Source organism: Heterodontus francisci, chromosome 1, assembly GCF_036365525.1.
Source record: "Heterodontus francisci isolate sHetFra1 chromosome 1, sHetFra1.hap1, whole genome shotgun sequence".
In the NCBI taxonomy this organism is placed as follows: Eukaryota; Metazoa; Chordata; class Chondrichthyes; order Heterodontiformes; family Heterodontidae; genus Heterodontus; species Heterodontus francisci.
In genome coordinates, this window is record NC_090371.1 from 8,515,302 (window position 1) to 8,659,480 (window position 144,179).

Sequence of the window (144,179 nt, forward strand, 5' to 3'; positions counted from 1 at the left end):
ACTGAACCTGCCTCCACCACACTCTCACACAGTGCATTCCAGATCCTAAACACACACTGAACCTGCCTCCACCACACTCTCAGACACTGCATTCCAGATCCTAAACACTCACTGAACCTGCCTCCACCACACTCTCAGACACTGCATTCCAGATCCTAAACACTCACTGAACCTGCCTCCACCACACTCTCAGACAGTGCATTCCAGATCCTAAACAGTCACTGAACCTGCCTCCACCACACTCTCAGACAGTGCATTCCAGATCCTAAACACTCACTGAACCTGCCTCCACCACACTCTCAGACAGTGCATTCCAGATCCTAAACACTCACTGAACCTGCCTCCACCACACTCTCAGACAGTGCATTCCAGATCCTAAACACTCACTGAACCTGCCTCCACCACACTCTCAGACAGTGCATTCCAGATCCAAAACATTCACTGAACCTGCCTCCACCACACTCTCAGACAGTGCATTCCAGATCCTAAACACTCACTGAGCCTGCCTCCACCACACTCTCAGACAGTGCATTCCAGATCCTAAACACTCACTGAACCTGCCTCCACCACACTCTCAGACAGTGCATTCCAGATCCTAAACACTCACTGAACCTGTTTCCACCACAATCTCAGACACTGCATTCCAGATCCTAAACACTCACTGAACCTGCCTCCACCACACTCTCAGACAGTGCATTCCAGATCCTAAACAGTCACTGAACCTGCCTCCACCACACTCTCAGACAGTGCATTCCAGATCCTAAACACTCACTGAACCTGCCTCCACCACACTCTCAGACAGTGCATTCCAGATCCTAAACACTCACTGAACCTGCCTCCACCACACTCTCAGACAGTGCATTCCAGATCCTAAACACACACTGAACCTGCCTCCACCACACTCTCACACAGTGCATTCCAGATCCTAAACACTCACTGAACCTGCCTCCTCCACACACTCACACAGTGCATTCCAGATCCTAAACACTCACTGAACCTGCCTCCACCACACTCTCACACAGTGCATTCCAGATCCTAAACACTCACTGAACCTGCCTCCACCACACACTCACACAGTGCATTCCAGATCCTAAACACTCACTGAACCTGCCTCCACCACACTCTCACACAGTGCATTCCAGATCCTAAACACTCACTGAACCTGCCTCCACCACACTCTCAGACAGTGCATTCCAGATCCTAAACACTCACTGAACCTGCCTCCACCACACTCTCACACAATGCATTCCAGATCCTGAACACTCACTGAACCTGCCTCCACCACACTCTCACACAGTGCATTCCAGATCCTAAACACTCACTGAACCTGCCTCCACCACACACTCACACAGTGCATTCCAGATCCTAAACACTCACTGAACCTGCCTCCACCACACTCTCACACAGTGCATTCCAGATCCTAAACACTCACTGAACCTGCCTCCACCACACACTCACACAGTGCATTCCAGATCCTAAACACTCACTGAACCTGCCTCCACCACACTCTCACACAGTGCATTCCAGATCCTGAACACTCACTGAACCTGCCTCCACCACACTCTCAGACAGTGCATTCCAGATCCTAAACACACACTGAACCTACCTCCACCACACTCTCAGACAGTGCATTCCAGATCCTAAACACTCACTGAACCTGCCTCCACCACACTCTCAGACAGTGCATTCCAGATCCTAAACAGTCACTGAACCTGCCTCCACCACACTCTCAGACAGTGCATTCCAGATCCTAAACACACACTGAACCTACCTCCACCACACTCTCAGACAGTGCATTCCAGATCCTAAACAGTCACTGAACCTGCCTCCACCACACTCTCAGACAGTGCATTCCAGATCCTAAACACTCACTGAACCTGCCTCCACCACACTCTCAGACAGTGCATTCCAGATCCTAAACACTCACTGAACCTGCCTCCACCACACTCTCACACAGTGCATTCCAGATCCTAAACACTCACTGAACCTGCCTCCACCACACTCTCAGACAGTGCATTCCAGATCCTAAACACTCACTGAACCTGCCTCCACCACACATCACACAGTGCATTCCAGATCCGAACCACACGCTGTGTAAAGAGGTTTTTCCTCATGTTGCCATTGCTTATTTTGCCAATCGCCTTAACCCACCTTAAATCACTCGATCCTTTGGCCAATCGGAACAGTTTCTCCCTATCTACCCTGTCCAGACCCCTCATGATTTTGAACACCTCGATCAAATCTCTTCTTAATCTTCCCTTCAGGAGAACAGACCCAGCCCCTCCAATCTATCCAGGTAACTGAACTACCTCAGCCTTGGAACCATTCTCATGAATCTTTTCTGCATCCTCTCTAATGCCTTCACATCCTTCCTAAAGTGAGGTGCCCAGAATTGAATACAATACTCCAGTTGAGGCTGAGCCAGTGTTTTATACAGGTTTATCATAACTTCCTTGTTTTTGTCCCCTATACCCCTATTTATAAAGCCCAGGATCCCTTTGGCCTTATTAATTACTTTCTCAACCTACTCTGCCATCTTCAATCATTTGTGCACATATACCCCCAAGTCCCTCTGCTCCTGCACCCCCTCTAGAATTGTACCCTTTAATTTATATTGCCTCTTCTTGTTCTTCCTACCAAAATTAATTACTTCCCACTTTTCTGCATTAAATTTCATCTGCCAATTGTCTGCCCATTCCACCAACCCATCTATGCCCTCTTCAAGTTATCACTATCCTCCTCACAGTTCACAATACTTCCAAGTTTTATGTCATGTGCAAATTTTGAAATTGTGCCCTTTGCACCCAAGTCTAGGTCATTAATATAGATCAGGAAAAGCAGTGGTCCCAACACTAATCCCTGGGGAACCTCACTATACACCTTCCTCCAGTCTGAAAAATAATTCTTCACCATTAATCTCTGTTTCCTGCCACTCAGTCAACTTTGCATCCATGCTGCTACTGTCCCGCTTATTCCATGGACTTCAACTTTGCTGGCAAGAGTATTATGTGGCACTTTGTCAAAAACCTTTTGGAAGTTCATGTAGCCTCATCAACCATCTGATTATCTGATCAAAAAACCGAAGCACGTTAGTTAAACACAATTTGCCCTTTACAAATCTGTGTTGGCTTTCCTTAATTCACCTGCATTTGCCCAAGTGACTGTTAATTTTGTCCTGAATTATCATTTCTAAAAGCTTTCTCACCACTGAGAATAAACTGACTGGCCTGTAGTTGCTGGGCTTATCTTTACACCCTTTTTTGAACAAGGGCATAATGTTTGCAATTCTCCAGTCCTCTGGCACCGCCCCTGAGTCTAAGGAAGACTGGAACATTATGCTAATTTCCAGCCTTCCTAATTCTTGCCCTTTTTCTTTTTTACCCATTTAGCTGCTTCTTTGCAGCAGCAATGACTTCCTGGAGACACCTCAGAGAAGGATATTCTTCCTGTGGACTCAGTGTCAGGCACTACATCTCAAGCACCAAAATGGTCCTTTGCCCATATGTGGATGTGGGTGAGCTGGATGGATCTGCAGATGGTGAAATACCCAGCAGGAGTGAGCGCCATCAGGCAACTGATAGGACCATAGAAAGGTTACGGCACAGAAAGAGGCCATTCAGCCCATCGTGACTGCGCTGACTGAAAAAACTATCTGCCCAATCTAATCCTACCTTCCAGCACGTGGTCCATAGCCTTGCAGGTTACAACACTTCAGGTGCAGGTCCAGGTACCTTTCAAATGAGTTGAGGGTTTCTGCCTCCACCACCATTCCTGACAGTGAATTCCAGACACCCACCACCCTCCAGGTGAAAATGTTTTTCCTCATGTCCCCTCTAACCCTTCTACCAATCACCTTAATTCTGTGCCCCCCTGGGGAAACAGGTCCTTCCTGTCTACTCTATCTAGGCCCCTCATAATTTTGTACACCTCAATTAAGTCACCCCTCAGCCTCCTCTGTTCTAAGGAAAACAACCCTAGCCGATCCAATCTTTCCTCATAGATGCAACATTCAAGCCTTGACAACATTTTTGTAAATCTCCTCTGTACTCTCTCCAGAGCAATTATGTCCTTCCTGTAATGTGGTGACCAGAACTGTACGCAATACTCCAGCTGTGGTCTAACCAACGTTTTATACAGTTCCAGCATTACATCCCTGCTTTTGTATTCTATACCTCGGCCAATAAAGGAAAGCATTCCATATGCCTTCTTCACCACTCTATCTACCTGTCCTGTCACCATCAGGGACCTGTGGACATGCACTCCAAAGTCTCTCACTTCGACCCCTCTCAATATCCTCCCATTTATTGTGTATTCCCTTGCTTTATTTGCCCTCCCCAAATGCATTACCTCATACTTTTCTGGAATGAATTCCATTTGCCACTTTCCCGCCCACTCAACCAAACCATTGATATCATTCTGGAGTCTACAGCTATCCTCCTCACTATCAAATACACGGCCAATTTTTGTGTCATCTTTTTCCCAATCATGCCAAATCAAGTCCATATCATTAATATATACCACAAACAGCAAGGGACCCAACACTGAATCCTGTGGAACGCCACTGGAAACACCTTTCCATTCACAAAAACATCCGTCGACCATTACTATTTGTTTCCTGTCACTGAATCAATTTAGGATCCAACTCACCACATTTCCCTGTATCCCGTGGGCTTTTACTTTTCTGACCAGTCTGCCATGTGAGACCTTGTCAAATGCCTTACTAAAATCCATGTAGACCACATCCACTGCACTACCCTCATCAATCCTCTTTGTTACTGCCTCAAACAATTCAATTAAGTTAGTGAGATATGACCTTCCCTTAACAAACCCATGCTGACTATCCCTGATTAATCCGTGCCTTTCTAAGGTTTATCCTGTCCCTCAGAATTGATTCTAATAATTTACCCACCACTGAGGTCAGACTGACCGGCTTATAATTATTTGGCCTATCCCTAGCACCCTTTTTAAACAATGTTACGACGTTCGCAGACCTCCTGATACCTCTCCTGTATCTAGTGAGGATTTGAAGATGATTCTCAGAGCATCTGCTATTTCCTCCCTGGCTTCCTTTAACAGCCTGGGATACAATCCATCTTGTCCAGGTGATTTATCTACTTTCAAAGCTATCAGACCCTCAAGTACTTCCTCTCTCATTATGCTTATCGTATATAATATTTCACTCTCCTCCTCTTTAACTACAATGTCTGCATCATCCCTCTCCTTTGTGAAGACAGAGGCAAAGTACTCATTTAGAACATCTTCTGCAAGCACGCATAAGTTACCTGATGGCAGGGACAGCCCAGGATGCAGCTCAATGGAGTTCAGCGTCCTCTAACCAGCTCTGCCGAGGAGGACGGAGATGAGGACCAGGGGCCCAGCCATGAAATGAAAAGTGCTGGCTGTTCACAAGCTGTTCCACCAGGTTATTGGAAGACCTGCCAAGGGGTTTCAGCACAATGTCTGTAAGTATGGAGGAGTCACTTCCATCTCATGTGGTGCCATCTTAGATGGCATGGGTAATCTGTGGTCTATCATAAAAGTGTGACCACCTCCAGAGAGGCTTTTCAATGTCAGCTGCCTTTGCAGCTGCAGCAGCCACACTGGCTCTCAATTCAGCAGGCGTCCAACTTGGACCAAATCAATCGTGGATTTCAAGAGTCGCTCAATTTTCACAGTTTGCTCTCCCACAGATCAATGGAAGTGATGAGACCCGGCCCCATGGGAGAGCCAGTAGCCCTATGAGAACAGAATGTGTTACCCTCTCCCATAATGTCTGTGCATTTGCTCTTTCACCAACCCCCTCAACCAATAGCTGCCACAGTGTCAAGACATGAGCTGAACCAGCCCTGTTAGCAGCTGAGGTGTAGCAGTCTGCAGCTGGGTCCTTAGAGCCAAACGAACCCACCAGATCACCAGCAGGGTCCCAGCATGGGCAACAACCTCTTCCAACAGCTTTGCTGAGGCTACTAGGGGAGCACCTTGTAAGAGCAGTGCAATTAGGAAACCTTGTTAGGAAGGCACTATAGATGGAGACTCGGGTGAGAAATGAATTGAAGTCAATTATTGTGTTGGGAATTAAATTCACCATCTTATTCATATTTACCACTTGTTCTGCGGTGTGGGCTCACAGCTGCTTCTGAGTGCACATTGGCAGTGCGTCAGGGAGTCATTTACAACAGAGAAGGAGGCCATTTGGCCCATCAAGCATTCTGACTCTGCATGGAGCAGTCCAGTCAGTCTGCTCCCCGGCTCGATCCCGTCGCGCTGCACATTTATTAACTTCAAGTTCCCATCCAGTTTCCTTTTGAAATCATTCATTGTCTCCGCTTCCACCACCCTCATAGGCAGCGGGTTCCAGGTCATTACCACGCGCTGCATAAAAAAAGTTCTTCCTCAGTCCCCCCGTATCTCTTGCCTGAAATCTTCAATCTGTGTCCCCTAGTCCTTGTATCGCCAGCTAATGGGAATGGATTTTCCTTGTCTAAGCCAGTCATAATCTTGTACAATTCATCAAATCTCCCCTCAATCTCCTTTCCTCCAGGGAGAACAAACCGCCCTTTCCCAACCTAACCTTGTAACTAAAATCCTCCATCCCTGGAACCATTCTGGTAAATCTCCTCTGCACCCTCTCAAGGACCCTCACATCCTTCCTAAAGTGTGGTGACCAGAACTGGATGCAATACTCTCGCTGTGGCCCAACCTGAGCTTTATAAATATTCAACATATCTTCCCTGCTTTTGTATCTCCATTCCTTCATCCAGATCATTGATAAATATGAGGAAAAGCTGTCAAAAATACCCAGTGCAAGTCCCTGAGGAACACCACTCGTCCCATCCCGTCTATCAGAGAACGTTCCCTTGTTTCATTCAGACATGCTTCCAATTTTCTGTTTAATTTACTGATACGCCTTTTCCTTTTGCATTTTGGTTTTATTTGCTGGATTTATCGCGCTATGCCTCACTTTGGAAGCTAGGACAATAAAACCTCACCAGACTGCTACGGGATGTTTTCAAGTACGTTTATTAAACAGTAAAAGAATAAATGAATAGAACCATAGCACAGAGCAGATTTTGTACGCTGTAGTTATGAAACACAATCATATCCTTCGGAAAGTGCAAACATCAAAAAGTTGTGACTTCTGCATTAAACGTGTGTGATGTGGAAAATCCACAGCCTTTCTAACCAACTGCTGCGTAATTCCAACGGGACTGTTGCAGAGGGGGTTTCACAGGTGGAACCTAGATGTGCTGGGTCCCAAATTTGCCCTTGTGAATGGCCAGAACCATTGCCCACTTCAAACACAGACATTTATGCAGGAGGCACTGGGGACAGAGAGCCTCTATCCATTAAAGTTAATTGGCAAAAGAGCCAGGTGAGAATTTACACAGTGAGTTGTTGTGATCTGTAATGCACTGCCTGAAAGGGAAGCAGATTCAGTAACTTTCCACGGAGAATTGGAAAAATACTTGAAAAGGAAAAAGTTACAGGGCTATGGGTGAAGAGCAGAGGCACTAATTGGTAACTATTTTTAATTCATTATTGGGATGTGGCATCACTTGTATGGATAGCATTTATTGTCTATCCCTTGAGATGGTGGGTACTGAGACATGTCCTTGAACCACTGCAAGCAGTTGGATACATCTGTGTGTCTTGCTGGGCTATTTCAGAGGGCAGCTGAGTATCAACCACAATACTGTGGGTCTGGAGTCACATGTAGGCCAGACCCAGTAAGGACGGCAGATTTCCTTCCCTAAAGGACATTAGTGAATCAGATGGGTTGTTACCACAATCTGAGAAGTTCCATGGTCACCATTACTGAGACTAACTTTTCATTCCAAATTTAAATTCCCCAGTTGCCATGGTGAGATTTTAAATAGTAGCAGTTAGGGACTCCCTCTACTTCAATTTCAGATTGGGCAGCCTGTGCTAACTACATACGAACATACGAATTAGGAGCAGGAGTAGGCCACTCGGCCCTTCGAGCCTGCTCCGCCATTCAATAACCTCACGCTGAACTGATTACTCCACATTTCCACCTACCCCTGATAACCTTCCACCCCCTTGCTTATCAAGAATCTATCTACCTCTGCCTTAAATATACCCGCGGGAGCTGCTGATCTGTTGGAGTTACAGCCGCAGACTGGTAGACCCCTCCCCCCATCCCCCATCCCCCAATGTGGAAACGTGGGTCCAATCATTCAATCTATCTTTAAAATTAGTTTCAGAAATTCATAAATATCTTCATAGGCCATTAGTTCATCTCCCATCTTCATCGCCACACCCTGTATGTTTTTAGCTACTTCAGTTTTGCTTCCTTTGCTAAGGTCTATGGAGTTCTTTGTGATGGAGTAGATATTTGTAATCATTAAGATTGCTGTAAGAATTGCTGAAATGGCTTTGGCGAAAGCAGACAGCAGGGGAAATGATCCAGAAAGCAGCTCCTTAATGTTTGCAGTTTTCTGGCTCGCTGCTATTTCCTGCCTTTCTGTGCTAGACACTGAAAGGCTCCTTGGCTTTCCTGTAACTGAATCTTCTCCGTCTCCCTCACTGCAATTAGCTGCACTGCAAGCTTCATTCAGAAAATCTGACATTTCTTCACTAGGCTTGTGTCTCATGATTTCTGCCCGTAGGTTATGGCTCCAGGATTTAATCGCACTGCAAACCTCATGTAAATACTTTGCCATTTCTTTACAGCGGTTATTATATTGTTCTATGATCTCATCGACTCTTTTCTGTTTGTTGGACTGTGCAACATTTTCAGTGACACCGGCTGTAAAATTGGTGGCAGCACCAGTTGCACTAACCCCAGCTCCCACAGCAGTGAGACCCAGTGAGGCACCTGATGTGAAAGGACTTGCAATTATTCCTGAGAGGGACAGAGCCCCTCCTACAACCGCTGCTGACGCCCCCGTGACACTTGCAATGGTGGAGCTTCTGTGATACTCATCAACGCTGTCTGCAATCTCTTGCAGTTCCTTTATGTACCCTCTTATCTGGTCTCTCCAATCTGGGAACTGTTTCACAAATGACCGGCAATCCTCAGCTCTCTTTTCCAGTTCCGTTTTCAGCTGCTCCCTGTTAAGATTGAAAACACCTTTAATCTCAAGTCGTTTCACAAGTCGTACATTTACTGAAATCACGCAAACTAATCTTTACCAACAATGGTTTTGAAAGGACAGAGAGCCCGGTCCCTAGAAGCCATCTTAGTTAGGACTGGGGTGGAGATGAATGAATAGTAATGAATGATACTGAGAGAGAGAAATGGCTGCTGACTGAAGAGCAAAAGAGTGACAATTGAATGGGACAGGGCAATGGAAGGGGAAAATGGATGGTAATTTAAGAGAGCATATCAGTGGTTAAAAAGGGTAAATTAGATTATGTGGATTAAATGGCCAGTAATTATCTGTAATTTATCTGTAGTTTTCTCTGTCACAGCCCTTGTTGACATAGATTGGAGCCTTCTCGTTGTGCCAGCTCAGCGGTAACACTCGTGCCTCTGAGGCAGAAAGCCATGGGTCCATTCCAGAGACTTGTCAATAAGATCTAGGCTGAGACTGCCAGTGCAGTACCGCAGCAGTTCTGCCCTGTCGGAGGTGCTGTGTTTCAGATGAGCTGTCAAACTGAGAGCCCATCTGCCCTGTCCATTGCACTATTTAAAGACGAGCAGGGGCGTTCTCCTCAGAGTCCTGTCTAACATTTATCCCTCAATCAGCATAATTAATACGTTAGGTTCATTAAGTTCATCTGGTCATATATTTACATAAATCATCTAGTAACAGCATCAGTGTCTAGATCTCCTGAAGGAGAAACAGCAACAGCTGAACTATGAACAGTAACCTATAAACGACAGACATGCTGTCTGGGTTTGAACCATGTGGAGGCTGGCCTTCTGGAGGTGAGAGTTGGGTGCCTGGATCAATTTCAGTGGCTGCCCCAGCTGGCTTGGGACAGGCTTTGCTGTGGCACCTTACTGAAAATGAGCATTTCCTCATTTTTATCAGTTTCAAAACCATCCATTTAAATTTTAAATCCTTCCTGTTGCTATTAATGAAACTGAATGATGTGGACAAAACTCGAGTAAATACATCTTGTGATATTTCCCTTATTTACATAGTTATGATAACTCATTACACCCACTGTGATCAGCATTCTGGATGAGGGAGTGAAGGTTGAGAACTCAGTGAATTAGAGTTCAGAATCATGCAGGCTGCAGACTCATGGGTTTGAAGTTCGATTGATACTGTGGTAAGAATGTTTCGATAGAGTCTTTCACAGCACAGAGGGATCATAAAGAAAGAGCATTGCAAAGTAATAAATATTGGGAATTTGGTGAGAGTGGGAATTCAGTGCAGAGTGGAAAGATATACAAGCTCTCTGAAAGTAGCTGTAGCTAGATAGTTCGGTAGCTAGCTTAAACTGGGCTTTCTGAGCTCTAGCAGAGCTGATTCATCATTGTTTTTAGAGAGTATAAATTCAGAGGCCTCTGAGTGCTGCTTGAGTGTACAGAGTATCAAGAAGGGAGTTTGGTGAGTTAGGGATTTTGGTGAAGCTGGGAACTATAAACAAATTAAGCAAAATAAAGTTCATTTAAGTAACACAGAAAAGTTGGAAGGACAGGTGATGTGTCATGGCTGCAGTATGTGGGAGCTCCTAGATGTCACAGAAATCCATGGCAACCATGTCTGTAGTAAGTGTCTGCGATTTGAAGAGTTTTGGCTCAGAGTAGATGAGCTGGAGGCCGAGATACAGACATCATGATATATCAGGGAGGGGGAAGGTTACCTGGACACTTTCTTCCAAAAGGCAGTCACTCCCCTTAAGATAGGGTCAACTGATTTGGACAGTCGTCAGGGACAGGAGGGTGTGACTGAGTCAGGCAGGTAAGAGGATTAAGAAGGTGGGAGTGGAGGAGCCTCAGCCCTTGCAATTGAGAAACAAGTTTGAGGTTCTTGCAGCTTGTGTGGATGAGCAGACTGACCATGGTACAGGAAGCCATTCAAGCAGGGGGAGCAAAAAGGAAAATAGTGGTTGTAGGGGACAGTATAGTGAGGGGGATTGACACTGTTCTCTGCAGCAAAGAGGAAGAGTCCAGAAAGCTGTGTTGCCTGCCCAGTGCCAGGGCTCGGGACATCAGCTCAGGACTAGAGAGGAACTTACAGTGGGAGGGGGACGATCGAGTCACCGTGGTCCATGTAGGTACCAACGACATAGGCAGCATAAGGAAAGAGGTTCTGCATAGTCAGTATGAGGAGATAGGCACCAAATTAAAAAGTAGAACCTCAAAACTAATAATCCCTGGATTATTACCTGAGCCATGTGCAAATTGGCTTAGGGCAAATAAGATTAGCTAAGTGAATGCGTGGCTCAAAGACAGGTGTGGTAGAAGTGGGTTCCGGTTCGTGGGGCACTGGCACCAGTACTGGGGAAAGTGGGGACTCTATCATTGAGACGGTCTACACCTGAACCATGCTGGGACCAGTGTTCTAGCAAACAGTATAACGAGGGAAGTTGAGAGGGTTTTAACTAAATAGTGGGATCAAATTTGGGAAGATGTGGTAAATCAAAGAGTAGAGACAAGGCAAGAGAGAAAGGTATTAATATGGGAAATTATAAACCAACCGTGACAGGCAGGGACAGTCACTACAAATCTAAGAAGAAATCAGCAGATAAGGCTAGAGGTTACAAGAATAATAAAAGTCAAAACTAAAGGCTCTGTATCTGAATGCACGTAGAATTTGAAACAAAGCAGATGAACTCACAGTGCAAATAGAAATAAGTATGATCTGAGAGCCATGACGGAGACATGACTGCAGGACGACATAAATTGGGACCTGAATAGTGAAAGGTACATGGCATTTAGGAAGGACAGGAAGCTAGGAAAAGGTGGAGGAGTTGCTCTGTTAATTAAGGATGTTATTAGCACAATAGAGAGGGTGACCTAAGTTCAGGAAACCAGGATGTAGAAGCGGTTTGAGTCAAGATGAGAAATGATAAAGACAAGAAGTTACTTGTGGGAGTGGTGTATAGGCCCCCTACCAGTAACCACATGGTAGGACGGGGTATAAAGGAAGAAATAATGGGAGCTTGTCAGCAAGATATGGCAATAATCATGGGAGATTTTAATCTACATATAGACTAGGAAAATCACATGGGCAAAGGTAGTAAAGATGAGGAGTTCGTAGAATGTTTTCAAGATAGTTTCTTCGAATAGCACATTCTGGATCCAACCAGACAGCATGCTATACTAGACCTGATTTGTGCAACGAGATAGGAGTAATTAATGACCTCATAGTGAAGACGCCCCCAGGCAGCAGTGATCATAATATGATTGCATTTTACATTCATTTTGAGGGAGAGACGAATGGGCCTAAGACTAATATTTTAAACTTAAATAAAGGCAATTATGAGGACATCACTGCAGGAGTTCCTCAGGGTAGTGTCCTAGGCCCAACCATCTTCAGCTGCTTCATCAATGACCTTCCTTCAATCATAAGATCAGAAGTGGGGATGTTCGCTGATGATTGCGTAATGTCCAGCACCATTCGTGACTCCTCAGATACTGAAACAGTCCATGTAGAAATGCAGCAAGACCTGGACAATATCCAGGCTTGGGCTGATAAGTGGCAAGTAACATTCGCGCCACACAAGTGCCAGGCAATGACCATCTCCAACAAGAGAGAATCTAACCATCTCCCCTTGACATTCAATGGCATCACCATCACTGAATCCCCCATTATCAACATCCTAGAGACTACCATTGACCAGAAACTGAACTGGAGTAGCCATATAAATACTGTGGCTACAAGAGCGGGTCAGAGGCTGGGAATCCTGAGGCGAGTAACTCACCTCCTGAATCCCCAAAGCCTGTCCACCATCTACAAGGCATAAGTCAGGAGTGTGATGGAATACTCTCCACTTGCCTGGATAGGTGCAGCTCCAACAATACTCAAGAAGCTCAACACCATCCAGGACAAAGCAGCCCGCTTGACTGGCACCCCATCTACAAACGTTCACTCCCTCCACCACCGACACACAGTGGCAGCAGTGTGTACCATCTACAAGATGCACCGCAGCAACGCACCAAGGCTCCTTAGACTGCACCTTCCAAACCCGCGACCTCTACCAACTAGAAGGACAAGGGCAGCAAATACATGGGAACACCACCACCTGCAAGTTCCCCTCCAAGTCACACACCATCCTGATTTGGAATTATATCGCCATTCCTTCACTGTTGCTGGATCAAAATCCTGGAACTCCCTTCCTAACAGCACTGTGGGTGTGCCTACCCCAAATGGACTGCAGCGGTTCAAGAAGGCAGCTCACCACCACCTTCTCAAGGGCAATTAGGGATGGGCAATAAATGCTGGCCTGGCCAGCGACGCCCACATCCCATGAATGAATTTTTTAAAAAATGATACAAAGCTGGGTGGGAGTGTGAGCTGTGAGGAGGATGCAGAGAAGCTCCAGTGTGATTTAGACAGGTTGAGTGAGTGGGCAAATACATGGCAGATGCAGTATAATGTGGATAAATGTGAGGTTATCCACTTTGGTGGCAAAAACAGAAAGGCAGATTATTATCTGAATGGCGATAGATTGGGAAAGGGGGAGGTGCAGTGAGACCTGGGTGCCTTTCTGTACCAGTTGCTGAAAGTAAGCATGCAGGTGCAGCAGGCAGTTAAGAAGGAAAATGGTATGTTGGCCTTCATAGCGAGAGAATTCAAGTACAGGAGCAAGGATGTCTTGCTGTAATTATACAAGGCCTGGGTGAGACCACATCTGGATATTGTGTGCAGTTTTGGTCTCCTTATCTGAGGAAGGATGTTCTTGCTGTGGAGGGAATGCAGCGAAGGTTCACCAGACTGATTCCTGGGATGGCAGGACTAATGTATGAAGAGAGATTGTTTCGATTAGGCTTGTATTCGCTCGAGTTCAGAAGAATGAGAGGGGAACTCATAGAAACCTACAAAATGCTAACAGGACTGGACAGACTAGATGCAGGAAGGATGTTCCCGATGGTGGGGGAGTCCAGGACTAGGGGTCATAGTCTAAGGATAAGGGATAAGCCATTTAAGACTGAGATGAGGAGAAATTTCTTCACCTACAGAGTGGTGAACCTGTGGAATTCTCGACCATGGAAAGCAGTTGAGGCCAAATCATTAAATACATTCAAGAAAGAGTTAGATATAGTTCTTAGAGCTAAAGGGATCAAGAGATATGGGGAGAAAGTGGGAACAGGGTACTGAGTTGGATGATCAACCATGATCGTATTGAATGTCGGAGCAGGCTCGAAGGGCCGAATGGCCTACTCCTGCTTCTATTTTCTATGCACCTCCAGGTCCCTTTGCCCCTGTACACATTTTAGAACTGTGCCATTTAGTGTATATTGCCTCTCCCTGTTCCTTCTGCCAAAATGCATCACCTCACACTTCTCTATTAAATTCCACCTGCTACTTGTCTGCCTATTCTGCTAGCCTATCTATGTCCTATGGCCTGTTGCAGTTGGTTAGCATCATCCCCATTGTTTGCTACACCTCCAAGTTTGGATAATTTTGAAATTTTACTCTGTATTGCATGATCCAATTTATCTCTAGCAAAAAAAGCAGCGGTTCCAGCACTGACCCTGGGGGGAACACCACTCTCGACCATCCTCCACTCTGCCCAGCACTGACCCTGGGGGGAACACCATTGTCTACCATCCTCCACTCTGCCCAGCACTGACCCTGGGGGGAACACCACTGTCTACCATCCTCCACTCTGCCCAGCACTGACCCTGGGGGGAACACCACTCTCTACCATCCTCCACTCTGCCCAGCACTGACCCTGGGGGGAACACCACTCTCTACCATCCTCCACTCTGCCCAGCACTGACCCTGGGGGGAACACCACTCTCTACCATCCTCCACTCTGTCCAGCACTGACCCTGGGGGGAACACCACTCTCTACCATCCTCCACTCTGCCCAGCACTGACACTGGGGGGAACACCACTGTCTACCATCCTCCACTCTGTCCAGCACTGACCCTGGGGGGAACACCACTGTCTACCATCCTCCACTCTGCCCAGCACTGACCCTGGGGGAAACACCACTCTCTACCATCCTCCACTCTGCCCAGCACTGACCCTGGGGGGAACACCACTGTCTACCATCCTCCACTCTGCCCAGCACTGACCCTGGGGGGGGAACACCACTGTCTACCATCCTCCACTCTGCCCAGCACTGACCCTGGGGGGAACACTACTCTCTACCATCCTCCACTCTGCCCAGCACTGACCCTGGGGGAAACACCACTGTCTACCATCCTCCACTCTGCCCAGCACTGACCCTGGGGGAAACACTACTCTCTACCATCCTCCACTCTGCCCAGCACTGACCCTGGGGGGAACACCACTGTCTACCATCCTCCACTCTGCCCAGCACTGACCCTGGGGGAAACACCACTGTCTACCATCCTCCACTCTGCCCAGCACTGCCCCTGGGGGGAACACCACTCTCTACCATCCTCCACTCTGCCCAGCACTGACCCTGGGGGGAACACTACTCTCGACCATCCTCCACTCTGCCCAGCACTGACCCTGGGGGGAACACCACTGTCTATCATCCTCCACTCTGCCCAGCACTGACCCTGGGGGGGAACACCACTGTCTACCATCCTCCACTCTGCCCAGCACTGACCCTGGGGGGAACACTACTCTCTACCATCCTCCACTCTGCCCAGCACTGACCCTGGGGGAAACACCACTGTCTACCATCCTCCACTCTGCCCAGCACTGACCCTGGGGGAAACACTACTCTCTACCATCCTCCACTCTGCCCAGCACTGACCCTGGGGGGAACACTACTCTCTACCATCCTCCACTCTGCCCAGCACTGACCCTGGGGGAAACACCACTGTCTACCATCCTCCACTCTGCCCAGCACTGACCCTGGGGGGAACACCACTGTCTACCATCCTCCACTCTGCCCAGCACTGACCCTGGGGGAAACACTACTCTCTACCATCCTCCACTCTGCCCAGCACTGACCCTGGGGGAAACACTACTCTCTACCATCCTCCACTCTGCCCAGCACTGACCCTGGGGGGAACACTACTCTCTACCATCCTCCACTCTGCCCAGCACTGACCCTGGGGGGAACACCACTGTCTACCATCCTCCACTCTGCCCAGCACTGACCCTGGGGGGAACACTACTCTCTACCATCCTCCACTCTGCCCAGCACTGACCCTGGGGGGAACACTACTCTCTACCATCCTCCACTCTGCCCAGCACTGACCCTGGGGGGAACACCACTGTCTACCATCCTCCACTCTGCCCAGCACTGACCCTGGGGGAAACACTACTCTCTACCATCCTCCACTCTGCCCAGCACTGACCCTGGGGGGAACACCACTGTCTACCATCCTCCACTCTGCCCAGCACTGACCCTGGGGGGGAACACCACTGTCTACCATCCTCCACTCTGCCCAGCACTGACCCTGGGGGAAACACCACTGTCTACCATCCTCCACTCTGCCCAGCACTGACCCTGGGGGAAACACCACTGTCTACCATCCTCCACTCTGCCCAACACTGACCCTGGGGGGAACACCACTGTCTACCATCCTCCACTCTGCCCAGCACTGACCCTGGGGGGAACACTACTCTCTACCATCCTCCACTCTGCCCAGCACTGACCCTGGGGGAAACACCACTGTCTACCATCCTCCACTCTGCCCAGCACTGACCCTGGGGGAAACACTACTCTCTACCATCCTCCACTCTGCCCAGCACTGACCCTGGGGGAAACACTACTCTCTACCATCCTCCACTCTGCCCAGCACTGACCCTGGGGGGAACACTACTCTCTACCATCCTCCACTCTGCCCAGCACTGACCCTGGGGGAAACACCACTGTCTACCATCCTCCACTCTGCCCAGCACTGACCCTGGGGGAAACACTACTCTCTACCATCCTCCACTCTGCCCAGCACTGACCCTGGGGGAAACACTACTCTCTACCATCCTCCACTCTGCCCAGCACTGACCCTGGGGGGAACACTACTCTCTACCATCCTCCACTCTGCCCAGCACTGACCCTGGGGGGAACACTACTCTCTACCATCCTCCACTCTGCCCAGCACTGACCCTGGGGGAAACACCACTGTCTACCATCCTCCACTCTGCCCAGCACTGACCCTGGGGGAAACACTACTCTCTACCATCCTCCACTCTGCCCAGCACTGACCCTGGGGGAAACACTACTCTCTACCATCCTCCACTCTGCCCAGCACTGACCCTGGGGGGAACACTACTCTCTACCATCCTCCACTCTGCCCAGCACTGACCCTGGGGGGAACACTACTCTCTACCATCCTCCACTCTGCCCAGCACTGACCCTGGGGGGAACACTACTCTCTACCATCCTCCACTCTGCCCAGCACTGACCCTGGGGGGAACACCACTCTCTACCATCCTCCACTCTGCCCAGCACTGACCCTGGGGGGAACACCACTGTCTACCATCCTCCACTCTGCCCAGCACTGACCCTGGGGGGAACACCACTCTCTACCATCCTCCACTCTGCCCAGCACTGACCCTGGGGGGAACACCACTGTCTACCATCCTCCACTCTGCCCAGCACTGACCCTGGGGGGAACACCACTGTCTACCATCCTCCACTCTGCCCAGCACTGACCCTGGGGGGAACACCACTCTCTACCATCCTCCACTCTGCCCAGCACTGACCCTGGGGGGAACACCACTGTCTACCATCCTCCACTCTGCCCAGCACTGACCCTGGGGGGAACACCACTCTCTACCATCCTCCACTCTGCCCAGCACTGACCCTGGGGGGAACACCACTGTCTACCATCCTCCACTCTGCCCAGCACTGACCCTGGGGGGAACACCACTGTCTACCATCCTCCACTCTGCCCAACACTGACCCTGGGGGGAACACCACTGTCTACCATCCTCCACTCTGCCCAGCACTGACCCTGGGGGGAACACTACTCTCTACCATCCTCCACTCTGCCCAGCACTAACCCTGGGGGGAACACCACTGTCTACCATCCTCCACTCTGCCCAGCACTGACCCTGGGGGAAACACCACTGTCTACCATCCTCCACTCTGCCCAGCACTGCCCCTGGGGGGAACACCACTGTCTACCATCCTCCACTCTGCCCAGCACTGACCCTGGGGGGGAACACCACTGTCTACCATCCTCCACTCTGCCCAGCACTGACCCTGGGGGGAACACTACTCTCTACCATCCTCCACTCTGCCCAGCACTGACCCTGGGGGAAACACCACTGTCTACCATCCTCCACTCTGCCCAGCACTGACCCTGGGGGAAACACTACTCTCTACCATCCTCCACTCTGCCCAGCACTGACCCTGGGGGGAACACTACTCTCTACCATCCTCCACTCTGCCCAGCACTGACCCTGGGGGAAACACCACTGTCTACCATCCTCCACTCTGCCCAGCACTGACCCTGGGGGAAACACTACTCTCTACCATCCTCCACTCTGCCCAGCACTGACCCTGGGGGAAACACTACTCTCTACCATCCTCCACTCTGCCCAGCACTGACCCTGGGGGGAACACTACTCTCTACCATCCTCCACTCTGCCCAGCACTGACCCTGGGGGGAACACCACTGTCTACCATCCTCCACTCTGCCCAGCACTGACCCTGGGGGGAACACTACTCTCTACCATCCTCCACTCTGCCCAGCACTGACCCTGGGGGGAACACTACTCTCTACCATCCTCCACTCTGCCCAGCACTGACCCTGGGGGGAACACCACTGTCTACCATCCTCCACTCTGCCCAGCACTGACCCTGGGGGAAACACCACTGTCTACCATCCTCCACTCTGCCCAGCACTGACCCTGGGGGGAACACTACTCTCTACCATCCTCCACTCTGCCCAGCACTGACCCTGGGGGAAACACCACTGTCTACCATCCTCCACTCTGCCCAGCACTGACCCTGGGGGGGAACACCACTGTCTACCATCCTCCACTCTGCCCAGCACTGACCCTGGGGGAAACACCACTGTCTACCATCCTCCACTCTGCCCAGCACTGACCCTGGGGGAAACACCACTGTCTACCATCCTCCACTCTGCCCAGCACTGACCCTGGGGGGAACACCACTGTCTACCATCCTCCACTCTGCCCAGCACTGACCCTGGGGGAAACACTACTCTCTACCATCCTCCACTCTGCCCAGCACTGACCCTGGGGGAAACACTACTCTCTACCATCCTCCACTCTGCCCAGCACTGACCCTGGGGGAAACACTACTCTCTACCATCCTCCACTCTGCCCAGCACTGACCCTGGGGGAAACACTACTCTCTACCATCCTCCACTCTGCCCAGCACTGACCCTGGGGGGGAACACCACTGTCTACCATCCTCCACTCTGCCCAGCACTGACCCTGGGGGAAACACCACTGTCTACCATCCTCCACTCTGCCCAGCACTGACCCTGGGGGAAACACCACTGTCTACCATCCTCCACTCTGCCCAGCACTGACCCTGGGGGGAACACCACTGTCTACCATCCTCCACTCTGCCCAGCACTGACCCTGGGGGAAACACTACTCTCTACCATCCTCCACTCTGCCCAGCACTGACCCTGGGGGAAACACTACTCTCTACCATCCTCCACTCTGCCCAGCACTGACCCTGGGGGGAACACTACTCTCTACCATCCTCCACTCTGCCCAGCACTGACCCTGGGGGAAACACCACTGTCTACCATCCTCCACTCTGCCCAGCACTGACCCTGGGGGAAACACTACTCTCTACCATCCTCCACTCTGCCCAGCACTGACCCTGGGGGGAACACTACTCTCTACCATCCTCCACTCTGCCCAGCACTGACCCTGGGGGGAACACCACTGTCTACCATCCTCCACTCTGCCCAGCACTGACCCTGGGGGGAACACTACTCTCTACCATCCTCCACTCTGCCCAGCACTGACCCTGGGGGGAACACTACTCTCTACCATCCTCCACTCTGCCCAGAACTGACCCTGGGGGGAACACCACTGTCTACCATCCTCCACTCTGCCCAGCACTGACCCTGGGGGGAACACCACTGTCTACCATCCTCCACTCTGCCCAGCACTGACCCTGGGGGGAACACCACTCTCTACCATCCTCCACTCTGCCCAGCACTGACCCTGGGGGGAACACCACTGTCTACCATCCTCCACTCTGCCCAGCACTGACCCTGGGGGGAACACCACTCTCTACCATCCTCCACTCTGCCCAGCACTGACCCTGGGGGGAACACCACTGTCTACCATCCTCCACTCTGCCCAGCACTGACCCTGGGGGGAACACCACTGTCTACCATCCTCCACTCTGCCCAGCACTGACCCTGGGGGGAACACCACTCTCTACCATCCTCCACTCTGCCCAGCACTGACCCTGGGGGGAACACCACTGTCTACCATCCTCCACTCTGCCCAGCACTGACCCTGGGGGGAACACCACTCTCTACCATCCTCCACTCTGCCCAGCACTGACCCTGGGGGGAACACCACTGTCTACCATCCTCCACTCTGCCCAGCACTGACCCTGGGGGGAACACCACTGTCTACCATCCTCCACTCTGCCCAGCACTGACCCTGGGGGGAACACCACTGTCTACCATCCTCCACTCTGCCCAGCACTGACCCTGGGGGGAACACTACTCTCTACCATCCTCCACTCTGCCCAGCACTGACCCTGGGGGGAACACCACTCTCTACCATCCTCCACTCTGCCCAGCACTGACCCTGGGGGGAACACCACTCTCTACCATCCTCCACTCTGCCCAGCACTGACCCTGGGGGGAACACCACTGTCTACCATCCTCCACTCTGCCCAGCACTGACCCTGGGGGGAACACCACTGTCTACCATCCTCCACTCTGCCCAGCACTGACCCTGGGGGGAACACTACTCTCTACCATCCACCACTCTGCCCAGCACTGACCCTGGGGGGAACACTACTCTCTACCATCCTCCACTCTGCCCAGCACTGACCCTGGGGGGAACACCACTCTCTACCATCCTCCACTCTGCCCAGCACTGACCCTGGGGGGAACACCACTCTCTACCATCCTCCACTCTGCCCAGCACTGACCCTGGGGGGAACACCACTGTCTACCATCCTCCACTCTGCCCAGCACTGACCCTGGGGGGAACACCACTGTCTACCATCCTCCACTCTGCCCAGCACTGACCCTGGGGGGAACACCACTGTCTACCATCCTCCACTCTGAAAAAGAACCATTTCCCATGATTTGCTGCTTTCTGTCCTAAAGCCTTTTTTTAAAATCCGATTGGATACTGACCTTCCTATTTCATGAGCCTCAATTTTGTTAACCAGTCTTTTATGTAGATAGGGATTTAAACTAAAAATGTGGGGAGGAGTTCAAATAAGGGGAAATTTATAAATATAAAGAGAAAGGCTAAGGCCACAGAGAGTCTAGCAATTTGGGTAAAGATAAGCTCAGTGTGACAGGAAGGGACAAAAAGATTCACAGCAATAGTGAATTAGTGAATAAGGTCAAATCAGGAATAATGGTAAAAAATTATTAAAGGCACTTTATCTGAACAGACGAAGCATTTGTAACAAGATTGATGAATTTTGGGCACAAAGAGAGATTTTTAAAAAATCATTTAATGGAGATTTAACGAGACATCTTGCCATCACTGGCAAAGACCAACCATCCCTAATTGCCCTTAACAAATGAGTGGCTTGATAGGCCACTGCAGAGGGCAGTTACAAGTCAACTAGATTGCAATGGGTCTGGAGTCACATGTAGGCCAGACCAGGAAAGGACAGCAGATTTCCTTCCCGAAAGGACATTAGTGAACCAGATGGGGTTTCATGGTAATTGCTGATAGTTTCATGGCACCATTACTGAGACCAGCTTTCAATTCTAGATTTTTCTTTTAAAATTAATTAATTGAAGTTAAGTTCCACCATCTGCCTTGGTGGGATTCGAGCCCACATCGCCAGCATTAGCCTGGGCCCTTGGGTTCTAACTCAGTGACATTACCACTACACCATCATCGCCTCTCATGGGACTAAGATGTGATTGAACCAATGGCCATTACAGAGACATGGTTACATGGTGACTAAGGTTGAGAATTAAATATTCTCAGCAGTGCTTGATGTTTTGGAAAGACAGACAAACTGGAAAAAGAGGCATGGTAGCCCTGATAACAAAGGATAACCAAAGGACAGCAGTGAGGAAGACTCTTGCTTCAGAAGAACTGGAAGTAGAATCAGTACAGGTGAAGATAGGAAATGATAAGGGTCAGAGAATGCTGATGGGATTAGTTTATAGGCCCCTTAACAGTAGCTATACTGTTGCACAGAGTATTAATCAATAAATAACCATCATGATCAACATCCTGGGGGTTACCATTGACCAGAAACTTAACTGGATCAGCCATTTAAATATTGTGGCTACAAGAGCAGGAAAACCACCACCTGCAAATCACACACTAGCCTGACTTGGAACTATATGGCCGTTCCTTCGCTGTTGCTTCAAAATCCTCCCTAACAGAACCGTGGGTGTACCTACACCACATGGACTACAGCCCTTCAAGAAAGTGGCTCATCACCATCTTCTCAAAAGCAATTAAGGATGAACAATAAAAGCTGGCCTTGCCAGAGACACTCACATCCCACAAATAAAAAATGAGAAGAGTTTGTAATAAAGGCAGTGCAACCATTGTGGGGGACTTTAATCTTCATACAGACTGGACAAATCAAATTGCCAAAAGTAGTTAGAGGATGAGTTCATGGTAAGTACTTGAGGCAGTTTCCTAGAACAATACATCGTGGAACCAACCAGGGAAGAGTCTATTTTAGATCATGTCTTGTAATGAGATAGGATAAGTTACTAATCTGATGGTAATGGATCCTCTGGGAAAGAGTGATCATAATATGATACAATTTCACATTGAATTTGAGAGTGACATACCGAAGCCTGAAACTATAGTATTGAACTTAAGTAAAGCCAATATCATAGGCATGAGGGGCGAGAATTAGATTAAAATATATGATGGACAGACAAGTGAACATTTAAAAAATATTCCATAACTCTCAACGGGCATACATTCCACTGAGAAGTTAAAAACTACATGGGAAGAGTGATCCATTCATGGCTAACTAAAAAAGTTAAGGATAGTATTAGATTAAAAGAAGATGCTTAAAATATTGCCAAGCAGAGTAGGAAGCCTGAGGATGAGGAGAATTCTTGATACTAGCAAAACATGACAAAAAATTGATAAAAAGCGAGAGTAAATTATCCAGATGATTAAAAACAGATTGTAAGAGCTTATGCAAGTATATAAAAAGGAAGGGAGTAGTGAAAGTAAATATGGGTCCCTTATAGAGGCTGAGACAGTAGAAATTATAAAGGATATTAATGAACTAGTTGGGTTTTTAATAACAATCCAACAGTTTCACTGTCACTTTGACTGATATCAACTTTGTATTCCCCGATTTCTTTTAACTGAGTTCAGATTTGCAAACTGCAATGGCAGGAGTTGAACTCATGTTCGACTGCATTATGAGTGTGGGCCTCTGGATTAGTAATCCAGTAAGACAACCGCTACATTACTGTACCCTTGACAAGGCTCTTTGTTTGATATCACCATGAGACCTTGTTAAAGTAACTCACCAGACTGGTTACACTAAGGTAAGGGCAGAGAGCTCAGATGATTAAAATGGAGATTATTGGGCTCGCTTTTTGTAATACCTTATCTCTACCAACAGTGGCACTCTTTCAGAACCCCCCGAGATTGGGTTTGGTCAATCTAAGGGTGCAAAGTGAGACTGCCAGGCAGAAAGTATGTGTTCTTTTTGTCCATTGTTTGAAATTGTATCCTAGCCGAGCTGTGCTACTAACAGTCAGTGGAGATGGGAACAGACTCGCCAACCCTTCGCTCTGACCTGTGGGAAGAGAGTGAATCCATGATATGGGTTAACTTGAAGGTAGGAGTTACTTTAGAAAGAAAGACTTAGATAGAGAGTTAATTGAGACTGAAGGTTTTTTCTCAAAATTCAGTTCACTCAACAGCTGCTACATAAATAGCTAGACTTACCATAGCTCTTCTGGAATAGGCTCACCATCTGTGAAATGAATCAGATAATTATTAACACATCTTCTTCACTAAACAGCATCAAAGCCATTGTGAGCTTCCTGTTAAAATGGACACACTGCTCTTTCCAATAAGACTTTCCAGGAGTCTGCTACAGCAAACTAGTAACTTTGAAATCTTTGCCCTGTGCAAAACTCTTGGACCAAAGATTCTGTTCATTTTCAGAGATCCAGACCCCTTGCTTGTACATATTTTACAGCCATTCACTAATCACTCCTCTATTTATGGATCTTCATGTGTGCATTCTCGCCTCTGAGTGAGAAAGTTTTAGGTTCAAATCCCCCTCCAGAGATTTAAGCTCAAAAGTCTAGGCTGACACTGCAGTGCAGTACTGAAGGAGTGCTGCACTCCCAGAAGCGCTATCTTTTAGATGAGACATAAATCCGAGACCCCGTCTGCTCTCTCAGGTGGACGTGAAAGATCCAATGGCACAATTTCAAAATGGAAATAAAAAATAAAGAATTCTAAACAGGAGCAGGAACAGAGCAACCTGGGGTATAAGTGCACAAATCTTTAAAGGTTGAAAAAGCAGTTAATAAGGCATGTGGGATCTTGGCCTTTATAAATAAGAGGGATAGAGTACAAAAGCAAGGAAATTATGGTGAGCCTTTGAAAAACACTGGTTTGATCTCAACTGGAATATTGCGTCCAGTTCTGGGCACCACACCAGGAAAGATGTGATGGCTTTAGAGAGGGCGCAGAAAAGATTTACCAGAATGGTTCCAGGGATGAAAGACTTCAGTCACGAGGATAGATTGGAGAAGCTGGGGCTGTTCTCTTTAGAGAAGAAAAGTTTGGGAGGAGAGTTGATAGACATGTTCCAAATCATGAGGAGCCTGGACAGAGTAGATAGAAACTGTTCCTGTTGGCAGAAGGATCGAAAACCAGAGAACACCGATTTGAGGTGATTAGCAATAGAAGAAACGGTGACATGAGGAAAAACCTATCTATGCAGCGAGTGGCTAGGATCTGGAATACACTGCCTGAGAATGTGGTGGAGGCAGATTCAATTGGGGCTTTCATAAGGGAATTGGATAATTATCTGGAGAAAACATTTGCAGGACTCTAGGGAAAAGGCAGGGGAGTGGGACTGGGTGAGTTGTTCCTGCAGAGAGTCGGCAGGGACACGATGGGCTGAATGGTCTCCTTTCACCTTTAGGTATTCTATGATTCTAAGAGCAGGGGAGATTTTCCAAGTATTGTGATCAATATTTATCCCTCAATCAATATTACAAAAAATAGATTACATATTCATTATCACATTGTGGGTTGCTATATGTAAATAATCTGGCACATTTCCTACATTACAACAGTGACTACACTTCATTGCCTTTACAGTTCTTTGGAACAGCCTGAAATCATGAACACTTCTGTATAAATGTAAGTTTTTCTTTTCTTTAAATATCCATGATGTCAATAACATAATATTGACACTGTGCTTCAAAGTAATTCATTGTTTTTTTATTCATTCATGGGATGTGGGCGTCGCTGACCAGGCCAGCATTTATCACCTATCCCTAATTGCCCTTGAGAAGGTGGTGGTGAGCTGCCTTCTTGAACTGCTGCAGTCCATGTGGGGTAGATACACCCACAGTGCTGTTAGGAAGGGAGTTCCAGGATTATGACCCAGCGACAGTGAAGGAAAGTTCCCAAGTCAGGATGGTGTGTGACTTGAAGGGGAACTTGTAGGTGGTGGTGTTCCCATGCATCTGCTGCCCTTGTCCTTCTAGGTTGTAGAGGTCGCGGGTTTAGAAGGTGCTGTCTAAGGAGCCTTGGTGAGTTCTGCTTTGCAACCCTCCATGTCGTCGTCCTCCCCTATCTCTGTAATCTCCTCCAGGCCCACAACCCTCCGGGATATATGCAGTCCTCTAATTCTGGCCTCTTGTGATTTTAACCGCTCCACCACTGGTGGCCGTGCCTTCAGTCGAATGGCCCCATGCTCTGGAATACCCTCCCCACACCTCTCCGCCTCACTTTCCTCCACACCTATTGAAACTTTTCAAAAAGACCTCTTGGGGGAAAAAGAAAGGTCACAGCATTGATGTGCTGCTAGAAGATGGCAGGAAATACGAAGATATTGTAGCTGGATAACGACATCTGCAAGCACTAGGTGCAGTCGACAGTATTGGCGCGGTAACCAGGTCACAAAAAGCAAGCAAGCCGTGTGGTGTCCCACTCACCACAAAGTTGTCCTGCATTTCAAGAGTTGTGCAAGGTGTGTGGTGCAAAAGGACACTGGGCCCGCCTATGTAAGAAGACACAGCCAGAAGTCACAACAGGACACAAACAAACAGAAAACAGGCACAGCAACAGGGCAACAGCAGCAAGGAAAGCACCAGAGACCTGCATAAACACAAGCCAATACACAAAATCCACAGTGAAACAGACCTGAGACAAGATTCAGAGTAGAGTAATTCTCAGCCAGAAGACGAGCAGATGTTTCACATTGTGATCCTGACACATTGTATTGATGAAGTCAAACAACTGGATGCTTTTGCTACTATTAACATCATGTGCCCAAAGAAAGTTGGCAAACATACACTCAGGGTTAAGATTGACACAGGAACTAGTGCAAATATCCTAGTCTGAATCCTCAAGGATATGTGCTGTGTTTGTTGAAAATGAATGATACAACTGACAAATGATACAAATGCAAAGTTAACAACATACAATGGGTCACCCATCCCTTGCAGTGGCACACTGACAATGCAATGCAGCTATTGAAAGTTGGCATGGAAACCACAAATAATTTACCTGGTAGATGTGAGAGGACCAGCAGTGGCAGGACTACCAGCGTGTAAGGAGTTCACCCAGGTACCCATTACAGCCGAAGAGACCAAGGGTACCCACACTGAGTCAGTCCAGGACTTGCAACAAAGGTACCCGGACAGTTTCAACGCCATGGGAGATTTCAAAGGCGATGCCATACTGCACCTCAGACAGGATGTGATTCCATCAATTGACCCTCCCAGAAAGTGCAGCGGGCACATACAAGAAAAGTTTAACAGTGAGTTGGATGACCTAGAACACAATGACATCATCCGTCATGAACATCATCACACAGACTGGTGCAGTTCAATTACGTGCGTACCGAGGAAGGATGGAGTAATCATGGTGTGTCTAGATCCAAGACGTCAAAACCTCTCCCTAAAGAGACGTCCCCACAAGATTCCAACACTAGAGAAGTTGAATCCCAAGTTCACAGAAGCCAAATTCATCTCCAAGTTGGATGCTAAACACGGATATTGGTCAGTAGCTAAGGAATCTCAGGAAGTTACCACCTTCAGGATACTATTTGGAAGATATTGCTTCCAGAGACTACGCTTCGGCTTATCTGTCAGTCAAGATCTGTTTCAGTAGCAAATGGACAGAATTGTTGAAAATGTGCCTGGATGTATTTGCATTGCTGATGATATTTCAGTAATGGGCAAAACCAAAGAAAAGTATGATTGAAATCTTCATTCACTGATGGCAGTAGCTCGTCACAAAGGGCTTGTTTTTAATAGCAAGAAGTGCCAGGTGAATGTAAGTCAGATCAATTTCTTTGGCTCCATCTATTCAGGTTGCAGAATCCGTCCCGACCCAGGCAAAGTTGAAGATGTAAGGCATATGCCCACCCCATAAGACAAGGAAGATCTACAGAGATGTCTTGGAGTTTTCAACTTCTTGGCACCATACATTCCAAATTTTTCTGACAAAGCATCATCACTGAGAGAACTGTTAAAAGAAAAATGTACCATATGTATGGCAGGAGGATCATCAACATATGTCTGAATCTCTCAAACAAGCATTGTCAGCAGAAACCTGTACCCTGCAGTACTACGATCCGAGGAAGAAGACAATCTGGAAGTCGAAGCCTCACAGAAAGGGCTAGGAGCGTGCATCCTACAGGATAACAAACCAATTGCATTCGGATCCAAATGTTTATCCTCAGTACAATCCAATTACTCAAACATAGAGCGTAAAACACTCGCTCTGGTGTTTGGGATCACGTGGTTCTTCACCTAACTGTTCAATAAGCAGTTCACTGTGGAAAAACCATAGGAGATGATCTGGTGAAAACCATTGACAAATGCATCACCTAGACTACAGTGACATTTAGTGAAAGTACAGGCATACGACTTCGACATCCGTGACAATACGGGTATCAAAATGGCCACCTTGGATATGCTGAGCAAATTGCCAAATCCAAACAAGAATGAAGAGGTCCCACTGGCTCTACAAGCAGACAACATGGACATCAAGGTGGATGTTGCCATGTTACACCGATGGATATGGACTTACCGTCACCAACAGAGATCATACTTGGCAGACAAATGAGAACGATTCTGCCAGGTCACCATCTATCCAAATACTCCAAGATGCAGGAGACACTGCTCGAAAAACTAGAGAGAATGAAGCTGGTACATGGCTGACATGCAGGGGCAGAACTACCTCAACTAAACATAGGACAAAAATCAAGGTTATACCACAATGAGAACATGGTTATCCCCAGAGATATCCAATGTATTAGGTCCTATAAGGTTACAACATCTAACTGAGCAGTGTTAAGGAGAAACTGAAGCCAGTTAAGAGATGTTTGCTGCAGTGAACAGCGGTAGCAGTGAGAGTGCGAGCCAGCGGGCAGCTGGGAAGGTAAGTTTCAGTATAAAATACTTACCTCGCGATTCGGCAGCTTCGGCAGGGTGGGGGAAAAAAAACTGAAAAAGTGATGTCCCAGGAAAGCTGTGACCTGATTGGCTGGTAGGGAATCTGTACCGAATTTGAAAATAAAACTGATAAAAATGGATTAAAACACTAATTAACTAATTAATAAGTAGAGTAACTAAACTAGAGGGAGGAGATTACTGTATTTAGACAGCATTTAATATTTATTGTAGAAATCTAGCACCGCAGCCTCACAGCTCCAGGGACCCGGGTTCGATTCCGGGTACTGCCTGTGTGGAGTTTGCAAGTTCTCCCTGTGTCTGCGTGGGTTTTCTCCGGGTGCTCCAGTTTCCTCCCACAAGCCAAAAGACTTGCAGGTTGATAGGTAAATTGGCCATTATAAATTGTCACTAGTATAGGTAGGTGGTAGGGAAATATAGGGACAGGTGGGGATGTTTGGTAGGAATATGGGATTAGTGTAGGATTAGTATAAATGGGTGGTTGATGTTCGGCACAGACTCGGTGGGCCGAAGGGCCTGTTTCAGTGCTGTATCTCTAATCTAAAATAGTGAAGTGTATCATAATTTAGTAAGGATTTGAAAAATATTTATTTATTTTATATCAATTAACTAATTAGTGATAGAAATGTCAGTTAGAGGGGTAAAGTGCTTCACCTGTGAGATGTGGGAGGTCCGTGACGCTTCCAGCGTTCCGGACTCCTACATCTGCAGGAAGTGTACCCAGTTGCAGCTCCTCACAGACCGCATGGATCGGTTGGAGCGGCAACTGGATGCACTTAGGAGCATGCAGGTGGCGGAAAGCGTCATAGACAGGAGTTTTAGAGACGTGGTTACACCCAAGGTGCAGGCAGATAGATGGGTGACCTCTAGAAGGGGCAGGCAGTCAGTGCAGGAATCCCCTGTGGCTATCCCCCGCTCTAACAAGTATAACGCATTGGATACTGTTTGGGGGGCTGGCCTATCAGGGGAAAACAGCAGCAGCCAGAGCAGTGGCACCACGGCTGGCACTGTTGTTCAGCAGGGAGGGACAAAGCGCAGAAGAGCAATAGTTATAGGGGACTCTATTGTCAGGGGCACAGATAGGCGCTTCTGTGGAAAGAGACTCCAAGAAGGTATGTTGCCTCCCTGGTGCCAGGGTCAAGGAGTCTCTGAATGGACAGGGGGCATTCTGAAGGAGGAGGGTGAACAGCCAGTGGTTGTGGTACACATCGGTACCAATGACATAGGCAGGAAGAGTGATGAGGTCCTGCAGGGGGAGTTTAGGGAGTTAGGTAGTAAGTTAAAAAACAGGACCTCTAGGGTTGTAATCTCTGGATTACTCCCTGTGCCACGTGCCAGTGAGGCTAGAAATAGGAAGATAGTGCAGCTAAACACGTGGCTGAGCAGCTGGTGTAGAAGGGAGGGTTTCCGATATCTGGACCATTGGGCTTTCTTCAGGGACAGATGGGACTTGTACAAGAAGGACGAGTTGCATCTAAACTGGAAGGGCACTAATATCCTGGCTGCAAGGTTTGCTAGCGTCACTCAGGAGAGTTTAAACTAGTGTGGTAGGGGGGTGGTAACCAGAGCAGTAGGACAGCTAGTGAAGTAAATGAGGAGGGCATAGTAAATAAAGCCAGTAGGACTAAGAGGAAGAGCAGGCAGGGAGATGTTGCTGAGCACAGCGGGACTGGTGGTCTGAAGTGCATTTGTTTCAATGCGAGAAGTATAACAGGTAAGGCAGATGAACTTAGAGCTTGGATTAGTACTTGGAAATATGATATTGTTGCTATTACAGAGACTTGGTTGAGAGAAGGACAGGATTGGCAGCTAAATGTTCCAGGATTTAGAAGCTTCAGGCGGGATAGAGGGGGATGTAAAAGGGGTGGGGGAGTTGCATTACTGGTTAAGGAGAATATCACAGCTGTACTGCGGGAGGACACCTCAGAGGGGTCATGCAGCGAGGCAAAATGGTTAGAGCTCAGGAATAGGAAGGGTGCAGTCACGATGTTGGGGGTTTACTACAGGCCTCCCAACAGCCAGCGGGAGGTAGAGGAGCAGATATGTCGAAAGATTTTGGAAAGATGTAAAGGTAACAGGGTTGTAGTGGTGGGTGATTTTAACTTCCCCAATATTGACTGGGACTCATTTAGTGCTAGGGGCTTGGATGGGGCAGAATTTGTGAGGAGCATCCAGGAGGGCTTCTTGAAACAGTATGTAGATAGTCCAACTAGGGATAGGGCCATTCTGGACCTGGTATTGGGGAATGAGCCCGGCCAGGTGGTCGAAGTTTCAGTGGGGGAGCATTTCGGGAGCACTGACCATAATTCCATTAGTTTTAAGGTACTCGTGGATAAGGATAAGAGTAGTCCTCGGGTGTAGGTGCTAAATTGGGGGAAGGCTAATTATAACAATATTAGGCAGGAACTGAAGAATTTAGATTGGGGGCAGCTGTTTGAGGGTAAATCAACATCTGACATGTGGGAGTCTTTCAAACGTCAGCTGATTAGAATCCAGGACCTGCATGTTCCTGGGAGGAAGAAAGACAAGTTTGCAAGTTTCGGGAAGCTTGGGATATTGTGAGCCTAGTCAAAAAGAAAAAGGAAGCATTTGTAAGGGCTGGAAGGCTAGGAACAGATGAAGCACTTGAGGAATATAAAGACAGTAGGAGGGAACTTAAGCAAGGAGTTAGGAGGGCTAAAAGGGGTCATGAAAACTAATTGGCAAACAGGATTAAGGAAAATCCCAAGGCTTTTTATACATATATAAAGAGCAAGAGGGTAACCAGGGAAAGGGTTGGCCCACTCAAGGACAGAGATGGGAATCTATGTGTGGAGCCAGAGGAAATGGGCGAGGTGCTAAATGAGTACTTTGCATCAGTATTCACTAAAGAGAAGGACTTGGTGGATGATGAGCCTAGGGAAGGGAGTGTAGATAGTCTCAGTCATCTCATTATCAAAAAGGAGGAGGTGTTGGGTGTCTTGCAAAGCATTAAGGTAGATAAGTCCCCAGGGCCTGATGGGATCTACCCCAGAATACTGAGGGAGGCAAGGAAAGAAATTGCTGGGGCCTTGACAGAAATCTTTGCATCCTCATTGGCTACAGGTGAGGTCCCAGAGGACTGGAGAATAGCCAATGTCGTTCCTTTGTTTAAGAAGGGTAGCAAGGATAATCCAGGAAATTATAGGCTGGTGAGCCTTACGTCAGTGGTAGGGAAACTATTAGAGAGGATTCTTCGGCCAGAATTTACTCCCATTTGGAAACAAACGAATTTATTAGCGAGAGGCAGCATGGTTTTCTGAAGGGGAGGTCGTGCCTTACTAATTTGATTGAGTTTTTTGAGGAAGTGACGAAGATGATTGATGAGAGAAGGGCGTGCTGGGACCTTTGCTGTTTGTAGTGTATATAAATGATTTGGAGGAAAATGTAGCTGGTCTGATCAGTAAGTTTGCGGACGACACAAAGGTTGGTGGAGTTGCGGATAATGATGAGGATTGTCAGAGGCTACAGCAGGATATAGATCGGTTGGAGACTTGGGCGGAGAAATGGCAGATGGAGTTTAATCCGGACAAATGTGAGGTAATGCATTTTGGAAGGTATAATGCAGGTGGGAGGTATACAGTAAATGGCAGAACCCTTCGGAGTATTGACATGCAGAGAGATCTGGGTGTACAGGTCCACAGGTAACTGAAAGTGGCAATGCAGGTGGATAAGGTAGTCAAGAAGGCATTCAGCATGTTTGCCTTTATCGGTCGGGGCATAGAGTATAAAAATTAGCAAGTCATGTTGCAGCTGTACAGAACCTTAGTTCGGCCACACTTAGAATATTGCGTGCAATTCTGGTCGCCACACTACCAGAAGGACGTGGAGGCTTTGGAGAGGGTACAGAAGAGGTTTACCAGGATGTTGCCTGGTCTGGAGGGCATTAGCTATGAGGAGAGGTTGGATAAACTCGGATTGGTTTCGCTGGAACGACGGAGGTGGAGTGGCGACATGATAGAGGTTTACAAGGTTATGAGCGGCATGGACATATGGGAAAGTCAGAAGCTTTTTCCCAGGGTGGAAGTGTCAGTTACTAGGGGACATAGGTTTAAGGTGCGAGGGGCAAAGTTTAGAGGGGATGTGCGAGGCAAGTTTTTTACACAGAGGTTGGTGAGTGCCTGGAACTTGCTGCCAGGGGAGGTGGTGGAAGCAGATACGATAGTGACGTATAAGAGACATCTTGACAAATACATGAATAGGAAGGGAATAGAGGGATATGGGCCCCGGAAGTGCAGAAGGTGTTAGTTTCGGCAGGCATCAAGATCGGCGCAGGCTTGGAGGGCTGAATGGCCTGTTCCTGTGCTGTACTGTTCTTTGTTCTTTGTCACTAGACTAGTAATCCAGAGCCCAGGCTAATGCTCTGGGGACATGGGTTCAAATCCCATCACGGGAAAAACCCATCTGGTTCACTAATGTCCTTTGGGGAAGGAAATCTGCTGTCCTTACCTGGTCTGGCCTACATGTGACTCCAGACCCACGGCAATGTGGTTGACTCTTAAAATGCCCTCTGAAATTGCCTAGCGAGCCACTCAGGTCAAGGGCAAATAGGGATGGGCATTAAATGCTGGCCTAGCCAGCGATGCCCACATCCCACAAACAAATAAAAAAAACTCCAATTGCACGCAGCAGACTCAAAAGAATACATTCTGATGATGAGGGTGAGATGAGACAACAACCAACACATTGACAACATGTCTGCAAGCCAGGAACAGCCAAGGGTGAAATCCACATCCCCAGAAGATTATACCATAACCAGATCTGGAAGAGTTGTCAAACCACCGAAACGATATATAGACTCTTAAGCCTCTGCATTCGTAAATTTCACTGTCTTTATACTTGTAGATTTTATAATCTCAATCCCTGTATAACTAATTTTGATAGTATCCAATTTTATGTGGTTTTACTTGTAGCGTACGAGACATGTCTTTGGAAAGAAAGGGGATGTTGTATGATCGCTTTAAGAGTGATGTCCCTTTAAGAACTCATTATGCTAATGAGCTAAGCACCAGGATGTCGTCATGTGACTAGAAGCCATCGTCACTCTGCACAGCAACACCCTTTGCAAAGGTTCTGTATATAGTTTTCTCTGTATTGAATGTACTAGTTTAGCTGTTAATAAACCTTATAGAGATCGTCAAGGAACTGGAATCCACGTACCTCATTGTGCTGCCTGAGATAACACAAAGAAACACATGATAATGGATGCTCCATCATTGAGTATAATCAAGACTAAGAATGATAGATAGGAGAATCAAGGGATATGGGGATAGGGCAGGACTTTATTCAATGGTGGAACAGGCTCAAGGGACCATATGGCTTATTTCTGCTCCTATTACTTGTATTCTTAAGTAAAGCTCTATAATAAGTGTGTTAGTGTGCAGGGTAGAGATACTTGCATGTGTTTTGGCATATTCACACTAGTGCTTATGCAAGTGTTTAAATCTTTGAGTCTACACACATATGGATGGACATGTATGTGCTGATGAGTTCATGTGGATATGTGTGGGTCCATGCACCAACACATCAATGTTTGAGTTTTTCCACATCTACATGCACCTGTGTGTTTTCACATATATGTCAGTGAATGCACATGCATGCATCTTGTTACCTTACTTGGGATTACAACAAAACTCCAGAAACTCGCCCAGGAAGCACATCACCATTGTTTACCTTCTTTACAGTAATCCGAATGTTTTTTTGGCATCTGTGTTAGGGAGGTTTCCCGGGAGTCAGGATCATCCTGGGAGCTGGGATGGTCTTCTGCCGCAGTCACTGTCAAATGAAAGTAAATGAATGTATGCAAAATCAAATCAATTCGAAAGAAAGAAAGACTTGCATTTATATAGCGCCTTTCATGACCACCAGACTTAAAGCGCATTACAGATAATGAAGTACCTTTTGGAATGTAGTCACTGTTTTAATGCAGAAAATGCAGCAGCCAGTATGTGCACAGAAAGATCCCACAAACAGCAATATGATAATAACCAAATAATCTGTTTTTTGTGATGTTGGTTGAGGGATAAATAATGACCGGGACACTGAGGAGAACTCCCCTGTTCTTCTTCAAAATATCAGATGGTATCTTTTACATCCACCTGGGACTTCAGTTTAATGTCTCATTTGAGAGACGGCACCTCCAACAGTGCAGCACTCCCTCAGTACTGCACCAGAGTGTCAACCTGGATTTTTGTGCTCAAGCCCTGTCCCTTTTCTTCTCCTTAAATTAAAAATTCTCATCCTTGTTTTCAAGTCCCTCCATGTCCTCCTCCCTCCCTATCTCTGTAATCTCCTCCAACCCCACAACCCTCCAAGATCATTGTGTTCCTCTAATTCTGACCTCCTGCACATTCCCAAGTTTAATCACTACATCATTCGTCTCTGTGCCTTTAACTGCCTGGGTTCTAAGCTCTGGAATTCCCTCTCTAAACCTCACTGCCTCTCAACCTCGCTTTCCTCATTAAGACACTCCTTAAAATTTACCCCTTTGACCTGACCTAATATCTTCTTATTTTTGGTCAGTATCAAATTTTGATTGGTAATGCTCCTGTGAAGCATCTGGGAATGTTTTAGTACTTTAAAGGTGCTATATAAATGCAAGCTGTTGTTGTCAATGGGAAAATGCTGACTGATGCTCTGCTGAGCTGTCAGGGGCCCTAGTGGCTCTCTCTGCTACTTCAACCAACTGCTTCTTCTCATATCAGAGGCGAGACATTGAGGAGTCAAACTTCTGTCAAAGTCCTTGTGGGACAGATCTGGGAGGGGAAGCAACAGGCTACATCCCAATGTTTATTCCTGATGATTTAAAGAAGGCCTGACTGCAGGAGGGACATGGAGTCTGTCGTATCAGGGCTCCTCTCCACCTGCCCAGAATAAGATTGTTTTCCTATCCAAAAACATGAGGAAATTCGAGGCCTGAGAATTGAAAGGCTATTTGGCCATGGAGACATCACAGTTGTGTTCAGTTTATCCTCTGGTGCTTTTTAGCAAAGTGTCACCGGATGGTGAACAGGTAAATGGAATCATTGCTGTACGTTTTCTTTTGTCGATCCAGGGAAGTTCTCTTTACATAAGAGTAAAAGAAAGCTTGGAATTGGAGAAAGAATTCCTCTTGTAAAAATAAAAGATCCCTGCCAATTCAAATAAACATGAATTTATCCCTTCTCCTTCCTTTCTGACCCTTCGCCAGTTCTCTATCCAAACAGCTACATCCCCATTACTACAATAATCTTTAATTGTTTGCAACATGGGAACAGTAATATAATGGTGATATTACTGGACCAGTAGTCGAGACGCTTATACTAACCTCTTGAGTTCAAAACCCACCATGGCGACTGGGGAAATTTAAATTCAACTAATTAATAAATCTGGAATAAAAACAAATGCTAGTCTTAGTAATAATGATCGTGAAGCTACTGGATTGTTGTAATAAACCCATCTGGTTCACTAGTTTTCTTTAGGGAAGGAAATCTGCCGTCCTTACCTGGTCTGGCCTACATTTGATTTCAGATCCACAACCATGTGGTTGACTCTAAACTACCCTCTTGAAATAGTCAGGCAAGCCACTCAGTTGCAGTAACCCGCAACAGAAAAAAACACTGTCCCACATGGACTGCAGCTGTTCAAGAAGGCAGCTCACCACCACCTTCTCAAGGACAATTAGGGGTGGGCAATAAATGCTGGCCTGGCCAGCGATGCCCACATCCCAAGAATGAATTTAAAAAATACATCTATAATTTTGCATCTTGTCAAATGCCTTCAGAAAATCCAAATAAACAACATCCACCATATTCCTTTTATCTTTCCTTTTGTCTATATGCACTGATTCCCACAAAAACAATTAAATAAATCAAACAAAAGTGAACATTTACAAATCCAAGCTCATTGTCTCTGAGCAGCCCATGCCTTTCGAAGTTTCCTTCTGTAAAATGGACATTCTGAATTTCATCCACAAGGGAAGCAAACTGCCCTATGATTTCCTGCTTTTCCCTTTTGTGAATGAGAGTGTGATATTTCCCATTATTTACCGAAGATTCATGCTTCATGCCCATACAATCCTCTTCCCATCCTCCTTCAGTGTCCTGGGATGGATACCATCTGGGCCAGGGGGCTTTTCAATTTTTCATGTTAACTTCCTTAAGACAGATAAATACTCAAAAGGAAATTGATTTAGAAAGTAAATGGGACTAAAAGTTACCAGACCCAGATCATACACATCCCCAAACCTTCAACAGTCTGCAGGATGTGCTTGGGGGAGGAAACTGTCCCATCTAATTGTGACTGCTTTCTCCTGGTCGATGGTTTCACAATGTATTAGCAACTCCAGATCCCACAGCAGATGGAGTAGGAACAGGCTTTGGAAACAAAAGGGAGCATGTTGGGATGGCCATAATTTTAAAAGAAATGTCACCAGTGAACAACTTACCACCAGCATCCTCTAGCAGTCCTTTAGTGGTGTTGGGCTGGAAGGAGGCTCCATCCTGAAAACGTGCCCGGCCATGTGACATTTTCACTGTCAAAGCAATAAAAATGAACGTCAGATCAGACTTTACATCCTCTACAAATTCTTGCCGCTTCACGCTGTCACTTTGTATTAGCCAGCCAGGGATTTACAAGGACAGGTGTTTGGGGCCGATTTTACTCTGTGTATACCACAGGCAAACAGCTGTGCAAACATGAGGTAAATAAATCTGGGGGGGACAGGGTAAGATGCAGCAAGGATCCTTTAAAGACTAAGAATCTGAGGATGCATGAAATATTTTGTTCATTAAAAGCAATGCAAAAAGTGAGAATGGCCTTTATTTACCATCAGATGCAGTCAAGCCAAAGTGTCAGTCTGAAGACCAAAATGGGTGGGCTGCTGGTGCAGGAACTAAGGAAGGACAGACCATAGGAGGGCTTTCCTTACCTGGTACAGTGAGGTTATAAATATTGTCGTTGTGGGGTGGAGTACAGTTCGTGCTCATTGCCTGCCCACTGCTGTTGTGTTGCTCTTTCATTCTCTGCAATGCAAACAGTGCAGTCCTTCTCTTACTCTCTTCCTAGAGAAGCCTCACCACCTTTAACATCTTTCTTAAAACCTACCATTTGACCTTTCTGAATATCTCCTTCTTTGGCAGGCCATGCTTATTTAGTTCTGGCTCTGTGAAATGCCCTGTTTTTTTCCAGGTTTTAATGCTCCTTTCATAGAAACATAGCAATTACTAGACTAACAAAACTAGGGAAGCGATTTTAACCCAAACCATATCAGGCGCAATTGCTGGTTTTACAATCCGCTCGCTTTCATTGTCCATCCAAATCGTTTACTGCAGGATGAATGAGAATGGACAGAGACTGCTGGAGTTGTGTACCTATCACAACCTCTGCATCACCAACTCGTTCTTTCACACTAAACCCTGTCACCAGGTTTCATGGAGGCACCCAAGATCACGTCGTTGGCACCAGCTGGACCTCATCGTCACAAGGTGAGCCTCTTTAAACAGCGTTCAAATCACACGCAGCTTCCACAGTGCGGACTGCGACACCGACCACTCCCCGGTGTGCAGCAAAGTTAGACTGAAACAGAGAAGTTGCATCATTCCAAGCAGAAGGGCCGCCCGCGCATCAACACGAGCAGAATTTCTCATCCACAGCTGTTACGTAAGTTTCTAAATTCACTCGAAAAAGCCCTTCAAAACACTCCTACAGGGGATGCAGAGACCAAGTGGGCCCACATCAGAGACACCATCTATGACTCAGCAATGACCACCTGTGGCAAACGTGTGAAGCGGAATGCAGACTGGTTTCAATCTCACTTTGAACAGCTGGAACCTGTCATAGCCGCTAAGCGCATTGCACTGTTGAACGACAAGAAAGCCCCCAGCGAGTTAACATCCATAGCACTTAAAGCAGCCAGAAGCGCTGCACAAAGAACAGCCAGGCGCTGCGCAAATGACTACTGGCAACACCTATGCAGTCATATTCAGCTGGCCTCAGACACCGGAAACACTGGAATGTATGATGGCATTAAGAGAGCTTTTGGGCCAACCATCAAGAAGATCACCCCCCTCAAATCTAAATCAGGGGACATAATCACTGACCAGCGCAAGCAAATGGACCGCTGGGTTGAGCACTACCTAGAACTGTACTCCAGGGAGAATGTTGTCACTGAGACTGCCCTCAATGCAGCCCAGTCTCTGCCAGTCATGGATGAGCTGGACATACAGCCAACAAATTCGGAACTCAGTGATGCCATTGATTCTCTAGCCAGCGGAAAAGCCCCTGGGAAGGACAGCATTACCCCTGAAATAATCAAGAGTGCCAAGCCTGCAATACTTTCAGCACTGTACGAACTGCTTTGCCTGTGCTGGGATGAGGGAGCAGTACCCCAGGACATGCACGATGCCAATATCATCACCCTCTATAAGAACAAGGGTGACCGCGGTGACTGCAACAACTACCGTGGAATCTCCCTGCTCAGCATAGTGGGGAAAGTCTTCGCTCGAGTCGCTTTAAACAGACTCCAGAAGCTGGCTGAGCATGTCTACCCTGAGGCACAGTGTGGCTTTCGTGCAGAGAGATCGACCATTGACATGCTGTTCTCCCTTCGCCAGCTACAGAAGAAATGCCGTGAACAACAGATGCCCCTCTACATTGCTTTCATTGATCTCACCAAAGCCTTTGACCTCGTCAGCAGACGTGGTCTCTTCAGACTACTAGAAAAGATCGGATGTCCACCAAAGCTACTAAGTATCATCACCTCATTCCATGACAATATGAAAGGCACAATTCAGCATAGCGGCACCTCATCAGACCCTTTCCTATCCTGAGTGGCGTGAAACAGGGCTGTGTTCTCGCACCCACACTGTTTGGGATTTTCTTCTCCCTGCTGCTCTCACATGCGTTCAAGTCAGAAGAAGGAATTTTCCTCCACACAAGATCAGGTGGCAGGTTGTTCAACCTTGCCCGTCTAAGAGCGAAGACCAAAGTCCTCATCAGGGAACTCCTCTTTGCTGACGATGCTGCATTAACATCCCACACAGAAGAGTGTCTGCAGGGACTCATCGACAGGTTTGCGGCTGCCTACACCAAATTTGGCCTATCAGCCTCAAGAAAACGAACATCATGGGGCAGGACGTCAGAAATGCCCCATCCATAAATATCGGCAACCACGCTCTGGAAGTGGTTCAAGAGTTCACCTACCTAGGCTCAACTATCACCAGTAACTTGTCTCTCGATGTAGAAATCAACAAGCGCATGGGAAAGGCTTCCTCTGCTATGTCCAGACTGGCCAAGAGAGTGTGGGAAAATGGCGCACTGACACAGAACACAAAAGTCCAAGTCTGTGTTCTCAGTACCTTGTTCTACAGCAGTGAGGCCTGGACAATGTATGTCAACCAAGAGTGACGTTTCAATTCATTCCATCTTCGCTGCCTCCGGAGAATTCTTGGCATCAGGTGGCAGGACTATATCTCCAACACAGAAGTCCTCGAGGTGGCCAACATCCCCAGCATATACACCCTACTGAGCCAGCGGCACTTGAGATGGCTTGGCCATGTGAGCCACATGGAAGATGGCAGGATCCCCAAGGACACATTGTATAGCGAGCTCGTCACTGGTATCAGACCCACCGGCCGTCCTTGTCTCCACTTTAAAGACGTCTGCAAACGCGACATGAAGTCCTGTGACATTGATCACAAGTCGTGGGAGTCAGTTGCCAGCGATCGCCAGAGCTGGCGGGCAGCCATAAAGGCGGTGCTAAAGTGTGGTGAGTTGAAGAGACTTAGCAGTTGGCAGGAAAAAAGACAGAAGTGCAAGGGGAGAGCCAACTGTGTAACAGCCCCGACATCCAATTTTATCTGCAGCGCCTGTGGAAGAGTCTGCCACTCTAGAATTGGCCTTTATAGCCACTCCAGGCACTGCTCCACAAACCACTGACCACCTCCAGGCACTTACCCATTGTCTCTCGAGACAAGGAGGCCAAAGAAGAAGAAGATAACAGGCGCAATTGCTGGTTTTACAATCCGCTCGCTTTTACTGTCTATCCAAATTGTTTACTGCCATCCAGGCAGTCACATGATGCAATGATAATGGAATTGTTGACTATTCACAGCAATCCGTCACCATCAATGAGCCTAGAACAGGCTCAGACATCCGGTATGAGGCCCCAGTGGTGGAGAGCTTTGGGAATCATAGGTCCAAAATCGCTTGTTCCTCCCAAGCACACGGCACTCACCACATTGTCAGGTCTCAAATAAGAGGTAGGCCATTTAGGACTGAAGCTAGGAGGAATTTCTTCACTCAGAGGGTGGTGAATTTTTGGAATTCTCTACCCCAGAGGGCTGTGGAAGCTCAGTCATTAGTATGTTCAAGACAGAGATCAATAGATTTCTACATATTAAAGATATTAAGGGATATGAGGATAGTGCGGGAAAATGGCACTGAGGTAGAAGATCAGCCATGATCTAGTTGAATGGCAGAGCAGCTTGAGGGGCCGAATGGCCTATTTCCTATGTTCCTATGTTTTCTAAATACTGTGTTCCAAAATATTATCAGAAAGCAATCCAATTTGTATTTGAATTAATCAATGCTTTCTGTTTCCATTATCTTCCTATGAAGACTGTTGCATCAACAGGCCACTCACTCACTGAATAATAATAATAATTACAGTTTTGTTTTGAATCTATCCCTCTACACACACAGGCTGTGTCCTCTATTCATTTCACTACATGCACTAGTAGGTTTTGCTGCAGGCCTTACATTCTTTCCTTTTGTGAGTTTTTTCCTTACTTTACTTTTCTTCATTACTCTTGGCTTCTACTGACATTTTAAAATCCATACGAACATACAAATTAGGAGCAGAAGTAGGCCATTCGGCCCCTCCAGCCTGCTCCGCCATTCAATAAGATCATGGCTGATCTGTTTGTGTTTTGAATTCCACATTTCCATCTACCCCCAATAATCTTTGATTCCCTTACCTAACAAGAATCTATCTACCTCCGCCTTAAAAATATTCACTGACCCCACCTCCACCACCTTCTGAGGCAGAGAGTTCCAAAGTTGTACAACCCTCTGAGAGAAAACATTTCTCCTCATCTCTGTCCTAAAAGAGCGACCCCTAATTTTAAAACAGTGCCCCCTAGTTCTGGACTCACCCACAAGAGGAAACATCCTTTCCACATCCACCTTGTCAAGACCATTCAGAATCTTATAAACTTCAATCAAGTCGCCCCTCACTCTTCTAAACTCCAGTGAAAACAAGCCCAGTCTGTCCAACCTTTCCTCATAAGACAACCCACTCATTCCAGATATCAATCTAGTAAACCTCCTGTGAACCGCCTCCAACGCATTCACATCCTTCCTTAAATAAGGAGACCAAAACTGCACACAGTATTCGAGATGTGGTCTCACTAATGCCCTGTATAACTGAAGCATAACATCCTTACTTTTATTTTCAATTCCTCTTGTAATAAAGGATAGCATTCCATTAGCCTTCTTTATTACTTGTTGGACCTGCATACTAACCTTTTTTGACTCACGCACTACAATTCATTCTTGGAATATGGGCATCGCTGGCAAGGTCGGCATTTTCCTGTCCATCCTACCACACAGGAGATCCAGTGGTTCCCAGTTTAAACACCTTAGTAAGGTCAAAGAGCTTTGGCCCAAGTGTAGACCTGGGCGTTCTGATCGTGGTTTATAAAATAATGAAGGAACTAGGCAGTGTTTATGTGGGCTAATTATTTCAACTGGATAGGTTAGGGGGAGAATCAGTGGTCATGGTTGTAAGTTACGTAAGGGCAGAACTAGGTTGGATATTAGGCTTTTCCCAGAGAATAGTACGCCTGTAGAACAGGCGGCTGGAAGCTTTTCACCTGAGAATGATAACAGGCACTGTCACTGCTCTGAATCAAATGTGAAACAGGAAAGCTCTTAAAAACACAGCAAAATTAATTCAGTAAAAACAGTAAATGCTGGAAATACTCAGCAGGTCAGCCAGCATCTGTGGAGCGAGAAACAGAGTTAATGTTTCAGGTCTGTGACCTTTCATCGGAACTGGCAAAAGGTTAGAAATATAACATGTTTTAAGCAAAACAGAGGCAGGGAAAGTTGGGGCGGAGAAACAAAAGGAAAAGTTTGTAATTGGGTGGAAGGCCGGAGACATTAAATGACAAAAATATTGATGGTGAAAATCAAAAAGGAAATTGGAATGGGACAAAAAAAAAATTTCTAGAGGAGGTGTAACTGGGAAAAAAGCAGTTTCATCACCAACAGTTTTTCTGTTTTTATTTCAGATTTCCATCATCCACAATATTTTGCTGTGCGAGAGAAATATTACTTTAAACTTGTTATTTTAACCTGAGGTTCAATGAGCATTCATAATCAGGCTCCAAATTAAGTAATAAGAAAATTGGTGCTTAGCCTGGAAGAGTTATGGCAAAAAGGTTGAAATGAAGCCTTATTGACACTGTTCTATTTATTTATTTATTTAGAGATACAGCACTGAAACAGGCCCTTCGGCCCACCGAGTCTGTGCCGACCAACAACCACCCATTTATACTAACCCTACAGTAATCCCATATTCTCTATCACCTCCCTACACTAGGGGTAATTTACAACGGCCAATTTACCTATCACCTGCAAGTCTTTTGGATGTGGGAGGAAACCTGTAACATTGGTCATCCTGGAGCTCATTATCACTGATATTATAGAGTTCTAAAGTCACTACAGTACATAAGGAGGTCATTCAACCCATCAAGTCCATCAGGACGGCACAGTGGCGCAGTGGTTAGCACCGCAGCCTCACAGCTCCAGCAACCCGGGTTCAATTCTGGGTACTGCCTGTGCGGAGTTTGCAAGTTCTCCCTGTGAACCGCGTGGGTTTCCGCCGGGTGCTCCAGTTTCCTCCCACAGCCAAAGGCTTGCAGGTTGATAGGTAAATTGGCCATTGTAAATTGCCCCTAGTGTAGGTATGGGGATGTGGTAGGAATATGGGATTAGTGTAGGATTAGTATAAATGGGTGGTTGATGGTCAGCACAGACTCAGTGGGCTGAAGGGCCTGTTTCAGTGCTGTATCTCTAAATTAAAATAAAAAGTCCATTCTGTCTCTCTGTCAAGCAATTACGTCAGTCCCATTCCTCCGCTTGATCCCTGAAGTTCTGTAACTTTAGTTCCATCAAGTCAGTATTCAATTCCGTCTGCCCATTTTACTAGCCTAGCTATCGATTGGGATCATCCTCATTGTTTGCCACACCTCCAAGTTTGGTATCATTGGCAAATTTTGATATTTTACTCTGTATTCCAATATACAAGTCATTTATATATGTCAAAAAGCAGTAATCCCAGCACTGACCCTTGGGGAACACCACTGTCTACCATCCTCCAGTCTGAAAAACAACCATTTACCACGATTCAATGTTTTCTGTCCTTGAGCCAATTTTTTTAAATCCAATTAGACACTGACACTCCAATTCAATTTTGTTAACCAGCCTTTTATGTGGTACTTTATCAAACACTTTCTTAAAATCCATATTAGCAACATGCACAAGGTTACCTTCATCAACCTTCTCTGCTACTTCGTCAAAAAATTCAATGAGATTAGTCAAACTTGATCTGCCTTTTACAAATCCGTGCTGGTTCTCTTTAATTAGCTGAAACCTCTCCAAGTGCCTGTTGATTTTTCTGATTATTTTTTGTAAAACCTTAACCACCACTGATGTCAAGCTGACCGTTAAATAAACAGATTTTAAATAAAAATTATTTTCCCTACTGATTAAAATCACACTTTAGAAAGATCATTGTGGTTACAGACCTGCCCTGTGCCCACCGCTGCACACTGTACTGATCAATACAGCAACTCTGCAGCTAATTTGTTAATTCCGTTCATGGTGAAAATAAACTCAGCCAAAGGTAACCTGACCCAGTTGGCAGACATTAGTGGAATTACTTTGACTATGTTACAATCAGCTGATGTGTTAAGTTTTGAAATGATTTACGTGCCCTCTTACCTGGTGTAATTTTGCTGATTGCAGGAACTACTCTGTAACCATTCCAAACAGCACGTTGTCAGTTCCCTGCTGATGTTGGGCACCCAGGGGTTCGGTGGCCCATAGGTATGGACTAAACTGGTAACCTAGAGATCCTGAATTCAAATCCCACCACCATGGGAACTCAATACAGCTAGTAATTTGCAGACTGGCACTGTGAAGGCTGCTGATTGTTGTAAAAATGCAACTGGATCATTGATGTCATCCCCCGCCCTGTTTGATCTCAGACGATTCCAGACTCGCAGTCTCAGAGTGACTCCAGATGGGAAATAGTTAAACTGATAAAACACTGTACTTACCTGTCCTGTAGCAACACACTGAAGATGCTGAGGGACCTGCACCCACTACTGATCAACTGCCGTTGACTGCTCCCAGACTCTTGTGCGATCAAACTCTGGCACCCACTGAGGAGTTGAAATAAATTCGCTGTGTCCACTCATCGGACGTGCTCCAGCAATCAGTGAGAACAAGACAGTCTAAAGTGAAGGTCAAGTCACAGCCTACATTCGAACAGAAATAAACAAATTGCAACAGTGGCATTCAATTCTACAATGAATAAAAGAGAAGTTGCATTTTAAACAGTGTTGCACAATGAACAGGCACGCTGGAAAAAAAATATATACACAGCTCATTGTGGATTCCAAACTTCAATTCACCCAGTAGTGTGGAATGGAGTCAATTCTCTGATCAGGTGAGCTAGCAGAGAGCACAGTGTCTCTGAGCCAGGCTCCCTTTGACTGATGCCCCACAGGGAATATCAGGGCGACAATTGGTGCAGTGACTAAAACTGAACATATACTCCAGATGGGGTCTGACCAAGGCTCTGTGTAATTGAACAAAGAACAAAGAACAGTACAGCACAGGAACAGACCATTCGGCCCTCCAAGCCTGCGCCGATCTTGATGCCTGCCTAAACTAACACCTTCTGCACTTCCGGGGACCGTATCCCTCTATTCCCTTCCTATTCATGTATTTATCAAGATGCCTCTTAAATGACGCTATCATATCTGCTTCCACCACCTCCCCTGGCGGCACGTTCCAGGCACTCACCACCCTCTGTGTAAAAAACTTGCCTCGCACATCCCCTCTGAACTTTGCCCCTCGCACCTTAAACCTATGTCCCCTAGTAACTGACTCTTCCACCCTGGGAAAAAGCTTCTGACTCTCCACCCTGTCCATGCCACTCATAACTTTGTAAACTTCTATCATGTCGCCCCTCCACCTCCGTCGTTCCAGTGAAAACAATCCGAGTTTTTCCAACCTCTCCTCATAGCTAATCCCCTCCAGACCAGGCAACATCCTGCTAAACCTCCTCTGTACCCTCTCCAAAGCCTCCACGTCCTTCTGGTAGTGTGGCGACCAGAATTGCACGCAATATTTTAAGTGTGGCCTAACTAAGGTTCTGTACAGCTGCAACATGACTTGCCAATTTTTATACTCTATGCCCCGACCGATGAAGGCAAGCATGCCGTATGCCTTCTTGACTACCTTATCCACCTGCGTTGCCACTTTCAGTGACCTGTGGACCTGTACGCCCAGATCACTCTGCCTATCAATACTCCTAAGGGTTCTGCCATTTACTGTATACCTCCCACCTGCATTAGACCTTCCAAAATGCATTACTTCACATTTGTCCGTATTAAACTCCATCTGCCATTTCTCCGCCCAAGTCTCCAACCGATCTATATCCTGCTGTATCCTCTGACAATCCTCATCACTGTCCGCAACTCCACCAACCTTTGTGTCGTCCGCAAACTTACTAATCAGACCAGCTACATTTTCTTCCAAATCATTTATATATACTACAAACAGCAAAGGTCCCAGCACTGATCCCTGCGGAACACCACTAGTCACATCCTTCCATTCAGAAAAACACCCATCCACTGCTACCCTCTGTCTTCTATGACCGAGCCAGTTCTGTATCCATCTTGCCAGCTCACCTCTGATCCCATGTGACTTCACCTTTTGTACCAGTCTGCCATGCTGGACCTTGTCAAAGGCTTTACTAAAGTCCATATAGATAACATCCACCGCCCTTCCTTCATCAATCATCTTCGTCACTTCCTCAAAAAACTCAATCAAATTAGTAAGACACGACCTCCCCTTCACAAAACCATGCTGTCTCTCGCTAATAAGTTCATTTGTTTCCAAATGGGAGTAAATCCTGTCCCAAATAATCCTCTCTAATAGTTTCCCTACCACTGACGTAAGGCTCACCAGCCAATAATTTCCTGGATTATCCTTGCCACCCTTCTTAAACAAAGGAACAACATTGGCTATTCTCCAGTCCTCTTGGACCTCACCTGTAGCCAATGAGGATGCAAAGATTTCTGTCAAGGCCCCAGCAATTTCTTCCCTTGCCTCCCTCAGTATTCTGGGGTAGATCCCATCAGGCCCTGGGGACTTATCTACCTTAATGCTTTGCAAGACACCCAACACCTCCTCCTTTTTGATAATGAGATGATTGAGACTATCTACACTCCCTTCCCTAGGCTCATCATCCACCAAGTCCTTCTCTTTGGTGAATACTGATGCAAAGTACTCATTCAGTACCTCGCCCATTTCTTCTGGCTCCACACATAGATTCCCATCTCTGTCCTTGAGTGGGCCAACCCTTTCCCTGGTTACCCTCTTGCTCTTTATATATGTATAAAAAGCATTGGGATTTTCCTTAATCCTGTTTGCCAGTGACCTTTCATGACCCCTTTTAGCCCTCCTGACTCCTTGCTTAAGTTCCTTCCTACTGTCTTTATATTCCTAAGTGCTTCGTCTGTTCCTAGCCTTCAGGCCTTACAAATGCTTCCTTTTTCTTTTTGACTAGGCTCACAATATCCCGTGTTATCCAAGCTTCCCGAAACTTACCAAATTTGTCTTTCTTCCTCACAGGAACATGCTGGTCCTGGAGTTTAATCAGCTGACGTTTGAAAGACTCCCACATGTCAGATGTTGATTTACCCTCAAACAGCCGCCCCCAATCTAAATTCTTCAGCTCCTGCCTAATATTGTTATAATTAGCCTTCCCCCAATTTAGCACCTTCACCCGAGGACTACTCTTATCCTTATCCACAAGTACCTTAAAACTTATGGAATTATGGTCAGTGCTCCCGAAATGCTCCTCTACTGAAACTTCGACCACCTGGCCGGGCTCATTCCCCAATACCAGGTCCAGAATGGCCCCATCCCTAATTGGACTATCTACATACTGTTTCAAGAAACCCTCCTGGATGCTCCTCACAAATTCTGCCCCATCCAAGCCCCTAGCACTAAATGAGTCCCAGTCAATATTGGGGAAGTTAAAATCACCCACCACCACAACCCTGTTACCTTTACATCTTTCCAAAATCTTTCTACATATCTGCTCCTCTACCTCCCACTGGCTGTTGGGAGGCCTGTAGTAAACCCCCAACATCGTGACTGCACCCTTCCTGTTCCTGAGCTCCACCCATATTGCCTCGCTGCATGACCCCTCTGAGTTGTCCTCCCACAGTACAGCTGTGATATTCTCCTTAACCAGTAATGCAACTCCCCCACCCCTTTTACATCCCCCTCTATCCCGCCTGAAGCTTCTAAGGCCTGGAACATTTAGCTGCCAATCCTGCCCTTCCCTCAACCAAGTCTCTGTAATAGCAACATCATATTTCCAAGTACTAATCCAAGCTCTAAGTTCATCTGCCTTACCTGTTATACTTTTCACATTGAAACAAATGCACTTCAGACCACCAGTCCCGCTGTACTCAGCAACATCTCCCTGCCTGCTCTTCCTCTTAGTCCTACTGGCCTTATTTAGTATGTCCTCCTCATTTATTTCACTAGCTGTCCTACTGCTCTGTTTCCCACCCCCCTGCCACACTAGTTTAAACCCTCCCGAGTGACGCTAGCAAACCTTGCAGCCAGGATATTAGTGCCCCTCGTGTTTAGATGCAACCGGTCCTTCTTGTACAAGTCCCATCTGTCCCTGAAGAGATCCCAATGGTCCAGATATCTGAAACCCTCCCTTCTACACCAGCTGCTCAGCCACGTGTTTAGCTGCACTATCTTCCTATTTCTAGCCTCACTGGCACGTGGCACAGGGAGTAATCCAGAGATTACAACCCTAGAGGTCCTGTTTTTTAACTTACTACCTAACTCCCTAAACTCCCCCTGCAGGACCTCATCAATCTTCCTGCCTATGTCATTGGTACCGATGTGTACCACAACCTCCCCCTCCCCCTTCAGAATGCCCCCTGCCCATTCAGAGACATCCTTGACCCTGGCACCAGGGAGGCAACATACCATCCTGGAGTCTCTTTCACATCCACAGAAGCATCTATTTGTGCCCCTGACTACAGAGTCCCCTATAACTATTGCTCTTCTGCGCTTTGTCCCTCCCTGCTGAACAACAGTGCCAGCCGTGGTGCCACTGCTCTGGCTGCTCTCACTTTGCCCTCGTATTTCCCAACCCCGTGCGATAAAGGCCAACATGTGTTAGGAACCATTCTTGTACTTTAAGGATATTGAAAATGGGTAGTGGGGGTGTGATATGTGGAGGGCTTTGATTAGAATCTTCTCGTTTGCTCCAATGTTTCAGCTACTGGCCAGGTTTTAAACTATGTAAAATATATTCTGCTCATTACTCAGTCTAGGCAAGAACACAACCATCTCAAAGAAAGCCATCTATTAATTATTCTGAACTACTCTCTCCCGACTTTCACTCGATTGTGCATCGACTCCTGTTTGATATCATTTGGTGCATCGTGCCCAGGTGTTCTCACAGGTTCTTCCTCCTGACCCTTTAGTCTTGGAAATCGTTAAAATTTACCAGTAAATATCATTACCAAGGGTGTGGATTTTAGACCCCAGATGATGGTACAATTTTACTATTTATACCTCATACACTCAGTAGCTTCCTAATGTTCAGTTAAATTACATGCCTCATAGCATTACCACACAATCCCAGCCACGAGCTCTGGAAAGTAAAAATCATTAGCCAGTAAAGCAGAGATTAAAAGTGCAGATTAAACTGTGAGGGAATTATCAATACCTTTACACTTCAATTTTAAAATTCTCATCCATGTGTTTAGATCCCTCCATGGCCTCACCCTTCCCCATCTCTGTAGCCTCCTGGCATTGAGTACAAGAACAAAGAAGTTATGTTGAACTTGTATAAGACACTAGTTCAGCCTCAGCTGGATTATTGCATCCAGTTCTCGGAAAGACATGAGGGCATTGGAGAGAGTACAGAAAAGATTCATGAGAATGCTTCCAGGGATGAGGAACTTCAGTTATGAAGATAGATTGGAGAAGTGACTGGCAAAAGAAACAAAAGCGACATAAGGAGAAACTTCATCACGCAGCGAGTGGTTAAGGTCTGGAATGCACTGCCTCAGAGTGTGGTGGAGAAAGATTCAATCATAAGGGAATTAGACTGTTATCTGAAAAGGAAAAATGTGCAGGTTTACGAGGAGAAGGTGGGGAAATGACATTCGGTGAATTGCTCATTCAGAGAGCTGGTGTAGACACGATGGGCCGAATGGCCTCCTTCCGCCCTGTCACAATTCTGTGATTCTGTAATTCCAGTCCTTATGTGGCTCGGTGTCAAATGTTGTTTGATAACACTCCAGTGAAGCAACTTGAGACATGTTACAATGTTAAAGACAAACTATAAATGGTGTTGTTAACAAACTTTGTTAAACCTTTCTCGGACCTCTTTACGTATGTTGCTCTTACTTATTTATTTCATTGTGTGGGTGGTTCCCTCCCAATGTTTTGTGCTGGTCATATTGTAAGTTCCAAGAGACCATTATGTCCTTCCAGAACCCGCAAGACCTTATGTCCCTCAGTTTGATACTTCTTTGAACTAGTGACGTTTAAACTGAGTGGATTGACAGCAAAGCCAGGAGTGAGCACAGTTGCTTGGAAGCTAATCATCCTGGCCCCAAACCCACACATCCAGCAATTTTTCAGAAGTTGAGAAAAGACACCTGGTCAAAGCTAGGTCTTTATTAATATTTATCCATTCATTCGATGTGGGAGTCGCTGTCAAAGCCAGCATTTATTGCCCATCCCTAATTGCCCTTCAGAAGGTGATGGTGAGCTGCCTTCTTGAACCGCTGCAGTCCATGTGGGGTAGGTACACCCACAGTGCTGTTAGGAAGGGAGTTCCAGGATTGTGACCCAGTGACAGTGAAGGAACGGCGATATAGTTCCAAGTCAGAATGGTGTGTGACTTGTACGGGAACTTGCAGGTGGTGATGTTCCCATGTATTTGCTGCCCTTGTCCTTCTAGTTGGTAGAGGTCGTGGGTTTGGAAGGTGCTGTCTAAGGAGCCTTGGTGCATTGTTGCAGTGCATCTTGTAGATGGTACACACTGCTGCTACTGTGCGTTGGTAGTGGAGGGTGTGAATGGGGTGCCAATCAAGCGGTCTGCTTTGTCCTGAATGCCGTTGAGCATCTTGAGTGTTGTTGGAGCTGCACCCATCCAGGCAAGTGGAGAGTATTCCATCACACTCCTGACTTGTGCCTTGTAGATGGTGGACAGGCTTTGGGGAGTCAGGAGGTGAGTTACTCGCTGCAGGATTCCCAGCCTCTGACCTGCTCGTGTAGCCACGGTATTTGTATGGCTACTCCAGTTCCGTTTCTGGTCAATGGTAACCCTTAGGATGTTGATAGTGGGGGATTCAGTGATGGTAATGCCACTGAATGTCAAGTGGAGATGGTTAGATTCTCTCTTGTTGGAGATGGTCATTGCCTGGCACTTGTGTGGCGTGAATGTTCCTAGCCACTTATCAGCCCAAGCCTGGATATTGTCCAGATCTTGCTGCATTTCTACACGGACTGTTTCAGTACCTGAGGAGCCACGAATGATGCTGAACATTGTGCAATCATCAGCGAACATCCCCACTTCTGACCTTATGATGCAGGGAAGGTCATTGATGAAGCAGCTGAAGATGGCTGGCCCTAGGACACTACCCTAAAGAATGCCTGCAGTGATGTCCTGGAGCTGAGATGATTGACCTCCAACAACCATCTTCCTTTGTGCAGGTATGACTCCAACCAATGGAGAGCTTTCCCCCGATTCCCATTTTCTCCAGTTTTGCTAGGGATTCTTATTTTGTGACACAGCACTGAAACAGGCACTTCAGCCCACTGAGTCTGTGCCAACCATCAACCACCCATTTATACTAATCCTACATTAATCCCATATTCCTTACCACATCCCCACAATTCTCCTACCACCTACCTACACTAGGACCAATTTACCTATCAACCTGCAAGTCTTTGGCTGTGGGAGGAAACCAGAGCACCCAGCAGAAACCCATGCAGTCACAGGGAGAACTTGCAAACTCCACACAGGCAGTACACAGAATCAAACCAGGTCGCTGGAGCTGTGAGGCTGCGGTGCTAACCACTGTGCTACTGTGCCACCTTGATGCCATACTCGGTCAAATGCTGCCTTGATGTCAAGGGCAGTCACTCTCACCTCACCTCTTGAGTTCAGCTCTTTTGTCCATGTTTGAACCAAGGCTGTAATGAGGTCAGGAGCTGAGTGGCCCTGGCGGAACCCAAACTGAGCGTCACTGAGCAGGTTATTGCAAAGAAAGTGCTGCTTGATGGCACTGTTGACGACACCTTCCATCACTTTACCGATGATTGAGAGTAGACTGATGGGGGGGGTAATTGGCCGGGTTGGACTTGTCCTGCTTTTTGTGTACAGGACATATCTGGGCAATTTTCCACATTGCAGGGTAGATGCCAGTGTTGTAGCTGCACTGGAACAGCTTGACTAGGGGCGCGGCAAGTTCTGGAGCACAGGTCTTCAGTACTATTGCTGGAATATTGTCAGGGCCCATAGCTTTTGCAGTATCCAGTGCCTTCGGTTGTTTCTTGATATCACACAGAGTGAATCGAATTGGCTGAAGTCTGGTATCTGTGATGCTGGGAACTTCAGGAGGGGGCCGAGATGGATCATCAACTCGGCACTTCTGGCTGAAGATTGTTGTAAATGCTTCAGCCTTATCTTTCGCACTGATGTGCTGGGCTCCCCCATCATTGAGGATGGGGATATTTGTGGAGCCACCTCCTCCAGTTAGTCGTTTAATTGTCCACCACCATTCACGGCTGGATGTGGCAGGACTGCAGAGCTCAGATCTGATCCGTTGGTTATGGGATTGCTTAGCTCTGTCTGTTGCATGTTGCTTACGCAGTTTGGCTTGCAAGTAGTCCTGTGTTGTAGCTTCACCAGGCTGACACCTCATTTTGAGGTATGCCTGGTGCTGCTCCTGGCATGCCCTCCTGCACTCTTCATTGAACCAGGGTTGGTCTCCTGGCTTGATGGTAATGGTAGAGTGGGGGATATGCTGAGCCATGAGGTTACAGATTGTGGTTGAATACAATTCTGCTGCTGCTGATGGCCCACAGCGCCTCATGAAGGCCCAGTTTTGCATTGCTAAATCTGTTGGAAATCTATCCCATTTAGCACGGTGATAGTGCCATGTTAGCCATGTGAGCCGCATGGAAGATGGCAGGATCCCCAAAGACACATTGTACAGCGAGCTCGCCACTGGTATCAGACCCATCGGCCGTCCATGTCTCCACTTTAAAGAAGTCTGCAAACGCGACATGAAATCCTGTGACATTGATCACAAGTCATGGGAGTCAGTTGCCAGCGTTTGCCAGAGCTGGCGGGCAGCCATAAAGGCAGGGCTAAAGTGTGGCGAGTCAGAGACTGAGCAGTTGGCAGGAAAAAAGACAGAGGCGCAAGGGGAGAGCCAACTGTGTAACAGCCCCGAGAAACAAATTTTTCTGCAGCACCTGTGGAAGAGCCTGTCACTCTAGAATTGGCCTTTATAGCCACTCCAGGCGCTGCTCCACATACCACTGACCACCTCCAGGCGCTTACCCATTGTCTCTCGAGATAAGGAGGCCAAAGGAAGAAGAGTGCCACACAACACGATGGAGAGTATCCTCAATGTGAAGACAGGACTTTGTCTCCACAAGGACTGTGCGGTGGTCGCTCCTACCAATACTGTCATGGACAGATGCATCTGCGGCAGGCAGATTGGTGAAGATGAAGTCAAGTATATTTTTCCCTCCAGTTGGTTCCCTCACCACCTGCCACAGACCTAGTCTGACAGCTATATCATTTAGGGCTCGGCCAGCTCGGTCAGTCGTGGTGCTCCCGAGCCACTCTTGGTGATGGACGTTGACATCCCCCAGAGTACATTCTGTCTCCTTGCCACCCTCAGTGCTTCCTCCAAGTGCTGTTCAACATGGAGGAGTACTGACTCATCAGCTGAGGGAGGGCGGTAGGTGGTAATCAGCAGGTTACCTTGCCCATGTTTGACCTGATGCCATGAGACTTCATGAGGTCCGGAGTCGATGTTGAGGACTCGCAGGGCAACTCCCTCCCTACTGTGTACCACTGAGCTGCCACCTCTGCTGCTGGTGGGACAGGACATACCTGGGATGGTGATGGCAGAGTCTGGGACATTCTCTGTAAGGTATGATTCTGTGAGTATGACTATGTCAGGCTGTTGCTTGACTAGTCTGTGGGACAGCTCTCCCAACTTTAGCACAAGCCCCCAGATGGGGCGGTAATTGGCTGAATTGGATTTATCCTGCATTTCATGAATAGGGCATGCCTGGGAAATTTTTTACCTTTTTTATTCGTTCATGAGGTTTGGGTGTCACTGACCAGGCCAGCATTTATTGCCCATCCCTAATTGCCCTCGAGAAGGTGGTGGTGAGCTGCCTTCTTGAACCATTGCAGTCCATGTGGGGTAGGTACACCCACAGTGCTGTTAGGGAGGGAATTCCAGGATTTTGATCCAGCGACAGTGAAGGAACGGCGATATAGTTCCAAGTCAGGGTGGTGTGTGACATGGAGGGGACCTTGCAGGTGGTGGTGTTCCCATGCATCTGCTGCCCTTGTCCTTCTAGGTGGTAGAGGTCGCGGGTTTGGAGCCTTGTTGCATTGCCACAGTGCGTCTTGTATATTTGAACACACTGCTGTCACTATGCATCGGTGGTGGAGGGAGTGAATGTTTGTAGATGGGGTGCCAATCAAGTGGGCTGCTTTGTCCTGGATGATGTTGAGCTTCTTGAGTATTGTTAGGACCGCACCCATCCAGGCAAGTGGAGAGTATTCCATCACACTCCTGACTTGTGCCTTGTAGATGGTGGACAGGCTTTGGGGAGTCAGGAGGTGAGTTACTCACCTCAGAATTCCCAGCCTCTGACCTGCTCTTCTATCCACAGCATTTATGTGTTGGTCCAGTTCAGTTTCTGGTCAGTGTTAACCCCCAGGACATTGATAGTGGGGATTCCAAAGAGAAAAGAAAAAGACAGACTTCTATTTCTGTCGCATTTTTCACAAGCACAGAACGTCCCAAAGTACTTTACAGCCAAATTTTGAAGTGTAATCCTTGTTGTAATTTAGGAAATGCAGCAGCCAATTTGAACACCGTAAGATCCCACAAACAGCAATGTGATAATCTGTTTTAATGATGTTGATTGAGATATAAATATTGGGCAGGATCCCGGGAAGAGCTCCCCATTTCTTCAGCATTCAGTGTTATTCAGCATTAGTGTTACATTTGAATGTCAGGGGAACATAGTTACATTCTCTCCTATTGGAGATACCTTGTCATTGGTCATTGCATAGTCTTGGTATGAACTTTATTTTGTAGCATCAATGGCAGTGTTCTCGCTGTACTGGAACAACTTGGCTAGAAGTGTGACCAGTTCTGGATAACAGATCTTCAGCACTTCAGTCGAGGTGTTGTTGGGGTCCAGGTCTTTTGCAGTATCTAGTATGCTCAGTCATTTCTTGATATCACGCGGAGTGAATCGAATTGGCTGAAGTCTGGCATCTGTAATGCTGGGGACTTCAGGAGGAGGCCGAGATGGATCATCAACTCTGCACTTCTGGCTAAAGATTGTTGCAAATGCTTCAGCCTTATCTTTCGCACCGATGTGCTGGGCTCCCCCATCGTTGAGGATGGAGATATTTGTGGAGCCACCTCCTCCAGTTCGTTGTTTAATTGTCCACCACCATTCACGGTTGGATGTGGCAGGACTGCAGAGCTTAGATCTGGTCCGTTAGTTCTGGGATCGTTTAGCCCTGTCTATTGCGCTGTTTGGCACACAAGCAGTCCTGTGTTGTAGCTTCACCAGGTTGACACCTCATTTTGAGGTATGCCTGGTGCTGCTCCTGGCATGCCCTCCTGCACACTTCATTGAACCAGGGTTGGTCCCCTGGTTTGATGGTAATGGTGGAATGAGGGATGTGCTGGACCATGAGTTGACAATCTAGCACAAAAGGACATAGTCTAAAAATTAGGACCAGACTTTTCAGGAATGAAGTTAGGAAACATCTCTACATACAAAGGTTGGGAGAAGTTTGGAACTCTCTTCCACAAACAACAGTTGTTGCTGGATCAATTCTTAATTTTAAACTCTGAGGTTGACAGATTTTTGTTAATCGAAGGTATTAAGGGATATGAGAAAAGGAGTTAGGTCGCAGATCCGCCATGATCTCATCGACTGGAGAAACAGGCTCAAAGGGCTGAATGGCCTGTGTTCCAATGTTTTACTCTGTTGTATTCTAGTCCTCTGGATATAAAAGCCAGCATTCCATCAGCCTTTTTGATTATTTCCTGTACCTGTTCATAACGTTGTAAAGATAGATGTAGATGGATAACTGAAGCCTTTTTGGACCGTCACTATTTCTATCTTTGAGAGTATCCTGTTTTATCCTCTTTAGGTCCGAAGTGGTTGACCTCATACCTGCCTATGTTGAATTCCATTTGCCCCAGTTTTGTCCATTTTTAAAATCTTTTAATATCACTTTATAATTTTATTCTTTTATACTGCTTGATCACGACAGTCTTTGACTGGTACTCCACTCTAATGACTCTAAGGTTCAGCATTCTGTTTCAACTGTCCCCTTGCTAACACTTACCTCCCATGTGTTCCTTCACTGGGGCAGCTTCCTGAGTGTGGTAGGGAGCAGTGACAATTTCAGGAGCCAGCCTGTGTGAAATAAACTCCACATTGGTGTTTTAAACTGTGACCGGATCTCCTCCAATCTCCCACCAACAATCCCAATCTCCACTCTGCAATCTTCCTGAGCGAGGTCAAACAGGAGCCTCAAGTGATTGCGATGGTCACAGAAAATCTCACTTCTCCCTATGACAAAGTGAATGGGTATAATCAATGTTCAACACAACAGAATTGAAGAGGTGTTGTCCACAGAGAGTTGCCTCTTGGCTGATCTTTGCCATCAGTAAGTAGCTCCCTTTGCTTATGGGTTTCTTGATCTCTGAGACTGGTGCAGTGAGTGTCATTGACACAGCTCATATCTCTCCTTCGCTATCCCTGCTCCCAATCTCCCCACAGTTCCTCATCCACTCCAGCCACTCTCCATCAACACTTTATACTTCTCCTCTCATCTCCCAGGTCCTCATCAAGCTCAGCTCTCCCATGACATCTACTTCCTATTGCCCAGATCAACCCCCCCCCCCACCAACCCACTCCTGACCGTTCAGCTGCTGCTGATGGTCATGTTAGTGGATACTGGACCTTACCTTAGACAGAAACCATAAGAATCAGCCGCATCCACCAGGGTAAATGGGCCCTGGAGTAAGGGGTTTGTGAATGGTTCTGAGGGCCATTTTAAAAGTGGAGAGACAAGTGAAGAAGGGAAGAATTTAGAGAAGAGGTTTCAGACAGTGAGGCCAGACTGGCTGATGGAATGGTCACCAACAATGCAATGAAAAGAGCAGGTTCCGGAGCCAAAGAAGCAAATCTCTTGGGAGAAGGGGATAAAGGAAACATTTTGATGGGATATGCGAACAGGTTGTGTAAATGTTATTTTTATTAATTCTCAGGTTGTCAGCATTGAAGATGTCAGTGTGATCCCTGCTTCGAGCGTGCTCGGTTTCGTTCTGTACATCTGCAGGCACGAGATAGCTTTGTCACTCTCTGCCCCCTACCCTACCACTCCCTCTGCACTCCACAAATCTCCTTCACCACCGCCCCTCATCTCCACTCCTCCCTCTCCCTTCTCTCTCTCACACTCCCCAACCCTTGTCCCTCTCCCTAACCCACCTCGCCCTCCCGCCCTGTCTGCATCACTCCAACTACCCCTAGAATATCTACTTCATGATCCCTCTATCTACAGACCTAGATCTGAGTAGATTTGTGTGCCCCCCCCCCGCAGATTACACTCTGTACCCCAAACGTTATTCACACCCCCACGACTCTCAGTCTGTGACCTTGGATCTCTCTGTGCCGGGTCAGCAGGGCATAAAGCTACAGAAGAATAACAAACAACTTCACTCATTCAAACCTCCCAAACCCTCCCTGCAAGGGCTATTAAAGCTCAGAAAAAAGTGGTGCCAACCAGAGAGTGGAGACACTGACACTGTGCCAACTCTCGAAACTCCAACACGGCAGAACTTTACCATGCTCCTAACTTAAGGAAAACTTCAAATCCCGACCCTGCAAAAACCCATCTTCTCATCAACTCCAGACACTGCACAGTCCCATCTTCCCATCAAATCCCGACCCTGCACAGTCCAATCTTCCCATCAACTCCCGACCCTGCACAGTCCCATCTTCTTATCAACTCCCGACCCTGCACAGTCCCATCTTCTTATCAACTCCCGACCGTGCACAGTCCCATCTTCTTATCAACTCCCGACCGTGCACAGTCCCATCTTCCCATCAACTCCCGACCCTGCACAGTCCCATCTTCTTATCAACTCCCGACCCTGCACAGTCCCATCTTCCCATCAACTCCCGGCCCTGCACAGTCCCATCTTCTTATCAACTCCCGACCCTGCACAGTCCCATCGTCTCATCAACTCCCGACCCTGCACAGTCCCATCTTCCCATCAACTCCTGACCCTGCACAGTCCCATCTTCCCATCAACTCCCGACCCTGCACAGTCCCATCTTCTTATCAACTCCCGACGCTGCACAGTCCCATCTTCTCATCAACTCCCGATCCTGCACAGTCCCATCTTCTCATCAACTCCCGACCCTGCACAGTCCCATCTTCCCGTCAACTCCGGACCCTGCACAGTCCCATCTTCCCATCAACTCCCGACCCTGCACAGCCCCATCTTCTTATCAACTCCCGACCCATCACAGTCCAATCTTCCCATCAACTCCCGACCCTGCACAGTCCCATCTTCTCATCAACTCCCGATCCTGCACAGTCCCATCTTCTCATCAACTCCCGACCCTGCACAGTCCCATCTTCCCGTCAACTCCGGACCCTGCACAGTCCCATCTTCCCATCAACTCCCGACCCTGCACAGCCCCATCTTCTTATCAACTCCCGACCCATCACAGTCCAATCTTCCCATCAACTCCCGACCCTGCACAGTCCCATCTTCTCATCAACTCCCGACCCTGCACAGTCCCATCTTCCCGTCAACTCCGGACCCTGCACAGTCCCATCTTCCCATCAACTCCCGACCCTGCACAGCCCCATCTTCTTATCAACTCCCGACCCATCACAGTCCAATCTTCCCATCAACTCCCGACCCTGCACAGTCCCATCTTCCCATCAACACCCGGCCCTGCACAGTCCAATCTTCCCATCAACTCCCGACCCTGCACAGCCCCATCTTCTTATCAACTCCCGACCCATCACAGTCCAATCTTCCCATCAACTCCCGACCCTGCACAGTCCCATCTTCCCATCAACACCCGGCCCTGCACAGTCCCATCTTCCCATCAACTCCCGACCCTGCACAGTCCAATCTTCCCATCAACACCCGGCCCTGCACAGTCCCATCTTCCCATCAACTCCCGACCCTGCACAGTCCCATCTTCCCATCAACTCCCGACCCTGCACAGTCCAATCTTCCCATCAACTCCCGACACTGCACAGTCCCATCTTCCCATCAACACCCGGCCCTGCACAGTCCAATCTTCCCATCAACTCCCGACCCTGCACAGTCCAATCTTCCCATCAACTCCCGACCCTGCACAGTCCCATCTTCCCATCAACACCCGGCCCTGCACAGTCCAATCTTCCCATCAACTCCCGACCCTGCACAGTCCCATCTTCCCATCAACTCCCGACCCTGCACAGTCCAATCTTCCCATCAACTCCCGACCCTGCACAGTCCCATCTTCCCATCAACTCCCGACCCTGCACAGTCCCATCTTCCCATCAACACCCGGCCCTGCACAGTCCAATCTTCCCATCAACTCCCGACCCTGCACAGTCCCATCTTCCCATCAACTCCCGACCCTGCACAAGCCCATCTTCCCATCCAACTCCCGACCCTGCACTGGCCCATCTTCCCATCAACTCCCGACCCTGCACAGGCCCATCTTCCCATCAACTCCCGACCCTGCACAGTCCCATCTTCTTATCAACTCCTGACCCTGCACAGGCCCATCTTCCCATCAACTCCCGACCCTGCACAGGCCCATCTTCCCATCAACTCCCGACCCTGCACAGTCCCATCTTCCCATCAACTCCTGACCCTGCACAGTCCCATCTTCTTATCAACTCCCAACCCTGCACAGTCCCATCTTCCCATCAACTCCCGACCCTGCACAGTCCCATCTTCTTATCAACTCCCGACCCTGCACAGTCCCATCTTCTCATCAACTCCCGACCCTGCACAGGCCCATCTTCCCATCAACTCCTGACCCTGCACAGGCCCATCTTCCCATCAACTCCCGACCCTGCACAGGCCCATCTTCCCATCAACTCCCGACCCTGCACAGTCCCATCTTCTTATCAACTCCTGACCCTGCACAGGCCCATCTTCCCATCAACTCCTGACCCTGCACAGGCCCATCTTCCCATCAACTCCCGACCCTGCACAGTCCCATCTTCTTATCAACTCCTGACCCTGCACAGGCCCATCTTCCCATCAACTCCCGACCCTGCACAGCCCCATCTTCCCATCAACTCCCGACCCTGCACAGTCCCATCTTCTCATCAACTCCCGACACTGCACTGTCCCATCTTCCCATCAACTCCCGACCCTGCACAGTCCCATCTTCCCATCAACTCCTGACCCTGCACTGTCCCATCTTCCTATCAACTCCTGACCCTGCACAGTCCCATCTTCCTATCAACTCCCGACACTGCACAGTCCCATCTTCCCATCAACTCCTGACCCTGCACTGTCCCATCTTCCCATCAACTCCTGACCCTGCACTGTCCCATCTTCCCATCAACTCCCGACCCTGCACAGTCCCATCTTCTCATCAACTCCCGACCCTGCACAGGCCCATCTTCCCATCAACTCCCGACCCTGCACAGTCCCATCTTCTTATCAACTCCTGACCCTGCACAGGCCCATCTTCCCATCAACTCCTGACCCTGCACAGGCCCATCTTCCCATCAACTCCCGACCCTGCACAGTCCCATCTTCTTATCAACTCCTGACCCTGCACAGGCCCATCTTCCCATCAACTCCCGACCCTGCACAGTCCCATCTTCTCATCAACTCCCGACACTGCACTGTCCCATCTTCCCATCAACTCCCGACCCTGCACAGTCCCATCTTCCCATCAACTCCTGACCCTGCACTGTCCCATCTTCCCATCAACTCCTGACCCTGCACTGTCCCATCTTCCTATCAACTCCTGACCCTGCACAGTCCCATCTTCCTATCAACTCCCGACACTGCACAGTCCCATCTTCCCATCAACTCCTGACCCTGCACTGTCCCATCTTCCCATCAACTCCTGACCCTGCACTGTCCCATCTTCCCATCAACTCCCGACCCTGCACAGTCCCATCTTCTCATCAACTCCCGACCCTGCACAGGCCCATCTTCCCATCAACTCCCGACCCTGCACAGTCCCATCTTCTTATCAACTCCTGACCCTGCACAGGCCCATCTTCCCATCAACTCCTGACCCTGCACAGGCCCATCTTCCCATCAACTCCCGACCCTGCACAGTCCCATCTTCTTATCAACTCCTGACCCTGCACAGTCCCATCTTCTTATCAACTCCTGACCCTGCACAGGCCCATCTTCCCATCAACTCCCGACCCTGCACAGTCCCATCTTCTCATCAACTCCCGACACTGCACTGTCCCATCTTCCCATCAACTCCCGACCCTGCACAGTCCCATCTTCCCATCAACTCCTGACCCTGCACAGTCCCATCTTCTCATCAACTCCCGACACTGCACTGTCCCATCTTCCCATCAACTCCCGACACTGCACTGTCCCATCTTCCCATCAACTCCCGACCCTGCACAGTCCCATCTTCTCATCAACTCCCGACACTGCACTGTCCCATCTTCCCATCAACTCCCGACCCTGCACAGTCCCATCTTCCCATCAACTCCTGACCCTGCACTGTCCCATCTTCCCATCAACTCCTGACCCTGCACTGTCCCATCTTCCTATCAACTCCTGACCCTGCACAGTCCCATCTTCCTATCAACTCCCGACACTGCACAGTCCCATCTTCCCATCAACTCCTGACCCTGCACTGTCCCATCTTCCCATCAACTCCTGACCCTGCACTGTCCCATCTTCCTATCAACTCCTGACCCTGCACAGTCCCATCTTCCCATCAACTCCTGACCCTGCACAGCCCCATCTTCCCATCAACTCCCGACCCTGCACAGTCCCATCTTCCTATCAACTCCCGACACTGCACAGTCCCATCTTCCCATCAACTCCTGACCCTGCACTGTCCCATCTTCCCATCAACTCCTGACCCTGCACTGTCCCATCTTCCCATCAACTCCCGACCCTGCACAGTCCCATCTTCCCATCAACTCCCGACACTGCACAGTCCCATCGTCTCATCAACTCCCGACACTGCACAGTCCCATCTTCCCATCAACTCCCGACACTGCACAGTCCCATCTTCCCATCAACTCCCGACCCTGCACAGTCCCATCTTCCCATCAACTCCCGACACTGCACAGTCCCATCTTCCCATCAACTCCCGACCCTGCACAGTCCCATCTTCTCATCAACTCCCAACCCTGCACAGTCCCATCTTCCCATCAACTCCCGACCCTGCACAGTCCCATCTTCCCGTCAACCCCCGACCCTGCACAGTCCCATCTACTCATCAACTCCCGACCCTGCACAGTCCCATCTTCTCATCAACTCCCGACCCTGCACAGTCCCATCTTCCCGTCAACTCCCGACACTGCACAGTCCCATCTTCCCATCAACTCCCGACCCTGCACAATCCCATCTTCCCGTCAACTCCCGACCCTGCACAGTCCCATCTTCCCGTCAACTCCCGACCCTGCACATTCCCATCTTCCCATTAACTCCCGACCCTGCACTGTCCCATCTTCCCATCAATTCCCAACCCTGCACAGTCCCATCTTCTCATCAATTCCCAACCCTGCACAATCCCATCTTCCCGTCAACTCCCGACCCTGCACAGTCCCATCTTCTCATCAATTCCCAACCCTGCACAGTCCCATCTTCCCATCAACTCCCGACCCTGCACAATCCCATCTTCCCGTCAACTCCCGACCCTGCACAGTCCCATCTTCCCGTCAACTCCCGACCCTGCACATTCCCATCTTCCCATTAACTCCCGACCCTGCACAGTCCCATCTTCCCATCAACTCCCGACCCTGCACAATCCCATCTTCCCATCAACTCCCGACCCTGCACTGTCCCATCTTCCCATCAACTCCCGACACTGCACAGTCCCATCTTCCTATCAACTCCCGACCCTGCACAGTCCCATCTTCCCATCAACTCCCGACACTGCACAGTCCCATCGTCTCATCAACTCCCGACACTGCACAGTCCCATCTTCCCATCAACACCCGACCCTGCACAGTCCCATCTTCCCATCAACTCCCGACCCTGCACAGTCCCATCTTCTCATCAACTCCCAACCCTGCACAGTCCCATCTTCCCATCAACTCCCGACCCTGCACAGTCCCATCTTCCCGTCAACCCCCGACCCTGCACAGTCCCATCTACTCATCAACTCCTGACCCTGCACAGTCCCATCTTCTCATCAACTCCCGACCCTGCACAGTCCCATCTTCCCGTCAACTCCCGACCCTGCACAGTCCCATCTTCCCGTCAACTCCCGACCCTGCACATTCCCATCTTCCCATTAACTCCCGACCCTGCACAGTCCCATCTTCCCGTCAACTCCCGACCCTGCACATTCCCATCTTCTCATCAACTCCCGACCCTGCACAGTCCCATCTTCCCGTCAACTCCCGACCCTGCACAGTCCCATCTTCCCGTCAACTCCCGACCCTGCACAGTCCCATCTTCCCGTCAACTCCCGACCCTGCACAGTCCCATCTTCCCGTCAACTCCCGACCCTGCACATTCCCATCTTCCCATTAACTCCCGACCCTGCACAGTCCCATCTTCCCATCAACTCCCGACCCTGCACAATCCCATCTTCCCATCAACTCCCGACCCTGCACAGTCCCATCTTCCCGTCAACTCCCGACCCTGCACATTCCCATCTTCTCATCAACTCCCGACCCTGCACAGTCCCATCTTCCCGTCAACTCCCGACCCTGCACAGTCCCATCTTCCCGTCAACTCCCGACCCTGCACAGTCCCATCTTCCCGTCAACTCCCGACCCTGCACAGTCCCATCTTCCCGTCAACTCCCGACCCTGCACATTCCCATCTTCCCATTAACTCCCGACCCTGCACAGTCCCATCTTCCCATCAACTCCCGACCCTGCACAATCCCATCTTCCCGTCAACTCCCGACCCTGCACATTCCCATCTTCCCATTAACTCCCGACCCTGCACAGTCCCATCTTCCCATCAACTCCCGACACTGCACAGTCCCATCTACTCATCAACTCCCGACCCTGCACAGTCCCATCTTCTTATCAACTCCCGACCCTGCACAGTCCCATCTTCCCGTCAACTCCCGACCCTGCACAGTCCCACCTACTCATCAACTCCCGACCCTGCACATTCCCATCTTCCCATTAACTCCCGACCCTGCACAGTCCCATCTTCCCATCAACTCCCGACACTGCACAGTCCCATCGTCTCATCAACTCCCGACACTGCACAGTCCCATCTTCCCATCAACTCCCGACCCTGCACAGTCCCATCTTCTCATCAACTCCCAACCCTGCACAGTCCCATCTTCCCATCAACTCCCGACCCTGCACAGTCCCATCTTCCCGTCAACCCCCGACCCTGCACAGTCCCATCTACTCATCAACTCCCGACCCTGCACAGTCCCATCTTCCCATCAACTCCCGACACTGCACAGTCCCATCGTCTCATCAACTCCCGACACTGCACAGTCCCATCTTCCCATCAACTCCCGACCCTGCACAGTCCCATCTTCCCATCAACTCCCGACCCTGCACAGTCCCATCTTCCCGTCAACTCCCGACCCTGCACAGTCCCATCTTCCCGTCAACTCCCGACCCTGCACATTCCCATCTTCCCATTAACTCCCGACCCTGCACAGTCCCATCTTCCCATCAATTCCCAAACCTGCACAGTCCCATCTTCCCGTCAACTCCCGACCCTGCACATTCCCATCTTCCCATTAACTCCCGACCCTGCACAGTCCCATCTTCCCATCAACTCCCGACCCTGCACAGTCCCATCTTCCCATCAACTCCCGACACTGCACAGTCCCATCTTCCCATCAACTCCCGACCCTGCACAGTCCCATCTTCCCATCAACTCCCGACACTGCACAGTCCCATCTTCCCATCAACTCCCGACCCTGCACAGTCCCATCTTCCCATCAATTCCCGACCCTGCACAGTCCCATCTTCCCATCAACTCCCGACCCTGCACATTCCCATCTTCCCATTAACTCCCGACCCTGCACAGTCCCATCTTCCCATCAACTCCCGACCCTGCACATTCCCATCTTCCCATTAACTCCCGACCCTGCACAGTCCCATCTTCCCATCAACTCCCGACACTGCACAGTCCCATCTTCCCATCAACTCCCAACCCTGCACAGTCCCATCTTCCCATCAACTCCCGACCCTGCACAGTCCCATCTTCCCGTCAACTCCCGACCCTGCACATTCCCATCTTCCCATTAACTCCCGACCCTGCACAGTCCCATCTTCCCATCAACTCCCGACCCTGCACAGTCCCATCTTCCCATCAACTCCCGACCCTGCACAGTCCCATCTTCCTATCAACTCCCGACCCTGCACAGTCCCATCTTCCCATCAACTCCCGACACTGCACAGTCCCATCTTCCTATCAACTCCCGACCCTGCACAGTCCCATCTTCCCATCAACTCCCGACACTGCACAGTCCCATCTTCCTATCAACTCCCGACCCTGCACAGTCCCATCTTCCCATCAACTCCCGACCCTGCACAGTCCCATCTTCCTATCAACTCCCGACCCTGCACAGTCCCATCTTCCCATCAACTCCCGACCCTGCACAGTCCCATCTTCCCATCAACTCCCGACACTGCACAGTCCCATCTTCCTATCAACTCCCGACCCTGCACAGTCCCATCTTCCCATCAACTCCCGACACTGCACAGTCCCATCTTCCTATCAACTCCCGACCCTGCACAGTCCCATCTTCCCATCAACTCCCGACCCTGCACAGTCCCATCTTCCTATCAACTCCCGACCCTGCACAGTCCCATCTTCCTATCAACTCCCGACCCTGCACAGTCCCATCGTCTCATCAACTCCCGACACTGCACAGTCCCATCTTCTCATCAACTCCCGACCCTGCACAGTCCCATCTTCCCGTCAACTCCCGACCCTGCACATTCCCATCTTCCCATTAACTCCCGACCCTGCACAGTCCCATCTTCCCATCAATTCCCAAACCTGCACAGTCCCATCTTCCCGTCAACTCCCGACCCTGCACATTCCCATCTTCCCATTAACTCCCGACCCTGCACAGTCCCATCTACTCATCAACTCCCGACCCTGCACATTCCCATCTTCCCAACAACTCCCGACCCTGCACAGTCCCATCTTCTTATCAACTCCCGACCCTGCACAGTCCCATCTTCCCGTCAACTCCCGACCCTGCACAGTCCCATCTTCCCGTCAACTCCCGACCCTGCACAGTCCCATCTTCCCATTAACTCCCGACCCTGCACAGTCCCATCTTCCCATCAACTCCCAACCCTGCACTGTCCCATCTTCCCATCAACTCCCGACACTGCACAGTCCCATCGTCTCATCAACTCCCGACACTGCACAGTCCCATCTTCCCATCAACTCCCGACACTGCACAGTCCCATCGTCTCATCAACTCCCGACACTGCACAGTCCCATCTTCCCATCAACTCCCGACCCTGCACAGGCCCATCTTCTCATCAACTCCCGACCCTGCACAGGCCCATCTTCCCATCAACTCCTGACCCTGCACAGGCCCATCTTCCCATCAACTCCCGACCCTGCACAGGCCCATCTTCTCATCAACTCCCGACCCTGCACTGTCCCATCTTCTTATCAACTCCTGACCCTGCACAGGCCCATCTTCCCATCAACTCCCGACCCTGCACAGGCCCATCTTCCCATCAACTCCCGACCCTGCACAGTCCCATCTTCTTATCAACTCCTGACCCTGCACAGGCCCATCTTCCCATCAACTCCCGACCCTGCACTGTCCCATCTTCTTATCAACTCCTGACCCTGCACAGGCCCATCTTCCCATCAACTCCCGACCCTGCACAGGCCCATCTTCCCATCAACTCCCGACCCTGCACAGGCCCATCTTCTCATCAACTCCCGACCCTGCACTGTCCCATCTTCTTATCAACTCCTGACCCTGCACAGGCCCATCTTCCCATCAACTCCCGACCCTGCACAGGCCCATCTTCCCATCAACTCCCGACCCTGCACAGTCCCATCTTCTTATCAACTCCTGACCCTGCACAGGCCCATCTTCCCATCAACTCCCGACCCTGCACAGGCCCATCTTCCCATCAACTCCCGACCCTGCACAGTCCCATCTTCCCATCAACTCCCGACCCTGCACAGTCCCATCTTCCCATCAACTCCCGACCCTGCACAGGCCCATCTTCCCATCAACTCCCGACCCTGCACAGTCCCATCTTCCCATCAACTCCCGACCCTGCACAGTCCCATCTTCCCATCAACTCCCGACCCTGCACAGGCCCATCTTCTCATCAACTCCCGACCCTGCACAGGCCCATCTTCCCATCAACTCCCGACCCTGCACAGTCCCATCTTCTTATCAACTCCTGACCCTGCACAGGCCCATCTTCCCATCAACTCCCGACCCTGCACAGTCCCATCTTCTTATCAACTCCTGACCCTGCACAGGCCCATCTTCCCATCAACTCCCGACCCTGCACAGTCCCATCTTCCCGTCAACTCCCGACCCTGCACAGTCCCATCTTCCCGTCAACTCCCGACCCTGCACAGTCCCATCTTCCCGTCAACTCCCGACCCTGCACAGTCCCATCTTCCCGTCAACTCCCGACCCTGCACATTCCCATCTTCCCATTAACTCCCGACCCTGCACAGTCCCATCTTCCCATCAACTCCCGACCCTGCACAATCCCATCTTCCCGTCAACTCCCGACCCTGCACATTCCCATCTTCCCATTAACTCCCGACCCTGCACAGTCCCATCTTCCCATCAACTCCCGACACTGCACAGTCCCATCTACTCATCAACTCCCGACCCTGCACATTCCCATCTTCCCATTAACTCCCGACCCTGCACAGTCCCATCTTCCCGTCAACTCCCGACCCTGCACATTCCCATCTTCCCATTAACTCCCGACCCTGCACAGTCCCATCTTCTTATCAACTCCCGACCCTGCACAGTCCCATCTTCCCGTCAACTCCCGACCCTGCACAGTCCCACCTACTCATCAACTCCCGACCCTGCACATTCCCATCTTCCCATTAACTCCCGACCCTGCACAGTCCCATCTTCCCATCAACTCCCGACACTGCACAGTCCCATCGTCTCATCAACTCCCGACACTGCACAGTCCCATCTTCCCATCAACTCCCGACCCTGCACAGTCCCATCTTCTCATCAACTCCCAACCCTGCACAGTCCCATCTTCCCATCAACTCCCGACCCTGCACAGTCCCATCTTCCCGTCAACCCCCGACCCTGCACAGTCCCATCTACTCATCAACTCCCGACCCTGCACAGTCCCATCTTCCCATCAACTCCCGACACTGCACAGTCCCATCGTCTCATCAACTCCCGACACTGCACAGTCCCATCTTCTCATCAACTCCCAACCCTGCACAGTCCCATCTTCCCATCAACTCCCGACCCTGCACAGTCCCATCTTCCCGTCAACTCCCGACCCTGCACAGTCCCATCTTCCCGTCAACTCCCGACCCTGCACATTCCCATCTTCCCATTAACTCCCGACCCTGCACAGTCCCATCTTCCCATCAACTCCCGACCCTGCACAGTCCCATCTTCTTATCAACTCCTGACCCTGCACAGGCCCATCTTCCCATCAACTCCCGACCCTGCACAGTCCCATCTTCCCGTCAACTCCCGACCCTGCACATTCCCATCTTCCCATTAACTCCCGACCCTGCACAGTCCCATCTTCCCATCAATTCCCAAACCTGCACAGTCCCATCTTCCCATCAACTCCCGACCCTGCACAGTCCCATCTTCCCATCAACTCCCGACCCTGCACAGTCCCATCTTCCCATCAACTCCCGACCCTGCACAGTCCCATCTTCCCATCAACTCCCGACCCTGCACAGTCCCATCTTCCCGTCAACTCCCGACCCTGCACATTCCCATCTTCCCGTCAACTCCCGACCCTGCACATTCCCATCTTCCCATCAATTCCCAAACCTGCACAGTCCCATCTTCCCATCAACTCCCGACACTGCACAGTCCCATCGTCTCATCAACTCCCGACCCTGCACAGTCCCATCTTCCCATCAACTCCCGACCCTGCACAGTCCCATCTTCCCATCAACTCCCGACCCTGCACAGTCCCATCTTCCCATCAACTCCCGACCCTGCACAGTCCCATCTTCCCATCAACTCCCGACCCTGCACAGTCCCATCTTCCCATCAACTCCCGACACTGCACAGTCCCATCTTCCCATCAACTCCTGACCCTGCACAGTCCCATCTTCCCATCAACTCCCGACCCTGCACAGTCCCATCTTCCCATCAACTCCCGACACTGCACAGTCCCATCGTCTCATCAACTCCCGACCCTGCACAGTCCCATCTTCCCATCAACTCCCGACACTGCACAGTCCCATCTTCCCATCAACTCCCGACCCTGCACAGTCCCATCTTCCCATCAACTCCCGACACTGCACAGTCCCATCGTCTCATCAACTCCCGACCCTGCACAGTCCCATCTTCCCATCAACTCCCGACACTGCACAGTCCCATCGTCTCATCAACTCCCAACCCTGCACAGTCCCATCTTCCCATCAACTCCCGACACTGCACAGTCCCATCGTCTCATCAACTCCCGACCCTGCACAGTCCCATCTTCCCATCAACTCCCGACACTGCACAGTCCCATCGTCTCATCAACTCCCGACCCTGCACAGTCCCATCTTCTCATCAACTCCCAACCCTGCACAGTCCCATCTTCCCATCAACTCCCGACCCTGCACAGTCCCATCTTCTCATCAACTCCCAACCCTGCACAGTCCCATCTTCCCATCAACTCCCGACCCTGCACAGTCCCATCTTCTCATCAACTCCCAACCCTGCACAGTCCCATCTTCCCATCAACTCCCAACCCTGCACAGTCCCATCTTCCCATCAACTCCCGACCCTGCACAGTCCCATCTTCTCATCAACTCCCAACCCTGCACAGTCCCATCTTCTCATCAACTCCCAACCCTGCACAGTCCCATCTTCCCATCAACTCCCAACCCTGCACAGTCCCATCTTCCCATCAACTCCCGACCCTGCACAGTCCCATCTTCTCATCAACTCCCGACCCTGCACAGTCCCATCTTCCCGTCAACCCCCGACCCTGCACAGTCCCATCTACTCATCAACTCCCGACCCTGCACAGTCCCATCTTCTCATCAACTCCCGACCCTGCACAGTCCCATCTTCCCGTCAACTCCCGACCCTGCACATTCCCATCTTCCCATTAACTCCCGACCCTGCACAGTCCCATCTTCTCATCAACTCCCGGCCCTGCACAGTCCCATCTTCCCGTCAACTCCCGACCCTGCACAGTCCCACCTACTCATCAACTCCCGACCCTGCACATTCCCATCTTCCCATTAACTCCCGACCCTGCACAGTCCCATCTTCTCATCAACTCCCGACCCTGCACAGGCCCATCTTCCCGTCAACTCCCGACCCTGCACTGTCCCATCTTCCCATCAACTCCTGACCCTGCACTGTCCCATCTTCCCATCAACTCCTGACCCTGCACTGTCCCATCTTCCCATCAACTCCCGACCCTGCACAGTCCCATCTTCCCATCAACTCCTGACCCTGCACAGTCCCATCTTCCCATCAACTCCTGACCCTGCACTGTCCCATCTTCCCATCAACTCCTGACCCTGCACTGTCCCATCTTCCCATCAACTCCTGACCCTGCACTGTCCCATCTTCCCATCAACTCCCGACCCTGCACAGTCCCATCTTCCCATCAACTCCCGACCCTGCACAGTCCCATCTTCCCGTCAACCCCCGACCCTGCACAGTCCCATCTTCTCATCAACTCCCGACCCTGCACAGTCCCATCTTCCCGTCAACTCCCGACCCTGCACAATCCCATCTTCCCATTAACTCCCGACCCTGCACAGTCCCATCTTCCCATCAACTCCCGACCCTGCACAGGCCCATCTTCTCATCAACTCCCGACCCTGCACAGGCCCATCTTCCCATCAACTCCTGACCCTGCACAGGCCCATCTTCCCATCAACTCCCGACCCTGCACAGGCCCATCTTCTCATCAACTCCCGACCCTGCACAGGCCCATCTTCCCATCAACTCCCGACCCTGCACAGTCCCATCTTCTTATCAACTCCTGACCCTGCACAGGCCCATCTTCCCATCAACTCCCGACCCTGCACAGGCCCATCTTCCCATCAACTCCCGACCCTGCACAGTCCCATCTTCCCATCAACTCCCGACCCTGCACAGTCCCATCTTCCCATCAACTCCTGACCCTGCACAGGCCCATCTTCCCATCAACTCCCGACCCTGCACAGGCCCATCTTCTCATCAACTCCCGACCCTGCACAGGCCCATCTTCCCATCAACTCCCGACCCTGCACAGTCCCATCTTCTTATCAACTCCTGACCCTGCACAGGCCCATCTTCCCATCAACTCCCGACCCTGCACAGGCCCATCTTCCCATCAACTCCCGACCCTGCACTGTCCCATCTTCTTATCAACTCCTGACCCTGCACAGGCCCATCTTCCCATCAACTCCCGACCCTGCACAGGCCCATCTTCCCATCAACTCCTGACCCTGCACAGGCCCATCTTCCCATCAACTCCCGACCCTGCACAGGCCCATCTTCCCATCAACTCCTGACCCTGCACAGGCCCATCTTCTTATCAACTCCTGACCCTGCACAGGCCCATCTTCCCATCAACTCCCGACCCTGCACAGGCCCATCTTCCCATCAACTCCCGACCCTGCACAGGCCCATCTTCCCATCAACTCCTGACCCTGCACAGGCCCATCTTCCCATCAACTCCCGACCCTGCACAGGCCCATCTTCCCATCAACTCCTGACCCTGCACAGGCCCATCTTCCCATCAACTCCCGACCCTGCACAGTCCCATCTTCCCATCAACTCCCGACCCTGCACATTCCCATCTTCCCATTAACTCCCGACCCTGCACATTCCCATCTTCCCATCAACTCCCGAACCTGCACAGTCCCATCTTCCCATTAACTCCCGAACCTGCACAGTCCCATCTTCCCATCAACTCCCGACCCTGCACAGTCCCATCTTCTCATCAACTCCCGACCCTGCACATTCCCATCTTCCCATTAACTCCCGACCCTGCACATTCCCATCTTCCCATCAACTCCCGAACCTGCACAGTCCCATCTTCCCATTAACTCCCGAACCTGCACAGTCCCATCTTCCCATTAACTCCCGAACCTGCACAGTCCCATCTTCCCATCATCTCCCGAACCTGCACAGTCCCATCGTCTCATCAACTCCCGACACTGCACAGTCCCATCTTCCCATCAACTCCCGACCCTGCACAGTCCCATCTTCCCAACAACTCCCGACCCTGCACATTCCCATCTTCTCATCAACTCCCAACCCTGCACAGTCCCATCTTCCCGTCAACTCCCGACCCTGCACAGTCCCATCTTCCCATTAACTCCCGACCCTGCACATTCCCATCTTCCCATCAACTCCCGAACCTGCACAGTCCCATCTTCCCATTAACTCCCGAACCTGCACAGTCCCATCTTCCCATCATCTCCCGAACCTGCACAGTCCCATCTTCTCATCAACTCCCGACCCTGCACATTCCCATCTTCTCATCAACTCCCGACCCTGCACATTCCCATCTTCCCATCAACTCCCGAACCTGCACAGTCCCATCTTCCCATTAACTCCCGAACCTGCACAGTCCCATCTTCCCATCATCTCCCGAACCTGCACAGTCCCATCTTCTCATCAACTCCCGACCCTGCACATTCCCATCTTCTCATCAACTCCCGACCCTGCACATTCCCATCTTCTCATCAACTCCCGACCCTGCACATTCCCATCTTCCCATTAACTCCCGACCCTGCACATTCCCATCTTCCCATCAACTCCCGAACCTGCACAGTCCCATCTTCCCATTAACTCCCGAACCTGCACAGTCCCATCTTCCCATCATCTCCCGAACCTGCACAGTCCCATCTTCCCATCAACTCCCGACCCTGCACAGTCCCATCTTCCCATCAACTCCCGGCCCTGCACAGTCCCATCTTCCCATCAACTCCCGACCCTGCACAGTCCCATTTTACCATCAACACCCGGCCCTGCACAGTCCCATCTTCCCATCAACTCCCGACCCTGCACAGTCCCATCTTCCCATCAACTCCCGAACCTGCACAGTCCCATCTTCCCATCAACTCCCGGCCCTGCACAGTCCCATTTTACCATCAACACCCGACCCTGCACAGTCCCATTTTCCCATCAACTCCCGACCCTGCACAGTCCCATCTTCCCATCAACTCCCGACCCTGCACAGTCCCATCTTCCCATCAACTCCCGACCCTGCACAGTCCTATCTTCCCATCAACTCCCGACCCTGCACAGTCCTATCTTCTCATCAACTCCCGACCCTGCACAGTCCCATCTTCCCATCAACTCCCGACCCTGCACAGTCCCATCTTCCCATCAACTCCCGACCCTGCACAGTCCCATCTTCCCATCAACTCCCGACCCTGCACAGTCCTATCTTCCCATCAACTCCCGACCCTGCACAGTCCTATCTTCTCATCAACTCCCGACCCTGCACAGTCCTATCTTCCCATCAACTCCCGACCCTGCACAGTCCCATCTTCTCATCAACTCCCATCTCCCATTTATCTTTCTCACGTCCAAAGTGGACGACCTCACACTTGCCCACACTGAACTCCAACTGCCGCAATTTTGCCCATTCACTTCATCTGTCATGCCCCTTTGCAACCTTCTGCTGCCATCGACATTATTTACTGTGTTACCTGCAAAGAGAAGCGGCAGGAGTGAATTCCAAGAACAAAGAAATAGGAGCAGGAGTCGACCATTCAGCCCCTTGAGCCAGCTCCACCATTTAATAAGATCATGGCTGATCTGATTGTGGCCTTAAATCCACTTTCCTGCCTGCCCCTTATAAACCTTGAAACCAGCAGAGAGTACTGCACAGCCTGGGGAAACCAGCAGAGAGTACTGCACAGCCTGGGGAATCCAGCAGAGAGTACTGTACAGACTGGGGAAACCCAGCAGAGAGTACTGCACAGACTGGGGAAACCAGCAGAGAGTACTGCACAGCCTGGGGAAACCAGCAGAGAGTACTGCACAGACTGGGGAATCCAGCAGAGAGTACTGCACAGACTGGGGAAACCAGCAGAGAGTACTGCACAGCCTGGGGAATCCAGCAGAGTACTGCACAGCCTGGGGAATCCAGCAGAGAGTACTGCACAGCCTGGGGAAACCAGCAGAGAGTACCGCACAGCCTGGGGAAACCAGCAGAGAGTACTGCACAGCCTGGGGAAACCAGCAGAGAGTACTGCACATACTGGGGAAACCAGCAGAGACTACTGCACAGCCTGGGGAAACCAGCAGAGAGTACTGCACAGTCTGGGGAAATCAGCAGAGAGTACTGCACAGCCTGGGGAATCCAGCAGAGTGTATTGCACAGCCCGGGGAAACCAGCAGAGAGTACTGCACAGCCTGGGGAAACCAGCAGAGATTACTGCACAGCCTGGGGAAACCAGCAGAGAGTACTGCACAGTCTGGGGAAACCAGCAGAGAGTACTGCACAGCCTGGGGAATCCAGCAGAGTGTATTGCACAGCCTGGGGAAACCAGCAGAGAGTACTGCACAGCCTGGGGAAACCAGCAGAGTGTACTGCACAGCCTGGGGAAACCAGCAGAGAGTACTGCACAGCCTGGGGAAACCAGCAGAGAGTACTGCACAGACTGGGGAATCCAGCAGAGAGTACTGCACAGCCTGGGGAATCCAGCAGAGAGTACTGCACAGCCTGGGGAAACCAGCAGAGAGTACTGCACAGCCTGGGGAAACCAGCAGAGAGTACTATACAAAGGAACATAGGAACATAGGTACAGGAGTAGGCCATTCAGCCCCTCGAGCTTGTCCCAGCCTTCAATGAGATCATGGCTGATCCGTGGCCTAACTCCATATACCTGCCTTTGGCCCATATCCCTTAAAATCTTTGCTTAACAAAAATCTATCTGAGATTTAAAATTAACAACTGTTCTAGCTTCAACTGCTGTTTGTGGGAGAGTGTTCCAAACCTCTACCACCCTTTGCGTGAAGAAGTGCTTTCCAACATCTCTCCTGAACGGTCTGGTCCTAATTTTTAGACTATGCCCCTAGTTTTAGAATCTCCAACCAATGGAAATAGTTTATCTTTATCGAGCCTGTCTTTTCCTGTTAATATCTTGAAGATTTCAATCAGATCACCCCTTAACCTTCTAAATTCTAGCGAAAACAGGCCTAATTTGTGTAATCTCTCCTTGTAACTTAACCCCTGTAGTCCAGGTATCATTCTTGTAAACCTACATTGCACTCCCTCCAAGGTCAATATGTCCTTCCTAAGGTGTGGTGCCCAGAACTGCTCACAGTACTCCAAGTGGGGTCTAACCAGGGTTTTGTACAGCTGCAGCATAACCTCTGTGTCTTTATACTCCAATTCTCTAGATATAAAGGCTAGCATTCCATTAGCCTTTTTGACTATTTTCTGCACTTGCTCGTGGCATTTTAAAGATCTATGCACCTGAACTCCCAAGAATCTTTGGACATCCACTGTACTTAACCTTTTAGAAAGTACTCTGTTCTATCCTTTTTTGGTCCAACATGGATAATCTCACACTTGCCCGCATTGAAATCCATCTGCTACAGTTTTGCCCACTCACCGAGTCTGTCAATATCTCTTTGCAATTTTATGCTATCATCTAGACTGTCTACAATGCTACCTAACTTTGTATCATCAGCAAATTTGGATATATGACTTACTCTGCCATCATCCAAGTCGTTAATGAATAATGTGAATAATTGAGGCCCCAACACAGATCCCTGCGGGACACCACTAGTTACATCCTGCCAATCGGAATACTTACCCATTATCCCCACTCTCTGTCACCTACCACTCAACCAACTTCCTAACCATGTCAATAATTTTCCCTCAACTCCATGGGCTTCTACCTTAGTTAACAGTCTCTTATGTGGGACTTTATCAAATGCCTTCTGGAAGTCCATATAAATAACATCCATAGACATTCCCCTGTCCACTACCTTAGTCACCTCTTCAAAAAATTCAATGCGATTTGTCAGGCATGACCTTCCCGTCATGAATCCATGCTGGCTGTCCCTGATTAACTGAATTTTTTCCAGGTGTTCAGTCACCCTATCCTTGATGATAGACTCCAGCAACTTGCCCACCACAGATGTCAGGCTAACTGGTCTGTAATTTCCTTGGTTCCCCCTTTCACCCTTCTTAAAAAGTGGAGTGACATGTGCAACTTTCCAATCCAGAGGGACCACTCCTGAATCTCGGGAACTCTGAAAGACTATAATTAGGGCATCTACAATGTGCTCCCCTACTTCCTTTAACACCCTCGGATGGAAACCGTCAGGTCCTGGGGATTTCCCACTCTTTAGTTCCATTAATTTCCTTGTTACTGATGTTTTACTTACATTAATTGTATTAAGTCCCTGTCCCCTATCGGCCATTAATTTTTATGGGACTTCCGGCAAATTATCCTCCTTTTCAACTGTAAATACTGAGGCAAAGTAATTGTTCAACATGTCTGCCATTTCCCCATTATCAATGACAATATCTCCAGTTTCAGCTTTCAGTGGGCTGTTGACCACCTGTTTTCCCTTTATGTAACGATAAAATTTCTTATTGATTTTGATGTCCCTTGCAAGTTTCCTTTCATAATCTCTTTCAGTAGCTCTTCTGCTTTGTGACCCTTTACTGGTCTTTGTATCAATCCCATTCGGTCGGATCTGTGCTGTGTTTTGCATTTTTGTAATCCATTTCTTTTTGTTTTATGCTATCCCTAATCTCTTTAGTCATCCATGGCTGTTTTTTCTGTGAAGTGGAGCTTTTTCCTCTCGGGTATATACTCGCTCTGTATTTCGTTAAATGTTTCTTTAAATATTCTCCACTGTTCTTCAGTCGTTTGACCCATTAACAGATCTACCCAGTTTACCATGGACAGTCTCTGTCTCATCCCGGTAAAGTCAGCCTTACCCAAGTCTAAAATTCTAGTAGCTGATTCGTGCTTTTCACTTTCAAACGCTACCTTGAATTCGATCATGTTGTGATCATTATTTGATAAATGTTCACACACAGTTAAGCTACTAATTAAATTTGGCTCATTACTCATAACTAAATCTAATATTGCCTGTCCCCTTGTTACATCTAGGACATATTGCTGTAGGAAACTATCCCGGACAATGATGGGAATCTATGCGTGGAGCCAGAGGAAATGGGTGAGGTACTAAATGAGTACTTTGCATCCGTATTCACCAAGGAGAAGGGCTCGGTGGATGATGAGCCTAGTGAAGGGAGTGCAGATAGTCTCAGTCATCTCATTATCAAAAAGGAGGAGGTGTTGGGTGTTTTGCAAAGCATTAAGGTAGATAAGTCCCCAGGGCCTGATGGGATCTACCCCAGAATACTGAGGGAGGCAAGGGAAGAAATTGCTGGGGCCTTGACAGAAATCTTTGCATCCTCATTGGCTACGAGTGAAGTCCCAGAGGACTGGAGAATAGCCAATGTTGTTCCTTTGTTTAAGAAGGGTGGTAAGGATAATCCAGGAAATTATAGACCGGTGAGCCTTACGTCAGTGGTAGGGAAACTATTAGAGAGGATTCTTCGGGACAGGATTTACTCCCATTTGGAAACAAATGAACTTATTAGCGAGAGACAGCATGGTTTTGTGAAGGGGAGGTCATGTCTTACTAATTTGATTGAGGTTTTTGAGGAAGTGACGAAGATGATTGATGAAGGAAGGGCAGTGGATGTTATCTATATGGACTTTAGTAAAGCCTTTGACAAGGTCCAGCATGGCAGACTGGTACAAAAGGTGAAGTCACACGGGATCAGAGGTGAGCTGGCAAGATGGATACAGAACTGGCTCGGTCATAGAAGACAGAGGGTAACAGTGGATGGGTGCTTTTCTGAATGGAGGGATGTGACTACTGGTGTTACGCAGGGATCAGTGCTGGGACCTTTGCCGTTTGTAGTATATATAAATGATTTGGAGGAAAATGTAGCTGGTCTGATTAGTAAGTTTGCGGACGACACAAAGGTTGATTGAGATGCGGATAATGATCAGGATTGTCAGAGGATACAGCAGGATATAGATCGGTTGGATACTTGGGCAGAGAAATGGCAGATGAAGTTTAATCCGGACAAATGTGAGGTAATGCATTTTGGAAGGTCTAATGCAGGTGGGAAGTATACAGTAAATGGCAGAACCCTTAGGAGTATTGACAGGCTGAGAGATCTGGGCATACAGGTCCACAGGTCACTGAAAGTGGCAACGCAGGTGGATAAGGTAGTCAAGAAGGCATACGGCATGCTTGCCTTCATCGGTCGGGGCATAGAGTATAAAACTTGGCAAGTCATGCTGCAGCTGTACACAACCTTATTTGGGCCACACTTAGAATATTGTGTGCAATTCTGGTCGCCACACTACCAGAAGGACGTGGAGGCTTTGGAGAGGGTACAGAAGAGGTTTACCAGGATGTTGCCTGGTCTGGAGGGCATTAGCTATGAGGAGAGGTTGGATAAACTCGAATTGTTTTCACTGGAACGACAGAGGTGAAGGGGTGACATGATAGAAGTTTACAAAGTTATGAGCGGCATGGACAGAGTGGATAGTCAGAAGCTTTTTCCCAGGGTGGAAGAGTCAGTTACTGGGGGACATAGGTTTAAGGTGCGAGGGGCAAAGTTTAGAGGGGATGTGCGAGGCAAGTTTTTTACACAGAGGGTGGTGAGTGCCTGGAACTTGCTGCCGGGGGAGGTGGTGGAAGCAGATACGATAGTGACGTATAAGAGACATCTTGACAAGTACATGAATAGGAAGGGAATAGAGGGATATGGGCCCCGGAAGTGCAGAAGGTGTTAGTTTAGGCAGGCATCAAGATCGGAGCAGGCTTGGAGGGCCAAATGGCCTGTTCCTGTGCTGTACTGTTCTTTGTTCTTTGACACATTCCAGAAATTCACTAGTTTTCTGACAGGTGCTAGTCTGCCTCTCCCAATCTATGTGTAAGTTAAAATCCCCCATTAATACTACTCTGCCTTTGTTACACACTTGCCTCATTTGTGCATTTATACAATCTAATACCTCAGAACTGTTACCAGGGGGTCTATACACAACACCTATTACAGTTTTAGATCCTTTTCTGTTCCTCAGTTCCACCCATAAGGTCTCCACTGGATACTTTCCGCTCATTATATCCTCCCTCACCAATGAGGTGATATTATTTCTAATCAGTACGCCTACTCCACCCCCTCTGCCATTTTCCCTGTCCCTCCTGTAAACTTTATAATCAGGTATATTTAGTCCCCAGTCCCGACCATCCTGCAGCCACGTCTCCGCAATGGCCACCACATCATAATCTTCCATTTGAATTTGTGCCTGCAGCTCATCTCGTTAATTCCTTCCACTCCGTGCATTTGTATATAGAACTCTTATTTGGGCTATACCCCGTAACCTGTCCCTCAGCACTGATGCTTTATTCACCTGTTTATTATTTATCTCCTGGTTTAATCAGTATACTTCTTGCAGTTTGGTAACAATCAGCCTCACCACTAACCTGCACTCCTACCTTCTCCTTCAACTTCCTGTATTTCCATGTAACTGAACCCTCCCCCCCACTATTTAGTTTAAAGCCCTATCTACAGCCCGAGTTATGTGATTCGCCAGGACTCTGGTCCCAGCATGATTCAGGTGGAGCCCGTCCCATCGGAACAGCTCCCTCCTTCCCCAGTACTGGTGCCAATGTCCCACGAATTCGAACCCATTTCTCCCACACCAATCTTTGAGCCACGCATTTACCTCTCTAATCTTATTGACCCTTTGCGAATTTGCTCGTGGCTCAGGTAGTAATCCGGACATTATTACCTTTTTGGTTCTGCTTTTTAATTTAGCCCCTAGCTGCTCATATTCCCTCAGCAGAACCTCTAACCTCGTTCTACCTATATCGTTGGTACCTACGTGGACCACGACAACTGGATCTTTCCCCTCCCACTCCAAGTTCCTCTGCAGCCCAGATGAGATATCCTGAACCCTGGCACCAGGTCGGCAACACAGCCTTCTCGATCCTGGCCACAGAGAACAGTGTCTATGCCCCTAACTATACTATCCCCGATTACAACTACATTTCTCTTTTCTACGCCCACTTGAATGGCTCCCTGTACCACGGTGCTGTGGTCAGTTTGCTCATCTTCCCTACAGTCCCTGCTCTCGTCCACACAGGGAACAAGAATCTCAAACCTATTGGACAAGGACAATGGCTGAGGCTCCTGCAGCACTACCTCCTGGATCCCTCTAACTGCCTCACTCATAGTCACACCCTCCTGTCCCTGACCACATAGTTAATCTAAGGGGTGTGATTGCCTCCTGAAACACAGCGTCCAGGTAACTCTCCCCCTCCCTGATGTCTCGCAGTGTCCGAAGCTCAGACTCCAGCTCATCAACTCTGAGCCGGAGTTCCTCTAGCAGCCAACACTTGCTACAGATGTGTTCACTAGGAACCACAATGGGGTGCACCAGCTCCCACATCATGCAGGTACAACACATCACCTGGCCCTGCATCTCTATTTCATTTAATTAGATTTTAATTTGTTTTTTAAATTTCCGACAGGTCTTTAGTTTTTAATCTGTAAAATATTTCTCCTTCTCACCTTTAATCTGAAATCAACTGAGAATAGATAATTCAAATTAGCAGTTACTTACCAACCAATGAACTTATGGTTTTCCTGTGATGTCACTGGTTTTTTTCACTCTTTTTACTCCCTTAAATTATCCAAAAATTAGATTTACACTGGGTACCTGGATTCCACCCCCCCACCCCCCAAAAAAAAACTACCTACAATATTAAAAAGAACTGTAGACCTTTCTCTTTACTTTGGTTACTTATCGAGCAATTTAGAGTTATTCCCTAACAGCTGTTACTCACTAGCCAATTACCTTGCAGCTTTCCTGTGATGTCACTGTTGACTTTTTTCAAAACCCTGGTGCGCCTGGACTGTTCCCGGAAGGTAAGTGGCTCGCTGAATGGGGAAACCAGCAGAGAGTACTGTATAGACTGGGGAAACCAGCAGAGAGTACCATGCAGCCTGGGGAAACCAGCAGAGAATACCGTACAGCCTGGGGAAGCAAACAGAGTACTGTACAGACAGGGGAAACCAACAGAGAGCACTTTACCGACTGGGAAATCCAGCAGAGAGCACTATACAACCTGGGTAAACCAGCAGCGAGTACTGTACAGACTGGGAAAACCAGCAAAGGGTACTGTACAGCCTAGGGAAACCAGCAGAGAATACTCTACAGAATAGGGAAAGCAGCAGAGAGTACTGTACAGCCTGGGGAAACCAGCAGAGAGTACTGTATAGACTGGGAAAACCAGCAGAGAGTATCGTACAGCCTGGGGAAACCAGCAGAGAGTACTGTATAGACTGGGGAAACCAGCAGAGAGTACGGTACAGCCTGGGGAAACCAGCAGAGAATACCATACAGCCTGGGAGAACAAACAGAGTACTGTACAGACAGCGGAAACCAACAGAGAGCACTTTACCGACTGGGAAATCCAGCAGACAGCACTATACAACCTGGGGAAACCAGCAGCGAGTACTGTACAGACTGGGAAAACCAGCAACGGGTACTGTACAGACTGGGAAAACCAGCAAAGGGTACTGTACAGCCTGGGGAAACCAGCAGAGAGTACTGAACAGACTGAGAAAACCAGCAGAGAGTACTGTACAGACTGGGAAAACCAGCAGAGAGTACTGAACAGACTGAGAAAACCAGCAGAGAGTACCGTACAGCCTGGGGAAACCAGCAGAGAGTACTGAACAGACTGAGAAAACCAGCAGAGAGTACTGTACAGACTGGGAAAACCAGCAAAGGGTACTGTAAGGCCTGGGGAAACCAGCAGAGAGTACTCTACAGAATAGGGAAAGCAGCAGAAAGTACTGTACAGCCTGGAAGATAACAGCAGTGGAGAAAATTAAGGACCAACATGCCCACAGGAAATACCGAACCTTAACTATAAGACATGAAGTCTGGGACAGTGACAGAAACAGATGCATGGAGCTGAGAAAATCAGATTGAGGAGAATGAAATGTCATGAAATGGTGAGATTCTATTGATCCTTCCACGCGTGTGCATTAGTTAGGATCCTGAAAGCCCAGCAAGAACAGTTGGGATGGGCAACAAATGCTGGCCTTGCCAGTGACGCCCACATCCCTTGAAAGAATGAAAATAAAGTCTTCACCTAATGCAGAAACACATAGCGATGTCTGATTAATAAACACACTGATACATCCAATACATGCACCATATGTGAGAGTGACCGCAAAAACTCGCAAAAACTGATGGAACTCAAGTGCTGAAGACTTGTGCTCCAGAACTTGCTGCGCCAAGCTGTTCCAGTACAGCGACAACACTGGCATCGACACAGCAATGTGGACAATTGCCCAGGTATGTCCTGTACACCAATTCAATCCGGCCAGTTACCGCCCTGCCAGTTTACTCTCAATCATCAGAAAAGTGATGGAGGGTATCATTGACAGAGCGTTCAAGCAGCACTTACTCAGCAATAACCTGTTCACCAATACTCAACTTAGGATCTGCCAGAGGTACTCGATTCCAGATCTCATTATAGCCTTGGTCCAAACATAGACAAAAGAACTGAATAGAGGAGGTGAGGTGAGAGTAACTGCCCTTGACATCAAGGCAGCCTAGAGTGGCATCAAAGAGCCCGAGCCAAATCAATGGGAATCAGGAGGAAAACCCTCCTCTGGTTAGAGTCATACCTGCACAAAGGAAGATGGTTGTGGTTGTTGGAGGTCAATCATCTGAGCTCCAGGACATCACTGCAGGAGTTCCTCAGGGTAGTGTCCTAGGCCCAACCATCTTCAGCTGCTTCATCAATGACCTTCCTTCAATCATAAGGTCAGAAGTGGGGATGTTCGCTGATGATTGCAGTGTTCAATTCCAATTGCAACTCCGAAGACACTGAAGCAGTCCGTGTTCATATGCAGCAAGACCTGGACAGATCCAGGCTTGGGCTGATAAGTGGCAAGTAACATTCGCGCCACACAAGTGCCAGGCAATGACCATCTCAAATAAGAGAGAATCTGACCATCTCCCTTTGACTTTCAATGGCATTACCATCGCTGAATTCCCCCACTATCAACATCCTGGGGGTCACCATTGACCAGAAACTGAACTGAAGTAGCCATATAAATACCGTGGCCTCAAGACTCACCTCCTGTCTCACCAAAGCCTGTCCACCATCTACAAGACACAAGTCAGGAGTGTGATGGAATACTCTCCACTTGCCTGGATGGGTGCAGCTCCAACAACACTCAAGAAACTCAACGCCATCCAGGACAAAGCAGCCTGCTTGATTGGCACCCCATCCACAAACATTCACTCCCTCCATCACCGATGCAGAGTGGCAGCAGTGTGTACCATCTACAAGATGCACTGCAACAACGCACCAAGGCTCCTTAGACAGCACCTTCCAAACCCATGACCTCTACCACCTAGAAGGACAAGGGCAGCAGATGCATGGGAACACCACCACCTGCAAGTTCCCCTCCAAGTCACACACCATCCTGACCTGGAACTATATCGCTGTTCCTTCACTGTCGCTGGATCAAAATCCTGGAACTCCCTTCCTAACAGCACTGTGGGTGTACCTACCTCACATGGACTGCACCGGTTCAAGAAGGCAGCTCATCACCACCTTCTCAAGGGCATTTAGGGATGGGCAATAAATGCTCACCTAGCCAGCGACGCCCACATCCCATGAATGAATATAATAAGAGAGAGTAAGGAGCTGGACTCTCCTCACCACTCTCAGACCAGACTGAACTGCTAACAGTGTAGCCTGCACTGATAGGGTTAATTCTGGGTCCAATTTCTCATTTCCTTCTGGTGTTTGGTCAACTTCTTTACTAGTTTAAGTCAGCTGCTATCATTCATCCGCATGTCAATGAATGTCTTTTTTAGGTTCATTACACTCTGGCAACTGTCTGTGTCTGAACTAGACTGTTTACAACTTTGATGTCATCTGACCCTGAGATGAGCTTCTGTTCACATTTCTGTACAATCACCAAGACTGTCTGTAACATCACCTCACTCTGCCCCCACCTCTGCTCATCTGCTGCTGAAAACCTCATCTATGCCTTTGTTACCTCTAGACTTGACTATTCAAAAATTCTGCTGTCCATGTCCTAACTCACAGGCCAAGAGCAGCACCAGGCATACCTAAAAATGAGATGTCAGCCTGGTGAAGCTACAACCCAGGATTACTTGAGTGCTAAACAGAGATAGACAGGGGAAAGCGATCCCACAACCAACGGATCAGATCTAAGCTCTGCAGTCCTGCCACATCCAGCCGTGAATGGTGGTGGACAATTAAACAACTAACTGGACGAGGTGGCTCCACAAATATCCCCATCCTCAATGATGGGGGAGCCCAGCACATCAGTGCGAAAGATAAGGCTGAAGCATTTGCAACAATCTTCAGCCACACGTGCAGAGTTGATGATTCATCTCGGCCTCCTCCTGAAATCCCCAGCATCACAGATGCCAGACTTCAGCCAATTCGATTCACTCCGCGTGATATCAAGAAACGACTGAAGACATTGGATACTGCAAAAGCTATGGGCCCTGACAATATTCCAGCAATAGTACTGAAGACCTGTGCTGCAGAACTTGCCGTGCCCCTAGCCAAGCTGTTCAAGTGCAGCTACAACACTGGCATCTACCCGACAATGTGGAAAATTGCCCAGGTATGTCCTGTACACAAAAAGCAGGACAAATCCAACCCGGCCAATTACCGCCCCATCAGTCAACTCTCGATCATCAGTAAAGTGATGGAAGTGGTTGTCGACAGTGCTATCAAGCAGCACTTGCTCAGCAATAACCTGCTCAGTGACGCTCAGTTTGGGTTCTGCCAGGGACACTCAGCTCCTGACCTCATTACAGCCTTGGTCCAACCATGGAGTAAAGAGCTGAACTCAAGAGGTGAGGTGTGAGTGACTGCCCTTGACATCAAGGCAGCATTTGACCGAGTATGGCATCAAAGAGCCCGAGCAAAACTGGAGTCAATGGGAATCAGGGGGAAAACCCTCCACTGGCTGGAGTCATACCTAGCGCAAAGGAAGATGGTTGTGGTTGTTGGAGGTCAATCATCTCAGTCCCAGGACATCACTGCAGGAGTTCCTCAGGGTAGTGTCCGAGGCCCAACCATCTTAGTTTAGAGATACAGCACTGAAACAGGCCCTTCAGACCACCGAGTCTGTGCCGACCATCAACCACCCATTTTACACTAATCTACAGTAATCCCATATTCCTACCACATCCCCACCTGTCCCTATATTTCCCTACCACCTACCTATACTAGTGGCAATTTATAATGGCCAATTTACCTATCAACCTGCAAGTCTTTTGGCTTGTGGGAGGAAACCGGAGCACCCGGAGAAAACCCACACAGACACAGGGAGAACTTGCAAACTCCACACAGGCAGTACCCAGAATTGAACCCGGGTCACTGGAGCTGTGAGGCTGCGGTGCTAACCACTGCGCCACTGTGCCGCCTTTCAGCTGCTTCATCAATGACCTTCCTTCAGTCATAAGACCTGAAGTGGGGATGTTTGCTGATGATTGCACAATGTTCGGCACCATTTGCGACTCCTCAGATACTGAAGCAGTCCATGTAGAAATGCAACAAGACCTGGACAACATTCATGCTTGGGCTGATAAGTGGCAAGTAACATTCGCACCTTATAAATGCCAGGCAATGACCATCTCCAACAAGAGAGAATCTAACCATCTCCACTTGACATTCAATAGCATTACCATTGCTGAATCCCCCACTATCAACATACTGGGGGTTACCATTGACCAGAAACTGAACTGGACCAGCCACATAAATGCTGTGGCTACAAGAGCAGGTCAGAGGCTGGGAATTCTTCGGGGAGTAACTCACCTCCTGACTCCCCAAAGCCTGTCCACCATCTACAAGGCACAAGTCAGGAGTGTGATGGAATACTCTCCACTTGCCTGGATGGGTGCAGCTCCAACAACACTCAAGAAGCTCAACACCATCCAGGACAAAGTAGCCCACTTGATTGGCACCCCATCTACAAACATTCACTCCCTCCACCACCGACGCACAGTGGCAGCAGTATGTACCATCTACAAGATGCACTGCAGCAACGCACCAAGGCTCCTTCGGCAGCACCTTCCAAACTCACGACCTTTACCACCTAGAAGGACAATGACAGCAGGTGCATGGGAACACCACCACCTGCAGGTTCCCCTCCAAGCCTCATAACATCCTGACTTGGAACTATATCACCGTTCCTTCACTGTCACTGGGTCAAAATCCTGGAACTCCCTTCCCAACAGCACTGTGGTGTACCTACCCCAAATGGACTGCAGTGGTTCAAGAAGGCAGCTCACCACCACCTTCTCAAGGGCAATTAGGGATGGGCAATAAATGCTGGCCTAGCCAGTGATGCCCACATCCCATGAACGAATGAGAAAAATGTCCTGTTCCTCTATCACCCTGTGCTCGCTGACCTAGGTTGGCTCCTAATTAAGCAACCTCACGATTTTTAAATTCTCTTGCTTGTTTTCAATCCATCCATGATCTCATCCTTCCCTATCTCTCTAATCCACACTGAAGGCCTCTTCAGGTCAGGAAAAAGGAACCCGAGCCCGACCAGGCCCGAGTCCCTCCGATTTAGCCCCGGGCTGACCCGAGCCGAACCCACCCTGACTCGACCATCCATTTACTTACCCTCCTGACACCGATCTTGCAAGAAGCTACAGTGCATGCGTGATGACATCATAGAGACATCACTCGCTCACTGCGCAAACTCAGTTTCGACCCAGCTCAGGTAAGTTTTTTAATTTCAATACTTACTGGCAGAGCACTTACCGTGCGTGTCCGGCCCGACCCGACTTGACCCGACCTGACTCGATCCCGACTCAACCCGACCCGACCCGACCCGGACTCGACCCGGACTCGGCCCAACCTGACCCGACCCGACCCGACCCGGACTCGGCCCAACCCGATCTGATCCGACCCAGCCCGATCTGACCCGACCCGACCCGACCCGACCTGGACTCGGCCCGGACTCGGCCCAACCCGATCTGATCCGACCCAGCCCGATCTGACCCGACCCAACCCGACCCGACCCGACCCGGACTCGACCCGGACTCGACCCGGACTCGACCTGGCCCGACCCGACCCGACTCGACCCGGACTCGACCTGACCCGACCCAACCCGGACTCGGCCCGACCCGACCCGGACTCGGCCCGACCCGACTCGGCCCGGACTCGACCCGGACTCGACCTGGCCCGACCCGACCCGACTCGACCCGGACTCAGCCCGACCCGACCTGACTCGATCCCGACTCGACCTGACCCGACCCGACCCGACTCAACCCGGACTCGACCTGACCCGACCCAACCCGGACTCGGCCCGACCCGACCCGGACTCGGCCCGACCCGACTCGGCCCGGATTCGACCCGGACTCGACCTGGCCCGACCCGACCCGACTCGACCCGGACTCAGCCCGACCCGACCTGACTCGATCCCGACTCGACTTGACCCGACCCGACCCGACTCAACCCGGACTCGACCTGACCCGACCCAACCCGGACTCGGCCCGACCCGACCCGGACTCGGCCCGACCCGACTCGGCCCAACCCGACCAGACCCGACCCGGACTCGGCCCGACCCGACTCGGCCCAACCACGACCCAACCCGACCCGACCCGGACTCGGCCTGACCCGACTCGGACTCGTCCCAACCCGACCCGAACCGTCCCGACCCGGACTTGGCCTGACCCAACTCGGACTCGTCCCAACTCAACCCAACCCGACCCGACCCGACCCGACTCGACCCGACCTGACTCGACCCGGACTCGGCCCGACCCGACTCGACCCGGCCCGACCCGACCCGGACTTGGCGTGACCCAACTCGGACTCGTCCCAACTCAACCCAACCCGACCCGACCCGACCCGACCCGACTCGACCCGACCCGACTCGACCCGGACTCGGCCCGACCCGACTCGACCCGGCCCGACCCGACCCGACCCGACCCGACCCGGACTCGGCCCGACCCGACTCGACCCGACCCGACCCAACTCGACACGATCCGACCCAACCCGGACTCGACCCAACCTGGACTCAGCCCAACCCGATCTGACCCGACCCCGACCCTACCCAACCGACGTGACTCGACCCGGACTCGACCCGACCTGGACTCGGCCCAACCCGACTCAACCCGACCCAATCTGACCTGACCCCGACCCGACCCAACCCGACCCGACTCAACCCGGACTCGGCCCAACCCAATCTGACCTGACCCCAACCCGACTCAACCCGACCCAATCTGACCTGACCCCGACCCGACCCAACCCGACCCGACTCAACCCGGACTCGGCCCAACCCAATCTGACCTGACCCCAACCCTACCCAACCCGACCCAACTCAACCCGGACTCGGCCCAACGCGACTCAAGCCCGAAAGCCAGACCCTGAAGATGAGCCCGACCCGACCCAAACCCGACACATGTCGACAGGTCCCGTCGGGTTCGGGTTAGGTAACAGACCTCTCATCCCTTCCAACCCCACAACCCTCCGAGATATCTGCAGGGATACAGTCTCAGGATAAGGGGCCAATCCTTCAGGACTGAGATGAGGAGAAATTACTTCACTCAAAGGATTGTGAATCTTTGGAATTCTCTACCCCAGAGGTAGTGGACGCTCCATCATTGAATATATTTAAGACTGGGATAGACAGAGTTTTGGTCTCTCAGGGAATCAAGGGATTTGGGGAGCGGATGGAAAAGCTGAATTGAGGCCTGAGATCAGCCATGATCCTATTGAATGGCGGAGCACACTCAATGGGCTACATGGTCGACTCCTGCTCCTATTTCTTGTGTTCTCTAATTCTGGCCTCTTGCACATTCCCAATTTTAATCGCTCCACCATTGGTGGCTGTGCCTTCAGCTACCTGGGCCCTAAGCTCTGGAATTCCCTCCCTACACCTCTCTGTCTCTCTACCTCACTTTCCTCCTTTAAGATGCTCCTTAAAACCTACCTCTTTGACCAAGTGTTTGGTCACCTGATCTAATATCTCCTTATGTGGCTGAGTTCCAAATCCTGTTTGATCATGGTCCTGTATTTACACCTCCTCTGAATGTATCTCTTCTTGCTATACCTGACTCATGATCTCATGCCTGCTGCCTTGCACTATCACGTTGATGATTTAATCACTCCCGCCCTCCACTCTATCACAGACCTCTCTCTCCCTTTTGTTCTTTTCCCTGGCTCTGTACTTGCTTAAAAGATGTTAATCTCTAACACCTCTGACCAAATCTGTCGATAGGTCATTGACCTGAAATATTAACTCTGTTCCTCTGTCCGCATTTGCTGCTTGACCTGCAGAGTGTTTCCAGCATTTTTCTGTGTTTTAATTTCAGATTTCCAGTGTTCACAGTGTTTTGCTCATGACTATAATGGAACTGTTGTAAATGTGACTAGCCAGCCCCCTAACTGACCCAACAGTAATCGTGTAACCGAGATGTACTGGCCAACCGAGTAATCTCCCCCTCTCACTATCCCCCACCCCTCCCCTGCTGCCAAAGAGAAGCCTGCACACTCACTCTGCAAAATATTCTCCCCACTGAAGAAGACTTCAACACATTCCTCCTTTTCCTGATTTATTCGCAGTACAGATTCCCTGAGGAACACCACTTGTCACATCTCACCAATCGGATAATCGTCCCTTTATCCCTACTCACTGGGCCCAATTTTAACTCAGTGCACATGGATGACACATCCCAACCAATGATTGGCCCATGTCACAAAGTTGCCTCTAATTCCATGCGCTGTCATTTTTTTGCTAATAGTATTTTGTGAGGAACCTTATGAGGTTTTAGACAGCCTGTTTAGAGATACAGCACTGAAACAGGCCCTTCGGCCCACCGAGTCTGTGCCGACCATCAACCGCCCATATATACTAATCCTACACTAATCCCATATTCCTACCACATCCCCACTTGTCCCTATATTTCCCTACCACCTACCTATACTAGTGGCAATTTATAATGGTCAATTTACCTACCAACCTGCAAGTCTTTTGGCTTGTGAGAGGAAACCGGAGCACTCGGAGAAAACCCACGCAGACACAGGGAGAACTTGCAAACTCCACACAGGCAGCACCCGGAATTGAACCCGGGTCCCTAGAGCTGTGAGGCTGCGGTGCTAACCACTGCGCCACTGTGCCAGGTATTTTCTGGAAGTCCTTACAGAGAACATCCCCTATCCAAGCGGCTGTTGACCTTCTCAAAAAATGTAACTAAAATACTCGGACGTGACCTACTCTTCACAAATGCAGACTGACCCTCAGATCAGCTCATTCATGTCCAAATGCTCAGTCACCTGTCTCAGCAGATAGATCCTAGTAACGTTCCCACACGGTCTGAACTCAGGCCGGCAGTTGCGGGGGACCGGGGTTTTTTTTTTTGTTCGAAGAGAATAATCCGGAAAGAGCACAAATCAGAGCACTGACTGACTGGCTGCGCAGAGGTCCAGGCTTTCCTTCAGATAGTGAGCATGACCAGTCTGGGAGGAGGCGAAACACGTCCATGGAGCAGTGATGACTCTCCAGCTCCCTGGGTGTGAAACACAACTGGGGGTTAACACAAGAACAGCTGCTTTCTTCCTCCCTCAGACAAACAGCACTGAATGTTATGTAAGGCCATTTTACAGGTGAATGGTGAGTTCGGTCCAAATAGAACTGCTCTCCTTCTCTAAAAGTACCAACATTGTCATTATACAAAAATTGCAATAAGTTTTAATCACAGAGTTTGGTGAGAATTGAGCGAATCTGCTAAGTGGACCGGCTTGCGAAAGAGCAACAATAGAAGTTTGGTGAAGGGACTTTAAACCAAGTGGCAACTGTGGATCAGTAAATATATGAATAATCAGAGTAATTAATTAGATCTAAGAAGATAAAATTGAAATTAACTAAGTAGAGGATATCAACATTAAAGCATTTATTTAATTGCATTAAATAAAAAAGCTGGTATGCTTAAATAATAAATAAATGATAAATAGGAACGAGGGGATACTAAAAACATATCATGCAAGTGGATAAATGATGGGACATTAAACAAAATGATGGGACATTTGCGACCCGCTTCCTGCAATTCCTGTGCCATGTGGGAGCTCCAGGACACTTCATGTGTCCCGGATAACCAAGTGTGCAGGAAGTGCCTCCAGTTGCCTGAGCTCAAACTCAATGTTTCTGAGCTTCAGCAGTGGCTGGAGTCACTGCAGCGAATTCAGGAGGCTGAGAACTTCCTGGAGCTCACCTTCCAGGAAATGGTCAGCCCACAAATACAGAGAGTTGAGATGACAACAGCGTGGTGGTAATGTAATCAAGAGGCCCTGGCAACATGGCAGCTGGTGGAATTTAAATTAAATTAATTAATAAATTCAGTTAATGAATAAAATCTGGAATTAAAAGCTAGTCTCAGTATTTTTTTTTTGATATGCCGATCCCAAATTTGCCCATGAATTGAGTGTCTTGTGAGGCTATTTCAGAGGGCATTTTAAGAATCAACCACATTGTTGTGTGTCTGGAGTCACATGTAGGCCAGACCAGGTAAGGACAGCAGATGTCCTTCCCTAAAGGACATTAGTGAACCAGATGGGTTTTTACAACAATTGACAATGGTTTCATTGTCATTATTAGACTAGCTTTTTAATTCCAGGTTTATTAAATGAATCAGCTGTGGTGGGATTTGAACCCAGGTCCCCAGAACATTGGCCTGAGCTCTGAATTACTAGTCCAATGACAATACCAGTACACCACCACCTCCCCATTGCTGAACAAGTGCCGCTTGATAGCACTGTCGACGACCCCTTCCATCATATGCAGTACTATGTAATATGCTACTGAGAGGTGGTTATATAGGTAACAGGTTACTGGGTCTAATAGATGAGATTTGGCCCATTTCCTATTTTTAAAGTATAACTTTTCTCAAAGGTGTAGTTTGTAGTCCCAGTGCCACCTGTTGGCTGCATTGCACATAGCAAGTGGCCACACTCATGTCCAGCAGGGGTCACTTGATAGTGGACAGGAGCAGGAAGACTGATCGATTGTTTGTTTTCATTTCCCTCTCCCTAGCCCAGGATTACAAGGATGCAAGGGGTACCCCGTGGAGGGCTCTCTGCGCTCCTTTCCATTGGGGATTTGCTGGGGAAGGTGTTGAAATAGTGCAGGCCCATGCAAAAGGTTCTTAAACGGATTCACCAATTCCCTTGCTGCCTGCATCCCCTCGAGCCTGTTACACAGGAACAGGAGCAGGCCGTTCAGCCCCTCGAGCCTGTTACACAGGAACAGGAGGAGGCCGTTCAGCCCCTCGAGCCTGTTACACAGGAACAGGAGGAGGCCGTTCAGCCCCTCGAGCCTGTTACACAGGAACAGGAGGAGGCCGTTCAGCCCCTCGAGCCTGTTACACAGGAACAGGAGGAGGCCATTCAGCCCCTCGAGCCTGTTACACAGGAACAGGAGGAGGTCATTCAGCCCCTTGAGTCTGTTACACAGAAACAGGAGGGGGTTATTCAGCCCCTCGAGCCTGTTACACAGGAACAGGAGGAGGCCATTCAGCCTCTCGAGCCTGTTACACAGGAACAGGAGGAGGCCGTTCAGCCCCTCGAGCCTGTTACACAGGAACAGGAGGAGGCCATTCAGCCCCTCGAGCCTGTTACACAGGAACAGGAGGAGGCCATTCAGCCCCTCGAACCTGTTACACAGGAACAGGAGGAGGTCATTCAGCCCCTCGAGCCTGTTACACAGGAACAGGAGGAGGTCATTCTGCCCCTTGAGTCTGTTACACAGAAACAGGAGGAGGTTATTCAGCCCCTCGAGCCTGTTACACAGGAACAGGAGGAGGCCATTCAGCCCCTCGAGCCTGTTACACAGGAACAGGAGGAGGTTATTCAGCCCCTCGAGCCTGTTACACAGGAACAGGAGGAGGCCATTCAGCCCCTCGAGCCTGTTACACAGGAACAGGAGGAGGTTATTCAGCCCCTCGAGCCTGTTACACAGGAACAGGAGGAGGCCATTCAACCCATCAAGCCTGTTAAACAGGAACAGGAGGAGGCCGTTCAGCCCCTCGAGCCTGTTACACAGGAACAGGAGGAGGTTATTCAGCCCCTCGAGCCTGTTACACAGGAACAGGAGGAGGTTATTCAGCCCCTCGAGCCTGTTACACAGGAACAGGAGGAGGTTATTCAGCCCCTCGAGCCTGTTACACAGGAACAGGAGGAGGCCATTCAGCCCCTCGAGCCTGTTACACAGGAACAGGAGGAGGTTATTCAGCCCCTCGAGCCTGTTACACAGGAACAGGAGGAGGCCATTCAACCCATCAAGCCTGTTAAACAGGAACAGGAGGAGGCCATTCAACCCATCAAGCCTGTTAAACAGGAATAGGAGGAGGCCATTCAACCCATCAAGTCTGTTACACAGGAACAGGAGGAGGCCATTCAGCCCCTCGAGCCTGTTACACAGGAACAGGAGGAGGCCGTTCAGCCCCTCGAGTCTGTTACACAGGAACAGGAGGAGGCCATTCAACCCATCAAGCCTGTTAAACAGGAACAGGAGGAGGCCATTCAACCCATCAAGCCTGTTAAACAGGAACAGGAGGAGGCCATTCAACCCATCAAGTCTGTTACACAGGAACAGGAGGGGGTTATTCAGCCCCTCGAGCCTGTTACACAGGAACAGGAGGAGGCCATTCAGCCTCTCGAGCCTGTTACACAGGAACAGGAGGAGGCCGTTCAGCCCCTCGAGCCTGTTATACAGGAACAGGAGGAGGCCATTCAGCCCCTCGAGCCTGTTACACAGGAACAGGAGGAGGCCATTCAGCCCCTCGAACCTGTTACACAGGAACAGGAGGAGGTCATTCAGCCCCTCGAGCCTGTTGCACAGGAACAGGAGGAGGTCATTCAGCCCCTTGAGTCTGTTACACAGAAACAGGAGGAGGTTATTCAGCCCCTCGAGCCTGTTACACAGGAACAGGAGGAGGCCATTCAGCCCCTCGAGCCTGTTACACAGGAACAGGAGGAGGTTATTCAGCCCCTCGAGCCTGTTACACAGGAACAGGAGGAGGCCATTCAGCCCCTCGAGCCTGTTACACAGGAACAGGAGGAGGTTATTCAGCCCCTCGAGCCTGTTACACAGGAACAGGAGGAGGCCATTCAACCCATCAAGCCTGTTAAACAGGAACAGGAGGAGGCCGTTCAGCCCCTCGAGCCTGTTACACAGGAACAGGAGGAGGTTATTCAGCCCCTCGAGCCTGTTACACAGGAACAGGAGGAGGTTATTCAGCCCCTCGAGCCTGTTACACAGGAACAGGAGGAGGTTATTCAGCCCCTCGAGCCTGTTACACAGGAACAGGAGGAGGCCGTTCAGCCCCTCGAGCCTGTTACACAGGAACAGGAGGAGGTTATTCAGCCCCTCGAGCCTGTTACACAGGAACAGGAGGAGGTTATTCAGCCCCTCGAGCCTGTTACACAGGAACAGGAGGAGGCCATTCAACCCATCAAGCCTGTTAAACAGGAACAGGAGGAGGCCATTCAACCCATCAAGCCTGTTAAACAGGAACAGGAGGAGGCCATTCAACCCATCAAGTCTGTTACACAGGAACAGGAGGAGGCCGTTCAGCCCCTCGAGTCTGTTACACAGGAACAGGAGGAGGCCATTCAACCCATCAAGCCTGTTAAACAGGAACAGGAGGAGGCCATTCAACCCATCAAGTCTGTTACACAGGAACAGGAGGAGGCCATTCAGCCCCTCGAGCCTGTTACACAGGAACAGGAGGAGGCCGTTCAGCCCCTCGAGTCTGTTACACAGGAACAGGAGGAGGCCATTCAACCCATCAAGCCTGTTAAACAGGAACAGGAGGAGGCCATTCAACCCATCAAGCCTGTTAAACAGGAACAGGAGGAGGCCATTCAACCCATCAAGTCTGTTACACAGGAACAGGAGGAGGCCATTCAGCCCCTCGAGCCTGTTACACAGGAACAGGAGGAGGCCGTTCAGCCCCTCGAGTCTGTTACACAGGAACAGGAGGAGGCCATTCAACCCATCAAGCCTGTTAAACAGGAACAGGAGGAGGCCATTCAACCCATCAAGCCTGTTAAACAGGAACAGGAGGAGGCCATTCAGCCCCTCGAGCCTGTTACACAGGAACAGGAGGAGGCCGTTCAGCCCCTCGAGTCTGTTACACAGGAACAGGAGGAGGCCATTCAACCCATCAAGCCTGTTACACAGGAACAGGAGGACGCCATTCAGCCAGAGGATATTGTTTATCTACACTACCAAATCTTTTAATCACCTTAAACACCTCGATTAGGTTATCCCTTAATCGTCTGTGCAACCTGTGCTCATAATTTAACCCTTTTTGCCCCAGAAACATCCCGCTGATTCTGTGCTGCACCCACTCCAAGGCCAGTTTATCCTTCATGAGGGAGTGCCCAGAACTGAACGCAGTTACTCCTGGTGAGGTCTGGCCAAGGCTCTGTACAACTGCAGCATCACTTCCTCCCCTTTGTATTCCCGACCCCTTGAGATAAAGACCAACCTTTAATTAGACTATTTATTTTCTTACCTGTCCATCCGTGATTTCTGTACTTGAACCCCTAAATCTCTCGGTTCAGTCACAATTCCCAGTCTCTCACCATTCAGAAAATACTCTGACCCATCTTTATCATGTCCAAAGCAGATGACCCCACACTTCCCCCACACTGAACACCATCTGACACAACTTTACCCACTCACTTAATTTATCAAAGTCCCATTGCAATTTTCCGTTCCCATCTAACTTGGTGTTGTCAGCAAACATGGTTACACAGATCCCAATTCCTTCCTCTAAAATGTCTCGTATATATAGTGAAAAGCTGAGGTCCGAGTACAGATCCCTGGGGGACATAAGAACATAAGACACCTGAGCAGGAGCTTCCCCCATCATTCAACAAGATCATGGCTGACCTTCTACCTCAGCTCCACCTCCCCGCACCATCCCCATATCCCTTAATTCCCTCAGTGTCCAAAATTTGTCAATCTTTGTCTTGAATATACTCAATGACGAAGCATCCAAAACGCTCGGAGATTGAGAATTCCAAAGATTCACAACCTTTTGAGTAAAGAAATTTTTCTTCATCTCAGTTCTAAATGACCGACCCCTTATTTTGAGACTGTGAGCCCTTAATTCTTGATTCCCCAGGGGAAACATGCTCCCCGCATCTACCTTAAAAGCTCCTAAAGAATTTTATATGTTTCAATGAGATCCCCTCTCATTCTTCTAAACTCCAGGGAATATAGGCCTCGCCTACTCAATTCTCCTCATAGGACAATCCCCTCATCCCAGGAATCGGTCTAGTGAATCTTCATTGCACTACCTCCAAGGCAAGTATATCCCTCCTTCGGTAAGGAGACCAAAACTATACACAGTACTCTGGGTGTGGCCATACCGAGGCCCTTTATCATTGTAGTAAGACTTCTTCACTCTTGTACTCTTTCAAGAGAAGAAACATTTTTACTCAGTGAATGACTAGGATCTGGAATTTTTTTTTATTTGCTCGGGGAATGTGGGCGTCGCTGGCCAGGCCAGCATTTATTAGGGCGGCACAGTGGCGCAGTGGTTAGCACCGCAGCCTCACAGCTCCAGGGACCCGGGTTCGATTCCAGGTACTGCCTGTGTGGAGTTTGCAAGTTCTCCCTGTGTCTGCGTGGGTTTTCTCCGGGTGCTCCGGTTTCCTCCCACAAGCCAAAAGACTTGCAGGTTGATAGGTAAATTGGCCACTATAAATTGTCACTAGTGTAGGTAGGTGGTAGGGAAATATAGGGACAGGTGGGGATGTTTGGTAGGAATATGGGATTAGTGTAGGATTAGTATAAATGGGTGGTTGATGTTCGGCACAGACTCGGTGGGCCGAAGGGCCTGTTTCAGTGCTGTATCTCTAATCTAATCTAATCTTATTGCCCATCCCTAATTGTCCTTGAGAAGGTGGTGGTCAGCTGCCTTCTTGAACCGTTGCAGTCCTTGGGATGTAGTCCTTTTCTTAGATTTCATAGCGGTTTGATACAACTCAGCAGTTTGTAGGCCATTTAAGAGTCAACCACATTGCTGTGGATCTGGAGTCACATGTAGGCCAGACCAGGTAAGGACAGCAGACTTCCTTCCCTAAAGGACATTAGGGAACCAGATGGGTTTTTACAACAATCGACAATGGTTTTAATTCCAGATTTATTAATTGAATTCAAATTTCACCATCTGTGATGATGGGCTTCGGACCCATGTCCCCAGAGTGTTAGCCTGGGCCTCTGAATCACTAGCCCAGTGACAATACCACTGCGCCACCGCCTCCCCTGAATGCACTGCCTGAGAGTGTGGTGGAGGTCGGCTCAATTGTGGTTTGCAAAGAGGAATTGGATAAGCAGCAGAAGGAAAAACATTGGCAGCACGATGGGGAAAGGGTAGGGGAGCAGGAGTAACTGAGTTGCTTTTGCAGAGAGCTGGCACGGACACGATGGGCTGAATGGCCTCTTTCTGTGATGTAACCATTCTATGATTCACTGTTATTATAAAGGCTAACAAATCATTTGCTTTTCTAATTTCCTGCTGTACCTGAATGTTAACTTTCTGGGATTCATGCACAAGGACACTCTCATACAAGGTCCCACTAAATACCAACATTTCCTCGTCTCTCATCATTTAAAAAATATTTTACTTTTCTATTTTTCCTTCCAAAGTGGATAACTTCACACTTCCTCACATTATATTCCATCTGCCATGTTCTTGTCCACTCACGTAACAGGCCTATATCCTTTTGCATCCTCCTCTCAGCTTATTCTCCCACTTTGTATCATCAGCAAACTTGGATACATTACACTCAGTGCCCTCATCTAACTCCTGAATATAGATTGTGAGTAGCTGAGGCCCAAGTACTGATCCTTGTGGTACCTCACTAATTACAGCCTGCCAACCCAAAAATGTCCCATTTATTCCTACACTCTACTAACCAATCCTCAATCCACTCCAATATATTATCCCCAGGTCCACGAGCTCTAATTTTGTGCAATAGTTTCCTGTGTGGCACCTTATCAAATGCTTTTTTGAAAATCCAAATTTACTACATCTGCTGCTTCCCCCTTATCTATCTTGCTAGTTACATCCTCAAAAAAAAAGTCAAGCACAATTTCCTTTTCATAAATCCGTACTGACTCTGCCCACTCACATTATGATTTCTAAGAGCCCTTTTACCACATTCCTAACAATAGATTCTAGTATTTTCCCTCCCATTGGTGTCAGGCTAACTGGCTTTTTGTCTGGTTCAGCCTTAAAAGGTTGCCAGGGAGAGGAATGGAGCTGGTATTCCCTAACTCTCCTCCCCCTCAAAACATGTTGGGACTTCTTGATGCCTCCAAAGAAGATTTGTTCTTCCATCCACAATCAGCCCATTAGGGGCCAACGTTACGCCCTTTCAGGCCAAGACTGGCCTCTCTCCATCTCCTCCAATCAGAGTAAATATTACTGGCTGGTGGTGGGGGGGGAGGGGTGCAGGGAACAACAGCTCAATTACAGCCAAGGTTAAGGGTCAGCATGTGCCTGCCCAACCAATTACAGCCAGCATAAGTCACAGCACTGTCAGCCAATCATGAACTCTGTTACTCGCACTGGTGGTGATGGGGTGGATAGTGAACTCCCCCTGGACCCCTAACTGCAATTTGCTAGTTGCTCCTGTGAATCACCTTGGGATGTTTTACTATGTTAAAGGCGCTATATAAATACAAGTTGTTGGTGCTTTAATGGAACTGTAGAATGATACAGCACATGGGATGGTATTGGGCCCATCGTTGACTGTGCTGGCTCTTTGAAACAGCTCTCCAATTAATCCCACTCCCCTGCTCTTTCCCCATCGCCCTATACGTTTCTCCTTTTCAAATACTTATCTATTGCTCTTTTGAAAGTTATTATTGAATCTGCTTCCATTGCCCTTTCAGGCTGCGCGTTCCAGATCACAACAACTCACTGTGTAAAAAAATGTTTGTTTCTTCGTGTTGCCTCTGGTTCCTTTTCCAATTACCTTAAATCTGTGTGCTCTGATTACTGAACCTTCAGCCATTGGAAACATTTTCACCTGGTTTGCTGCATCAAAACCCTTCCTAATTGTGGAATCTCCTGCAGGAGAGTATTGTTCTCTCCCGATCGCTGGTGGTTGACATGCTGAGACAGTTTGATCCTTTCCCAATCCCAGCTTACTGAAACATCCCACAACTTGCTGCGAGAAGTTTAAATAGTTTATTAGCCGGGGGAGGCCACCTGTTGCCTGGTGAATGGTGTGGGGGAGATGGGAAACTCAGTGCAGCTGCTGGACAGGGCTCCAGAGCCCCTCCCCCACCCCCTCACTGGTTGCCAGGCATGTCACAGACCCTCAGAAATCCAGTCTCTCTCCCACACGCGTCCTCGGCTTAACAGCCCCCAAAACTCGCTGGGATTTCAGATATCGCTGCGTGCCGAGATCAGGAAGAGAGAGGGACACTGACAAAGTAGGAATTGCAGGGACTTTACCGGGGATTTGAGCAGCAAACAGCAAGGGGAATCACTGGGGATCTATGAAGATTTCAAGTCGATCCCAGCATTGGGAGTATGGAACAATTGAAGGAGAAATGTCAGGGCAAGGAGAGCAGACTCAAGGGTAACAGACTGAAGAACCCACACTGCCAGTTTCTGCTGACTGATCCCATCCAGAGGTAGGGTGGGCTGGCAGACAGCGAGCTCAGCATTATTCATGGCTCCTTGCAATCTTACTGTGCAATTTAAATGGTTTTAAACTCATTGTGTCCACAGTTAGCATCATTGCAGAGAAACATCAACTAGGAAGAGGGAAATCGAAGCTTGAGGGGAGCCGAAGAAAGGGACTTGGGTAGGGGGGCTGGGGTAAAGGGGCTGGATAAGGGACTGGGGTAAGGGGACTGGGGTAAAGGGGCAGGGACGGGGTAATGGGACTGGGGTAAGGTGGCAGGGAAGGGGTAATGGGACTGGGGTAAGGGGGTAGGGACGGGGTAATGGGACTGGAGTAAGGGGGTAGGGACGGGGTAATGGGACTGGGGTAAGGGGGCAGGGACGGGGTAATGGGACTGGGGTAAGGGAGCAGGGACGGGGTAATGGGACTGGGGTAAGGGGGCAGGGACGGGGTAATGGGACTGGGGTAAGGGGGCAGGGATGGGGTAATGGGACTGGGGTAAGGGGGTAGGGACGGGGTAATGGGACTGGAGTAAGGGGGCAGGGACGGGGTAATGGGACTGGGGTAAGGGGGCAGGGACGGGGTAATGGGACTGGGGTAAGGGAGCAGGGACGGGGTAATGGGACTGGGGTAAGGGGGCAGGGATGGGGTAATGGGACTGGGGTAAGGGGGCAGGGACGGGGCAATGGGACTGGAGTAAGGGGACAGGGATGGGGTAATTGGACTGGGGTAAGGGGGAAACGGGCTGATGTAAGACAGCTAGGGTATGGTGCTTGTTTGAATTTCTCTGTCTGTGTTGGGGTTAATGTTGTTTCTCTGTCATTGAGGCTGTGTTGCTCATTCATGCCTTCGTTACCTCTAGACTTGACTACAATGCACTCCTGGCTGGTCTCCCCCACTTCCAACCTTGGTAAACTTGATATCATTCAAAACGCTGCTACCCGTGTCCTCACTCGCACCAAGTCCCCTTCCCCTATCACCCCCTGTCCTCGCTGATCTACATTGGCTCCAGATTAAGCAACACCCATATTTTAAAATTCTCATCCTTGTTTTCAAATCTCTCCATGGCCTCGCCCCTCCCTATCTCTGTCATCTCCTCCAGCCCCACAAACCTCCGAGTTATCTGCACTCCTCTAATTCTGGCCTCTCGTGCATCCCGGATTTTAATCGCTCCACCATTGGTGGCCGTGCCTTCAGTTACCTGGGCCCCAAGCTCTGGAATTCCCTCCCTATACCTCTCTGCCTCTCTTCCTCGCTTTCCTCCTTTAAGACACTCCTTAAAACCTACCTCTTTGACCAAGCTTTTGGTCAGCTGACCTAATATCTCCTTATGTGGCTCGGAGTCAAATTTTATTTGATAGTCGATCCTGGGAGGTTTAATTACATTTAAGGCGTTATGTAAATGCAGGTTGTTGTTCTTCCAGAGTAACAAAAATGGATCATTTTTTGCATAAACAGACCATTTATTGGATTGCTTCCTGTTAGTGAATATGTGCAGAGGGTTAAAATTGGTTATTGCTGCTGTTCCTGATCACTTCCTTAAATCAATCTCTGCCCACATTCCCCATCCAGACTCCAACCCCATCCTGGAAAAAGTTGTTCCTCAATTCACTTCCAACTGTACTTTCAAAATCCCAGTCCTCGCCTTTGGTGCTCTGTTCAACACAACATTTATGCAGCTACTGTTTTGCTCAACCATACCCTCACCTAGTGCCCAATGAAACCATCACTCTCTCTCTCACCCTGGTCATTCCCATGGTACAGCCTCATCTCCACTCCCTTACACAGACTTAAAAGGATACAGCGGACACTGGTTTAACCTTCCAACACCAGATCTGGCTGGACCAAATAAAACACTATCAGGTCCTGCTCTCATCGACTAAAACTGCTCACTATTCCAGGATCATTCTGGAATGCAAAGATAACCCCCGGCTTCTTTTCTCTGCTGCAAAACGTCTCCTTAAATCCCTCTCCCCTGTTTCCTCCGCCCTCACCCCCAACAGCAAGTGTGAGGAGCTCATGGAATTCTTTGTCACTAAGATCGAGACCACCCAATCAGCTAGCTCTGCCGTGTCTTTCTCTTCCACTCGCTCACTTGGCCAAACATCCTGTCACCCTTGCCTGTGCCCGAGTTGTGAACTCACCTCTGTCTCTGCTTTCTCTCCTATTTCCCCTCATTCCTTGTCTGAACTCATTGTGTCCATCAGATCCACCTCCTGCTCCCTCGACCTATTCCCACTAAACTACTGACCACCCAACTTCCCCTCCTGGTCCCCATGGTAACTGATATTGTAAACGGTTCTCTCTCTCCAGGTGTTGTTTCCCCCTTTAAATCTGTCATCATCACCCCTCTCCTCAAAAAAACAACCCTTGACTCCACCGTCCTTGCAAACTACAGTTCCATCTTCACCCTCCCTTTCCTCTCCAATGTCCTTGAACGTGTTGTCCCCTCCCAAATCCATTCCCATCTTCCCGGAACTCCATGTTTGATTCCCTCCCATCGGGTTTCTGCCCCGCCACGGTACTGAATCAGCCCTTAGCAAAGTCACAAATGACATCTTGTGTGACTGTGACAAAGGTAAACTTTCCCTCCCCGTCTTTCTCGACCTGTCTGCAGCCTTTGACATGGTTGACCACACCATCCTCCTCCAACACCTCTCCACTGTCATCCAGCTGGCTGGGACTGCTCTCACCTGGTTCCATTCTTATCAATCTAATCGTAGCCAGAGAATCACCTGCAATGGCTTCTCTTCCTGCTCCCACACCGTTACCTCTGGTGTCCCCCAAGGATCTATCCTTGGCCCCCTCCTATTTCACATCCATATGTTGGCCCTTAGTGACATCATCCGAAAGCAGTGTTAGTGTTCACATGTACATTGATGACACTCAGCTCTACCTTATCACCATCTCCCCCGACTCCTCCACTGTTGCTAAATTATCAGACTACTTGTCCGACATCCAGTACTGGGTGAGCAGCACAGTGGCGCAGTGGTTAGCACCGCAGCCTCACAGCTCCAGCGACCCGGGTTCAATTCTGGGTACTGCCTGTGTGGAGTTTGCAAGTTCTCCCTGTGACTGTGTGGGTTTTCTCCGGGTGCTCCGGTTTCCTCCCACTGCCAAAGACTTGCAGGTTGATAGGTAAATTGGCCATTGTAAATTGTCCCTAGTATAGGTAGGTGGTAGGGGAATTGTGGGGATGTGGTAAGAATATGGGATTAATGTAGGATTAGTATAAATGGGTGGTTGATGGTTGGCATAGACTCGGTGGGCCGAAGGGCCTGTTTCAGTGCTGTATCTCTAAATATAAAAGTAATATTGGGAAGACTGAAGTCATTGTTTTTGGTCCCCGGTCCAAACTCCATTCTCCATCCCTCTCCCTGGTAACAGTTTGAGATTAAGCCAGTCTGTTTGCAACCTTGGTGTCACATTTGACCCTGAGATGAGCTTCCGACCTCATATCCGCACTAAGACCGTCGATTTCCACCTCTAACATTGCCCAGCTTCACCTGTCTCAGTTAATCTGCTGCTTAAATCCTCATTCATGTCTTCATTACCTCTACACTTGACTATTCCAACGCACTCCTGGCTGGTCTCCCACATTCTACTCTCTGTAAACTTGAGGTCACCTAAAACTCTGCAGCTCGTGTCTTAACTCACACCAAGTTCCATCCCCCCATCACCCCTGTGCTCACTGACCTGCACTGGCTCCCGGTCAAACAACATCTTGATTTTAAAATTCTCATCCTTGTTTTCAAATCCCTCCATGGCCTCACCCCTCCCTATCTCTGTAACCTCCTCCAGCCCCTCAACCCTCCGAGTTATCTGCTGTCCTCTAATTCTGGCCTTTGAGCATCCCAGATTTTAATTGCTCCACCATTGGTGGCCGTGCCTTCAGTTGCTGAGGCAAAAACTCTGGAATTCCCTCCCTACACCTCTCCGTCTCTCCACCTCCTTTCCGACACTCCTTAAAATCTACCTCTTTGACCAAGCTTTTGGTCATCAGACCTAATGTCTCCTTTTGTGGCTCAGTGTCATATTTTGTCTTTGATGTTCCTGAAAAGCGACTTGGGACGTTTTATTATGTTAAAGGCGCTATATAAATGTAAATTGTTGTTGTTGTTTCTGTGAGCTGTAAAGAATATGTATTACTGCCTGGTTATCCCAGCATGCCTTGATAGTTTAGAGTACAGAATTAGGCCATTCGACCCGTCTGTGGTGTACGGTTTGGGTGGATCTTGGGCTGAATGATATTGTGAAAACTGGCAATATCACGTCACTGACATGCTTACATCTTCCCTCTTTCTCTTCGTGGAATTCAAACAGGGGGATTGGTGTAAACATGGTGACAGCACAGGTCCCGGTCAGAATGGAGAGGATTGGCTAACTGCCCCATCAATCACACTGACATTGGTTGGATTTTACCTACATGAGTTCTGTTTCCTGCTATTCCCAGAGATTCATTTCAAAGAAATGTTGTTTGTTTGGCATTGACTGACACAGTGGCACCAAGAGACACTCCACTCCTGGCCTGTAATCAAAGTGATCGGAACCAATTTCTGCAGCAAGGATCCAAGTTACACAATTTCAACATGCCAGATCCTTCACAAGTAATAGGCTGGATTGATACCTTGTATAACACCTCACTGCTCAGTCTGAAACCTCCTATCACCAAATACCAACCACTGCTACCAGACAGACTGACCAAAACAACCCCCGGACTCCGCTCCCTACCCATCCACCCCTCCCTCCCCATCCCGAACATTAACCCCCACCCAAACCAACCCCTCCCTCCCCATCCCGAACAATAACACCCCCCAAACCAACCCCTCCCTCCCCATCCCGAACAATAACCCCCCCCAAATGAACCCCTCCCTCCCCATCCCGAACATTAACCCCCACCCAAACCAACCCCTCCCACCCCATCCCGAACATTAACCCCCACCCAAACCAACCCCTCCCACCCCATCCCGAGCAATAACCCCCCCCAAACCAACCCCTCCCTCCCCATCCCGAACAATAACCCCCACCCAAACCAACACCTCCCTCCCCATCACTAACCTCACCTTCAACCAACCCCTCCCTCCCCATCCCGAACAATAACCCCCCCCAAACCAACCCCTCCCTCCCCATCCCAAACAATAACCCCCCCCAAACCAACCCCTCCCTCCCCATCCCGAACAATAACCCCCCCCAAACCAACCCCTCCCTCCCCATCACTAACCTCACCCTCAACCAACCCCTCCCTCCCCATCCCGAACAATAACCCCCCCCAAACCAACCCCTCCCTCCCCATCACTAACCTCACCCTCAACCAACCCCTCCCTCCCTATCACTAACCTCACCCTCAACCAACCCCTCCCTCCCTATCACTAACCTCACCCTCAGCAACCCCGCCTTCCCTATCACTAACCTCACCCTCAACCAACCCCTCCCTCCCTCCCTATCACTAACCTCACCCTCAACCAACCCCTCCCTCCCTATCACTAACCTCACCCTCAACCAACCCCTCCCTCCCTATCACTAACCTCACCCTCAGCAACCCCTCCCTCCCTATCACTAACCTCACCCTCAACCAACCCCTCCCTCCCTCTCACTAACCTCACCCTCACCAACCCCTCCCTCCCCATCACTAACCTCACCCTCAACCAACCCCTCCCTCCCTATCACTAACCTCACCCTCACTGACCCTTCCCTCCCTATCACTAACCTCACCCTCAACCAACCCCTCCCTCTCTATCACTAATCTTACCCTCACTGACCCTTCCCTCCCCATCACTAGCCTCTCACCCTCAAACCAATCCCCCCTCCCCATCCCTAACCTCCCCCAACCTCCCCAACCCCTCCTTCCCCATCCTGACCCTGATCATTAACCCCCCCCCCCAAACGAACCCCTCCCTCCCCATCAGTAACCCCACCAAGAGCTCTCTCCCACCTCCCAATTCCGAGCTCTCTTCCCCTCCTGATCCTCTCTCCCTCACTCCTGATCACTAGGATCTGTCCCTGAGGGTTCCTGACTGCGACCTCTTGCTGCTCCTTCCTGCCCACCAGGCAGACTCTCCACCTGCCGACTGCTGGGTGGGAAATGGGATGAAATTCAGTAATGAAGCCATGATCTTATTATCAGCCAGACCTCTGAGGCCCTGGTCTCGCCGGGCTCCTTCACTGTTTGCAGCCTCCCTCAGGCTCCCTCTGCCACGTGATCCCCTGCCCCCACTACCTCCTCACCACCCTGTAAACATAAAGATTTTGGAAACAATATGGTGTGCACTTGTGCCTGTGAGGGAATGTGAACCATCAAGTGCTGTCACTCTGGCGTCTGGGTAGTTCCGAGGGTCAGAGGTTAGGAATGTACAGAGCATGTGAAGAGCTTAGTAACTGGCCCATTCATCAGATAAAATCAGTGAAAAAGGCATGGAATTTGGGAGAACCTTTTTATCTAGTACGTAGTAAGTGCGACAAGAGAAGGGGCAGTTCTGGACTTCATTTTAGCGAATGAATCTGGAAGGTGGAAGGGGCATCTGTGGGAGAGCATTTTAGTGGCTGTGATCATAATTCATTTAGATTTAGAGTAGTTACAGAAAGGATAAAGATAGACCAAGTAACAGTTTTAAATTGGGAAAGGAGATGTGATCTGTCAAAAGTGGACTGGAAACAGCTATTTGAAGATAAATCGGTGTCAGAGCAGTGGGAGGTGTTCAAGGAGGAGATAAAAAGGGTTCAGAACAAATATGGCCCCATAAAGAAAAAAGGTGGAACCCCCAAATCTGGATGTCAAAGAGTATACAGAGTAGAATGAAGTAATAAAGGGAAGCTTATTATGATATCAAGAAACGACTGAAGGCACTGGATACTGCAAAGGCTATGGGCCCTGACAATATTCCGGCAATAGTACTGAAGACCTGTGCTCCAGAACTTGCTGCGCCCCTAGCAAAGCTTCCAGTACAGCAACAACACTGGCATCTATCCGGCAATGTGAAAAATTGCCCAGGTATGTCCTGTACACAAAGCAGGACAAATCCAACCCGGCCAATTACCGCCCCATCAGCCTACTCTCTATCATCAGTAAAGTGAAGAAAGGTGTTGTCGACAGTGCTATCAAGCGGCACTTGCTTAGCAATAACATGCTCAGCGACACTCTGTTTGGGTTCCGCCAGGGCCACTCAGCTCCTGACCTCATTACAGCCTTGGTCCAAACATGGACAAAAGAGCTGAACTCAAGAGGTGAGGTGAGAGTGACTGCCCTTGATATCAAAACAGCATTTGACCGAGTGTGGCATCAAGGAGCCCGAGCAAAACTGAAGTCAATGGGAATCGGGGAAAACTCTCCGCTGGCTGGAGTCATACCTAGCGCAAAGGAAGATGGTTGTGGTTGTTGCAAGTCAATCATCTGAGCTCCAGGACATCACTGCAGGAGTTCCTCAGGGTAGTGTCCTAGGCCCAACCATCTTCAGCTGCTTCATCAATGACCTTGCTTCAATCATAAGGTTAGAAGTGGGGATGTTCGCTGATGATTGCACAATGTTCAGCACCATTCGTGACTCCTCAGATACTGAAGCAGTCCATGTAGAAATGATCAAAGACCTGGACAATATCCAGACATCTGCTGATAAGTGGCAAGTAACATTCGTGCCACACAAGTGCCAGGCAATGACCATCTCCCCTTGACACCTCCTGACTCCCTAAATCCTTTCCACCATCCACAGTGCACAAGTCAGGAATGTGATGGAACACTCTTCACTTGCCTGGATGGGTGCAGCTCCAACACTCAAGAAGCTCGACACCATCCAGGACAAAGCAGCCCGCTTGATTGGCACACCATCCACAAACATTACTCCGCCCACCACCGACGCACAGTGGCAGCAGTGTGTACCATCTACAAAATGCACTGCAGCAACGCACCAAGACTCCTTGGACAGCACCTTCCAAACCCATGACCTCTACCAACTAGAAGGACAAAGGCAGCAGATGCATGGGAACACCACCACCTGCAAGTTCCCCTCCAAGTCACACACCATCCTGACTTGGAACTTTATCACCGTTCCTTCACTGTCGCTGGGTCAAAATCCTGGAACTCCCTTCCTAACAGCACTGTGGGTGTACCTATCCCACATGAAGAACAAAGAACAAAGAAAATTACAGCACAGGAACAGGCCCTTCGGCCCTCCAAGCCTGCGCCGATCCAGATCCTCTACCTAAACATGTCGTCTATTTTCTAAGGGTCTGTATCTCTTTGCTTCCTGCCCATTCATGTATCTGTCTCGATACATCTTAAAAGACGCTATCGTGTTCGCATCTACCACCTCCGCTGGCAACGCGTTCCAGGCACCCACCACCCTCTGCGTAAAGAACTTTCCACGCATATCCCCCCTAAATTTTTCCCCTTTCACTTTGAACTCGTGACCCCTAGTAATTGATTCCCCCACTCTGGGAAAAAGCCTCTTGCTATCCACCCTGTCTATACCTCTCATGATTTTGTACACCTCAATCAGGTCCCCCCTCAACCTCCATCTTTCTAATGAAAATAATCCTAATCTACTCAACCTCTCTTCATAGCTAGCGCCCTCCATACCAGGCAACATCCTGGTGAATCTCCTCTGCACCCTCTCCAAAGCATCCACATCCTTTTGGTAATGTGGCGACCAGAACTGCACGCAGTATTCCAAATGTGGCCGAACCAAAGTCCTATACAACTGTAACATGACCTGCCAACTCTTGTACTCAATACCCGTCCGATGAAGGAAAGCATGCCGTATGCCTTCTTGACCACTCTATTTACCTGCGTTGCCACCTTCAGGGAACAGTGGACCTGAACACCCAAATCTCTCTGTCCATCAATTTTCCCCAGGACTTTTCCATTTACTGTATAGTTCACTCTTGAATTGGATCTTCCAAAATGCATCACCTCGCATTTACCCTGATTGAACTCCATCTGCCATTTCTCTGCCCAACTCTCCAATCTATCTATATTCTGCTGTATTCTCTGACAGTCCCCTTCACTATCTGCTATTCCACCAATCTTAGTGTCGTCTGCAAACTTGCTAATCAGACCACCTATACTTTCCTCCAAATCATTAATGTATATCACAAACAACAGTGGTCCCAGCACGGATCCCTGTGGAACACCACTGGTCACACGTCTCCATTTTGAGAAACTCCCTTCCACTGCTACTCTCTGTCTCCTGTTGCCCAGCCAGTTCTTTATCCATCTAGCTAGTACACCCTGGACCCCATGCGACCTCACTTTCTCCCTCAGCCTACCATGGGGAACCTTATCAAACGCCTTACTGAAGTCCATGTATATGACATCTACAGCCCTTCTCTCATCAATCAACTTTGTCACTTCCTCAAAGAATTCTATTAAGTTGGTAAGACATGACCTTCCCTGCACAAAACCATGTTGCCTATCACTGATAAGCCCATTTTCTTCCAAATGGGAATATATCCTATCCCTCAGTATCTTCTCTAGCAGCTTCCCTACCACTGACGTCAGGCTCACCGGTCTATAATTATCTGGATTATCCCTGCTACCCTTCTTAAACAAGGGGACAACATTAGCAATTCTCCAGTCCTCCGGGACCTCACTCGTGTTTAAGGATGCTGCAAAGATATCTGTTAAGGCTCCAGCTATTTCCTCTCTCGCTTCCCACAGTAACCTGGGACAGATCCCATCCGGACCTGGGGACTTGTCCACCTTAATGCCTTTTAGAATACCCAACACTTCCTCCCTCCTTATGCCGACTTGACCTAGAGTAATCAAACATCTGTTCCTAACCTCAACATCCGTCATGTCCCTCTCCTCGGTGAATACCGATGTAAAGTACTCGTTTAGAATCTCACCCATTTTCTCTGACTCAACGCATAACTTTCCTCCTTTGCCCTTGAGTGGGCCAATCCTTTCTCTAGTTACCCTCTTGCTCCTTATATATGAATAAAAGGCTTTGGGCTTTTCCTTAACCCTGTTTTCTAAAGATATTTCATGACCCCTTTTAGCCCTCTTAATTCCTCGTTTCAGATTGGTCCTACATTCCCGATATTCTTCCAAAGCTTCGTCTTTCTTCAGCCGCCTAGACCTTATGTATGCTTCCTTTTTCCTCTTAGCTAGTCTCACAATTTCACCTGTCATCCATGGTTCCCTAATCTTGCCATTTCTATCCCTCATTTTCACAGGAACATGTCTCTCCTGCACGCTAATCAACCTCTCTTTAAAAGCCTCCCACATATCAAAAGTGGATTTACCTTCAAACAGCTGCTCCCAATCTACATTCCCCAGCTCCTGCCGAATTTTGGTATAGTTGGCCTTCCCCCAATTTAGCACTCTTCCTTTAGGACCACTCTCGTCTTTGTCCATGAGTATTCTAAAACTTACGGAATTGTGATCACTATTCCCAAAGTAGTCCCCTACTGAAACTTCAACCACCTGGCCGGGCTCATTCCCCAACACCAGGTCCAGTATGGCCCCTTCCCGAGTTGGACTATTTACATACTGCTCGAGAAAACCCTCCTGGATGCTCCTTACAAATTCTGCTCCATCTAGACCTCTAACACTAAGTGAATCCCAGTCAATGTTGGGAAAATTAAAATCTCCTATCACCACCACCCTGTTGCTCCTACATCTTTCCATAATCTGTTTCCATATTTGTACCTCTATCTCATGCTCGCTGTTGGGAGGCCTGTAGTACAGCCCCAACATTGTTACCGCACCCTTCCTATTTCTGAGTTCTGCCCATATTGCCTCACTGCTCGAGTCCTCCTTAGTGCCCTCCTTCAGCACAGCTGTGATATCCTCTTTGACCAGTAATGCAACTCCTCCACCCCTTTTACCTCCCTCTCTATCCCGCCTGAAGCATCGATATCCTGGGATATTTAGTTGCCAATCATGCCCTTCCCTTAACCAAGTCTCAGTAATAGCAATAACATCATACTCCCAGGTACTAATCCAAGCCCTAAGTTCATCTGCCTTACCTACTACACTTCTTGCATTAAAACAAATGCACCTCAGACCACCAGTCCCTTTGCTTTCATCATCTGCTCCCTGCCTACTCTTTCACTTAGTCACGCTGACTTCATTATCTAGTTCCTTACAGGCTTTAGTTACTACCCCCTCACTGTCCACTGACCTCCTCATTTGGTTCCCAACCCCCTGCCACATCATTTTAAACCCTCCCCAACAGCGTTAGCAAAAGCACCCCCAAGGACATTGGTTCCAGTCCGGCCCAGGTGTAGACCGTCCAATTTGTAATAGTCCCACCTCCCCCAGAACCGGTCCCAATGTCCCAAAAATCTGAACCCCTCCCTCCTGCACCATCTCTCAAGCCACGCATTCATCCTGACTAGTCTTTCATTTCTACTCTGACTATCACGTGGCACTGGTAGCAATCCTGAGATTACTACATCTGAGGACCTACTTTTTAACTTGGCTCCTAACTCCCTAAATTCTGCTTGTAGGACCTCAACCCATTTTTTACCGATATCATTGGTGCCTATGTGCACAACAACAACTGGCTGTTCACCCTTCCCCTTCAGAATGTTCTGCAGCCGATCTGAGACATCCCTGACCCGTGCACCCGGGAGGCAACATACCATTCGGGAGTCTCGTTTTCGACCACAGAACCGCCTATCTACTCCCCTTACAATCAAATCCCCTATGACTATAGCCCATCCACTCTTTTTCCCGCCCTTCTGAACAGCAGAGCCAGCCACGGTGCCATGAACCTGGCTACTGCTGCCTTCCCCTCGTGAGCCATCTCCCTCAACAGTATCCAAAACGGTATACCTGTTGTGGAGGGAGATGACCGCAGGGGACTCCTGCGCTGCCTTCCTGCTCTTTCTCTGCCTTTTGGTCACCCATTCCCTTTCTCCCTCAGCAATCCTAATCTGCGGTTTGACCAATTCGCTAAACGTGCTATCCACGACCTCCTCAGCATCGCGGATGCTCCAAAGTGAGTCCATCCGCAGCTCCAGAGCCGTCATGCGGTCTAACAAGAGCTGCAGCTGGACACACTTCCAGCACGTGAAGGAGTCAGGGACATCAGCCGTGTCCCTGAGCTCCCACATTGAGCAAGAGGAGCATAACACGGGTCTGAGATCTCCTGCCATTTTTAATCTTAAGCTTAACTTAGTCTGAAACTTAGAAAAAATGAAAAAGTAACGAAAAGTTTTTACCAATCACATGATAAAAATAAAGTAGAAAAAGCCTTACCTTATCTACACACCACCGAGTCCTTTTATTTTTGGTTAGAGGAGGAGGGCGGGTGGGAGACACGACCCGTGTAGTTTCTCGGGTTCAGAAAAGGCCCAAATATATAGAGTTTTACTTACCCAGCAGCCCCTTGGTCAGCCGAAAACAAAAGGGAATTAAGTTTAAGCTGAAACTGACCTTCCCAGCTGCTCACTCGCTCGCACTCTCGACTCCCGAATAAGCTGCTGCAATGAAAAGTAGTGATGGGGGTAGTGTCGGGGGGGTAGTGTCGAGGGGGGTAGTGTCGGGGGGGTAAGTGTCAGGGGGGATAGTGTCGGGAGGGGTAGTGTCGGGGGGGTAGAGTCGGGGGTGTAGTGTCGGGGGTGTAGTGTCGGGGGGGGGTAGTGTCGGGGGGGTAGTGTCGGGGGGGGTAGCGTCGGGGGGGTAGAGTCGGGGGTGTAGTGTCGGGGGTGTAGTGTCGGGGGGGGGGTAGTGTCGGGGGGGGTAGCATCGGGGGGTAGTGTCGGGGGTGTAGTGTCGGGGGGGGGTAGTGTCGGGGGGGTAGCGTCGGGGGGTAGTGTCGGTGGGTAGTCTCGGGGGGGGAGTGTCAGGGGGTAGTGTTGGGGGGTAGTGTCGGTGGGGTAGTGTCGGGGGGGGTAGCGTCGGGGGGGTAGAGTCGGGGGTGTAGTGTCGGGGGTGTAGTGTCGGGGGGGGGTAGTGTCGGGGGGGTAGCGTCGGGGGGTAGTGTCGGGGGTGTAGTGTCGGGGGGGGGTAGTGTCAGGGGGGTAGCGTCGGGGGGTAGTGTCGGTGGGTAGTCTCGGGGGGGGAGTGTCAGGGGGTAGTGTTGGGGGGTAGTGTCGGTGGGGTAGTGTCGGGGGGTAGTGTCGGTGGGTAGTCTCGGGGGGGGAGTGTCAGGGGGTAGTGTTGGGGGGGTAGTGTCGGGGGGGTAGCGTCGGGGGGTAGTGTCGGGGGGTAGTGTCGGGGGGTAGTGTCGGGGGGTAGTGTCGGTGGGTAGTGTGGGGGGGGTAGTGTCGGGGGGGTAGCGTCGGGGGGTAGTGTCGGGGGGTAGTGTCGGTGGGTAGTCTCGGGGGGGGAGTGTCAGGGGGTAGTGTTGGGGGGTAGTGTCGGTGGGGTAGTGTCGGGGGGGTAGCGTCGGGGGGGTAGTGTCGGGGGGGTAGTGTCGGAGGGGGTAGTGTCGGGGGGGGAGTGTCGAGGGGGTAGTGTCGAGGGGGTAGTGTCTGAGGGGGTAGTGTCGGTGGGTAGTCTCGGGGGGGGAGTGTCAGGGGGTAGTGTTGGGGGGTAGTGTCGGTGGGTAGTCTCGGGGGGGGAGTGTCAGGGGGTAGTGTTGGGGGGTAGTGTCGGTGGGGTAGTGTCGGGGGGGTAGTGTCGGGGGGTAGTGTCGGTGGGTAGTGTCGGGGGGTAGTGTCGGGGGGGGGTAGTGTCGGGGGTTAGTGTCGGTGGGAAGTGTCGGGGGGGTAATGTCGGGGGGGTAGTGTCGGGGGGGTTAGTGTCGATAGGTAGTGTCGGAGGGGTTAGTGACGGGGGGGGTAGTGTCGGGGGTTAGTGTCGGTGGGAAGTGTCGGGGGGGTAGTGTCGGGGGGTAGTGTCGGTGGGAAGTGTCGGGGGGGTAGTGTCGGGGGGGTAGTGTCGGAGGGGGTAGTGTCGGGGGGGTAGTGTCGGGGGGGTTGTGTCGGAGGGGGTAGTGTCGGGGGGGGGTAGTGTCGGTGGGTAGTGTCGGGGGGGTTGTGTCGGAGGGGGTAGTGTCGGAGGGGTTGTGTCGGAGGGGGTAGTGTCGGGGGGGTAGTGTCGGGGGGTAGTGTCGGAGGGGGTAGTGTCGGGGGGGGAGTGTCGAGGGGGTAGTGTCGAGGGGGTAGTGTCTGACGGGGTAGTGTCGGAGGGGGTAGTGTCGAGGGGGGAGTGTCGAGGGGGTAGTGTCGAGGGGGTAGTGTCGGAGGGGGTAGTGTCGGGGGGGGGGAGTGTCGAGGGGGTAGTGTCGGGGGGGTAGTGTCGAAGGGGTTAGTGTCGGGGGGGTAGTGTCGGGGGGGTTGTGTCGGAGGGGGTAGTGTCGGGGGGGTGGTGTCGAGGGGGTAGTGTCGGGGGGTAGTGTCGGGGGGGTTGTGTCGGAGGGGGTAGTGTCGGGGGGGTAGTGTCGAGGGGGTAGTGTCGGGGGGTAGTGTCGGGGGGGTTGTGTCGGAGGAGGTAGTGTCGGGGGGGTAGTGTCGGAGGGGTTAGTGTCGGGGGGGTAGTGTCGGAGGGGGTAGTGTCGGGGGGTAGTGTCGGGGGTGTTGTGTCGGAGGGGGTAGTGTCGGGGGGGGGGAGTGTCGAGGGGGTAGTGTCGAGGGGGTAGTGTCTGAGGGGGTAGTGTCGGAGGGGGTAGTGTCGAGGGGGGGAGTGTCGAGGGGGTAGTGTCGGGGGGGTAGTGTCGGGGGGGTAGTGTCGGGGGGGTAGTGTCGGGGGGGTAGTGTCGGAGGGGGTAGTGTCGGGGGGTTAGTGTCGGGGGGGTAGTGTCGGGGGTTAGTGTCGGTGGGAAGTGTCGGGGGGGTAGTGTCGGGGGGGGTAGTGTCGGGGGGGGTAGTGTCGGTGGGTAGTGTCGGAGGGGGTAGTGTCGGGGGGGTAGTGTCGGAGGGGGTAGTGTCGGGGGGGGTAGTTTCGGGGGGGTAGTGTGGGGGGGGTAGTGTGGGGGGGGTTTTGTCGGGGGGGAGTAGTGTCGGTGGGTAGTGTCGGAGGGGGTAGTGTCGGGGGGGTAGTGTTGGTGGGAAGTGTCGGGGGGGGTAGTTTCGGGGGGGTAGTTTCGGGGGGGTAGTTTCGGGGGGGCTAGTTTCGGGGGGGTAGTTTCGGGGGGGTAGTTTCGGGGGGGTAGTTTGGGGGGGGGGGGTAGTGTCGGGGGGGGTAGTGTCGGTGGGTAGTGTCGGGGGGGGTAGTGTCGGTGGGTAGTGTCGGGGGGGTAGTGTCGGAGGGGGTAGTGTCGGGGGGGTAGTGTCGGGGGGGTAGTTTCGGGGGGGCTAGTTTCGGGGGGGTAGTTTCGGGGGGGTAGTTTCGGGGGGGTAGTTTCGGGGGGGGGGTAGTGTCGGGGGGGGTAGTTTCGGGGGGTAGTTTCGGGAGGGGTAGTGTCGGGGGGGGTAGTGTCGGGGGGGTAGTGTCGGGGGGGGTAGTGTCGGGGGGGTAGTTTCGGGGGGGTAGTTTCGGGGGGGTAGTTTCGGGGGGGTAGTGTGGGGGGGGGGTTAGTGTCGGGGGGGTAGTGTCGGAGGGGGTAGTGTGGGGGGGGTAGTGTCGGGGGAGGGTAGTGTCGGAGGGGGTAGTGTCGGAGGGGTAGTGTCGGTGGGGGGGTTGTGTCGGGTGGCTAGTGTCAGAGGGGGTAGTGTCGGGGGGGGTAGTGTCCGGGGGGGGTTAGTGTCAGGGGGTTACTGTCGGGGGGGGTAGTGTCCGGGGGGGGTTAGTGTCGGTGGGGTAGTGTCGGTGGGGGTAGTGTCCGGGGGGGTTAGTGTCGGTGGGTTACTGTCGGGGGGGGGTAGTGTCCGGGGGGGGTTAGTGTCGGTGGGGTAGTGTCGGTGGGGGTAGTGTCCGGGGGGGGTTAGTGTCGGTGGGTTACTGTCGGTGGGGGTAGTGTCCGGGGGGGGTTAGTGTCGGTGGGGTAGTGTCGGAGGGGGTAGTGTCGGAGGGGGTAGTGTCGGAGGGGATAGTGTCAGTGGGGTAGTGTCGGTGGGGGTATAGAATTAGAATTAGAATTAGAACATTACAGCGCAGTACAGGCCCTTCGGCCCTCGATGTTGCGCCGACCTGTGAAACCATCTGACCTACACTATTCCATTTTCATCCATATGTCGATCCAATGACCACTTAAATGCCCTTAAAGTTGGCGAGTCTACTACTGTTGCAGGCAGGGCGTTCCACGCCCCTACTACTCTCTGCGTAAAGAAACTACCTCTAACATCTGTCCTATATCTATCACCCCTCAACTTAAAGCTACGTCCCCTCGTGTTTGCCATCACCATCCGAGGAAAAAGACTCTCACTATCCACCCTGTCCAACCCTCTGATTATCTTATATGTCTCTATTAAGTCACCTCTCCTCCTCCTTCTCTCCAACGAAAACAACCTCAAGTCCCTCAGCCTTTCCTCGTAAGACCTTCCCTCCATACCAGGCAACATCCTAGTAAATCTCCTCTGCACCCTTTCCATAGCTTCCACATCCTTCCTATAATGCGGTGACCAGAACTGCACGCAATACTCCAGGTGCGGTCTCACCAGAGTTTTGTACATTCTTCAGTTCCTTCCTGGCTACCTTGTAACCCTCTAGAGCCCTGTCTGATCCTTGCTTCCTCAACCTTAAGTAAGTTTCTTTCTTCCTCTTGACTAGCTGTTCCACATCTCTTGTCATCCAAGGTTCCTTCACCCTACCATCCCTTCCCTGCTTCATCGGGACAAACCTATCCAGCAGTCGCAGCAAGTGCTCCCTAAACAACCTCCACATTTCTGTCGTGCATTTCCCTGAGAACATCTGTTCCCAATTTATGCTCCCCAGTTTCTGCCTAATAGCATTGTAATTCCCCCTCCCCCAATTAAATATTTTCCCATCCCGTCTGCTCCTGTCCCTCTCCATGACTATAGTAAAGGTCAGGGAGTTGTGATCACTATCACCGAAATGCTCTCCCACCGATAGATCTGCCACCTGGCCTGGTTCGTTGCCAAGCACCAAGTCCAACATAGTCTCCCCTCTAGTCGGCCTATCTACATATTGAGTCAGGAAACCTTCCTGGATGCACCTGACAAAAACTGCTCCATCCAAACTATTTGCACTAAGGAGGTTCCAGTCAATATTAGGGAAGTTGAAGTCACCCATGACAACAACCCTGTTCCTTCTGCACCTTTCCAAAATCTGCCTCCCAATCTGTTCCTCCGTGTCTCTGTTGCTATTGGGGGGTCTATAGAAAACTCCCAAAGTGACTGCTCCTTTCCTGTTTCTGACTTCCACCCATAATGACTCAGTAGACAAACCCTCCTCGACGACCTCCCTTTCTGCAGCTGTGATACTATCCCTGATTAACAATGCCACTCCCCCACCTCTTTTACCTCCCTCCCTATTCCTTTTGAAACACCTAAACCCCGGAACATCCAACATCCATTCCTGCCCCTGAGATATCCACGTCTTCGTAATGGCCACAACATCGTAGCTCCAAGTACTGATCCATGCTCTAAGTTCATCACCCATATTCCTGACACTTCTTGCGTTAAAATAGACACACTTCAACCCATCATACTGGCTGCAACTTTGCCCTGTCAACTGTCTAACCTTCCTCACAGACTCTCTGCACTCTGTATCTGCCTGTTCAACAGCTACCCCCATCCACTGATCCATGGCTCCGGTTCCCATCCTTGACTACCTTATCCACCTGCGTTGCCACTTTCAGTGACCTGTGGACCTGTACGCCCAGATCTCTCTGTCTGTCAATACTCTTAAGGGTTCTGCCATTTACTGTATACTTCTCACCTGTATTAGACCTTCCAAAATGCATTACCTCACATTTGTCCGGATTAAACTCCATCTGCCATTTCTCCGCCCAAGTCTCCAACCGATCTATATCCTGCTGTATCCTCTGACAATCCTCATCACTATCCGCAACTCCACCAACCTTTGTGTCGTCCGCAAACTTACTAATCAGACCAGCTACATTTTCCTCCAAATCATCTACATATACCACAAAGAGCAAAGGTCCCAGCACTGATCCCTGCGGAACACCACCTGTCACAGCCCTACATTCAGAAAAACACCCTTCCACTGCTACCCTCTGTCTTCTATGACCGAGCCAGTTCTGTATCCATCTTGCCAGCTCACCTCTGATCCAGTGTAACTTCACCTTTTGTACCAGAACGATATAGATGGGCTGGTAAGATGGGTGGAGCTGTGGCAAATGGAATTTAATCCTGAGAAGTGTGAAGTGATGAATTTTGGGAGGACTAACAAGGCAAGGGAATATACAATGCATGGTAGGACCCTAGGAAGTACGGAGGGTCAGAGGGACCTTGGTGCACTTGTCCACAGATCACTGAAGGCAGCAGCACAGGTAGATAAGGTGGTTAGGAAGGCATATGGATACTTGCCTTTATTAGCCGAGGCATAGAATATGAGAGCAGGGAGATTATGATGGAGCTGTATAAAATGCTAGTTAGGCCACATCTGGAGTACTGTGTACAGTTCTGGGCACCACACCATAGGAAGGACGTGATTGCACTGGGGAGGGTGCAGAGGAGATTCACCAGGATATTGCCTGGATTGGAGCATTTCAGCTATGGAGAGAGACTGAAAAGGCTCATGATTGAGGTATACAAAATTATGAGGGACATTGATAGGTCAGATAGGAAGAGACTTTTTCCCTTCGCGGAGGGTCAATAAGCCGGACACAGTTGAGGGCCCTGTCAACCACGGTGGGGAATCCTCGGTTGAGGAGAAAGGAAGACATATCAGAAACACTGTCGTGGAAGGTAGTATCATCAGAGCAGATGCGTCGGAGACAGAGAAACTGGGAGAATGGAATGGAGTCCTTAAAGGAGGCAGGGTGTGAAGACGTGTAGTCGAGGTAGCTGTGGGAGTTGGTGGGCTTACAATCAATATGAGTAGACAGCCTATCCCCAGAGATGGAGACAGCAGTCAGGGAAGGGAAGTGATGGAGATGGGCCATGTATAGGTGAGAGAAGGGTGGAAATTAGAAGCAAAGTTCATCAAGTTTTCCAGTTCGGGCGGGAGCAGGAAATGGCACCGATACAGTCATCAATGTAGCGGTAAAAGAATTGGGGTAGGGGGCCTGAGTAGGACTGGAACAAGGAATTTTCGTCATATCCCACAAAAAGACAGGCATAACTACGACCCATGCGGGTACCCATAGCAACACCTTTTACTTGAAGGAAGTGAGTGGAGTTGAAGGAAATGTTGTTCAATGTGAGAACAAGTTCAGCCAGGCGGAGAGGGTGGTGGTGGATGGGGAGTGCTGGACCTTTGTTCAAGGAAGAAGCGGAGAGCCCTCAAACCGTCAGGGTAGAGGATGGAGGTGTAGAGAGGTTGGACGTCCATAGTGAAGAGGAGGCGGTTGGGGCCAGGAAACTGGAAATTGTCAAAATGGTTTAGGGCGTAAGAAGAGTCACGGATGTAGGTGGGAAGAGACCGGACCAGGGAGAAAAGATAATCAAGATAGGATGAAATAAGTTCAGTGGAGCAGGAACAGGCTGAAACAATGTGTCTGCCGAGACAGTCCTGTTTGTGGATTTTGGGAAGGAGATAGAAGCGGGCTGTCCGGGGTTGCGGGACAATGAGGTTGGAAGCTGTAGAGGGAAGATCTCCAGAGGAGATGAGATCAGTGACTGTCCTGTGGACAGTAGCTTGATGTTCGGTGGTGGGGTCATGGTCCAGAGGGAGGTAGGAAGCAGTGTCTGAGGGTAGTTTCGGGGGGGATAGTTTCGGGGGAGTTAGTGTTGGGGGGGGTTAGTGTCGGGGGGTTAGTGTCTGGGGGGGGTAGTGTCGGGGGGGGTAGTGTCGGGGGGGGTTAGTGTCGGGGGGTTAGTGTCTGGGGGGGGTAGTGTCGGGGGGGGTAGTGTCGGGGGGTTAGTGTCGTGGGGGGGTTAGTGTCAGGGGGGGGTAGTGTCAGGGGGTAGTTTCGGGGGGGTTAGTGTCAGGGGCTAGTGTCGGGGGGGGGTAGTGTCGGGGGGTAGTGTCTGGGGGGTGGTAGTGTCGGGGGGGGTAATGTCGGGGGGGGTAGTGTCGGGGGGGGTAGTGTCGGGGGGGGGGTAGTGTCGGGGGGTAGTGTCGGGGGGTAGTGTCGGGGGGTTAGTGTCGGGGGGGTGGTAGTGTCGGGGGGGGGTAGTGTCAGGGGGGTTCATGTCGGGGGGGGTTAGTGTCGTGGGGGGGTTAGTGTCAGGGGGGGGTAGTGTCAGGGGGTAGTTTCGGGGGGGTAGTGTCGGGGGGGGTAGTGTCGGGGGGGGGTAGTGTCGGGGGGGGTAGTGTCGGGGGGTTAGTGTCGGGGGGGTTAGTGTCAGGGGCTAGTGTCGGGGGGGTAGTGTCGGGGGGGGTAGTGTCGGGGGGGGTAGTGTCGGGGGGTTAGTGTCGGGGGGGTTAGTGTCAGGGGCTAGTGTCGGGGGGGGTAGTGTCGGGGATGTTAGTGTCGGGGGGGTTAGTGTCGGGGGGGCGTAGTGTCGGGGGGGGTTGTGTCGTAGGGGGTAGTGTCGGAGGGGGTACTGTCGGTGGGGGTTAGTGTCGGGGGGTAGTGTCGGGGGGTAGTGTCGGGGGGGGTAGTGTCGGGGGGGGTAGTGTCGGGGGGTTAGTGTCGGGGGGGTTAGTGTCAGGGGCTAGTGTCGGGGGGGGTAGTGTCGGGGATGTTAGTGTCGGGGGGGTTAGTGTCGGGGGGGCGTAGTGTCGGGGGGGGTAGTGTCGTGGGGGGTAGTGTCGGGGGGGCATAGTGTCGGGGGGGCATGGTTTCCGGGGGCGTAGTGTCGGGATGGGGGGGTTGTGTCGGGGGGGTTTAGTGTCGGGGGTGTAGTGTCGGGGGGGTAGTATCGGGGGGGGGTTAGTGTCAGGGTGATAGTGTTGGGGGGTAGTGTAGGGGGGGTTAGGGTTAGGATTAGGCTGAACGGCCTCCTCCCGTTCCTGTGTTACAGGCTCGAGGGGACTGAATGGCCTCCTCTTGTTCCTGTGTAACAGGCTCGAGGGGGATGAATGGCCTCCTCCTGTTCCTGTGTAACAGGTTCGAGGGGCTGAATGGCCTCCTACTGTTCCTGTGTAACAGGATCGAGGGGCTGAATGGCCTCCTCCCGTTCCTGTGTTACAGGCTCGAGGGGGATGAATGGCCTCCTCCTGTTCTTGTGTAACAGGCTCGAGGGGGCTGTATGGCCTCCTCCTGTTACTGTTTAATAGGCTCGAGGGGCTGAATGGCCTCCTCCTGTTCCTGTGTAATAGGCTCGAGGGGGCTGAATGGCCTCCTCCTGTTCCTGTGTAACAGGCTCAAGGGGGCTGAATGGCCTCCTCCTGTTCCTGTGTAACAGGCTCGAGGGGCTGAATGGCCTCCTCCTGTTCCTGTGTAGCAGGCTCGAGGGGCTGAATGGCCTCCTCCTGTTCCTGTGTAACAGGATCGAGGGGCTGAATGGCCTCCTCCCGTTCCTGTGTAACAGGCTCGAGGGGGCTGAATGGCCTCCTCCTGTTCCTGTGTAACAGGCTCGAGGGGGCTGAATGGCCTCCTCCTGTTCCTGTGTAACAGGCTCGAGGGGCTGAATGGCCTCCTCCTGTTCCTGTTTAACAGGCTCGAGGGGCTGAATGGCCTCCTCCTGTTCCTGTGTAATAGGCTCGAGGGGGCTGAATGGCCTCCTCCTGTTCCTGTGTAACAGGCTCGAGGGGGCTGAATGGCCTCCTCCTGTTCCTGTGTAACAGGCTCGAGGGGCTGAATGGCCTCCTCCTGTTCCTGTGTAGCAGGCTCGAGGGGCTGAATGGCCTCCTCCTGTTCCTGTGCAACATGCTCGAGGGAGCTGAATGGCCTCCTCCTGTTCCTGTGTAGCTGGCTCGAGGGGCTGAATGGCCTCCTACTGTTCCTGTGTAACAGGATCGAGGGGCTGAATGGCCTCCTCCCGTTCCTGTGTAACAGGCTCGAGGGGCTGAATGGCCTCCTCCTGTTCCTGTGCAACATGCTCGAGGGAGCTGAATGGCCTCCTCCTGTTCCTGTGTAGCTGGCTCGAGGGGCTGAATGGCCTCCTCCTGTTCCTGTGTAACAGGCTCGAGGGGGCTGAATGGCCTCCTCCTGTTCCTGTGTAACAGGCTCGAGGGGCTGAATGGCCTCCTCCTGTTCCTGTTTAACAGGCTCGAGGGGCTGAATGGCCTCCTCCTGTTCCTGTGTAATAGGCTCGAGGGGGCTGAATGGCCTCCTCCTGTTCCTGTGTAACAGGCTCGAGGGGGCTGAATGGCCTCCTCCTGTTCCTGTGTAACAGGCTCGAGGGGCTGAATGGCCTCCTCCTGTTCCTGTGTAGCTGGCTCGAGGGGCTGAATGGCCTCCTCCTGTTCCTGTGCAACATGCTCGAGGGAGCTGAATGGCCTCCTCCTGTTCCTGTGTAGCTGGCTCGAGGGGCTGAATGGCCTCCTACTGTTCCTGTGTAACAGGCTCGAGGGGCTGAATGGCCTCCTACTGTTCCTGTGTAACAGGATCGAGGGGCTGAATGGCCTCCTCCCGTTCCTGTGTAACAGGCTCGAGGGGGTTGAATGGCCTCCTCCTGTTCCTGTGTAACAGGCTCGAGGGGGCTGAATGGCCTCCTCCTGTTCCTGTGTAACAGGCTCGAGGTGCTGAATGGCCTCCTCCTGTTCCTGTGTAACAGGCTCGAGGAGCTGAACGGCCTCCTCCTGTTCCTGTGTAACAGGCTCGAGGGGCTGAATGGCCTCCTCCTGTTCCTGTGTAACAGGCTCGAGGGAGCTGAATGGCCTCCTCCTGTTCCTGTGTAGCAGGCTCGAGGGGCTGAATGTCCTCCTCCTCTCCCTGTGTAACAGGCTCGAGGGGCTGAATGGCCTCCTCCTGTTCCTGTGTAACTGGATCGAGGGGCTGAATGGCCTCCTCCCGTTCCTCTGTAACAGGCTCGAGGGGGCTGAATGGCCTCCTCCTGTTCCCGTGTCACAGGCTCGAGGGGCTGAATGGCCTCCTCCTGTTCCTGTGTAACAGGCTCGAGGGGCTGAATGGCCTCCTCCTGTTCCTGTGTAACAGGCTCGAGGGGCTGAATGGCCTCCTCCTGTTCCTGTGTAACAGGCGCGAGGGGCTGAATGGCCTCCTCCTGTTCCTGTGTAACAGGCTCGAGGGAGCTGAATGGCCTCCTCCTGTTCCTGTGTAACAGGCAGGTGGGGCTGAATGGCCTCCTCCTGTTCCTGTGTAACAGGATCGAGGGACTGAATGGCCTCCTCCTGTTCCTGTGTAACAGGCTCGAGGGAGCTGAATGGCCTTCTCCTGTTCCTGTGTAGCAGGCTCGAGGGGCTGAATGGCCTCCTCCTGTTCCTGTGTAAGAGGATCGAGGGGCTGAATGTCCTCCTCCTCTCCCTGTGTAACAGGCTCGAGGGGCTGAATGGCCTCCTCCTGTTCCTGTGTAACTGGATCGAGGGGCTGAATGGCCTCCTCCCGTTCCTCTGTAACAGGCTCGAGGGGGCTGAATGGCCTCCTCCTGTTCCCGTGTAACAGGCTCGAGGGGCTGAATGGCCTCCTCCTGTTCCTGTGTAACAGGCTCGAGGGGCTGAATGGCCTCCTCCTGTTCCTGTGTAACAGGCTCGAGGGGCTGAATGGCCTCCTCCTGTTCCTGTGTAACAGGCTCGAGGGAGCTGAATGGCCTCCTTCTGTTCCTGTGTAACAGGCAGGTGGGGCTGAATGGCCTCCTCCTGTTCCTGTGTAACAGGATCGAGGGGCTGAATGGCCTCCTCCTGTTCCTGTGTAACAGGCTCGAGGGAGCTGAATGGCCTTCTCCTGTTCCTGTGTAGCAGGCTCGAGGGGCTGAATGGCCTCCTCCTGTTCCTGTGTAACTGGCTCGAGGGGCTGAATGGCCTCCTCCAGTTCCTGTGTAGCAGGCTCAAGGGGCTGAATGGCCTCCTACTATTCCTGTGTAACAGGATCGAGGGGCTGAATGGCCTCCTCCCGTTCCTGTGTAACAGGCTCGAGGGGCTGAATGGCCTCCTCCTGTTACTGTGTAACAAGCTCAAGGGGCTGAATGGCCTCCTCCTGTTCCTGTGTAACAGGCTCGAGGGAGCTGAATGGCCTCCTCCTGTTCCTGTGTAGTAGGCTCGAGGGGCTGAATGGCCTCCTCCTGTTCCTGTGTAGCATGCTCGAGGGGCTGAATGGCCTCCTCCTGTTCCTGTGTAACAGGCTCGAGGGAGCTGAATGGCCTCCTCCTGTTCCTGTGTAGTAGGCTCGAGGGGCTGAATGGCCTCCTCCTGTTCCTGTGTAACAGGATCGAGGGGCTGAATGGCCTCCTCCCGTTCCTGTGTAACAGGCTCGATGGGGCTGAATGGCCTCCTCCTGTTCCTGTGTAATAGGCTCGAGGGGGCTGAATGGCCTCCTCCTGTTCCTGTGTAACAGGCTCGAGGGGGCTGAATGGCCTCCTCCTGTTCCTGTGTAATAGGCTCGAGGGGGCTGAATGGCCTCCTCCTGTTCCTGTGTAATAGGCTCGAGGGGGCTGAATGGCCTCCTCCTGTTCCTGTGTAATCGGCTCGAGGGGGCTGATTGGCCTCCTCCTGTTCCTGTGTAATAGGCTCGAGGGGGCTGAATGGCCTCCTCCTGTTCCTGTGTAACAGGCTTGTGGGGCTGAATGGCCTCCTCCTGTTCCTGTGTAGCATGCTCGAGGGGCTGAATGGCCTCCTCCTGTTCCTGTGTAACAGGCTCGAGGGAGCTGAATGGCCTCCTCCTGTTCCTGTGTAGTAGGCTCGAGGGGCTGAATGGCCTCCTCCTGTTCCTGTGTAACAGGATCGAGGGGCTGAATGGCCTCCTCCCGTTCCTGTGTAACAGGCTCGAGGGGGCTGAATGGCCTCCTCCTGTTCCTGTGTAATAGGCTCGAGGGGGCTGAATGGCCTCCTCCTGTTCCTGTGTAACAGGCTCGAGGGGGCTGAATGGCCTCCTCCTGTTCCTGTGTAATAGGCTCGAGGGGGCTGAATGGCCTCCTCCTGTTCCTGTGTAATAGGCTCGAGGGGGCTGAATGGCCTCCTCCTGTTCCTGTGTAATAGGCTCGAGGGGGCTGAATGGCCTCCTCCTGTTCCTGTGTAATCGGCTCGAGGGGGCTGATTGGCCTCCTCCTGTTCCTGTGTAATAGGCTCGAGGGGGCTGATTGGCCTCCTCCTGTTCCTGTGTAATAGGCTCGAGGGGGCTGATTGGCCTCCTCCTGTTCCTGTGTAACAGGCTCGAGGGGGCTGAATGGCCTCCTCCTGTTCCTGTGTAATCGGCTCGAGGGGGCTGATTGGCCTCCTCCTGTTCCTGTGTAACAGGCTCGAGGGGGCTGAATGGCCTCCTCCTGTTCCTGTGTAATAGGCTCGAGGGGGCTGATTGGCCTCCTCCTGTTCCTGTGTTTCTGATGCTCGAGGCTGGAATTCAGTGCCAGTCTGGGCTGTTCTCCTGTGACACTGCATTATGAGGGAGAGGCTGGTTCTGTGCTTGCTGGAGGTGGGTATTTCCTGCAGAGATGCTGCACTCTTGAGGCCAGGGTGCTGCCGGGGACAATGGGAAGTGCGAGGTCGTCGGCAGCTCGCTCACATAGTGAGAGAATCACATCCATCATCAGGAGCCTGAGAGTCAGAATCAGGCTCAGAGCAGTCCCAGTGTGTCTCATTATAGCCCGGACATGCTCCATCTTTGTTTTGCTTTTTATAATTCTTTGCCAAAATAGAATACACGAGCCAGACATTGTGTCATTAATACCTCCCAGCCTTGAAGGAATTGTAGCAGCTCCCATCCAAGGCCAGGCATTGTGATTAAATACCACATCCAAACCCTGCAGCCCCGACACAGACAGTCCTTCGGGTCAATCTCAATAGTTTGTTCAGTTTATAACTTAATCTCATGTTCATTCCGAGCTCTGCCCGATTCACGCAATTCAGTCCCTTTCTCTTCTTCTCCCTTGCCTGCCTGATGCACCAGCTTTCTTGTTCCCCATAAACTTCAGCTCATCCAAATTTCTGCTGCCTTTATCCGAACCCGCACCAAATCCCGCTCGACCATCACCCTCGCTCCCGCAACTCTCCCCCATGCCTTTCGGACGAGACGTTGAACCAAGGCCCCGTCTGCTCTCCAAGATGAACGTAAAGTTGCTGGAGTTCTCCCCGGGGTCCCGGACAACATTTACCCCTCAATCAACATCATTAAAACAGATCGTCTGGTCATTATCACATTGCTGATAAAGCATCTCGCTGTCATGTTTCCCTGCATTACAACGGCGACTACACTTCAAAAAGCACTTAATTGGCTGTGAAGCACTTTGGGACATCCTGAGATAGTGCAAGGCACTATAGAAATGCAAGTATTTATTGTTTTCTTACTGTGCTCGTTGACCTGCAATGGCTCCCAGTCCAACAAAACATGTATTTTAACAATCTCCCCGCACATCCCAGTCTGGTGACAGCTGCCTCCGTGAGGATAGCTCTTGCCTCTGAGTCACTCCAGAGACTTGAGAACATTACTGAGGGAGTGCTGCACTGTCAGAGGTGCTGAATTTTGGATCTTAGAATCGTGGAATAGTTACAGCACTGTACATTTGGCCCGTCATGTCTGTGCCAGCTCTCAGTGTAACTCAGCTAGTCCCATTCTCCCCAGCCCTCCTCCCTGCCGCCCTGTAGCCCTGCACATTTTGTTCAGATTTTTTTTTTAATTCATTCATGGGATGTGGGCGTCGCTGGCCAGGCCAGCATTTATTGCCCATCCCTAATTGCCCTTGAGAAGGTGGTGATGAGCTGCCTTCTTGAACCGCTGCAGTCCATGTGGGGTAGGTACACCCACAGTGCTGTTAGGAAGGGAGTTCCAGGATTTTGATCCAGCGACAGTGAAGGAACGGCGATATAGTTCCAATTCAGGATGGTGTGTGACTTGGAGGGGAACTTGCAGGTGGTGTTGTTCCCATGCATTTGCTGACCTTGTCCATCTAGTTGGTAGAGGTCGCGGGTTTGGAAGGTGCTATCAAAGGAGCCTTGGTGCATTGCTGCAGTGCATCTTGTAGATGGTACACACAGTTGCCACTGTGCGTCGGTGGTGGAGGGAGTGAATGTTTGTGAATTGGGTGCCAATCAAACAGGCCGCTTTGTCCTGGATGGTGTCGAGCTTCTTGAGTGTTGTTGGAGCTGCACCCATCCAGGCAAGTGGACAGTATTCCATCACACCCCTGACTTGTACCTTGTAGATGGTGGACAGGCATTGGGGAGTCAGGAGGTGAGTTACTCGCCTCAGGATTCCTAGCCTCTGACCTGCTCTTGTAGCCATGGTATTTATATGGCTACTCCAGTTCAGTTTCTGGTCAATGGTAGTCTCTAGGATGTTGATAGTGGGGGATTCAGCGATGGTAATGCCATTGAATGTCAAGGGGAGATGGTTAGATTCTCTCTTGTTGGAGATGGTCATTGCCTGGCACTTGTGTGGTGCAATCCAATTCCTTTTTGAAAGCCATTCTCGATCATTTAATGAGTGGGAACAGTTTTTCATTATCCATTCTGTCCGGACCCCTCATGATTTTGATCAAATGCTGAAAGGTGGGATTAGAATAGATCGTTTTTTTGGCCAGCACAGACATTAGAATTAGAACATAGAACATTACAGCGCAGTGCAGGCCCTTCGGCCCTCGATGTTGCGCCGACCTGTGAAACCATCTGACCTACACTATTCCATTTTCATCCATATGTCTATCCAATGACCACTTAAATGCCCTTAAAGTTGGCGAGTCTACTACTGTTGCAGGCAGGGCGTTCCACGCCCCTACTACTCTCTGTGTAAAGAAACTACCTCTAACATCTGTCCTATATCTATCACCCCTCAACTTAAAGCTATGTCCCCTCGTGTTTGCCATCACCATCTGAGGAAAAAGACTCTCACTATCCACCCTGTCCAACCCTCTGATTATCTTATATGTCTCTATTAAATCACCTCTCCTCCTCCTCCTTCTCTCCAACGAAAACAACCTCAAGTCCCTCAGCCTTTCCTCGTAAGACCTTCCCTCCATACCAGGCAACATGATGGGCCAAGTGGCCTCTTTCTGTGCCTTAAACCTTCTATGACTCTATCTCTAACAAATCTCCTCTCAACCCTCTCTTCTCCATGCAGAACAGTCCCAGCTTCTCTAATCCAGCCCCGCAACTGAAGTTCCTCATCCCTGGAACCATTCTCATGAATCTTTTCTGCTCCCTCTCTCCAATGCCTGTAAACCCTTTCTAAAGTGTGGCACCCAGAACTGGACACAATACTCCATTATTTTGAAGGATTTATCATATCTTCTTTCTTCTTCTATTCGATGTCCCTATTTATAAAGCTCAGAATTCTGTATGCTTTATTAACCACTTTCTCAACCTGTCTTGCCACCTTCAATGATTTGTGCACATATACCCCCAGGTTCCTCTGCCCCTGGACCTCCTTTGGAATTGTACCCTTTGTTTTATATTGTAGTCTTCCTACCAAACTTCACACTTCTCTGCATTAAATTTCATCTCCCACTTGTTCACCCACTCCACCAGGTCTCTGCCCTCTAGAAGTCTAGAAGGGCGGCACAGTGGCGCAGTGGTTAGCACCGCAGCCTCACAGCTCCAGGGACCCGGGTTCGATTCCGGGTACTGCCTGTGTGGAGTTTGCAAGTTCTCCCTGTGTCTGCGTGGGTTTTCTCCGGGTGCTCCGGTTTCCTCCCACAAGCCAAAAGACTTGCAGGTTGATAGGTAAATTGGCCATTATAAATTGTCACTAGTATAGGTAGGTGGTAGGGAAATATAGGGACAGGTGGGGATGTTTGGTAGGAATATGGGATTAGTGTAGGATTAGTATAAATGGGTGGTTGATGTTCGGCACAGACTCGGTGGGCCGAAGGGCCTGTTTCAGTGCTGTATCTCTAATCTAATCTCACTCTCCTCCTCGCCGTTCACAACACCTCTGAGTCTTGTGTCATCTGTAAATTTTGGAACATTAAACCAAGGCCTCCTACTATTTCAAAGGAGAGCAGGTGAGTTCTCCCTGGTGACCTGATCTATCCCTCGATCACTTGTCTCATTGCTGTTTGTGGGATCGTGCTGTGCACTTGTTTTGACATTGACTACACTTGAGAAAAAGTACTTAATTGGCTGAAAAGTGCTTTGGGGTGTCCTGAGGTTGTGAAGGGTGCCATAAAAATGCAAGTCTATCTTTCCTTTCTCCTCCTAATCACAGCGCCCTGAAACTCTGGTCTACAGTTCAGCTCTCTGGCTGCTAACACTCTCTTTAATCTTGACGGTAATGAATCCGACTGGAGAGCAATCTAAGATTATCGTTCCTGTCACAGTGACTCTCAACACCACAATGTAACTGATAATCACCCTCTGCAGCTGACAGACAATCAAGAGACTTCTTCCCAGCTTCTAAACTTACAGCCTGCTTGAGAAATCTGCCCATTCACCTCGAGCTGCTTCTATGAGGTAGCCCAGTTGCGGGATTTCTCTCGAGTCTCCAGGAATTAAAGATTAATCTCCACGACATAACCCAGGGGGAATAAAACCACAGCGGCTTTGAAACATCAGAGTGTTTGTAAAAAATCTCTTCGAGCATTTACTCGCTATGACAATATTGGAGATGGGATGAAAAGGTGTTGGAGTGAAAGTCAAGAATTATCCAATTGGGAAATTAATTTGCAGTTTGGTGTGGGGGGTGGGGCATCATGAGGATGGACATAATAAAAGCAAAATACTGCGGATGCTGGAAATCTGAAACAAAAACAAGAAATGCTGGAATCACTCAGCAGGTCTGGCAGCATCTGTGGAAAGAGAAGCAGAGTTAACGTTTCGGGTCAGTGACCCTTCTTCGGAACCCTGGGACGGGGACGAGGTGGTGGGGGTAATGGAGGAGTGGACCAGGGTGTCGCGGAGGGAACGATCCCTTCGGAATGCTGACAGGGGAAGGGAGGGGAAGATGCGACTGGTAGTGGCATCACGCTGGAGGTGGTGAAAATGGCGGAGGATGATCCTTTGGATATGGTGGCTGGTGGGATGAAAAGTGAGGACAAGGGGAACCCTGTCACGGTTCTGGGAGGGAGGGGAAGGGGTGAGGGTAGAGGCGCGGGGAATGGGTCGGACACGGTTGAGGGCCCTGTCAACCACAGTGGGGGGAAATCCTCGGTTGAGGAAAAAGGAGGTCATATCAGAAGCACCGTCATGGAAGGTAGCATCATCAGAGCAGATGCGTCGGAGACGGAGAAACTGGGAGAATGGAATGGAGTCCTTACAGGAGGTAGGGTGTGAAAAAGTGTAGTCGAGGTAGCTGTGGGAGTCGGTGGGCTTATAATGGATATTGGTAGACAACCTATCCCCAGAGATGGAGACAGAGAAGTTTGAGGAAGGGAAGGGAAGTGTCAGAGATGGACCATGTAAAGGTGAGAGAAGGGTGGAAATTGGAAGCAAAGTTGATAAAGTTTTCTAGTTCGGGGCGGGAGCAGGAAACGGCACCGATACAGTCATCAATGTACCGGAAAAAGAGTTGGGGGAGGGGGCCTGAGTAGGACTGGAACAAAGAATGCTCGACATATCCCACAAAAAGACAGGCATAACTAGGACCCATGCGGGTACCCATAGCGACACCTTTTACTTGAAGCAAGTGCGTGGAGTTGAAGGAGAAGTTGTTCAATGTGAGAACAAGTTCAGCCAGGCGGAGGAGGGTGTTGGTGGATGGGGACTGGTTGGGCCTCTGTTCCAGGAAGAAGCGGAGAGCCCTCAAACCATCCTGGTGGGGGATGGAGGTGTAGAGCGATTGGACGTCCATAGTGAAGAGGAGGCGGTTGGGACCAGGAAACTGGAAATTGTCAAAATGACGTAGGGCGTCAGAAGAGTCACGGATGTAGGTGGGAAGAGACTGGACCAGCGGAGAAAAGATAGAGTCTAGATAGGAAGAAATAAGTTCAGTGGGGCAGGAGCAGGCTGACACAATGGATCTGCCGGGACAGTCCCGTTTGTGGATTTTGGGAAGGAGGTAGAAGCGGGCTGTCCGGTTGTGGGACTATGAGGTTGGAAGCCGTAGAGGGAAGATCTCCAGAGGAGATGAGGTCAGTGACAGTCCTTTGGACGGTGGCTTGATGTTTGGTGGTGGGGTCATGGTCCAGAGGGAGGTAGGAAGAGGTGTCTGTGAGTTGGCGTTGAGCTTCTGCAAGGTAGAGGTCGGTACGTCATACAACAACAGCACCATCCTTGTCTGCAAGTTTGATGACCATGTCGGGGTAAGGCCTGAGAGAACGGAGTGCCTCAAGTTCAGAGGGGGACAGGTTAGAGTGAGTGAGGGGGGCAGAGAAATTGAGACGACCAATGTCTCGCCGACAGTTTTCAATGAAGAGATCAAGAGCAGATAAGAGGCCAGGGGGAGGGGTCCAGGTAGAGGGAGAATGCTGGAGGCGGGTGAATGGGTCTGCTGGTTGAGGGGAGGACTCCTGGTCGAAGAAGTGAGCCCGGAGGCAGAGGCGACGGAAGAAGAGCTCAACGTCATGCCGAGTGCGAAATTCATTGAGGTGGGGACGTAAGGGGATAAAACTGAGACCTTTGCTGAGTACAGAACGCTCAGCATCAGAGAGGGGGAGGTCAGAGGGTATAGTGAATACACGGCAAGGGGTCAGATCAGAAGGGGTGGGGTCAGAGGGAAGTGAAGCGGAGCGAGGATCTGGAGGGGCATTAGTCCCCATCAGCTGCTGGAGCTTGCGTTCCTTAACACCTGAAAGGAAGAAAAAAAGTTTTTTTGTTAATGCGTCGGATGAGACGTAAGATGAGATGAAACTGCGGAGTAGAACAGCTCTGAGATAAGGTGAGGCGGTGCTGCTGGAGAGAGAGGTCCAGTGTGTGCATGTGGCAGCGCATAGCACTGAGTGTGGATCTCAGGATGCGGCGAGAGTAGCAGTCCGAGGAACGTTGTATTTCTCGGAGATACCTGTGATCCTGGGTGGTTTCAAAGCATGATGGGTGAAACTGCAGTTGGAATCCGCGTGGAATAAGCCAGAGCCGGAGACAGTCACTGAGGAAGGAGATGTGGCTGTGAAAACGAGTTTTGGTAGATACCTTATCAAACACCAGGAGGGAAATAGAAAGCAATGAAGGTGAACAAGGTAAAAGAGACAAACGAAAATCCCGTCGGAGAGAAGAGCAGAACTTCTTCAAGGTAGGCATTCCTGGAAGAGAAGTGGCAGTGAATTAAACACTAAAATAAAAGCAAAATACTGCGGATGCTGGAAATCTGAAACAAAAACAAGAAATGCTGGAATCACTCAGCAGGTCTGGCAGCATCTGTGGAAAGAGAAGCAGAGTTAACATTTCGGGTCAGTGACCCTTCTTCGGAACTGACAAATATTAGAAAAGTCACAGGTTATAAGCAAGTGAGGTGGGGGTGGGGCAAGAGATAACAAAGGAGAAGGTGCAGATTGGACCAGGCCACATAGCTGACCAAAAGGTCATGGAGCAAAGGCAAACAATATGTTAATGGTGTGTTGAAAGACAAAGCATTAGTACAGATTAGGTGTGAATACACTGAATATTGAACAGCAGCAAGTGCAAACCTGAAAAAATAACCTGAAAAAAACAGTGGGTAAGCAAACTGAACAAACTAAGATGAAATGAAATAAATGCAAAAAAAGATTGTTAAAAATGTAAAAAAGAATGTAAAAAAAAAGGAAGAAAAAATAACTAAAAATGAAAGTAAAATGGGGGGCTGTCATGCTCTGAAATTATTGAACTCAATGTTCAATGATGGACATGTTGGCTGGCCAATGGTTTGAGTGTGGAGGTGGGGTATCACAATGATGGACACGTTGGCTGGCCAATGGTGTGAGTGTGTGGGTGGGGCACCATGAGGATGGGTATGTTGGCTGGCCAATGGCAAGTGTATGAGGGTGGGGCATGAGGATGGACATGTTGGCTGGCCAATGGCGAGAGTGTGTGGGTGGGACACCATGAGGATGGACATGTTGGCTGGCCAATGGTTTGAATGTGGAGGTGGGGTATCACAATGATGGACATGTTGGTTGGCCAATGGTGTGAGCGTGTGGACGGGGCACCATGAGGATGGACATGATGGGCGGCCAATGGCGAGAGTGTGGGGGTGGGACATCATGAGGATGGACATGGTGGGTGGCCAATGGCGAGAGTGTGGGGCAGGAGGTCAGGAGTCAGGTCAAGCTGCAGTTGGCAACATGATTAGTTCAGTCAAGGTCCTTTCAGAAAGCGGGTTCTCGCACTTTGGGATCATAGTTGAGAATCAAGCAGCATCTATGGTGAGAGAAACAGAGTTAATGTTTCAGATCAATGAGATCAACTGGAATCAGTTCGAAATCGGCTTTAAGCAGGTCGGGAGTCAGAGAAAGACTTGTATTTATATAGCACCTTTCACAGCCACCAGACATCTCCAAGTGCTTTACAGTCAGTGAAGTACTGTTTGAAGTGTAGTTACTGTTGTAATTTAGGAAATGCAGCAGCCAATTTTCACACAGCAAGATCCCACAAACAACAATGTGATAATGACCAGATAATCTGTTATTTTGATGTTGATTTAGGGATAAATGTTGGCCGGGACCCCGGGGCAGACCCCGGGGAGAACTCCCCTGTTCATTTGTGTCCACCTTGGAGAGCAGACAGGGCCTTGATTCAACATCTCATCCAAAAAACACGGCCAGGAGCAGGGGACGGTGGAGAGGGGGCAGTGGGGAGAGGGGCGGTGGGGAAGGGGATGGTGGGAAGGGAGGCGGTGGGGAAGGGGACGGTGGGAAGGGGGCAGCGGGGGGTGCCAGCTGGTGAGCGGGATTTGTGCAAGTTAGGAAATGGGCAGCAGAGTTTTGGATGGGCTGAAATATATGGAGCCCACCTTACCCCTACACCCACCCCCCGCCCACACCCACTCACCCCACGCCATACTCCAGCCCACACCCCCAACCCCACACCCCATGCCCCCACCCTCACCCCCGCCCCCACCCCACACGTCACCCCAGCCCACACCTCCCCATCCCACCCCCCCACCCCACACCTCCCCACCCCACCCCACCCCCACCCCCACCCCACACCACACACCTCCCCACCCCACACACCCCACACCCAACGTCCCCACCTCCACTCCCACCCCCCCCACACCCCACAACCCCACTCCCAGCCCACAACCACCCCTCATTCCTCCCAGTGACTGGCGCTAAAGCCTGACTACCCGACCCAAACCCGACTAGACCTGACTGCATGTGTTGGGTTCAGGTCAGATCGGGTCTATCTTCTGAGTCCAGCATCTGGGCTGGGCTGGGGTTGGGTCGGGACAGGCTGGACAGTGCTGCTGCTGGGAATTCACGGGATCAGGCTCCCTTGATTCCCCTCAACTCCATTGGCAGCAATAGCCTGCTGCCAGAATGGATGAAGGAGATTCATGTCGGGGTGGGATCGAGTCGGGCACGAAAAAAAATTCAAGGACTCTGGCTTGGGTCTGGTTCGGGTTGGCCGTGGTCGAGTCGGGCCCGGGTCGAGTTTTAATTTTATGCCAGGCTAGGCTTTCTCTGGCGTGGCCATTCTCCATTTCTAATCGATTTTCCATTTTGGATACTGGTGAGGGTGATGCTCCGTCAGGGGAATGCAGCCATAGCAAAGACTGTGCCACCACGGGTGGCTCAGCTGCAAAGGAGCAGAGGAAGAAGAGTGGAAGAGCAGTAGTGATAGGGGGTTCGATAGTCAGGGGATCAGACAGGTGTTTCTGTGGCAGTAAACGTGACTCCAATGGTGTATTGCCTCCCTGGTGCTAGGGTCAAGGATGTCACGGAGCGGCTGCAGGACATTCTTCTGCGGGAGGGTGAACAGCCAGAGGTTGTGGTCCACGTTGGTACCAATGACATAGGTAGGAAGAGGGATGAGGTCCTGAAAGCAGATTTTAGGATTTAGGAAGGAAATCAAAAAGCAGGACCTCCAAAGCAGTAAACTCAGGATTACTCCCAGTGCCACGTGCTAGTGAGCATAGGAATAGGAGGATTGATCGATTCAACACGTGGCTGGAGAATTGGTGTAGGAGGGAGGGCATCAGATTTCTGAGGCATTGGGACCAGTTCTGGGGCAGGTGGGACCTGTACAAGATGGACGGGCTACACCTTAACAGGACCGGAACTAACATCCTCGCAGGGAGATTTGCTAGTGCTGTTGGGGAGGGGTTAAACTAACTTGTCAAGGGATGGGAACCTGAGGGGTAACTCAAATTGGAAGGAAGTAAAGCTGGTAACAGGAAGTAGAAAAGTAGCAAGTGACATTAGAAGGCAGGCGAAACAAAGGCGAGCATCAACTAGGCTTAGAATGTAGAATGTTAAGAAGACAAGGTTAAGGGCACTCTACCTGAATGTACACAGCATTCCAACAAGGTAGATGATTTAAAGGCCCAAATAGAGGTAAATGGGTTTGATCTAATTGTCATAACGGAAGCGTAGCTACAGGGTGACCAAGACTGGGAACTGAATATTCAAGGATATTCGACATTTAGGAAGGACTGGCAAAAAGGAAAAGGAGGTGGTGTTGCGTAGTGGCAGCACAGTGGCACAGTGGTTAGCACCGCAGCCTCACAACTCCAGCGACCCGGGTTCAATTCTGGGTACTGCCTGTGTGGAGTTTGCAAGTTCTCCCTGTGTCTGCGTGGGTTTCCTCCGGGTGCTCCGGTTTCCTCCCACAGCCAAAAGACTTGCAGGTTGGTAGGTAAATTGGCCATTAGCAATTGCCCCTAGTATAGGTAGGTGGTAGGGAAATATAGGGACAGGTGGGGATGTGGTAGGAATATGGGATTAGTGTAGGATTAGTATGAATGGGTGGTTGATGGTCGGCACAGACTCTGTGGGCCGAAGGGCCTGTTTCAGTGCTGTATCTATAAAAAATAAAATAAATAATAAGGGATGGGATCAGTACATTAGTGAGGGAGGATCTCAGATCAGACGAACAAAATGTGGAATCTGTTTGGGTGGAGCTAAGCAACAGCAAGAGGCAACAAATATTGGTAAGAGTTGTTTATAGGCTACCAAACAGTAGTGGTAGTGTGGGGCATGGTATTAATCAGGAGATTAGAGAAGCATGTGACATGGGTAATACAGTAATCATGGGTGATTTCAATCTGCATATAGACTGGGTAAACCTAATGAGCGCTAATGCTGTGGAGGATGAGTTTCTGGAGTGTGCTAGGGATGGTTTTCTAGAGCAGTATGTTGAGGAACTGACTAAAGAACAGGTTGTTTTAGATCTAGTGTTATGTAATAAGAAAGGGAGAATTAATAATCTTGTTGTAAAACAACCTTTAGGGATGAGTAACCATAATCTGATAGAATTTTACATTATGTTTGAAAGTGAGGTAGTTCAGTCTGAAGCCAGGGTGTTAAATTTGAACAAAGGAAATTATAAAGGTATGAGGGGTAAATTGGCTGAGGTGGATTGGGAAAATACATTAAAAGGTATGACAGTACATAGGCAATGGATAGTCTTTAAAGAAATATTACATAGTTTACAGCAACTATACATTCCTTCAAGGCAAAAAAAAACAAAAGTAAAGGCAATCAACCGTGGATAACAAAGGAAGTTAAGGATTGTATAAGATTAAAAGAAGAGGCCTATAAAGTTGCCAGAAATAGTAGTAAACCTGAGGATTGGGAGGATTTTAGAAAACAGAAAAGGAGGACGGAGAAACTGATAAAGAAAGGGAGAATAGAATATGAATGTAAGATAGAAAAAATATAAAAACGGACTGTACAAACTTCTACAGGTACGTAAAAAGGAAACATTTGGCTAAGACAAAAGTGGGTCCATTACAGACAGAGTCAGGAGAATTTATAATGGGGAATAGAGAAATGGCAGAGAAGCTAAATGATTACTGTGTGTCTGTCTTCACTGAGGAAGATACAAGAAACCTCCCAGAATTAGAGATCCAAGGGATTAGGGAGATGGTATGTTAGCCTTTATCGCAAGAGGATTTGAGTACAGGAGTAGTGAAGTCTTGCTTCAATTGTATAGAACCTTGGTTACACTGCACCTGGAGTACTGTGTGCAGTTTTGGTCCCCTTACCTTAGGAAGGATATTATTGCCATAGGGGGAGTGCAACGAAGTTTCACCAGACTTGTTTCCGGGATGGCGGGACTGTCCTATGAAGAGAGATTGGGGAAACTGGGCCTGTATTCTCTGGAGTTTCGAAGAATGAGAGATGATTAAGGGAGAAACCACTTAGGACAGAAATGAGGAGAAATGTATTTACTCAGAGGGTTGTGAACCTTTGGAATTCTCTACCCCAGAGGGCAGCGGAAGCTCAGTCATTGAGTATGTTTAAAACAGAGATTGACAGATTTCTGAACACAAATGACATAAAGGGATATGAGGATAGTGTGGGGAAAAAGGCATTGAAGTGGATGATCAGCCATGATCGTATTGAATGGCAAAGCAGACTCGGTGGGCTGAATGGCCTATTCCTGCTCCTATGTTCCTATGTACAAGGGCCCACCATCCCAGAGAGAAAGTGGGAGCACCGGCTAAGATTTAAAGATTTAAACTTGTTATTAAGGCCGGAAGGTTGTAAAGTGCCATCGAGGTGTCGTTCCTCGAGCTTGCGTTGAGCTCCATTGGAACAGTGTGGGAATATTCCTGGCTGGTTCCCATTACTGTAGAGTTGAAAAGACAAACTCAGGAATCTAAAAGCTAGAGCTTTCTATTTGCAGCACTGTCAGTCATTGAGAGGGTCGGACTTCCCCAGTTGGGCTTAGAATGGAAGGAAGAATATAAGAAATAGAAGCAGGAACTCCTTCAGCCGACTCTGCCATTCAATAAGGTCAGGACTGAACTGTTACATCGACTCCACTTTCCCACCCGCTCCTCATATTCCTTCATTCCCTGGAGGTTTCATCACATGACCTCCTGCCTACCACTGCCCCACCCACACGCTCTTGCTATTGGTCACCTGAAACACCCATTTTAGAACATCCCACCCACACGCTCTTGCTATTGGTCACCTGAAACACCCATTTTAGAACATCCCACCCACACGCTCTTGCTATTGGTCGCCCAATATGTCCACCCTCACGGTGCCCTGTCCCCACAGACAATTAAGAAGTGAACAGAATCTGTCATCTGATTGGATGATTCTTGACACTCCGCTTTCTCTCCCCATCAAACAAACGAGTCTTCAAAGAAAATGGTTAAAAAGAACATCATATTTTTATGCCCCTGTGATTACTCTCCTGGCGTTGCTTTTGGCAGTGCCCTGGAGTTGCCAGAACAATCTCGGAGATTTGGCAACTCCGGCCCCAGAACAGCTGTCACCTGGTGCTGGACACCTGGGCCTTCCCTATGTGAAGGAGGCAACCCTACTGGTGATGGATCTGAAGGTACCTCCTGGCCTGGTACTCCTGCTGTGGCTCAGTGGGACGCTCGCTCACCTTTGTGTCAGAAGGTTTTGGGTTCAAGCCCCAATTCAGCAATTTAAACCAGGCTGACACGCCAGTGCAGTACTGAGGGAGTGCTGTACTGTCACAGGTGCTGTCTTTCGGATGAGATGTTAAACCTCTCAGGTGCACATAAAAGATCCAATAACATGATTTCAAAGAAGAGCAGAGAAGTTCTCCTGGCCAATATTTATCCATCAACCAACATCATTAAACAAATTAGGAAATGGTAGTGTGTGGTCATATACTGGGCCAGTAATCCAGCAGACCTGGACTAATGCTCCAGATACATGAGTTCAAATCCCACCACAGCAGCTGGGGAATTTAAATTCAATAAATCCAGAATAAAAAGCTAGTCTCAATAATGGTGACCATAAAACTACCAGATTATCTGCTTCACAAATATCCTTCAGGGAAAGAAATCTGCCGTCCTTACTCAGTCTGGTGTATATGTGACTCCAGACGCACTGCAATGTGGTTGACTCTTAACTGCCCTCTGAAGTGGCCTATCTAACTGCTACGATAAAGTCAAATAAGAATAAAAACGGACGGAACACCCTGTATTGACCTAGTCACCGGACACAAATAACAGGGGCAACAGGCACATGGGAACACTACTATCTGCAAGTTCCCCTCCAGGTTACACAGCATCCAGACTTGGAAAAATAAGCTGGGCTACGGGGAAAAGGCAGGGGACTGCGGCTATCGTAGTTGCTCTTACAGCGAGCCGGCAGGGCCATGATGGGCTGAATGGCCTCCTTCTGTGCTGTAACCATTCTGTGATTCTATATCGCCGTTCCTTCACTGTCGCTGGGTCAAAATCCTGGAACTCCATTCCTAACAGCACTGTGGGTATGCCTACCCCAAATGGACTGCAGCCATTCAAGAAGGCAGCTCACCACCACCTTCTCAAGGGCAATTAGGGATGGGCAATAAATGCTGGTCTAGCCAACGACACTCACTTTTTTCTTTTTATTCATAAGGTGTGAGTGTATTTGTTGTCATCCCCAATGTCAGGGTTCATGAGCCAAGCTGCCAAGATTCCGATTCCTGGTCAGTCTCTAGTCACCCTCCCTAGTTCCCAATCCTCATGTTGGTTTGAAGGAAAGCATGGGGTTCAGTTGTAATCTTTTACAGTGTTAAATAGCCCACCGTCTGGGCCGAGTTCCTGAACACTGGCCTCCAGACCCAAGTTGCCTGGAGCATTAACACCTGCAAGGGAGGAGAGAGAGACGGAAGGTGGTCCCTTTATCCTGCTCTCTGTCGATCTTCAATGAGAGTTCACACATTCACTTTATACTATATCTACCTCTGTAAAATTCTGCTATAGGCCCCAGAAAGACTCATTCCTGCTGCAGTGACAGCTGCCTCCAGCCGTGTCACTGGATAAATCCTCTCTATCACAAGCTAAAATTACGAGTGATTATTTTTAACTGTAGGTACAGCCTCTGTGCCCGTGTAAGGGCTGAGCAGATTAATAGCCACTCGATGCCTAATGCGTTGGGAAGTGCCGGCTCCAAGAGTTTAAGAAGCAGAAATCACTCCTGGATTATCACATCCCGGGCGCTCCACACATCCAGTCACAGATTTTATTTGCTGATGATGCCCAAGTCAAAAATGCAACACTGGACCGTGATGGGCTGAGAACACAAGCCAGACAAGTGCAGCATTGGTTAGATACAGAGTAAAGCTCCCTCTACACTGTCCCCATCAAACACTCCCAGGACAGGTACAGTACGGGGTTAGATACAGAGTAAAGCTCCCTCTACACTGTCCCCATCAAACACTCCCAGGACAGGTACAGTACGGGGTTAGATACAGAGTAAAGCTCCCTCTACACTGTCCCATCAAACACTCCCAGTACAGGTACAGTACAGGGTTAAAAGAAAAAAAACCAAACGGGGTTAGATACAGAGTAAAGCTCCCTCTACACTGTCCCCATCAAACACTCCCAGGACAGGTACAGCACGGGGTTAGATACTGATCTTTGGGCACCCGGTGCGGAGGGGCTTGGGCCGGGAGGAGGATCTCCTCGTCGGTCTGCTTCTGGGCCTGGCCAAGGTGGCAATTCACAGGTCCAGGTTGCTGGCCGTCGGGGGTTCCGTCCTCCCCGACTGCCTGCCCCTCTTCCGCGGTTATGTTCGCGCCCGGGTGGCCCTGGAGAAGGAGCATGCGGTGTCCGCTGGTACGCTTGAGGCCTTCCGCGACCGGTGGGCACCGCAGGGACTGGAGTGCATCGTTGACGCCGAGAATGGCATTTTAATTTGAGTTTTTGTTTATTTCTGTTTTTAATAAAGTTATTTAAAAAATATAAGTGTGTATATAAAGGGGGCCTGAGGAATAAAGGCCCCCTCGACATAAAATATATAAAAGGGGCCTGGGGTATAAAGGCCACCTTGGGGGAAAAAAAAAACGGGGTTAGATACAGAGTAAAGCTCCCTCTACACTGTCCCCAAACACTCCCAGGACAGGTACAGCAGAGGGGTTAGATACAGAGGAGGAAAGCTGCCTTAACTGTAGCTATATGGCACTTCCCCTCTCCCCCCATCATGTGAACCATTTGACCAAGGTTGCTAAAGGGTTGCGAGATTCAGAACCACATGGATTGAGGTAGCCTGATCATTGGCTTGTTGAGGCCCCAGCTTTTTCCTTAGCCAAGATCCAGATGAAATTGCACTCCCTCACAAACTGAACAATATTTATGTATCTTCACGCTATCATTATTGAACACCAGCCAGCTGTGTTTGATTGATGATATCTCCTTGGCTCTGGGGCAGGAGATAAATGCTATTTGGGGACCTCGATCCAGATTCTTCAAATCCTCTTGCAAGCATCTTATTAATGCAACTTGTTAGCTGATACAGCATTGAGCGATTATAGCAGGATTCCATCGGGGGTCAGGAGATTTCCTGCAGTCACTGAAATCGCATCACAACTACAGGCCATTCACATCGGAAGGCAGGTTCATCTCTGAATTTTTCAGACAAATCATTTGAGGAGTTGACTCACATGCTGCTTAGGGAATTGTATACAGATGTTCACTACATGAACTTCTAGAATTCCACCACAGCAGCTGGGAAATTTAAACTCAGTTAATTAAATAAATCTGGAATAAAAACCTACTCTCAGGAATGGTGCCCGGGGATGGGCCAAATGGCCTCCTTCTGTGCTGTAACAATTCTGTGATTCTGTGAATTGTTGTAAAAACCCATTTGGTTCACTGATGTCCTTTAGGGAAGGAAATCTGCTGTCCTTACCTGGCCTGGCCTACATGTGACTCCAGACCCACAGCGATGTGGTTGACTCTTAACTGCCCCCTGAAATGGCCCAGTAAGTCACTCGGGTGTATCAAACCACAACAATAAAAACCATAATGCCACTCAGCATCGACCTAGGCACTGGATTTGGATACAACAATGGCACACACTGCTCAGTCGACCCTGCAAAGTCCTCCTTACTAACATCTGAAGGCTTGTGCCAAAATTGGGAAGAGCTGTCCCACAGACTGGTCAAGCAACAGCCTGACATAGTCATACTCACCAAATAATACCTCAGAGACAATGTCCCTAACACCACCATCACCATCCCTGGGTATGTCCTGTCCCACCAGCAGGATTGACACAGCACAGTGGCCACACAGTGGTATACAGTCGAGAGGGACTTGCCCTGGGAGTCCTCAACATCGACTCTGGACCCTATGAATTCTCATGACGTCATTAAGGGAATCTCCTGCTGATTACCACCTACCACCCTCCCTCAGGTGATGAATCAGTACTCCTCCATGTTGAACACCAATTGGAAGAAGCAAGGATACAGAATGTACTCTGGACGGAGGACTTCAATGTCCAACACCAAGGTTGGCTCAGTAGCACCACTGCTGACCAAACGGCCGGGTCCTGAAGGACATAGCTGCTAGACTGGGTCAGTGGCAGGTGGTGAGAGAACCAACGAGGGAAAAACTTACTTGACCTCATCCTCATCAATGTACCTTGTTCTATTCCAGATAGTCATGTTTGGAAGGATAGAACTGGAGCCTATTCTTTACACACTTACAAGCTTTTATTTCCAGACACATACATTACAAGTATGGACAGAGTTGATAGGGAGTAACTGTTCCCAGTAGCCGAAGGATCCAGAACCAGAGGACACCGATTTAAGATGTCTGGCAAAAGAAGCAACGGCAACATGACAAAAAACTTTTCTGCGCAGCGAGTGGTTAGGATCTGGAATGCACAGCCTGAGAGTGTGGTGGAGGCAGATTCAATCGAGGCACTCAAACAAGAATTGGACAATTATCTTAATTGAAAAAAATTGCTGGACCAAGAGGAAAAGACCAGGGAGTGGAACTAGGCGAGTTGCTGCTGCAGAGAGCTGATACAGACATGACAGGCCGAATGGCCTCTTTCTGTGCTGTAACCATTCTATGATTCAAACATGCATCTGCAAACCTGACTCCCAGCTTCAGCCTGCTCCTATATATAGGAGTTAATGCTCAACACCTGAATTAAATGCCCAATCAATATACAATTAACATAGCTGTCGCAAATGCATCTGTCCATGACAGTATTGGTAGGAGTGACCACCACACAGTCCTTGTAGAGATGTTGTGTGGCACTACCACCATGCTAAATGATTTCAAACAGATCTAGCAGCTCAAAACTGGGCATCCATGAGACGCTGTGGGCCATCAGCAGCAGCAGAATTGTACTCAACCACAATCTGTAACCTCATGACCCAGCATATCCCCCACTCTACCATTACCATCAAGCCAGGAGACCAACCCTGGTTCAATGAAGAGTGCAGGAGGTCATGCCAAGAGCAGCACCAGGCATACCTCAAAATGAGGTGTCGACCTGGTGAAGCTACGACCCAGGACTACTTGCATGCAAAACAGCGTAAGCAGCATGCGATAGACAGAGCTAAGCGATCCCAGCTCTGCAGCCCTGCCACATCCAGTCTTGATTGGTGATGGAAAATTAAACAGCTAACAGGAGGAGGTGGCTCCACAAATATCCCCATCCTCAATGATGGGGGAGCCCAGCACTTCAGTGAAAAAGATAAGGCTGAAGCATTTGCCTCCATCTTCAGCCAGAAGTGCCAAGTTGATGATCCATCTCAGCCTCCTCCTGAAGTCCCCAGCATTACAGATGTCAGACTTCAGTCAATTCGATTCACTCCGCTTGATATCAAGAAACGACTGAAGGCACTGGATACTGCAAAGGCTGTGGGCCCTGACAATATTCCGACAATAGTACTGAAGACCTGTGCTCTAAAGGCCAGTTTGGGTCTTCAAATGAAACCCGACCCGAGCCCAACAGAACCACATCCGACCCGAGC

General features: G+C 49.9%; 1 protein-coding gene across 1 annotated transcript; it reads right to left on the bottom strand.

The window, feature by feature from the left end:
* Nucleotides 1-8,198: 8,198 nt before the first annotated feature.
* Nucleotides 8,199-56,837, bottom strand: LOC137377659 (apolipoprotein L6-like). Its single transcript, XM_068047562.1, has 6 exons — nt 56,817-56,837; nt 45,175-45,375; nt 37,275-37,361; nt 34,523-34,624; nt 24,108-24,135; nt 8,199-9,075 (listed from the first exon to the last, which is right to left on the bottom strand). The coding sequence occupies exons 3-6, from the start codon at nt 37,354-37,356 to the stop codon at nt 8,199-8,201; spliced, it is 1,089 nt and encodes a 362-aa protein (XP_067903663.1). The 5' UTR covers nt 37,357-37,361; nt 45,175-45,375; nt 56,817-56,837.
* Between the last annotated feature and the right edge of the window lie 87,342 nt (nt 56,838-144,179).

What these genes read in the sequence shown, in the direction of transcription:
- LOC137377659 (XM_068047562.1), bottom strand. Translation starts at nt 37,356, where the DNA reads ATGTCACATGGCCGGGCACGTTTTCAGGATGGAGCCTCCTTCCAGCCC. An exon ending in ACTGCTAGAGGATGCTGGTG is followed by an intron (nt 34,625 to 37,274) that starts GTAAGTTGTTCA and finishes TTCATTTGACAG; the next exon opens with TGACTGCGGCAGAAGACCAT. An exon ending in TTCGGATTACTGTAAAGAAG is followed by an intron (nt 24,136 to 34,522) that starts GTAAACAATGGT and finishes TTCATTTCACAG; the next exon opens with ATGGTGAGCCTATTCCAGAA.